Source organism: Crotalus tigris, unplaced genomic scaffold (assembly GCF_016545835.1).
Source record: "Crotalus tigris isolate CLP2741 ecotype Arizona unplaced genomic scaffold, ASM1654583v1 scf7180000019642.961951, whole genome shotgun sequence".
Classification (NCBI taxonomy): domain Eukaryota; kingdom Metazoa; phylum Chordata; class Lepidosauria; order Squamata; family Viperidae; genus Crotalus; species Crotalus tigris.
The window spans coordinates 977-112123 of NW_024097636.1; the positions used below are offsets into that span (position 1 = coordinate 977).

The 111147-nt window shown below is 37.9% G+C and overlaps 4 protein-coding genes and 1 long non-coding RNA gene across 10 annotated transcripts; 3 read left to right on the top strand and 2 right to left on the bottom strand.

The window, feature by feature from the left end:
- Positions 1-1059: 1059 nt before the first annotated feature.
- HEXB (hexosaminidase subunit beta) lies at positions 1060-22546 on the top strand. Of its 2 annotated transcripts, none has more exons than XM_039364036.1 (12): positions 1060-1211; positions 2913-2978; positions 3868-3914; positions 4595-4705; positions 7920-8021; positions 10034-10163; positions 11608-11779; positions 12548-12634; positions 15917-15989; positions 18271-18445; positions 21239-21343; positions 22409-22546. In XM_039364036.1, the coding sequence occupies exons 1-11, from the start codon at positions 1073-1075 to the stop codon at positions 21286-21288; spliced, it is 1152 nt and encodes a 383-aa protein (XP_039219970.1). In that variant the 5' UTR covers positions 1060-1072; the 3' UTR covers positions 21289-21343; positions 22409-22546. The 2 variants fall into 2 exon arrangements, with proteins under 2 accessions (XP_039219970.1, XP_039219972.1); XM_039364038.1 differs by lacking the exon at positions 18271-18445 and adding an exon at positions 19173-19263.
- Positions 22474-44727, bottom strand: GFM2 (GTP dependent ribosome recycling factor mitochondrial 2). Of its 3 annotated transcripts, XM_039364030.1 has the most exons (20): positions 44472-44727; positions 44119-44206; positions 43446-43491; positions 42080-42177; positions 41149-41274; positions 39402-39490; positions 37222-37310; positions 35749-35809; positions 34335-34520; positions 32556-32636; positions 30395-30543; positions 29807-29947; positions 29605-29704; positions 28720-28909; positions 27739-27815; positions 26877-27015; positions 26575-26760; positions 26103-26218; positions 25515-25697; positions 22474-22981 (listed from the first exon to the last, which is right to left on the bottom strand). In XM_039364030.1, the coding sequence occupies exons 1-20, from the start codon at positions 44514-44516 to the stop codon at positions 22853-22855; spliced, it is 2319 nt and encodes a 772-aa protein (XP_039219964.1). In that variant the 5' UTR covers positions 44517-44727; the 3' UTR covers positions 22474-22852. The 3 variants fall into 3 exon arrangements, with proteins under 3 accessions (XP_039219964.1, XP_039219966.1, XP_039219965.1); XM_039364032.1 differs by lacking the exons at positions 22474-22981; positions 25515-25697; positions 26103-26218; positions 26575-26760 and adding an exon at positions 27592-27624 and having other exon boundaries at positions 26878-27015; XM_039364031.1 differs by lacking the exons at positions 22474-22981; positions 25515-25697; positions 26103-26218; positions 26575-26760 and having other exon boundaries at positions 26878-27015; positions 27592-27815.
- A 218-nt stretch (positions 44728-44945) lies between these two features.
- Positions 44946-50646, top strand: NSA2 (NSA2 ribosome biogenesis factor). Its single transcript, XM_039364039.1, has 6 exons — positions 44946-45088; positions 46300-46487; positions 46836-46986; positions 48124-48303; positions 48913-49105; positions 50056-50646. Exons 1-6 carry the CDS (start codon positions 45086-45088, stop codon positions 50121-50123), a joined length of 783 nt encoding a protein of 260 aa, XP_039219973.1. The 5' UTR covers positions 44946-45085; the 3' UTR covers positions 50124-50646.
- An 895-nt stretch (positions 50647-51541) lies between these two features.
- Positions 51542-91545, bottom strand: FAM169A (family with sequence similarity 169 member A). 3 transcript variants are annotated; one of them, XM_039364034.1, is made up of 13 exons: positions 89679-91545; positions 70934-71070; positions 67774-67873; positions 66792-66877; positions 65892-66063; positions 61142-61321; positions 60438-60566; positions 59347-59459; positions 58459-58513; positions 57321-57453; positions 56566-56731; positions 55107-55319; positions 51542-54472 (listed from the first exon to the last, which is right to left on the bottom strand). In XM_039364034.1, the coding sequence occupies exons 1-13, from the start codon at positions 89683-89685 to the stop codon at positions 53987-53989; spliced, it is 1977 nt and encodes a 658-aa protein (XP_039219968.1). In that variant the 5' UTR covers positions 89686-91545; the 3' UTR covers positions 51542-53986. The 3 variants fall into 3 exon arrangements, with proteins under 3 accessions (XP_039219968.1, XP_039219967.1, XP_039219969.1); XM_039364033.1 differs by having other exon boundaries at positions 59347-59462; positions 89679-91544; XM_039364035.1 differs by lacking the exon at positions 89679-91545 and adding an exon at positions 88714-89562 and having other exon boundaries at positions 59347-59462.
- Positions 62616-67767, top strand: LOC120317415. The gene is made up of 3 exons (XR_005559229.1): positions 62616-65111; positions 65304-65468; positions 66798-67767. It is a non-coding gene; the product is annotated as an uncharacterized LOC120317415 (long non-coding RNA).
- Positions 91546-111147: the final 19602 nt, after the last annotated feature.

Here is a 111147-nt window from a genome sequence, read left to right on the forward strand (position 1 = left end):
CGTAGCTGACAGACTCTACTGGAACAGGTGCTGCAAGTTTTTCTGCGATGTCGAAGGCGTCTTGACCGCAAACACAAAGCAGGGTGGCAGCCTTCAAGCTCTCTTCCCTCACTTGGTTTGCCTTGAAGTAGTTCTCCACCCTGGCTATGTAGGACTCCCACCGCTCTGGATGTGAGACGTCGAACTCCGAAAGCCTTCCAATTTTCGCCATCTTCAGGAGACGGGTCTATCAGCCAGCCCACCCCCGAATGCGCACTGGATTGGCGGGCAGCTGCCGAGTCGACGCCGTTCCGCCGCTCAGGACTCACTTGGGTAAGCTTACACTTCTTCCTTTCCAGGCGGTGTAAGGCATCCCACCTTCGTCGCCAGTGTTGAGTCCTTGGCGAAAAGCAGACACGAGAAGCAGTTGGAGTTCTCAGTTTTCTTTATTCTGCGTTCAGCTTACAAGTAGATGGCTTCTGCTGCTCCCAAACGCTCGCAGCCTCTTATATAGACAACTCCCGGGTAAATGTGTTACTTTTCCCGCGCCAGCACCCGCGCATGCGCACGGCGCTGGCGACAGCCTGTCTGGTCCTGGGCAGCTTTGCACCTGCCCGGGACTGCCTGCAAACGCCCGAGCCGTTTGCAAGGCTCGGGACATAACACATACTAACACAGAATTGGTGTGTTCAGATCTACTTAACAGTTCTGTTTCAGTAATTGGGAATTATACAGTTATGCTAACCTATTTCTTGTCTTGTTGACTTTCAGTTTAGTTCAATGTTTGAATTCAGTCATTATAGTTAGAACAAGCCATGGTTCAATGTGATGAAATCATTGTTGATTCACATATTGCTTTGGGAATCAATGTTCAAGGAAATTATTTCTGACCGGAAATAATTTGAAAACTTGTTAAAATAACCCAAATTATTAGCACTATATTGTCTTTCTATTATGAAAAAAATAACAGTAGCTTGTCTTTTTTTAATTATTAGATTTGGGTTTCTTTGGTTTCTGACAAACTTGCTAGAAAGCAAATTTTGAATAACATTTTTTCTGTGCCATTGAATTTACTTCCAGGTATTATGAATATATGTTTGGTTATCCCAAATGGCAGAATCGAAATGAGAAAAAATCCCTATGTGAAACAGAATTGTCCTTTCTTCAGGTGATTATCACTTCAAAGGATTCTGAATGTGATAAATTCCCTAGTATTACATCAGATGAAGCCTGTGAGTATTTGAAATATAAATGTGTACAAAATTGTGCCTGTCTTCTGTCTTCCTTATTTTCTTGCATCTTATGGGTATGTTATTGGACGATATTTTAATCATCTGTAATAACCACTTTCTTATCTAATAATTTTATCTGGTGAGTAATTGAATAAAATATTACAATATTGCAGGTCAAAATTTCTTTAATAAGACTCATTGTGACTAATATATGTATTTATGATACAGTTATATAGTGTCAGCCCCTTGAGGTAGTTCTGATAAGAAACGAAAATCATGAGCTTCACTAGGTTACAATAACAGAATCTTGCATGTCTGAAAGCACTTCTGCCTTTACTTTCCAGAGAATTAGGGAGGATCCCTTCTGAGATATTTCCCACATTCCCATTCCTTGTAGCCTGACATCTTTTGTCTGACCGCTAACTAGGCTGTGGCTCTTCCTGCTGACTCCCAAGGTCATTTTCACAACCCATTACTCATAGCTTATCTAGTTATAAAGATGGATGGAGATGAAGCAAATAATTCACGGCACAAATTAGATGTATATATTTTGATACTTGAAATATTTGATGAACACAAATGGGACTGGCAATAAAATTCAGTATTCTATCAGATGGCTCCTTCTCAAAGATATGTTATTCATTTCCTCATTCTGAATCTTTTTTCATCTCCCTCCCTATACAATTCATTAGTATTCCACATGCTCAGGAGTCAGTGCACTGATTTTGGAAATGTTTCTGTCTCATTAAAGGCTTTATTTTTAATAAAATATTAAAGTTTCCCTATGAAGTGAGGATAATGTAATCCTGAATTTATAAGGATTCTGAATTTCAGTAGAAGGAATGCAGCTTGATTGTCGTCCTGTTAACATTGCTTTTTTTCCTAATCTATTCAGGGATGTGGGTATCTGTGAATGAATGGCCTTGAACATTTTCTACGCTGGAGGAAATTTCAGTTCCTTTTCAGAGCAATGTATCTGCAAATGGACATAAATAGGGAAATACTGCACACATTTCTCTTTGTGCTTGGTCTTTGCACTCTAGCTAGAAACCTTAGTATATTTGAAAGGCATTAGAGTTCTATTGATCCCATCTATGGAGAAAACTATTGTAGCCATATACAGTACTGTGAGCTTCTTAGAAATGTTTGCTGATTTCCCCTGTTCCACTGCAAAAACAAATGAGGGGTGAATCAGGTTCACAAATCTGTTTCCTGAGCAACTTCATTCGCTTTGGGAAATAACAAGTAACATATACCTGATATCAAGAAATTGGTATTCCTTAGAGCAGTGGTTCTCAACCTTTTTAATGCCGCAACCCCCAAACGGGGGGAGAGAGTCTATTCTATTGGCTTTCAAAAGCCAATAGAATAAAAGGGAGTAGCACAGCTAAGGAAAAGGGGGGGGGGGAGAAATGGCAGACTGCGTTGTTTGGTGACCCCCGTGAAATGGTCGTTCGACCCCAAATGGAGTGCCGACCCACAGGTTGAGAACCACTGCCTTAGAGGCTGCTTGTTGTGGGAAAGTGACCTGCCTTGTATTGGCTTAGTTTCCTTTCATTAGACCTATAAAACAACTGCTTCCACGTTTCGTTTCCACATATAAGTAGTCAGTGTGCAACAAAGTGCTAATTTTGTAAGTGGTTGTTTAATTATTTGTTTTACTAAATAATAATTCCATGTTAAATATTTTTCCCTTTTAAGATCATCTCCAAGTATCAAAGCCCACGTCTGTGCTGAAGGCTGAAAAAGTTTGGGGAGTCTTAAGAGGTGAGTCTCAAAGTAACAGAGGATGAAACTATTCCCTACTCACCCATTATTATTATTATTATTATTATTATTATTATTATTATTATTATTTTTAATGAAGTATCATAATTATTAATTATCATAATGATTATTATGATGGTCCAAGCATCACTTCGAAAAATCATCTTCCTGCATTAGCAATCATGGTTAATACTGATATAAATCTATGCCCTTACAAATGTTTACTCTGTTTTGAAAACTGTCTATTGACAGTGTCAGCATAGTCTGTGGCAATGGCTTTGCAAACTATGCATTGCATTAAAAAAAACACATTTATCTTTCCTAAATCTGTTGTAAATTAACTTTATTAGGTGACCCAAATTCCAGTTTTGCATATAGTCCCAACTCTTATATTACTTTAAACTTTTATTATATTGACTTTTCTCCCAAACAGTGAGCTGATTTTTTTTAATATGGATCATGTTAAAAGCTGAGTATAGACTATTGTAACCCATCTGTGATGGGATCCATACTGTAATGAATTTGGAAACATGCAAATCTAAATTAGATTGCAAAACATTAATAGCTTTGCTGTTACTGCAGATATTCAGAGGAAAAGATGAGACAGAAACTAAAAGTGATTTGTGCTTCTTCCTCTCTCATTTCTCATTTTTTTCAAAAGAAGGGGTCCTCTGCAAGTAAGATACAGGTTGTGCCACAAATAAGTCCCATTGAACTCTATGTCTTTCCATTTTCCCTCTTTAAAAGAAGTTTAGAAATTTAGGAACAAGACCCATTGTTTATTTAAACCTCTTTGGAATATCTGAAGTGATAATTGCTTCAAAACAATATTTCTTTGCCAGTTCAGAATTAAAGTTCCATGTCTCTCTCTCTCTTTCTCTCTTTCCAGGTCTGGAAACTTTCAGCCAGTTATTATATGAGGATGATTGTGGAAGTGTGAGTATTCCAGATAATACATTATTTTCTTCAGGTTTGGCATTAGCACTTCCAGATGTCGCTGTTCTATGATTTGAAGTTATTTGGAGAGGTAATATTTTAACATACATTTACTTATTAAGAGAAATATTTGTAATACAATAAAGCAATACTGCAGAATCTGCACTAGCTTCTTATAGTTTTGCTGAAACTCTATTAACTGTTTATTAACTTATTTTTTATTTATTTATCTGTAATATATCATTTCAACCTTGAGTTACAAATATTCTCCTTCATTGGTGTTTTATTTATTGCTTTTGCTCTGGTAGGACTAAACTGGGAGTCCTATATTTGGCTGGTTGTTTGGACAACTCTCCCCATTTCATAGGCAGTGACAGTTATGATGATGTTTACACTAAACAGTGTTTATATTTGAATATAACATATATATTAATTTATTAATTAGTTTGCAGGTAATAAAGAATAACCTTTCCAAACAGTAGGAAGAGCAGTAATTTTATTTATATAAATACATAATTTTTGAAGTCTATGAGTAAAATGTATTGCAATCTATTTGGTACCTTTTATATGCTAGGAAATCACGTTTAACACCTGAAGTAAATGTATCTTACCGCAAAGGTCAAATTTGATTATCTGTTATATTCTTTGCATGGACATGGCTCTTTTGTTTGTTTCAACAGTATTTTGTTAATGAGTCTTACATAAGTGACTTTCCAAGATTTGCATATCGAGGAATCTTGCTTGATACATCACGACATTTCCTACCACTGAAAGTTATTCTAACTAATTTGGTAAGTGATCCAGGTATATACTTCTGAGTCAGCTTGGTATATAAAGCTATAGTTGAGAAAGCTCTAGTAGGCATTTAAAACCAATGCTTATAGATGAATAAGATATGTGTATTAATCTCTGCATGTTGCGAATGAGTTTTTACTTTAAAATTCCATTATGGTATTTACTGTTGTTGTCACTGTCATTCCTTATTCAACTTATATCTTGCCTACCTTCCCACAGGGCATTTAGTGCAGCTTATAATTTTAGAAAAACTTAAGGACATGTAGTCTTCAATTTATGACCATTTGTTCAGTGGCCATTCAAAGTTACCACAGCATTGAATGAAGTTACAGCTGTTGCAGCACCCCTGTGATCATGTGATCAAAATTTAGGCACTTGGCAGCCCAGGTGAACCTGTGACTGGTGAACTCCTCAATTCTTCAAATCGAGCACATCTTTCCATGTATTCTGCCCCATTCTCGCAGTGCTCCAGAGAGCCTTCAGAAAGCTTCCGAGGTCTTTCCCAGGTCTTGTGGGAACATATGCACTATTTAGAGAATGGCAGATGCCCCTTTCTCATGATGCTTCAGAAAACCTCACAAATTTTCCAAAGGATTATGATAATGGGGCACATAAGTGGACTCGGGAAAAAGTCCTAGCATGGCCAACAGTTTCCTTGCTTACAGTAGGGCCAGGCTGGGTGTGCCTCACCAACAGTAGGAGGAAAGTGGTAAAGGTCAGCAGGGCATGGCAGAGCCTATGGAGTGCAGGGCGCCTGGGCTGAGGCATGCTACACTATTATGCAGGGATGGGCTGTGGTGGCTGAGGTTTCCCACAGCACGGCAGCTTTGTGCCGCTCTGCTGGGCCAGGCTGGGGCAGCTGAGACTTTCCAAAATGACTGCGGCTTTGAATTGCACTGCAGCTCAGGGACTTGTTGCAGCTCTAGAGCCATGGCACACCAAGAATCCCCTGAGCCACAGCCTATTCTTTCTCAGCCTCTCTGTATTCATACCACACTGCAGCACTCTCTCTATTTGTATATGGCCTGCACCAAGGCTCCCAGGCTCTTCCCTACTTACGTGAGATTCCCTCTGCTTAACAAACTACACATCTAGTGTAGCAACCAGAAAAGGTGGGACTTGGGTTGCTATGTGGTCATGTGACATCTCCCTTTACAACTGCCTCATTTAGCGATGGAAATTCTGGTCCCAGTTGGGATTGTAAGTCAAGAACTATCCCTAATTCAAATCAAATTAAAACATATTAATTAATTAAAGAAAGTAGAAAGATTGGAGGCTGTGTACAGCTTCAAAGGGAGCAGATTCCATAGCTTGGAATAACAAAGACACCCTTTCCTACATGTTTAATAACAGATTTGGATAATAAATTATCTTTAAGACGGGCTTTTTTACTGACCTTAATGTAAATGCCATCCATTTGAAGAAATTATAATGTTACGGGTGTTGCCTCGAAATTCAGGCAAAACTCAGGAATCAAACTTGACTACGTAACCCATAAATTTGCCACTTGTGTAATGTTATGTAGAATCAGTGTTTTCTATTGTTCAAGCCTCAGATTTATGGGTTGCATAAATTTCCTTCTCCAGTTGAGTTTGAGTCTTAATACTTGCATGTGTTTCCCAGGACTTCCAGAATGCACTTTCTATGATATAGTTGCTGAAAAAGCAAGTTCTCACAGACCAAATGAAATTGACTTGGCCGAGAAGAGAAAAACATGCTTTCTTAAAGTTAGAGAAGAGGCTTCAACTTTCATGTTGAGAATGCTAATGTCACCTTTTAGAATACTAATAATGAAGTCTAAAATTCTGGATCACATGAACAAGGTATATCAGTAAAACCACTTTGCACATAATAGTCCTAAGGCAAAATCCAAGATCCATAAACATGTTTTCATTCAGTGAAAGGATGACCTAGAAAACTGAAGAGTGAATGGCTATTGGATTTTAGCAAAGAAAAAAGGCCAGTGAAATGAGGCCATGGCATGAAACAGTTGGCTCCATACTGGAACGGATTTGGCAGAAGAATAAAACACAAGAAATTGCCTATGAGAAAAGGGGAATGGGGTGGGGAAATAGCAGAAGATCTGTTCTCTTTCAATTAGAGTACAGGATGCAGAAAGTGTTAAGTTACAGAAGGCAGGTTCTTTAGACTTTTAGAATGTCATAAAGATAAGAATCAGTAAGCTTAATTACTGTGGAAAGTGATAAGCTCCTCTTGCTGTACATTTAAGTGTAATCTAGACAGCTACCTGACAAGAATATATTAATTTAGATTTCTGCACTGAGCAGGGAGAACCTGATGGCCTAAATTACCTCTTCCCATTAACCATTTAATTGGGTCAGTTTCCACTCATGATCCCCAAGCCTGCTGACAAAACCACTTTTTTAGGGCCTTATGATAAAGCAGCAAGTTGGGGCTGGCTGTACCTCAGTGGAAATTATTTTCATTAAGAAGGGGCCACTACTGAGAAGACCCTTTTTCATGGTCCCACCAGATGCCAATCCCTAATCAATGGGACCCACAACATACAGGCAAGAACTCATGTAGTTTTGAGGAACACATTTAAGGCTTGAATTTTACACTGTAAAGACATCTACATAGTTAATATATGTCTATGCATTTCAGCAACATGTGGAAAGCTCTGTAATAAATACCTGCTTTGGCAGCTATCTTATTTAGTCAAACCTGACTGCAGCCATTTCGCTCATTCTAGGTTGCCACAAGAATGGGAGGGTGTGTGGAGGATTTCTAGTAGTCTAAACATTTTACTGTCCCATGGGAGCCAAGGTCATTTCGGTCTGTTAGATGGGGGGGGGGGTGACCATTTGGTTAGAAAGCCCGCCAAACTGTTCTATTGGGGAACATAGCTGATTGCATAGCATTGGGGTGGAAAGTTCATACTTGGTTTCACTTTTGACCATGCAAATACTATGTAATCAATAAACATGTTCTTTGAGGAAAGCTCAGGCTTCGGAGTTCTTATTTATTTGGTCTTGTCTATCGGAACCTTGACACTATAAGTATCTGTATATAAAGCTTTTCTCTATTGAGTTCTCTCAGGCCTAGAAATAATTCAATAGTTATAGACGCAATGATGACATTGTTCTCATTGAGGGATGGTAGAAATCAGATTTTAAATTCCCACATATATAAATTAATTTTTAATATAGCATGCATCACTAAAACATCATCTTGTCTTTCATATCACAGGATGCCATGGCCTTTAATAAGTTCAACGTCCTGCACTGGCACATTGTAGATGACCCTTCCTTTCCTTATGAAAGTACCACTTTTCCAGAATTGAGTGCCCAGGTAAGTAAGAACATATGAAATCTTGTAGAAAGTATTTAAAAAATAGAATTCAGAGACCTATTTCATACATACTTCAGATATATTAGGGCCACCATATTGACTGGGAGTGATGGGCCAACATATCTGGACACTTTCAACCTGTAAAATCTGAAATAGTAATTCAGGGTAATGCTGCAACAGAGTAGAAAATTTATAATTTATTGAAGGGAAATGAAACTACATTATTTTGATGCTTGACCAGCATCAGATAACATAAAACATCCTAAAACTAAGATACAGCTAAAGAATAATATAAAACAATTGCAGTCAGCACAATTAAACTTTCTTAGTTCAGGTACACAATTTTGAATATTTGTGCTATCCACTAAGCTTTCAGTGAAAAACAATAATAAAATCTAATGAGTTAACAATGGCAGTTGAGATCAGCAACTCCATCACTACATGATCATTAAGCACAATGTCACTTGACCACAACAATTTACAATAGCAATTGCAGAATCCCAAATCCTGCATGGTAGCAGTGCCTGGCAGGTACATGATTGCCATTTGCACCTCTTCCAACTTGCCCATTGACTTTGCTTGTCAGAAGCTGGCTGTGAAGGTCACAAATGGTGATCATGTCACCATGAGACATTTGTGATCATCATAATTGTGAGCTAGTTGTCAAGCACCCAAATCATGATCTCATGATTACAAGAACACTACAGCTACCAGGACCGATAATAAATCCCTCTCATTGAACACTGTCATAACTTTGAACTGTTGCTGAACAAGTGGTTGTTCAATGAGAATTATCTGTACAATATTATATATTATCACCTTAATTCAAGCCTTATGTTGCTAAAACTCATCTGTGTCTGAACAAGAAGAAGAATTGTTTGACTCCTAGGTAAATATGGGGGGGCTTTTTCTCTCCCCCCCCTTAACCACAGATGTCTGTGGGGGGGAGAAGTGTAAAACTTGGCAAGACAGAAGATGGAGCATTCCCCACTAGAGGAACATACTAATTTGGAAGAAAAAAACATAGTTCACTGAATATTGCACATATTTATTGCTTCAGCATACTCATTGACTGTTTGAGAGAGGACCCGGAATGAAATGTTTGTTGAAGATATATTTGTTGAGTGATATGTCTAATTGTTGTTGTAGTGTTCTTCTCCGTGCCCTGCTAAGACAGATATCACAAAACTTCTATAACCTACCACCTAGTTCCTTATTACAATGTAATTTTGCACTGTAGATTTTATTTGGCCTTAAGCCAACATTTAATTTCTTCTTCTTTTTAGTAATAATGCCAAGGCAGTCAAAAGATTACTATGTAGTGTTCAGTATTCCTATTAACAATTAGCTGATAAGGACTGCTGGGTGACTTACAATGTCACCAAATTCTGTGAATTGGCATATAATGCTTTCTGAAGACTCAATTATTCCTATATTTATTGCTTGTCTTTCTTTTTGTATTTGTCTGCTTGTGCTTGTTTGTTTTGGTGCTGGCCTTTGGTTGTAACAATTTTTTATTTGACATGGGTTATGTCAATGACAGAGCAGCATATTTATTCCTATTGACACAATGATGTCCTATCAACCATAAAAATAACACAAAGACATCTTACCTGCCTTTTTCAATTACCAACCTCAAGTTTCACGGGCTAGATCTTCAGATGTTCAGCTTTTTATCCATAAAAGTCATTTGCCAGCTCCTCAACAGATGCATAGTCACTCAGAAAAATAATACATAGGAAGGCAAGATTAATTTCTCCTAGAATTTCAGAGAAAATGACCTTGGATAGATCACTTTGTCTTAGTCAGTATGACTCCGGTTACTGATTATCAGTAAAAGGTACAAATGGTTTGTGCTTAATTTCATTCAAAAAATAACTTGTATCTGGATTATATCCTAGTGCTTGACTGTTGTAATATCATATTGCTCCTAGATTTAACCACTCTTCTCACTTGTTGACATTTTCCTGGAGTATTGGGGGAAAAATGCAACCTCTTGTTTATTTCCACAGGGTGCTTATACTCCCAACCATGTTTATACTCCCACTGATGTTCATAATGTCATAGAATATGCTCGCTTACGAGGGATTAGAGTTATTCCAGAATTTGATATGCCAGGACATACTCAGTCTTGGAGAAAAGGTAAAATGTGTATCATTCTAAAAGGCAAACTGAAAATACTATATATGCTTGCAATAGGAATCAAAAAAGAAAAAAGGAAGATTAGTAGCTAAATACAGATACAACTTTACTATGAAACATTATTCAAATTTAATTTAAGTTGTTATATAATTCAAGTCTTGCCTGACTATAATTTAGTTGTGTTCAGATTTCAAATATCTTCTAATAAAAAGAATAGGTAGGGTTTCAGCTGCTTTTATTTATCTTCTATGTTTTATTGATTTTATTGTAATTGAGATTCAGGCAGCATACAAATTTAATAAATTAAGATTGCACAGCCAGCCAGATATTTAGACTGGATTTGGCACTGCAGTATTAAGGATTTGGCACTGCAGTATTAAGGTAGATCAAGATAGTTGACCTGTGGTCCTGGCAGGGAACCCAATTCAACACTCTGATAATTTGTGAAAACTGTTAGCATGTATTGCTTCCCTGTCATTTTGAAGAAAGAACACACATAAACTGTAGCATGAGCCATTAAATAAAATTAACATAGTTTTAAAAATAAATATTCCTAATCATTCCCCCTTACCCAATAAGAACATTAAACATCCAGCCTTGTTAGTATAAGTCCCTCTAGATCAGTGATGGCGAACCTTTTAGAGACCGAGTGCCCAAACTGCAACCCCAAACCCACTTATGCATCACGGGTGCCAGGTGGGTGTGGCCCATTGGGTGGATGTGGCCCATTGGGTGGGCATGGCTGCGGTGGTAACAGCAGACTGGGTGGGACTAAAAAGTTCAATCAATCAATTCCAACTTTGCAAGATCTTTTTTTTTCCCGCGAGAAGTTGAAATGGACTGATTGATTAAACCTTTTTTTTTTTTGTACACGGCGGCAGAGGCCTAAAACGAACAGGTTTTATAAAACTCAGCTGAAGGCCTAGGTCTGGGGCAATGGTGCACGTGCCTACAGAGAGGGCTCTGAGTGCCACCTCTGGCACCCATGCCATAGGTTCGCCACCACTGCTCTCGATAAATCTGTACCCTGATTTACTGTTGCCTTTGCCCTATCCTCCAAAAAGTATTACAACCATCCAGCCAACAAAAGATTACCCATTCTAGAGGGTTAATAAGGTACATGTTTCTGCCAATTTCAGTGATTATCATTAAGAGATTCAGAAAATGGAAACAAATTGAATTCGGGACAAAAGTACTGAATAAATAGCTAAATCATATCATGTGAATACAAAGGTTTTATGAGTCATTATTTTCTAAATCTGATACCTAGCCAGTAGTCATATTCCACTTGAAAGGATTATGTTCTGGGCCATTACAAAGAAAAACGTATTTAAGTTCTCGGAAACACTTTTAAAATCAATGTAATAAATGCAAGTTCATATAGAATAAAATAGCATATATCTTTTGTTTTATTTTTGTCTTTGTTTTATATACTGGGAAAAAGATATCCTCACACCTTGCTACAGTGGAAAACATCCAAGTGGCTTTTATGGACCTATAAACCCCATTTTGAATGCAACTTATGATTTTATGATGAAATTATTTGAAGAAGTTGGCACTGTATTTCCCGATGATTATATCCACTTAGGAGGAGATGAAGTGGACTTCAGTTGTTGGTATGGTGTGACACCAAAACTAAAAAGATATTAGCATTATACAATTAGCAAGACTTGATTTGGAAGAGATATTTTAGAAAGTCCAGTAGTATAAATGCAGCATTTATCTGCATCTCATTAATGTAGTCCCATCAATATCCAGGATTACAGAGCTGTTGAAGGAAGGCTTCAACTGCAGCCATATAATCCTAGAAAGAGGCAGTGGCTTTATTGAAGTGGAGATCTTTTCCTGAATACAGAATATTTCAAAGTATTTCTCCTAATAAAATGTACAACTTTACATTTCCAAAATATATGTGATATAGAAAGTCTACATACCCAATTGAAATGCCAGATTTTTGAGATGTAAAAAAAATCAAACCAAGATAAATAAGTTCAGATTATTTTACACTTTTACTATAACATATAAGCTATATAATTCAATTGAAAAACAAACTGAACTCTTTTGGAAAATAAAAAGAAATTTACAATAATATGATTATTGTATTGTACAGGACAATTGCTTATGCATTGAATATCCTGATCTTAAGATTGCCATGCCAAAAATTTAATGGGACTTGCAAATGCTTTATTCTTACTAAACAGTGGGCCAAAGCTAGCTTATTATCACGTCAGAGAAGGCATTCTTCATATCAGCATTATTTTGTTTAAATCCCCACTCGTATGATTAAAAAGAAACGTTAGAGTGCAAAATCCATTCTATTCTATTACTACTTTAATACTATATTATAAGAAATGTAATTTGTTGCTATTGTTTTTCTTTCTTAGGAATTCCAATCCTGATATAACTGAGTTCATGAAAAAGAAAGGATTTGGGTTCTGGTATTCTAAACTGGAATCCTATTATATTGAAAAGTGAGTCTGTTTCTTTTTCAGAAAGATTACTTCATGTATTTGCAACTACTTTTATTGCTTGCTTTAATCCCCTAAATCAGGGGTGTCAAATTCTCAACGTCATGTGACATGTCGCGATGTATCGCAACATTTTTTCTATTGCTGGCAATGGGGTGGGTGCAGTTTCAGCACTAGCTGCTTTTGGTTTTTGCTGCTAGCAAGACTTCCTAAAGGCCAGTGACAGGCTGGCTTCTTGCAGCTGAGGATTGTAGGGATTGGAATGAATGACATAACAATGTCACTAGAGTGTGACATTTTGAGAGCCTGAAAGGGTACCTTTGTAACTTAGAAAAAGAGAAAAACACACGAAAACCAGCAGTTTTCCTACCTAATATTAGCAGTATGATCTGTGATTGCCCCTTATATTATTGGCTGTGGCCTGGAACTTTATTTTTTATTTTTTATTCTCTTTGCTTTTTTGTTGTCCATTTTCTATCCTGGAAAAGATGGAGAAGATGGGTTTGGAGTTTGCATAAGACAAAGAAGATAGAGTAGAACATTTGGCTCAGTTCTATATCTAGTGCATTTGAATTAATTAAATAATTGGGTATTTTCAAAGGTTTTGAGGCAAAATCTGTCTTATTCATTAACCCAGTATAGTTGTAGACCCTAGTTCAGTGATGGCGAACCTTTTAGAGACGAGTGCCCAAACTGCAACCCAAAACCGACTTATGCATCGTCGAGTGCCAGGTGGGTGTGGCCCATTGGCTGGGTCTGGCCCATTGGCTGGGCCTGGCTATGGTGGTAACAACAGACTGGGTGGGACTAAAAAGTTCAATCAATCAATTCCAACTTTGCAAGATTTTTTTTCCCCTGAGAAGTTGAAATTGACTGATTGATTGAACCTTTTTTTTTTTTTGCACACAGCGGCAGAGGCCTAAAGCAAAAAGGTTTTATAAAGCCCAGCTGAAGGCCTAGGACTAGGGCGACAGTGCACATGCTCACAGAGAGGTCTCTGAGTGCCGCCTTTGGCACCCATGCCACCACTGCCCTAGTTCATAATTTCTTCTAAAGATGCTGTGTTTTGTAATCTCAACAGTTGCTTCTTCTGACTAGAAAATTCAATAGGTAGACCAGGAGAGTTTTCAAACCAGCCATGTGCTATAGAATAGCTAAGCTCAATTCAGGTGATGCCATTTACCTCATGACCTTCCTCATATTTTATCACCACCCAAAAAAAAAAATCATTTAAGAGCAGGATTGTGTAGAGGAGCATAAATATGGCCTTGGAGAAGATATGTGGAAATCATTACCAAAGAACATGATCTCAGCCTGGGAAAACAAGACAGAAAGAAACTTAAAGTCACCCTGCCTTAACACTCTTTGGTACAAGAGAGAGGCAAGAGAAGAGAAACCATTCTCAGGTTTTCAAGTTTCTGTTCTTATAGCCTATTTCAGCAAACTGAGTATTTCTTGGAGTGTTTGCTTCCTGGCCTAGTATAATTTGAAGAACTGACAGATTGGAATGGTTTGTCTTTGGTTTGTTTAAAAGATGATAAAAGGAAAGTGCTATTAAAACAAATAGAAGTCATCTGAAATAATGATTTTTTTTTATATCACTCATTCTTGCCATATCCTTTCTTGGTTTTGGCTTTTTAAAATACACCCTTTTTCTAACAAAATTGAATTTTTAAACATGCTTTTTACTTTGGAACTGGGAGAGGAGTACTGAGGTTTTCTTTTGAAATAGGAGACTCAAATCAAGAGCACATATTGTCCTTTAGAATTAAATGTTCCTGAATGAAAGTGGATGAGAAGAAAAGGTTACACTCACATCAACTTATCCACAACTGACCCAGTTCATCTCACATTTCATGCTTTTTTTTTGGCAGTTAAAAACAATGAAAGTTTCATATGATTAATTTGAGAGGGAAAATCAAACAGGCAAGTTTTCTACCATAAACATGAAACTATCTAGGAGAGATTACAAACTTGACTAGGTATCGGAAAAAAATGTATTTCCAATCAATGTAACTTAAATGAAAGTTTAAAAGTAAGCTTTGTTGCAACAATCTCATCTTCCATTTCAGGCACCTAAAACATAATAGTTAAAATTACATTTAGAATAGTGGAAAACTAGATTAGTTAAAGTAACCATTGGAAGCACATGGCACTTTATTGCATTTTTTCTGAGAGCATATAATTTTAAAGGGGAAGCCATTGGGACTTTGGGACAGTAGGTTTGAAACTGAAGCAGAAAAAAAGGAAGGAAGGAACAATGTCTGCTTTAAAATGATGGAGCAGAGAGGGGATATCTCTTTCAACTCAGTTTATTTTTTTGCTGTGAGAATAAAACATAATGAGATGCACATATTTAAAACATGTTAAGTAGCAAATCAAGCTCAGTTCCTAGTAACTTTCACATTCATATCTTTTTCTTGACAATGATGGAAAAATAGCCTTCTTGCCATTGCCTTCTTCTATTTTTTTTTCAAATTCCCAGAGTTAGATTACTCAAGATCTGGCATACAAGTAATTTCCTCCCAAATAATACAGTAATTCAAACACTATTTAACTCTATGAAAAACAGCCAAGATTAGCTAACTGTCCCACATGGCCAAATATATTTATTAAAAAAAGAATCTTCTGTTCAGACATGTTTGATTCTCAGACACTGCCTAGATAAGTCCCTGCAGTTTTTTTAGCAAGGTTTTTCAGATGTGGTTTGCCATTGCTTCCTTCCTAGGGCTGAGAGAAAATGATTGTCCCAAGATCACTGAGCTGACTTTGTGCCCAAAGTGGGACTAGAACTCATGCCACTAGGTTTCTAGCCTAGTGCCTTAAACACTACACCACATCGGCTGCTTCTTAAAATATAAAATCTTAATATAATATGTCAATTTCATTCAAAATTTGCAGCAGAAAAGCAGTGCTTTTTAGCACTTAATAATCTTGTACCAGGAAGAGCCCTCAATAAAACCTAAATGAGAAAAGCTCACTTTGTCATACTCAGAAGGATATAGCAACATTAAAACAACCACACAGGAATAGTGTTTATTTGCAAATATACCAGAATGTACTTCATTTTCTTTTAGCTCATAATCTAAATCCCATCTTGGTTATTACCTTAAGTTAAGTGTCCATAAATATTTGAAAAGTTCAAAAGTAATTTTACAGGCTATATTTATATCCAGTTATTGTAAGTTGCTGGATGGTCGGTTCTTGGCTGAAATTGGTATTTTTGAGAGGAGAACATACAATTGAATGTGTGTCAAATACATGAGTGTTCTGTTTTGCACCTAGAATGCTGGACATTGTGACTTTTCTTAACAAGAAATCCATAATCTGGCAGGAAGTATTTGATGATGGAGCAAAGGTAAGGTCTGAGAAATTGTGTGAACTGTTCCATCATAATTCTGAGAGTAGTTCTCATCTGCAGAAATACTGTATATCAGAAAATGTCTGTAGAACTGACTATTTTTTTTTATTCATTTATAAAATCAAGAAAAGTTTAACAAGTATAAACATGAGTAAGAACAGGGCAGTTGCTGCTTCTGTCCAAGGTTCAGAAAAAGCAGCCTTCAAAATATTATAATCCAGACTTTTCTCATCTGGTATCCTCCAAATGCATTAGGACTACAATTCCTGAATTATTGAATAGCCATTCTGGACATCATAGTGCATATCATGATGATGAAGATTGCAACTTAACATTTATGTAAGGTTCAAAGGAACTAAAATAGAAACCGCAGAGAACAAAGGCAGACTGAATAATTTCCAGCCACTTGTCAAGTCTTGAATGGAGAGGCTAGTTAGGATTTCAAAGGAGGCAGAGGGTAGGTGAACAGAGCAAAGTGAGCCAGAAAAGAACTAGTTGAAGCATGGGCATGAGCCATACAGAAAGGAAAACTTTCTATACTTCTGCCTCCAAAATATATTTCAGGAGCTTAGAGGGGTTGCAAAATTAGATGCATAGGATGGCCTTTTCTTTGTACATCTCTGCCAAGTAGATAATTCATAACCCCAGGTCTACATGTAACTTTGCAGTATGATCTCACTCCAGAAATGAAGTTTGACCTGAAAGAAGGTACATGCTGTTTTACAGAGTGGGATCCAGCTAAAAAACAGATAAGAATATAATCCACAGCCTCATGCCCTAAGGTCTTTCTATATCTTTCCTTGTTTTAACTCCCAGGCCATTTATTTTTTCTGATATCCTCTTTGTTCTCTCTTTTTTTTCTCTCTTTCTTTTTCTGTATTTTTGGTTCCAACACCCTCTCTTTCTTGGTTGGCTCTCCTCATTTTCTGTTTTTGTTGTTGCTTCCCTTCTAGTCTTGATGGTGCTAGTTTGAACAAGCAGATTGCTTTGCAGTTAAAGAGTTCTGAACTTTATTGATTTAGTCTAGGCACTTCATAATTTAAACAGAATCACACTTAGTGTGCAATAATTGCACAGTACATCCAGACTTTAATGCTCTTGCCCTACTGTTCAATATCTATATGAAATTGTTCAGTGAGTTCATCCATTGGTTTGGGGCCTGGTTTCAGTACTTCAAGTTCAATTGTACATTTGGACCCCAGACTGCCCAAGTGATGCTCTCAGTGCCCTGATCCAATATATGGATGCTGTTCAGGTCTGGACAGGGAGATACAAACTCAGGCTTAGTCCTACCAAGACTCAGTGATTGTGGCTATTCTGACTGAATTTGGATTTTTCATGTTTGGTTTTGATGGGACAGTACTTTCCTAAGTGCACCTTGGGGTCCTTGGTGAATTCTGGGAATTGAAGTCCACAAGTCTTAATGTTGCCAAGGTTGGAGACCCAATGTAAAAGATGATAAGCTGAAAAAAATATTCTGAGGACCAAGCAGAGAGCTAGAAAAGTAAAAGAAACTCCCTTTGGGGAAAAAAAACTTTTTACAGAATGTTGAAACTACTGTATTTATACAATATTGCCTTTGTTTTTTTTCAGAACTTGTAGTCTTTCCCCATTACTTCATAGTAATTGCCTCACTAGTACCTGAATCAATGAAACTCTTTGCTCCTTGTTTGCCTAAGTTTATAAATAGGGAGTGTAATTCTCCTCTTGAACCATACAGTATTCTCCATAAACCAGTTTGTGCTTCAGTGTAAATGTGTCCTGGTTTCATCTCAAAAATATCTCTTGGAAAATTTCTGACTTTCATCATCCTTTCTGTATGACAGATATTTTTGAATGTTAGAAAATGATATAGAGCAGATAAGATTGGTGTGATATGGGACATAAAGATAGCCCCTATCTTTGGCTGTTTTGATGTGATATTTTTCTGCATGTATTTAGAAAAGTTCAGAAAGGCAAACCATCACAGCATAATAGCTAGACTGACAGATTCGGACTGATAAGACCTACGTTGAGATCCCTCTTGCAAACTCATTGGGCAACTCTGAGCTAGTCATTCTCTCAGCCCAACATACTTCTCATAGATAAAAATATTGTAAAACAACATTAAGGGGTAATTGTTATGGGTTCTGAGGAAAAAATGGACTACAAATACGGTAGGCTGTCCTGAATTTTTAGAATTGCTCGAACACCATGCCATGCTGGAATGAATCATATGCATGCTGTTCCCCCCCAAAAATACAAACCCACCCCCCCCTATAATTTTCTGTATTTTCAGCTGCAGCCAGACACAATAGTTGAAGTGTGGAAGAAATTTTTGTATGAACTTGAATTAGCAAGAGTAACAAAACAAGGACATCAGGCAATCCTTGCTGCACCTTGGTACCTAGACCTCATCAGTTATGGCGAGGACTGGAAGAACTACTACAGTGTTGAACCACTGAACTTTATTGGTTCGTCAATATCTTGCATTTGGTTTTTTTTCTGTGGGGACTGAACATTTTTAATACCTTTGGATTCCAGTGCATGAGTGGCATATTCTCATTTAAATAAACTAGCGCTCAAATTCATGTACTTTCTTATGATAGATTAAAGGAAAGTTTCCTTTTCATAGTTCGTGTGAAGATTGTAATTTTTGTAGCCTAAGAAAAAAATATTGTGTACAGGTAGTCCTTGACTTATGACCACAACTGAGCCCAAGATTTCTGTTGCTAAGTGAGATAATTAAGTGAATTTTATGACCTTTCTTGCCACAGTTAAGTGAATCACTGCAGTTGTTAAGTTAGTAACATGGTTATTAAGTGAATCTGGCTTCCCCATTGACTTTGCTTGTCAGAAGGTCACCAAAGGGGATCATATGTCCCCGGGATATGCAACCGTCATAAATATGAATCAGTTGCCAAATTATGATCTTGTGAACATGGGGATGCTGCAATGTTTGTAAGTATGAAAAACGGTCATAAGTCACTTTTTTCAGTACGTAACTTTGAACAGTCACTGTTGTAAGTTGAAGACTACTTGTATACAAACCCATTACATTCCATGGTTTGTGTAATCATACTCTTCAATTTAAATAATTACCAACACTGATTTAATTTACCTTAAGATTGCCTTTTAAACACTCTTTTCAATGGCAAATAGGAAATGAACAAATGCTTTTTTTTATCACTTTAAACACAGGAAGCAAATCACAGAAGGAGCTGGTACTGGGTGGAGAGGCTTGTCTTTGGGGAGAATATGTGGATGCAACTAATCTTACACCAAGACTCTGGTACACCTCATCACTTGCTTCTCCTTCCATAAATTTAAGCATCTAATCTTTTTGTTTCTGCTATAAAATGGTGATGTGTGTATACTTTCCTTGCATCAGAGGATTGCGAATCTCTATTTTCCAATGATTTCTTCTCCTCATTAATATACGGATGGTTCTCAACTTACAACCATTCATTTATCGACCATTCAAAGTTACAATTGCACTGAAAGAAGTTTGAACCTAGCTTCCCCGTTGACTTTGCTTGTCAGGTCGCAAAAGAGGACAACATAACCCCGTCATAAATATGAACCAGTTGCCAAGCATCTAAATTTTGATCATGTGAACATGGGGATGCTGCAATGGTCACAAGCGTGAAAAACAGTCATAAGTCACTTATTTCAGTGACGTAACTTTGAACAGTCACTAAAGGAACCATTGAACTTAAAAGCTGTCCTCACAGTTACTACTCTTGTAGCATCCCCACGGACATGTTCAAAATTCAGCTGATTGGCAACCAACATTTATGATAGTCGCAGCGTAATTCCAGGCCATGGGCAAGTGCTGTTGGGAGTTTGGAGCAGTGAAAATGTAACCCGTTTCAGATGCTTATAAAAAACTTTCTCAACATCATTGCCACATGTGATCACTTTTGCAAGCTTCCAACAGGCAAAGTCAGTAGGACAGGGGTAGGCAACTTTGGCTCTTTTATGACTCATGGACTTCAACTCCCAGAATTCCTGAGCCAGTTGAAGTCCACAAGTCATAAAAGAGCCAAAGTTGCATACCCCTGCAATAGGGGAAGCCAACTCACTCAAAGACTGTGTGGTTAACAACTGCAGTGATTCTCTTAACTGTGGCAAACAAGACATAAACTTTATTTGCTCTGTTTTGGAATGAATCTTAATTTTCAGACTTGGATCCTCACATTGCAGGCAAAAAAGATTGTAACAACTGTCTTGTTTAGCAACATAAATTCTGGTCATAAGTCAAGAATTACCTGTATTTGCCCTTATAGCAGTGGTTCTCAACCTGTGGGTCGGGACCCCATTTGGGGTCGAATGACCATTTCACGGGGGTCGCCAAACAACACAGTCCGCCATTTTTTTCCCCCTTTTCCTTAGCTGTGCTGCTCCCTTTTATTCTATTGGCTTTTGAAAGCCAATAGAATAGACTCTCTTGAATAGAGTATAATTCTATTGGCTTTCAAAAGCCAATAGGAATTGTCCAGGCTGTCTCTGCCCTGCTGAGCCCACCAAAAGTCCCATTCTGCAAACGGTGCTGCACCAGTTGAGTAGTCCTCGACTTACGACTGGTTGAGTAGTCCTCGACTTACGACCAGTTGAGAGTCGCGGCATTAAAAAGGTTGACTGCCTTACAGGAAGCACTAATGAGCTCAATATAAGAAACTGCCTTTACAGATGGGAGACATTTACAGAATCAGAGGCAAATATGCGTAACTTCTTTTATACAAAAAGGCATATAGTTATGGGCAGTTTATGCATTGCATGCTGAATCTAGTATTCTCCAACATCATCCAGATTCCAGAATATTCAGTCAGCTTCACAGTACCATTCTATCACTGGGAAACATTTAAATCCAATTTGATTTAAATGTTAGGTTTTCTACGTTTGCGCACTCGTAATACAATATATGCAGAGCCTAAAACTTTTTTTCTACCAAGACATACTTTCCTAATTTAAATCTGACTTGTATAAAAGGCATGTTTAAGGCACATTTCCATTCATACGCAGAAATATCTGTGTTAGTCTGACTATATTCTGAAAGTAACCTTGAACCCATAAGCCAGAGTGACGTTTTTGCTGAAATCCTGTAATTCAGTATGGTTAAACAAAAGGTCCATGTTTCATTTTGAGAACGAGTAGGTAAAAGCTTTTTAATGCTGCAGGTACAGTCCTATTATTTTTAAATAAATACTAACCATTTGATTTTAAAAAAATATTTAAATAAAATTGCATTGGCCTTATAATTGCAGGCCACGGGCAAGTGCTGTTGGTGAGAGACTTTGGAGCAGTGAAAATGTAACCGATATTTCAGATGCTTCTAAAAGACTTACTCAACATCGTTGTCGCATGCTTAGGTAAGATACAGATATTCTAAGATTTTATAGTTTAATAAAGGAGTGTCATCAAAACTCCTTGTAAATTTCTTGTTTCTCTTTTGTTATTAAATGAGTGTACTGAAGCAGTCTCTCTTCTTTATATGAACTTTATATGAGCAAAAAGATGATTTTAGCATAACAGGTATTGTAGCTTGAAGGCTGGATATGGCTGTATAAATCTTCACAAGATTTGCAAGGATATGGGAATGTATAAATGCACATGAAGTAATCATGTCATTTACATTTAATTGTTACATTATGTTAAATTTAATTCAGCCAAATTCAGGATTTGCTATGGTCCCACACATGCCTTTGGCTTAAATGTCTTTTAAATGCCAGGTTCAAATAGATAGGTGTAATTTGATATTTACATTTTCCTGAGAAAATAATCTATGGAGCTTTAAATGCATATTTTCATTCTTTGCATTAGTCAGATTTGTGGAAGTACAAGAGTATAATTAAATGAACAGATAAATTTCACAACATATATGTAAGATTAATATTCTCCCACTATATAGGAAAATGGCATAAGTAAGCTATCTTTCACCAAGTTTCTAATTTGTTTGTATTTTACAGCCATATTTTATATTTTGTATTAATTGAGGTATGCTACTTTAAGTGTTTAAGCAGAAAGGCAGGATAAAAACTGAATTATATTTTTCTGACCTTGTATTTTTTTTTTCTTACTGCTGGAAAAAATTATTTTAATTCTGAGTTGAAGAATTTGTCCAATATTTCATGGTTTTTAACTTAATCATGAATGACTCAGAAGTGTTTGGTATAAAATAATGCAAGCACACATATGCACTTCTTTTTAACTTGTCCTTCCTCAGCTGATTTCCCTTTTTTTTTAAACAAAAAAGTAATATTAGATCCTGCCATGAAATTGAAGTTATGTAAACGATGTAAGGCAGATTTTAGTCTGGGAACAATCTCTAATTGCTTTCTTAGCTCTTTAAATGGTTGTACAAGAACATAAACTCCCCTTTTACAATACTTATTGGCCAGATTAATCCTCAGAAACCCTTTTTCTCTTCTCCACAGGCGTGGAATTGCAGCACAGCCTTTGTTTGTTGGATACTGCAATCATGACTTCCTCTGATCAGGGATCGTAGCAAAAGGGCCTATTCTTTATTTTAATGTGACACATATGTATCAGTGTGAGTTATATAGGAAAAGAGAGATGTACAACAGCAAAACTCTACAAATCCTATTACATAACCCCTCGGATCAGAAATATACTAGTGCATATTTTGTATATAACAAAATAACAGTTCGGGAAAAGGCAGTTGTAGTTCTTCAGTGGAATAACTGATTGTAGTCACAAAACATCAATTTTTCCGAAGATAAATTATAATTTATATGTTATAATTTCTACTGACGTATAAATAGGCTGCTGCACCAGCAATATATACTTTGATCATTCTAAGTCCAACATAAACTGCTTCCTAACAAAGGATTAAAACAAGTCCGTGGCCCTCCATGACATCATGCCAAACCAGTCCTTTTATTAAGCAAAGCATTTTGCTCATGCAGACTCATTGGGCGGTAATTTGCCAATTCCAGCGTAAATGTAGCAGTCCCAGATGTCAAAGAACGTAAAACTGTTGAGTAGCCCTGGGAAAAGATGAAACTATTTCAAAGACAGAAGAATACATTTTACATATAACTGAAATACTTTTTTATTGCTAGAAAAGCTGTGATTCAATAACACAATACAGTATATTTTGTATGCAATTTCAAGTTTAAATTTGTTTAATTGTGAGGCTACAATTTTTTTCATAAAATGCTTCTGCAATTGAAATTGATATGAAATGAGGCTGTTTTATATACTAAGGGGTGTGCGATTTAATTATATTTTCTTGGAGATTTTTATCAGACTCAATAGTGTTAGCCTACCAGAGAGAAGACAGTGGTGACTGAACTATTCGATATGACAGCATAGAATATGGGCCAGATGGTATAATGCTCTAGTACATTAGCTATACAGCCCAAAAAGAATGCCTGTCTAGATCTGAGACAAACTCATTAAAAAAATCCTGCTGACATTTATCTTTCCATTCAGGAATCACTATAAAGTAAAACTGCTCTTTTTAACATTAAACTTTACTGTAGAGAAGCTTCCACCAGCTCCTCAAAATGTTCAGATAATAAATACATGGAATAAGCTTGAAATGTCATTTCTATAAAGGAGTTAAATAAAAAGGTTGCTTTGAAGCTGAAATGGCCTGACCTGTGGTAGTTTCTTAAGACTGGAATGATGATGCTCAAAACAGCCAAGTTCTGTTTTGAGGCTGGAGCAAAAGAGACTGCTTTGTTCTGACTTTGGGACGTAGCATTTACTATTTCAAAATAAAAATATTCTTATTTATTTACTTGGTAAATTTATATATCAGAATGCATGACCACCACATACCTCACCAGTTGCTCTATGGTGAAATGAAAATAGGAAAGAGACCTTGAGGTCATCTACACAAGCACTACAAAGAGGCTGCAAAGGGAATACCACTGTATTTATGCAACTGTGACATCCAGCCAAGGAAACTAGAGGCTGTGGTGCTGCCAGAATCTACTGGCAAGCTCTGTGCTACAAAGCCTACACTAGTTTTGCAGATAGGCACTGCCAAAAACTTAAGAAAAACAGTGAATGGCATCACAGATCAATAGTGACAGATACTGCAACAATAAACTTCCAATACCCCCATTGTTCTAGACTCTGCATTTCTAGACTGGGTCTGCAGAGCCCCCTCTATGTTCACAGATGAACTGCACAACAATATGTATTCTTTGAACCCCAAATGATATCTAATTATATAGCCGCTCGTTTCATGTATCTCTGAGCAGCATACATAGTTAAAAACATATAAGAATACAGCAAAATAACCAAAAACAACAAAGATCATTAAAAACATTAAAAATATGTGGGACAAGTAAATGTAATTGGGAAAGACAGTCCCTCAAATAATCTGGCCCCATGCTATGTAGGGCTTTTTGAAACTTTACTAGCAGTTTAAACTGAACCCAGAAGCAAACTGGTAATCTATGCAACTCACAGAGCAGAAATGTAACAGGTCCTAATCTAGTTGTGCAAGTAACTCCCTACACCACCACATTTTGTACCAGCTGAAGTTTCTGGATGCTCTTCAAGGGCAGTCCCAGACACACTGTATTACAGTAATCCATACAGGAGGTGGTCAGGATAATTGAGTAATTGAGCATAGGGCCTTTTGATCTAGGAACAGGTGCAACTGGCACACAACCCAAAGTTGTGCAAAGACCCTCCAAGCCATGACCACCACCTGCTCATCGAGCAGCAGTCATGACTCCCTAGAAAGACCCTCAGACTGCACACCAGGTCAGTCTGGGGCAGCACCAGCCTATCTAGAACTAAAGGTGGTAAATTCACAGATCAGTAGCCCCCAACCCGAAGCCACTCAGTCTTGCCCTGGTTGAGTGGAGCTGAAGCCTCTTGTCATCATCCAAACCCCCACAGCCTCCAGGCACCAAGACATGTTGCCATCCGTACTCAATTTTTCAGGTTTGTTTTAAAGCAGAGGTCCCCAACCTTTAGGGCACCAGGGACCGGTTCTGTGGAGAGAGATTTTTTCGCAAACTGGAGGCGTCGTGGTTTTGCGTGCTGCCTGCATCCTGCAGATGGGGCTTCGCTTGTTTGCACGGACCGGTTTCTGGCATGCTGTGAACCGGTGCCGGTCCACAGATCAGAGGCTGGGGACCCTTGCTGTAAACTACAGGTAGTCCTCAACTTGCAACAGTTCATTTAGTGACTGTTCAAAGTTACAATTGCACTGAAAGAAGTTACTTATGACAGTTTTTCACACTTACAATCACTGCAACATCCTCATGATCAAAATTCAGATGCTTGGCAACCAGTTCATATTCATGACCACTGCAGTGCCCCAGGGTCATGTGACGATCACCTTTTGTAACCTTCTGAAGCCAGATTCACTTTACAACAGTGTTACTAACTTAAGAACTGCAATGATTAACAACTATGGCAAGAAAGGAGCAAACTCACTCGGCAATATAAGTTTTGGGATCAATGGTGGCCGTAAGTCAAGGACTACCTGTACTCCCCTGTATTCACAATCCACAATATGCAACTTTAGTTTCCTGCCAATTTCACACATACCATCATTTCTGCTAGGGGGACAGCTGCAATCACAACTTGGTTATCTAGGCGACCTTGAATATCTTTTATGTTGCCTCTCCTCTGTGCAAGATCAGCAAGTACTACACCAACATAGTTTCCAGGCACGGTCACTTCCAAGTTCATGACAGGCTCCAGGACTTGTTTATCAGCATTCTTTAAAGCCTAAGAAATAAAATTACAATTTTCTTAAGACAAATCTTCAATATAACATCAATCTGCTTAATGCTGTATTAATTTGCATCAGAAAATCAGCCTGAAATGAAGGCTATACAGAAAATAATATTTCATATAAACAAATTATGAACAATAATAGAAGTAAAAACATGATTAATGAAATGCCATTTTCTAAAAGAAGTATTCCCAATGCAGCTTACAAAATATTTTAATTTAGAACAGCAACTTAAAAAGAGAAAACATGCATCTTCTTCATCATGATCCCAGACTCACCATTTCTGAATGTAGGAAAATAAATATCATCAACAGCTTTGTTATGATGCCAATTCAAAGAGAACTACAGAAGGTCAAAAAAATTATTACTTGGTCTGGATAAGATTATTTGATTCATACCTTTTGCAGGCAACGAGAAGCACATGCAGAAACCATAGTTAGTGATGTATCAGCATTTGTAGCTACTGACTGGACAGTGACTGCTACATCTTGAACTGGGTATCCCATAAGTGGTCCTACAACATGAAATATCAGTAACACATTAAAATTTTACATTGAATCAACCATGTAGATGACAATTCAACCTTTTCAGATGGCATCATCACGTTTCTTTTCAAAGACATTTTGCAGACTGCAGACTAAACACCTCAAGCCCACCTTACTAATACAAAAAGAGAGAAGCTGCAATTATTCTCTCTAGCAGTTTCGTTCATTTGCATCTTCAGTTAAAAAAAGGGACCAGAGGACAGATGCAAATTTCTGCCTGACAGCCTTGCTCTTTGTAGGCACACACTTAACAACAACAAAATCTCAATTTCTTCAAACAATTCAAATATAGTACCTTCAAAACATTTGCTGAAATAACTCTTACCTTGAAGGTAGGAGGTTGAAATTCCATTTTCTATAGCTTCACGAAGGTCAGGATGAAGTAAGTCACTGATACTTTCGGCATACTCAATGACTGGTACTATTGCTGGCATCTCTCCCTCCCATGGCTTAATTCTCAACTCAAGCGTCACTTGATGTCGCTTTTCTCCTATTGTTCTGTCCAGTGTATCTGTAATAAAATCAAATAATATATCAAACACAAAGTTCAAATAATCAATTTAGCACAATATTAATTAGCCATCAGTTTTAAGTCCTTCATTTGCAGGTCTATGACATTTAATGTACCTGCAGCTTCAACTGAGTTTTGGATTGTTTCTCGATAAGCAACCTGAAGAGGTCCAAGGTAAGTCTCCAGTTTGTATTCGCGTTTGATTCGATCATGAATGATGTCAATGTGTAGTTCTCCCATGCCACAAAGAATTGTCTAGCAAAAATATTTATAAAAATAGTATCATCAAAGCCTGGAGCATGCTGTTCATTTTTCAAAGTGATTTTAAAGCCAGGCAGATAAGAGAGGAGTGTAATACAGACAATAAAATGCTTTGACAGTGATTTTGAGCAAAACAGTCTCTATCCATTTTTCAAAGATCCCTTTCTTTCATAGCAAATTTGCTGGGAATAATTACAGCTACAATGGTAAGACAAGATGGGAACCTCCTTCTTCCAATCCAGTTGCATATGCCAATATGGATATCAGCATAAAGATGAACAATGAATCATAAATGTTAGAATAGGCAGGCAAACTGCAGCTATAGTTGAAACTTTTGCTCCTTCCAAAGGCTACAGGAAATGTAAATGTTACGTGGTGATGTCACTAGAGGCCATAGGCTCTATTTTGGGATGATGGTGGGTGGGGTATAAAACAGATACAGAAAAAGAGCAGAAAGTGATCATACTGGTTTGTTCAATCAATCAATCACACTTCTACATTGTCCATCTCATCTAAGTGACTCTGGGTAGTTTACAATAAAAAAGATGCTTTGTATTTAGCAAAACTTACCAAAAGTTATTCCATTGATTTCAGTAGTGTCATCTGAAAGGGAGGAGGAGGACCATAAAAAAGGAGAGGGGGGCCTACATGGAGCTTATCGTTCATTATCTTAGAGCACCAAAGTTTAATAATAATAATAAACATTTTAAACCTTACCTGTCCCGTATTAGCATCGATCTTAACTTTCAGACTTGGATCCTCACGCTGCAGACAAATCAATGCTTGATCCAGATCTGGAGCAAATAATTGATTAGAATAGGTACAGAGAACACAACTGTGGTCCTCTTCTTCTTCTTCTGTACTACAGTTGCCCAGGGACTCAACAAGAGTCACTGGTGGGGAATCCTGGCATGCAGTTCTACAGTGCTGTAGTGAAATTGATTCTTGTACCCTTGCGGAGAATAGCAGTAAGAAGAGACAGCTCTCAAGAAAAGATGTGATATTACCAATAAGTTATTCAACTCTTCCAAAGTTAATGTAGCAGCATACTAGATTGGGGTTTCCTTGCCAAACCAATAATTAATAATCTTAATTCTATTCATTTAAAGTAATTCTGATTTCCAAACTGCAGGCCAATTCTTCATGGAAGGAAAGAATGTTTCAAAATTTAGGAGACTGAAAAGCAGGCTAGGGAGAAAAAGCTACATTAGGTTTATCTCTTCCATTGATTTTCTCTCTTCTCTTTTTAAAGACCATAAAGCTGTTCTGTCACTCAACACTTATAAAACAGTGTATAACATTTTTTTTCTCCTTGCCCCCTTTTCTTGTTCATCAGTAAAAAACAAGGGACTCTTACACTTCTGATCTTCAAAAGCTGCAGCAAATCTCCCTAGTTCCAAAAAGTCTTTCGACCAGCATAGACAGTTGCTTCAGATGTGCAATGTGAGTACAGTGACCTTTGAATATTTACCCTAAAATCTGAATTAATGACTTTACCTTCTCTACTAGAGAACTATAAGAGGATTGCATACACTCTCAAATCATCTAACAACTGGAGGCATGGCCTAGATAAGAATACTGTTTATATATACTGTAATATATTTTTGTGCCCTACTAATAAACAGCACATAATCCCATTTCTTTAGGGCATGTACAGATTACAAGCACAGCTCTCATATTTCAGAATCTGAGTTGCACCTGGTTGTTTGGCTATGGAAGGTGGCTCTATTGCACAAAAGAAAACTGGCTCTGGAACCTCAATGCCAGCTAACAGAAGGTTCTGTACTTCTTTAGCTTGACCACCCGCCGATGCCACATTTCTTCCAGCTCGACGTGCTGCAGCCACTGCAGATGCTTTTGAAGAAACGACGGTGTCACCAGTGGCGCTCTAATGCAAGCCAAACAACAAGGCAGAGTGAATTGCCAGCATGCAATTTGGTGTTCCTCATTAAAAAGCACTGAATGTTAACTGGCTATCCAACATTGTTTTTCCCAGTTAAAAGACAAGGCCATCTAATCCTGTTTTGCACTGCCGGCAGCCATTAATTACTTTTTGGGACAATAAAAGCACATATTAAAAATGGAAGAAAACTTTTGTGAAGATTTCCACATTATTATTTTGCTCTAGGAAAATGTTAAATGCTATTCCGTGTATGATTAGACATTTTCCATAGCCTCAAACCATATAGGTCATTAAATGCCTATGGCTGAGAAATTGGGAGCTACAGTCTCTATACCAGGGGTAGGCAACCTTGGCTCTTTTATGACTCGTGGATTTCAATTCCTAGAATTCCTGAGCCAGCCATGCTGAGGGGAAAGGGAGAGGTTTCCAAGCTGAGCCATGCTGGCTCAGGAATTCTGGGAGTTGAAGTCCACAAGTCATAAAAGAGCCAAGGTTGCCTACCCTTGCTCTATACATTTGAAGGGCACCACATTCAGGACATTTTTGAGTAGACTAGTTTGCAAGTTTACTCATTAAATCAACAAAATGGTTTTGATTCCATAAACTAATCCTGAGGTAGCTTATTCTGTTTGACAAAATACAAAGTTTGAAAGATCACAAGAGGTTTTGTTTTGTTTTACCTGTTTCAACCCCACAGTCAGGGCAATGTTGCCAGCGGATAGAGAAGAGATTTCTATTTGCTGATCAGCAAAAGGCAGGAGCAGGCGACTCATTCTCTCTCTGCAATGGTTGGCTCTGGTTAGGCTTCAGTCCCTCACAGATACCCACTTATTTAAACTCATTTGCCTTTTCTCACCACCGACCCATTTTTTTTTAACTCACGTGCAATTTTTGTTAATATTATAAACGGCTGATTGAGGCTTCATTGTGCCAGAGTAAATGCGCAAAAAAACCAATGGTCCACGCTGTTTGTCATGAAGAACTTTAAATGCCAGAGCACATAGATCATCTTTATACCATGGCCTGGAAAATAAATAAAATCAAATAAATCAATAAATAAACCAGCCAGCCCACTTATTCATCCTAGGAATCATGACATGAAAAAAATACTTAGCATTTAGCAACAGATCCATTCACTGAAAGCACCATAATTACTGATAATTGAGGGGTTTTACTGGAATTGAAGACATATTATTTATATTTCCTTAATCACCCTGAAATACTAAGTGGAGGAAGGGCTTAAAGACATGATTTATCTTGCTATAGATCAGGCTTCCTGGAATCCTTAGCTGTGTGCTGCCTCTAACAGAATAACAATACACTGTTTGTAGCATGTCACCTGTGCACATCTTCCATATTCCTGATTCTCCAAAATTCAGTTTACTTGCCCACTCCATTAAAGTATTAAATTTCTTTGCCATACTAATTTTGCTTATTTTTGATCAAATGAAATTACGTTTTCATACTCACAAGAAATCATAGCTGCGTTCATCTGGTGCAGGCAAATACTTGGTGATGGCATCCAACAAGGGCTGAACACCCTTATTTTTCAATGCACTTCCGCAAAACACAGGCACTGCTTTTTGAGCCAGGGTTACTCTTCGTATTGCAGTCTGTAGCTACAGAAAATACAAAAAAGATATTTTTTTAAACAAATGCATACTTATAATTCAACACAATATGAAAAGTATATGGCTGGCTACACTGATTGACTGGAAAAATTAACAACAAATCAAAGTAGGTGCAATTGCAGGTGGGTATCTGCCTATTCCACAACAACTAATTGGTTGTTGCTTGGCATTACTGTTTGTTATTATTTCAATTTATATCTGTTACATTCATGGGCACTCAAAACAGTTTGATATAATTATTTGGTATTTATCAGAGTCACTGACCACTTCTCTTACACTAATTTCTTCTCAAGCTATCAGCTGGATTGTAGTATCAGCTGCTAGGAAATGAATGGCTCAGTTTGCTAGCCACTGAGACAACAGGAACAAATGTGAGCAAAAACAAGCAGCACAATGCAGTCCTCTCTTCTCTGGTGGGTTGTTTGTTATATAAGAAGTGGAGAGGATGATTTAAAAGTGACTCTGGATCAGTGGTTCTCAACCTTTTTAATGCCACGACCCCCCAACCGGTTGTAAGTCGAGGACTACTCAACCGGTCGTAAGTCGAGGACTACTCAACTCTTGCAGCACCGTTTGCAGAATGGGACTTTTGGCAGGCTCAGCAGGGCAGAGACAGCCTGGACAATTCCTATTGGCTTTTGAAAGCCAATAGAATTAGACTCTATTCAAGAGAGTCTATTCTATTGGCTTTCAAAAGCCAATAGAATAAAAGGGAGTAGCACAGCTAAGAAAAGGGGGGAAAAATGACGGACTGTGTTGTTTGGCGACCCCCGTGAAATGGTTGTTCAACCCCAAATGGGGTCCCAACCCACAGATTGAGAACCACTGCTCTGGATCATTTTTAAACAAATCAGCAACAAAATTACAAAATTGGCTTCTTTATTCAGAGATATTCTGAATTAACTTGTGTGGAAAGTGACATTAAACTCACAAATATCCTCTTCCACATTCAGATATATGGAGTCACTGCACCTCGCCTTCCAAATCTCCCCCTTGTGCATGGAGAAGCAAACCATTCATCAATTCATGAAATGTGAAAAATAACCCAGGAGGATAACAGCAAATACATTTTACAATGAAGGCCACCACAAAATTATTCAAGTTGAAGAAAAAAAAACCCTTTTTATGAATTCAACTAGAATTGCTGTATATCTAATGTCACACACACTTTACACCAGAGGTCCCCAAACTTTTGAGCACCAGGGACCGGCTCCACAGAGAGAGGTTTTTCCACGGACTGGAGGGTGCATGGTTTTGTGTGCTGCCTGCATCCTGCAGATGGGGCTTGTTTGTGCGGGCAGGTTGCTTGCATGGCGTGGTCCACGGACCGGGGGTTGGGGACCCCTGCTTTACACTATTATACCTCTAACTTGCTGCTTTAAGGATGCTTGCATGCCTTGAAATAATTGACCAGTAGTTAAGCTTTGCACCACTCCTCCAACAAGCACTCAAACCACTTGCAAATCTCTCCTTCTGTTCAAACGTCATGGGCTCTTTGACATATTGCAAATCCAGACTTTCTGTGAACCATTTTGTATTGTTTCAATTTGATATTTTAACAAGACTGAAATACTGACAATAATTGGTCAATTTGAAAGGAGAGTGGGTAGTATATTTTATCTTTTGTAATAATTCTCAAATATTAACTATATTTCATTCCCCAGCTAGCTTAATACCCACTTCAGAGGATTTGATCCAGAAAGGTGGCTTAAGCAGTTAACTGACACTGAAAATCCAACTTAGATTTCCTTTTGCAATAGCACATCCTGCAATCCAATCTGGTTCAATTCCCTATTATTTCTCACTAATCACTATGACTACATTTGGTTACCTCAAACTTGAGCAATTTTATGCAAAAAAAGTATTTTTTCTATCCTCAGGTTATTATCTGTGAGCAATGACCAACTCTATTGACCAAACCCCAGTGGCTTTTTTTTCAACACAGGTATATTTTCATATATAAAATCCAGTTTACATGATGAATGAGTCAAGGCACAGACCTCATCAGCTGGTAATGAATCAAAACTCTCACTGAATTTTCCAAGGACCAATTCAGCAAATTCATCATCCAGGTCTGCTACCTTTAAAAGATAATGCATTTCCAAATGATTAACATTTCACATTATTTATGTTAGATCTGCTTGCTTGTTAAAGAAATTAAGAAATAAAGGTCATGTAATTAATTTAACAATATGAAAATATGCATTCCCATAACTGCTAGCCTAAAAGTATCTTCCTTATTTAAGCTTATGCAGTTACAAATCTCTTACACCAGAGGTCAGCATCATGGCACCTAAAGAGACATGGGAATCTATTATATGCCTCAAAGATGCCCATAGCACCCAAAATTGATTCAATTAAAATAAATAAAACGATCAAAATAGTAACATATCTTAGGATATTTCACAAGGGACATTTTTTAGTGGAGACATCACCAAACAGCATCATTGTCTTAGTCTGATGTGAGCTAAAACGGATGAAAATGAAAAAGGTGGGATTCATTGCGGCCGCTCCAAAAATAGTACCTGCTTCCGGTACAAAGCCATGCGGCCTGGGAATGTCAGGGGTTGGAGCAGTCTGCTCTTCTTCCCCAACACAATATCCAGAGCTTCTAGAAGGTCTGCAGAAGGTGAGTGAGTGGTGATGAGGGGATGAACAGGAGGATGTAGGGTCCAGTGGGGTAGGAAGCAGCCCCAAGTCCTCTGGAGAGCCAGTGGGGCGGGAAATGAGGTCCAAGGCCTGCGAGGACCCACTAGGGTAAGAAAGAAAGTCCAAGGTCTTCAGGGACCCTGAGGGGTGAGAAGCTTTTGGAGGCAGAGAAGGCCTCTGGGAGACCCAAGGCAGAAGGCCCAAGTCTGCACTTGGCCTCTCAGGGCCTCAAAACTCCTGAGGCACCCCTTGCTCCCCTTCATGACCACATTTGGCAGAGCAGGGATGGAGATTGTTAAGTAAAACAATTACATGGCTGCCTTGCTTAACCACCATCACAACGTGCAACCGTAAAGAGCAGGCACATTACAATCATATCAAGGACTAATAAATCAGCATGTAATGTTTACACTGGATAATAATAAATGAAACATGTATATTATTGTGTATATATTATAAGCAACTGTCAGTGTTGTTGGGCAATTCACAACTATCAATTTATATTAAAATAATGCTGGAGAGTCAATATGGTTCAAGAATTAAGACTAGGTACAAGACTAGGACTAGAGGAATTGGGATTGAAATCTCTTCAATCATTAAGTATAGCATTCATCTGGTTGAATGAGGCTGAAAAGGATGATATCTTTTACGCCATTCAGAGCAACTTATGCTAATTGAATGATAATTTGCATTAAAGGTATTGCAAATGCTTGCCACCATCATAGGAGCAATGAAGATTTTAACAATACGCACCCCAGAACTCTCTAATCACAAATGAGAACACAGCACTATTTTCATTATTTGATTATAAGAAATATATGTCATTCTCAATGTACCACTTCTTATCACTAACTACCTATATTTATTTTCTCAAGCAGCTGTTCATCTGACACTATACAGCAAGCTCAATTAAATGCAGCCCATCCTCTCCAGCTAGTATTTCATTATTTCCAGATCAGCTTTTCCTGATTTATTTATTCTCCAAATGTGTGCACTGATTTCCCAAATTCTCTAATCAACAAGGCTTTTGTTGAGAATTCTGGGAGCTAAAGTCCACACATTTGAAGGGTGTCCAATACTTTTAAATTAAATTCTCATGTATCTTTTATGTATTTACTTTAGAACTTTACTTGTTCTATTAAGGTATGTCTTGCATCATTGGCATTTCTTAATAAGTTAAGATCGCCAGCTTCTTCCAAGGCTTTCTGCTGAAAGGTCTTTCCATCATCCAATCCAGTCACAGCATTCCAGATCACTTGGTCCCTGTTCACCACATCAATTATTCCTCTAAAAGACTTTGCCTCTCCAATTGGCAACTGTACAAAAAACATATTAAAAATTGCCAGTGTCAGTAAGGTAACGCACAGTAGCAGCGAAGTAACACCAAACATTATTTATTAAGTTTCTGAAGTCAAGGGACAACCATATCCCATTTAAAAAAATACTATTAGGCCTCCACATACTCCCATCAATTACATTTTTAAAGAGGTACATGGTTCTTTGCAGAAACACCATTCTCAAAGGCAGGCACAGCAACAGAGAAAGAATGCTTCCTGAGTCTAAGGATGGCATGGTTTAATTCGGGGATAGGCAACCTTGGCTCTTTTATGACTCGTAGACTTCAACTCCCAAAATTCCTGAGCCAGCCAGAATTCTGGGAGTTGAAGTCCACGAGTCATAAAAGAGCCAAGGTTGCCTACCCCTGGTTTAACTGAAGTGACCCAAAACACATCAATTGCCTGATCTTCACAGAGAGGCAGAAACTATGGAACACAAATGGTCCTTCAAATACAGACGCATGTCCACACAATCATGCCACTACATTCTGAACCAACTGTAGCTTCCAAGTAGGTTTTAAGGGCAGCCCCATGTAAACAGCATAGCAATAACAGAACTCTGGAGTGACTAGACCTTGATTGTCTGAAGTGCCTGTCAATCGAGGGGGGCAGACACAATTGATGAAGTTGTGCAAAAGCCCGCTGGCCACTGATACTATCTATTCTTTGAGCAGGAGCTGTCAGTCCAAGACAACCCCCACATTGCATATCAAGTCTCAATGGAGAAGTACAACCCCATCCAAATGTCAGATAGAATTCCCACATCTAAGGGGCCGAAAACTCCACAGACACTCAATCTTGGCAGGAACCTGAGTCTGCCCCCCCCATGCAGACCCAGAGAATCTCTAGACATTTGGATAGTATATTGATGGCATCACTTAGCACAATGTTAAGATGTATAATTGAGTATTATCCCACAAACTTTATAATCCAGCCATAATGCAAACTATAAAGTAGTAATAAGTAAGCCTCATTTAGCATTACAATTGAGGCTGGCAACTCACTTAAGTGAAATGGTCTCTAAATGAAACCATGATTTTATTCAGCTTTCCTTTGCTTTACCAACCTTCAAAGGTCATAAACATAAGGATGTCATGAAGTTACTTTTCCATCACTGTGTAACTGTGAACAGTTGTTAAACAAGCCAGTTGCTAAACTAGGGCTACCTATATATAATTAATAAATATTAATCTCTTCCTAAAATTACCTGTAGAAGTAAAGGTTTCACTTTCAATTTTTGCTCGATACTCTCAACTGAATGGATGAAACTAAAGACAAAATATTACTGTTTTAGAGAGAACAATTACATTTCTTTAACCAGTAATTCTCTTCTCCAAATTCCAAGGTGATACAACAGTTACAAAAATAAAAATAAGAAACGGTTATTTGGCTATAATGTTTATGTCAACACTGCAAATACTGTATATTCTTGCTTTGACAATATGCAGAACTGTCTGGTATTTTTAGAGTTAATGCAGAGCAGAAGATGGAGGAGAGAAAAGCCCGGGAAAGAGAGAGGAAGGAAACCTTTGACCTTCACACTAATTGGATAACGTGATATATGACAGCTAATTTAGGGAGGGAACATGCTGATAATTTAATTGCTCAGGGGAAGAGAATTTAGATCTTGGCATGATGTCATGGTTCCGGCTAATGAAACACTTCAAAAAACTTCCAGGCATTGATTTTCCTAAAAGTCATTTATTATGTTACAAAATGTCAGCATGGCATACCCGTGCCGACATTTTGTAACATAATAAATTATTTTTAGGAAAATCAATGCCTGGAAGTTCTTTGAAGAGTTTCATTAGCCGGAACCATGACATCTACACAAGATTTTCCCCAAAGGTGCTTTTTCCAAAAGACAATTGGAATTTCCTGTTTTTCCCTTTGAAAATGTTTCGCTTCTCATTAAAGAAGCTTCTTCAATTCGGTTCAGAAGTGAAATATTTTCAACAGGAAAAAAAACAAGAAAAAACAATTGTCTTTTGGAAAAAGCACCTTTGGGGAAAATCTTGTGTAAGCATTATGGCCAAATAACCGTTTCTTATTTTTATTTGGGACAATCAGAACCTGGATGATTAACATAGACATTTACACAAGATTTGAAATAATTCATTCACCAGTTTATCCATTGATCTGTCATTTTTAAAAATTAACGATCAGAAACAAATTAACCTTTATATTATGAAATATTATGTTTAATGAAAACCATGCTAATGCCAATTTCAACAGTTAAGTCTATCGGAATGTATACAGATGATAACCCTACAGAAGATAATTTGTCCAAGCAAAAAGTAATTCACTAGTAAGCATCTTTGGTGGGACCTGGATGACATATTTGTTGTTTATGTGCATATATACAAGCATGTGTTTGTGTACGTATGTATGTATATATGTATGTATTGGCATATTGCCGCAACAATCTGGGTCCTCATTTCACCAACGTCGGAAGAATGGAAGGCTGAGTCAACCTTGAACCTGTTAAAATCTAACTCTAGGCTGTGGGCAGAGTTACCCTGAAATACTACATTCTAACCACTGCACTACCATGTCTCTTTAGTTACTGATTACAAGATTGATTAGTTATTAAATTATAAGATTCCCTAATAGCCTATCATTCCACACTGTTGTAGTCCTTTGTTTCTCTGCCCTGAAAAATAATAGTTATTTTTGGTACCTTGCTCCACGTTTGTCCATCTTGTTTAAAAAGCAAATTCTGGGTATATGATGTTTGTCTGCTTGCCTCCAAACTGTCAGAGACTGTGCCTAAGCAAAAATATATACAGCATTAATCACTTCTGTTCAGTGGCAGTTTTCTGTCCCTTAAAAGCATTCAAATATTTATTTCCATGATAAACAAAGAAAAAAAACCCTCTGCTTCTACTCATGAAATTGGTAATAAGATGAATTTACTGGAAAACCTAGGGACTAACATAAGGAAGGCAGGAAATGTATGCAGACTGCAGGAGACAAGTAGATGGAAAGAATTAAAAATGGATAACTGCAGGGTTAAAGAATCCCAACTTTGAGAAAAGACTGAAAAATTTGAGAATTTTTTTTTTAAAAAAAGGAAGCAGGCAATACAATATAAAACCTAAGGATAAATGAGATGACAAGAGGGAATACTTTATGTCATATTAGAAGTTAAGTCAGCAAAGATTAATTATAATAAATCACCGCATTGGTAGTACTAAAGCACAGAAATTTTGGGTCACTTTTAAAAAAAATTTGGGTCACTTTTTTAAAAAAGCCATGTCTTATCAGTAGCATTGCTTTTCTAAATACAACATTCAGAGATGTATACTTTCCAATTACTGTGGAAAGACACAAAGATAAGTTATGTCCTGCTGCCAAATTCCAAGAGGAGTCTTATTGGTAGCTATTACAGGTGTTAAAAGGCTGTGATTAAATCCAGGAAAACATTTCTTCTGCTGTCACATAGATAATGCCCTCTTAGATCTGAGGGTAAATAGTTCATTCTGTAGAATTTGCAGCACAATGGTCAGCAAAAATTGGAACTGGCTGATTATGCCTCGTAACAGTTCCTAAAAGATACTGTTCTGTACAGGGGAAAGTTTCGTAAGTACTTGTAGAGGGAAGTGGGTGATGTGTAAGTTGTTTCACCTAACTCTCAGCTGCATGATCTTTGTGCATGTATACATGTGCATCACCTCCCCCATAAAAAGAAAAGAAAAACCTAGGCTGAACACCTGTTTTGAACTGGAGAGAAAAAGTTAAAAGTAACACGAGTTTGTCCCTGTGAAAGCTGAATCTCTCTGTAGAATGGGAATGCTTAGGATGCTTGAAATTCCACAGGTCTGGTCACACTGTACTTCTTCGTTGTTTTTTAACATATTTTTATTAAATTTCAAAACATGAACAAAAAGTAAACAAGCAAAAAGAAAGAACTAAAAAGAAAGAAATGTCAAACTAAAAGCAAGATACAGTTGCATTAAGAGAAAAGTAAAACAGAATAGCCTCAGACTTTCTTCAGTAGATATAAAAAATACATATAACTCTTAGTTTAAACTTAACAATAGTTTACATTATTATAATCTAATTATCAAGATACCAAATCAAGATTTCAGTTCTTCCAGTTTCTCTCAAAAAGTCCAAAAGTAGCTTCCAAGCAGAAAAAAATTGGTCAGTCTTTTCTTTAATCAAAGCTGTCAATTTCACCATCTTCCACCAATTACATGCTGTGCTTCTTCCAACCCTTGAACTATATTTCCTTTTTTTTATTCAATGTGAATTTTTGGACACAGGTTCTGCCCAGAGCACGTATCCAGCCATTCGGATGTATTACTCCCTGTATTTTTATGTATGATATTTAGGATCACAGGGGGAGGAATCAGGTAGGAATCAGAGGTCCAGTAAATCAAATTGTTTATATTCACTGACCCTATGTCGAGAGAAAGTATAACTTAAGGAAGGTATAAATAATAAAGCAGTCCAGGTGGGTTCATCAAAAACAATTCATTATGCTGTAGTTTACATTGTGTTTACCTTTTTCTTTGTCTTGTCTTGAAATGTAATAAACAAAAGGAATATAGCTCTGCTTTTGTTCAGGGCTGCTAAGCTATGTGCCAATGCTTTGCATGAATATACACTGTTTATTGTTTACATGCTTAATAACTTTATGTTGTATCTTCAACGTGATATGGTTGGTTGTTTTAGGTAAGACAAATTTTGGCCACAACATTTTTCTCTCCAGCATATAGTTAGTGGAAGGAAGTCTTTAAGTTCTTGCCATTAGCTAGTGGAAGGAAGTATTTTAAGTTCTTGCTTTCTCTTGCCTTACGTTGTCCTTAACCACATCCAAGACATGAAGCAAAGCCACCAAAGAGTAATTTTTACCTCCACACCAGCTGAAGCATCAAAAACAGCCACTGCTCCATCCAACACTCGCAAGGAACGTTCCACTTCCACAGTAAAGTCCACATGACCTAAAGTGTAGTCCACATGGAAAGGTAAAGTGTTTTGTTTTGCAATATTTTGTTTCTTAGTATTATCTTTTAGTACTTTAAAACTCTTTAATAAAAAGGTTGTTTGTTTTTTTAAAAAGCATGTTTTTAAGGATGTACATAGCCCTTGGAGGTGGCTAAGCGAAGAAAAATAGTGTGCTGAGCTGACTGCTCTATTCCTGAAGAATCAGGTATACTGTTCATTGTCATCTGGAATCGCTTTGGCATGACTCTTCCAGTGAGCCCAATGCCAAACTGACATTCCTCTAAAAAAAGAGGAACACATGGCAGCTGAGAAAGTGCCCAACTACAGGAATCGGGTGGCTAAAATCTCTCTGAAGGCAAAGACAAATTGTCAAATCACCCATTTGTGCTTCCTACAGCTGCTTTTTTTGTGGAAAGCAGGGACTTTGTTTTTGCGGTCAACTGTCGACTGGGAGTCGTGGGATTCCATTGTGCTTATAGCCACTAATGTTGCCTATATGGACACTAAGTTTGCCTGGCTAATCTCTTAGTCATTTTGGACTTTATTATTTTATTCCTTGGCTTTCTTTAAAGGTTGAGAATTTCACACTGGCAAGTTTTATTGAAATCACTGGGTGAATGACCTTTGTTTCTTAAAAAAAACTTTTATAATGATTTGTATTTTTTGGAATATATAGCAAATGGATGACTATTGTTGGCTTTGGAAGGTTTTAAGTAAATTAAAGACTCATATGGACTTGATTTAAGATTTTGATATTTATTGATAGTATTCTCTCTCCTGAAATAAACCTGCTTATTCTGATAAAAAGACTTTGAAGATTAGACATTAGAGGGCACCAGATGGCTATTTTAAAAGAAACATTTGACTCAGGGAGACAGGAGGTTTTTGAACTACTGAACTTTATTAGCATCAGCTGGTCGGAATAGAAGGACTTGATGCCCCTGTCTTGATGCAGCCAGCAGGGGGCAGCCTTCTCACCACCGCTGAGTCCTTGCTGACATCATTTTTTTGCAGGACATCTCAGGGATAACTTGCTGCAAGGATAACTTGCTGCGGGCGCTGGATGGAGAGCCAGGAAGGCGGGCGAGCAAGCGGGCTATCAGAGGGGGGCAGCAATGGACGGTGCTGCACCGGATGCAAAGCTAGTGGGGCAGGGATGTCAAATGGGAAGCCCCCGCTGCCATGCAAGGTTTTTTTCAAAGCCACATTGCTTAACGCTTGAAGGAATCTCGCTCTGAAAATAAGGGCAGCTTTGGAAAGCAATAAGGTGGGATGTCAGCTTTTCTTTAAAATAAAAAGGCTTGTTTCAAGTTACATTCAAATCCTTGCCCATCAAGCAGACTCCAAAGTTTGCAGCTGCATTTAGTTGCAGGTCTGATGTACTATGGAAATGGGGCTGTGTGCACAGGAAGGTTTGGAGTCCAAACTGGAAAAAAAAAATCCTCTTCTCAGCATTACTCTTTTCACAGCATTGGTGAGCATTTTTTTTTCTTTTTCCCTTTTCAGCATCTTTTACTTTTTTAATATATCTCTTTTTGTAGCTGCATAAATTTTACTTGCATAATATAATCCTCAATAAAATAATTGAAAAAATGAAATCACTTTGCCATTATTTTCTTAAGCTTGCCATGCTCTTAGCATTAAGACACGGTACCTGGTGTATCTATCAGGTTGATTCGATGGCCTTTCCAGTCAAATGTGACAGCAGCAGATTGAATGGTAATGCCACGTTCCCGTTCCTGTGCCATGAAATCTGTTACCGTATCACCATCATCAACATCTGTTTAATAGAAAGAGCACATTTTTAATCAACTAACTTGAGCTCTTGGTAATATAATAAATGCTATAGAATAAACACCTGGTGATCCAACTGATTACTTAATTGGACTGGAAACTTATATTTACAAAACAATGGCATCAGCCTCACCACTGCCTATCTCTTAGACTAGTGCAAAAAATGTAAGGTGATCAGTTGCCCAAGGATAAATAAATACTGAAAACTCATTTTTAATTGCTGAGGGGGTGAGGGGGCTGGGGGGGAATGAAAAGAGAAAAATCAATACAGCTGCAATGTTTGTCAATATCCCATGTTTTAAAAAAACCCAGGGGAAGAAGACAGGGAAAAGAAACAGAAAAGCAGATTAAATTTTAATTGCCACAGGTCATGCTAAATCATAATGCAATTTGCTCAGGTCAGATTCTGGTCTTAGCAAATCTGCAAGAAAGTTTTCATTCATGTCTCATAGATTTCAGAGCCTATGAAGTTTTTGGTGTTGATAGCTGACTCCCCTCGTTAAAGAAAAGTTCACCTCTAAGTTTGTAGGAAGGGGGAGCTGGCAATAAATTTCCTGCAGTTATATCTAGTTCAGGGGTAGGCAACCTTGGCTCTTTTATGACTCATGGACTTCAACTCCCAGAATTTCTGAGCCAAGGTTGCCTACCCCTGAACTAGTTTATCTGAGAAATAGGATTTTGTTGAAAATACTTAAACAGAAAGTTTAAACATGAAGAAAATAAAATAATTTTAACTGATATGAAAAATAATTACTGCACTTAATTTTTTTCTTATCTCTCTCACCACTAACCTCCAAGGATTCTTGTGTAACCAGAATAATACAGCATTCTTTCTGTAGTTGTTGTTTTTCCTGCATCTATGTGGGCCATTATACCTATGTTGCGGATCCTGAAGAAAAAGACAAAGTTTTTTCATTTAGCATCAAGTTATCATTTTTAAATGTAAAATTATTACAATTTTGCACACAATGTACAAAGAAAGCAACAGTTTTCATCACAATCCAAGTGCATCTCATTATTCATAATTCTTACAGAGAAATAAAATAGAGAATAAAATAACAACTAAACCCATTTTAGTTATAATATAGCATGTTGGAACGTTATATCATAAACCATGTAAGAATTTTGGCTGGGATCCAAGAGAAAAGCCTTTTCTGTTGTTTCTCCTCCACTCTCTCCGCTCCCCCGGAATATTCTCCTCCCAGAGGCAAGGTCCACCACTACAATCCTAGCCTTCTAGAACAAACTAAGTAACTGACTTTGCCACTTGGCCTGGGGCCCCAACACAGGCCTGGGGGCTTCAACAGAAGCCTGCTATGTTGGGGGTGACTGACTGGATAGAAAAGAACTGTCCTTCCCAGGCCACCCATCATCATGGTTTTTATCTTGTCTATTTAATCTTTTCTATTCAATTTTTCTATTTTTTTTCTAGCATTTTTTTATCTTTTATATTGTAAGCCACCCAGAGTTGCTGTACCAGCAATTTGGACAGCATACAAATTTAATTAACAAATAAATAATAGATGTATAAGTGAATGATGGAAATAACTTATGTTACGTGAAATATTCTTGACGAAAGCTTCCTCTCTCCCTTCCTTTAAAATGCAAAGTTTATACTTTTTTAAAAAATCAGTAAGATTAAAACCAATATGCAAGGTTTATTTTTTGTAAACAACTTAACTCCAATCCAAGATCTTTAAAGTTAAATGATCTATTTAATGTCAATATTAAAAACCGAAGTGAAAGACTTTATATATATAAACTCTGATGAATGAATGTAGACAACATTTGGATTAAAAATGGAAAAATAAATTAAAATATTTAAAATAATTTTGTTAGTGCCAACTATGACTTGTCCAATTTAAAAAGTGTGAATGATACTTTGTGGAAGACCTTGCAAAGAAGCAGGAAATGGTGAGGAACCTTAATTAACTGTTAATTAAATAAAATCATCAGGCATCTGGTAGAAGGCAAATTCTGCCAAATTTTTCTTTCAAGAAATTTTTGGCTTATACTGTGAATCATTTTGCATTTCACATAAAAACAAAAAAAAATCTAATGTAACTTAAACATTTGTTGCCAAATGAGTTTTCCAGTCTTATAACCAAGGAAGTCTTGCTAGATTTTACATAATATATAAAAAGGCTTATTACTTACTTAGATATTGGTGGAGTTAAAACAGAACGTAAAGATTTTACTTCACCTGTGAAATAGAAAAATTGTTGACATTTACATTTGTAATTATCTTAATAAATAGAAAGCATCAAGTTTACAGTACATGCAGGCTCCAACCAGAGATACTCTGCTATCCTGTTTTTCCATTTCAAAAAATAAACAACACTGCCTATTTCAAAAATGCTAATAATTTAATCTGGAATGTGGGAAAGAATGTCTAAATTCATTTTATCATAAAAGATTACCAGCAATTAGATTTGATAATCCATTTGGCTATTTAGCAAAAACTTCATACTACAAATTCACTGCATACATGACTGGGGCTCACAGAGGATTTATTCCCTATCAACAATGCATGTGTAAATATATTGTGCAGCATGCATTCTGGATAAAAAAAGCATTTTTTACAGGATCATGTTAAATATTTTTAAAATATTTCACAGAATAATCAGGAATTAACCTGAAAAATTAGGAACTAATTAGGAACTTTTTACCTTCTTTTGGTTGCATAATTTCACTGTAACAGAAAGCACTAGACATGCAATACTGAAATGAAGGCAATATTCAAACTGGTACTTCTATTTCTTTATCTTTATAGCAGTTTATTAGAGAGTCAAACGCAATAGATTTAGAATTACCATTTTCAAGAAATTACCTGATGGAAGACTGTAATTTCTTTGAAGATTCAAAAAATCTTTGAAGCATTTTATAGTAATAATTCTTGCTTTTCTGCAATGTGTACACTTTGAAGAAAAAAAATACCCATCAAAATAGTCATTACTTTGAAATCTCTTTTTTAATGTGTTAACAGCATATTGCACGTCACTAAAGAAAATTCTAATTTATTCTACATTATATGGTGGGTCTTTTGAGACACATTAATGCACGCAATACCCCAGTATCATGAACCCTTGTTTTATCCATGCAATATTAATTGCTAATATTGTTCCAATCTTTTTTTTTTCATTTTTCACACGCATACTGAAAAAACACGCCGTATTAACGTACCCCTTGGAGCGAGGGCACGATCATTTTTCTCGTGTAGCGTAGCATGTTCACCGACCAGCCTAATCATGTAAATCGCTGCTACAGAAAAGGCTTAATAGTTTTAGCAGAAAGCACTTAATGCTATGGAAATCGATGCATCAAATAAACCCATACGATAACACTATCACCATTGGTCGTAACCCCCTGAGAACCGAAGGTCCTCCACTCCTTGGAGGCTCCGAGCGCCGAAGACAAAACTGAGCGGGTTTATCCGGAAGCTTTCGGTTTACTCCCCACGTGGAAGGCATCACTTCCTTCGCAGCGGGCCTGCTTCTTTTCTTCCGCTCCCTCCACACGTTCCGGGAAGCATCCAAAGAAAAGCCTGAGCGCAATTGTTTAGTTTTGCTTTTTTCCCCTTCCCCTCAGCCATTCATCTTTTCGTTTCACCGTACACTTCAGACGGTCCGAGGCAGCGGGAGGGAGGGGGAATCGCCAAACATCTGAGCTCCTTCGCTAGTCGGAGGAACGGGCGAAGGTGGAACTGGATATTACCCGGACTTGTTTGACTGTCGCTCTTCCTTTTTTCTTTCTGGCTCGAAAGAAGGGTCTGCTTGGGCTTCGGGCGCCGAGTTACAATGGTGAGTGGATTGACCGACCGTGGACTTTTTGAACGGAATGGGATGAGGGGAGGCTTTCAAGGGACCAGGGAGCTGCCTTGTGGAGGATAAAGAGAAAGAGGAGAAGTCGGTACTCGGAGTCCCCGCTTATTATTCGTCGTTTACAATCGGGCTGGTAGCTCAGACTTCAGTCTAATTATACGCCTTGTTGAGGCTGCAGCTGATCTATATTGATCTCCCAAGGATTTGCATCTGAGTAGGCTTGCATTTTGTATTGGACTGTAGTTCAATGTTACATCAACAAACGTCATTTTTATAGCACGAGTTGCTTACTTGCCGTCTGGCTAATTCAAGAGCAGAAAGAAACTAAGGCGGAACTAGGCAGTCAATGACTTTTCAGCTGTTGATGAACTACCGTTTCCAGCAAAGCCGGCTGCTAGTAATGGGGTATGGTGAAGGATAATGGGAGGTATTCAGTATCATCTAGTACAGCGGTAGGTAACCTCGGCTGAGTCGGGAATTCTGGGAGTTGCAGTCCATGAGTCATAAAAGAGCCGAGGTTGCCTACCCCCTGATCTAGTAGATCGCAGATTCTACATTTCTGACTAGAAATAATCCATTATTTCTTTTTTTGTGTGTATCTCTCCTGGGCTGTGTTTCATATTTGTGCAGAAACTGTATGCTTTTATGAATTAAAGTTTGTGTCATTAATTGCATAAAGCATTACAAAATGGAAAAATATATGAGATATGAGATACAAAACCATACTGTAGTCAGATTTGTTAAGAATCATCAGCCTAATACAGACAGCTGCTATTAATAAACTGATTAACGCTTGCAATAGCATAAAACTTTTTCATGTATGAAGTGAAATTGATAGAAATTGATTTTTTGATAAATTTTTAATCAAATGTTTCTTGCTAGAGTTTCACTTTGAAGTATTGTGGCTGTTTGCTTAAAATGGCTAAAGTGAAAACCGTGAAAATAAAATGGATGGGTGGCTGAGGATATTTTATTTTTAAGTGGCTTTTCTATATTTTTAGATTTGTTACTTAGTGACAGATTCATGTGTAATTACTTGGAGACTAAATATATATGGCAATATGTCAGTTTCAGATAGAAATATGCTGAAATTAACACCACAAAAATAATATTTATGTAAATACAGACACTGAAAAAATGATGGGTATAATTTTAACAGTTTAATTTCTAATTTTTTCTCTAATTTACAGCCACAAAACGAATATATAGAGTTACATCGGAAGCGATATGGCTACCGCTTGGATTACCATGAGAAGAAAAGGAAGAAAGAAGGTCGTGAGGCTCATGAGCGGTCAAAGAAAGCCAAGAAAATGATCGGATTAAAAGCTAAACTGTACCATAAACAGCGCCACGCGGAAAAAATACAAATGAAAAAGACGTGAGACAACTTTTATTATAAACTTAAGGACTTTGATACAATAAATTGTACTGCTGCGATCTAGTCTTATTGAGATGTATGCTGATTATTTTTGTGTATATCCGTTACTCAGACTTTAGATACAGTGACAGTAAAGTTTTCTTGAGGCACTTGTTTTAGGAAAAGTGCTTCATGTTACAGTTGGTGTTAATGTTGCATATTTTGCCTATAAGTAGTATGATTCCCTCTAAGCTTTGGAATCCATTTAAGACCTCTATTACTAAAAATTTTCATTGGGCAGTGTTGCTGATTTAGTGCTAAATTAATTTGGAAACATCTGAAAAGCACCTTTTGTATCTATCCCTCTAGTATTAAGATGCATGAAAAGAGAAATAGCAAGCAGAAGAATGATGACAAGACCCCAGAAGGCGCTGTACCAGCATACCTGCTGGATAGGGAGAGCCAGTCTCGAGCAAAAGTTCTTTCCAACATGATCAAACAAAAACGAAAAGAAAAAGCTGTAAGTCATATAGATGCTTAAGTTAATATAATTTGCAAGGATATTTACTGTTGCTTTAAAATACTGATTTGCAAAGTAATGACTCTAGTATTTATTCAAAATATTGAATGCTTATTCCGATGTTCTGTTCTAAGTAGGATATTAATTTGCATATGTGATGAGGAGTTACTGGATTTGTCCAAAAATCTATATAAGTGTTTTAATTTGCTTAGTACTTTTATATCTCCCACTTTGGAATATAAGTATAGCTTTTTAAAACATCTGATTACTTGTATAAAGCGAAATTAAATTGGTGTACAGGAAATTGCTAGAAAACAAAGAATTGCCCTTAAAACACTTTGCTGGGAAGAAATACTTATATATTTTCTGTATTTTTCCTCTTTGTGGGAAGATACAGCCATTTCTGGCTTTTTCAAAGGTGCAGGGCAATCTTTAATAATAAATTCCTATTGTTCTATTCTCCAGTATAAATGAGAGGAATTTTATGTCCTCCTCTGAGTATTGGAAGATCTCCTCTGCCTGTTGCAAAGCTTATTTTGATATACTTTTCCTGTATACCAATGTTCTTGATAGGAAGAAAAATAAGAGTTGGCTATGTAATCAAACCAGACTTTACAGATTTCCCACACTGATACAATCCAACCGTAGTAGTAGTAATTATAACTCTATCAAAGAAAATAAAAATAAAGTACAAGTTCTAATTCCAAAGTAAAATAGATAAAAAGAAAATACAGTAATAAAATATGTGGTAAATGCAATGAATCAGATAAATACATCACCTTTTCACGATACCCCAATCTGTTCAATATGATTCTTAGCTGGACTATCTAGACTATAAGCTTAGTATTTCTGCTCACAATGTATATCTTACAGCCCAGGAGGAAATAGAACAATCTGTGATTCAAGTCCCACTTAAACATCTAAGCCTGAAAATTGACAAACAAACCATTAGCAATAACCTCAATGTTGGGGCAATGTCTATACAGTTCCTCTGGCTTGTGATGCAGATACAATCATTCTGTTATTGGGTTAGACAAACTAGTATGTTACAGAATTAATGAAGCAATATATTGTATGTGTGCCCATATGTCATTTCCCATCTTTTTCTCCCTAACATTACAAATTACTAATTTTTAGGGGAAATGGGAAGTTCCTGTGCCCAAAGTCCGGGCCCAGGGAGAAACAGAAGTGCTCAAAGTGATTCGCACAGGAAAACGAAAGAAGAAGGCTTGGAAAAGAATGGTTACCAAAGTGTGTTTTGTAGGGGACGGCTTTACCAGAAAACCTCCAAAATACGAGCGCTTCATTCGACCAATGGTAAATATTAGTTGTAGTAGGTTAGTACTTAATTTGCTTTTTCATGTTCAATCTTTAGTAAATGTCATTCCACAAGAGCTTAAAGACCTGGCTCTGCCAATTGGCTTAGACCTCCAGTGGAGGGGTTTTACATTGGGGTGATTGATAGATGAATAATAAATCCCGTCTCCCACCCTGCTTATCTTTCTCCTTCCCTCCCTATCTTTTAGTTAGAGCTGAGTATTTGTATTTTTATAATATTTAATTTATATTGTCTATAAATTTTCTATAGTTTTATCTTTTTAATATTGTAAGCCACCCAAAGTTTCGCTGTGGTAAAATGGGCAGCCAATAAATTTAATAAGCAAATAAACAAAATGAGAAAGACATAGTGGTACATTTAGCGATCATGAAAAAGAGGACAAGCTACCTGGAACTGATCACAATTGTAGTCCACCAACCTAGTGGAAATCGGAGTCATGAACGCTCATAAACAGCTGTTAACTTTTCTGGGTTTAAAACTAAGCCCATTTATGTGGGATTGAGATTAAGAATAAATGCATGTGTTAGTTTGAATTCTCTTTTCTATGGTTACTTGTGAAAAATTTTATTTATTTTGTTGAATAATAGGGTTTGCGATTTAAGAAGGCCCATGTAACACATCCAGAACTTAAAGCCACGTTTTGCCTGCCTATTCTTGGTGTAAAAAAGAATCCTTCTTCTCCTCTCTATACTTCTTTGGGAGTAATCACAAGAGGTACAGTAATCGAGGTGAACGTGAGTGAGCTTGGTCTCGTCACCCAAGGAGGCAAAGTTATCTGGGGTAAGTAACCAAATATTACTTTTAAGTAATAAGAATTGATAGTAATAGTATTTAGGCTTATATACCACCCCATAGTGCTTTACGGCACTTTCTGGGCAATTTACAATGTAAACCTTATTTGCATATTGCCCCCAATAATCTTGGTCCTAATTTTACTGACCTCGTAAGGATGAAAGACTGAGTCAACCTTGAGCTAGTCTGAATTGAACTCCTCGCTGTGGGCAGAGTTAGTTTGCAGTACTGCATTCTAACCATTGTGCCATCAAGGCACCTAATAATGCTAATGAAAGAAGTGTTTAAGCAATTAGATATTATGTGAGAATTGTATGAAATTGCAGGTTTTCAGAATGAAAACTACAGGATGTCTAGTCACCTCTAAATGAGATGGGCGCCACATAAACCTAATAAGTAAATAAGTATTTCTTGCTTAGCAAGATAAAAAAAAATCACAATTTGCTTGGATCTTGATAATCAGATGACTTTTGTCTAAATTTGCCCAGCAGCAGTTCAAGTGTATCTTATGAAAAGAAAAAAAGATCTTATTCATCAATTTCAGCTGTATACCAATGCTTCTTCCCTGCTCCAGTAATACTTTTCTTTGACTCCTAGTCAAAATCCATATGTATTTTTAATGTCTTATGTAGCAATCACTCAGCAGTTAGAGGAAATTATGCAGTTCATTCAAGTTACATTATGCAACTTAATTATAACAAATTTTAATGTTGGTTTGACCAATCTCACAGAAGTAACTTTTCAGTTGGTAAAAATAAAGGCCCGTTAGTCTCTTTTCCCAACTCTTTCCTCTTAAGTAGAGTTTTGACACAATGTATTCAAATGGCAGCTATGGAAGGCTGCTTTTTAAAAAAAATTATACTGCACTAGTAGACTGAATTATTAAGAAACTGCCATTTATAAATATTCATTTTCAGTAAAACTTGTTTTCTTTTCAGGAAAATATGCACAAGTAACCAATAATCCAGAAAATGATGGATGCATTAATGCAGTCCTACTTGTATAGTGACACTGCAGCTATGGGTATGCAAGCTTTTCACACACACAAGTGCTTCTGCAGACTTCAGATAAAAGAATTTATTTCGGAACAGCCATCTCATAAGACAGAGGACTGCTGAAGAGCTGGCTTTTCTCCAAATATTATCAAAAATAAAAAAAATCTTGATTAGAATGGTAAATAGACTTATAAACAGAATATCTGTAGTCCTTCTTTCTTGCACACAGTAACATCCTTTACTATCAGTTTTTCCAGGATTAAGAAAGTAGGTAGTATGGATAAGTAATAGCTGAAACTAACTTTCTGCACCAAATTTCACACATGTGGAACACAAGTCGAAGTATAAGAATGCTCCAACTTGGTGGACATCTAGTAGCATCTTGGTAGTGAGAAAGCATATTCATAGTATATTGCAGGTCATTAGTTCCAGGGGAAATTTTCTAAGTATACAAAATATTCTTAATCTAGGAATGTGTGGGTGACTGAACTGTAATCTTGTTTTATATATATATTAAAACATTTCCTGAAGTGATTTTTTTTCTTTGTATATAGTGAAATGTTAATGAAACTCTTAAGTTAATATGTTTGCTGCTATCAGTGTATAATCAGAACTCCCTCCAAGAGGAAGTGTGGTTAGAAGCTTACCCTTTCCTTTGTAATCTGAGATTAATGTCAATCCTATCTATCCTATTTCCCAAAATTTCAGAATACACAGTGGGTTGATCTATCCAAGATTGAATAGGATATGTAGGATCAAAAGCCTATAATTTTAATATAGATTAGTAGAACAATTATTGAACTCTACCAGTAACGTTACTGAAACCAATCTTAACATTCTTTTTTGTGTGCAGTATGTATAACCACAACATGTTACCTTGTATTAATTTCATATTGTGACCAAGAGACTAGGGTTTGCTTTTCTGATGGTTTATACTAGAAACAGCATTCAAACTTTTTATTCCCAGTGACTATGGGAAGATTTCAGCTGCATATAATATCCCAGTCATTGAAGACTTAGTAAAGTTCCCATTGAACCTAAGGGGATTGGATTTCCCAGCTGCAATGTAAAAATCTTATCACTGGTCCCTTGTTCTATTGGCCTACTATGCCTAGTTAGGTTATATTGAGCCATGGATGTCTGGATAAATGCTCACCCATCCTGACTAAGAAGAAAGGAATTTTTTAAGCTAGTAAGAATTATAAGAAAATTAAAATATGTTAAGTTTAACCAATTAGAAACAATGCACGCCATAAGGGAGAAATATGGTATTACTATAAGACAGAATTATATTAAAATATTTTCTAATTTCTTTAAAAGCATATGCTGCAATGATGATGAAAAATGAATGTTGTGCTGCAACTTAACTACACTGCATTACTAGTTTATGACTAGGATGTGCATAAACAAAAATAAACCACAACATTTCTATTGAGCTAAAAGGTAAACATTTTATTAAATTTATGTAGAAGAGATTCTACATACTTCATGCAATAAGTACAGTAAAACAGTTCATGAAATCATACTTGAAAATGGTAATGTGCATGAAATGTAAAAGACACCTTGACACTGGAAGCAGTAAAACCTGAATAAGAAATGAGGTCCTAGAAAACTATATAATTAAAAACAAAGTTGAGTTCACATGCTACTTTCTTTAAATATTATTTTTAAACTAAAAACAGATGAATGATAATACTGCTTTTCAGTTTTGTTTTGTACAGTATCTTTTACACTTCTGCTATGAACTTTTATCAAGAATTTTGTTCTTTGCAGACCCAATAATTTCATCTATTTAAGCTAAACAATATAATAATCCTTTTGGCTTTACAAATTTGTTCTTAACTAATTTCTCAACATAATTAATTTAAGGTGTTACATCAATAACTGCTGCAGTGTAAAAAAGTTACAAGGTAATAGTTGATAAACACCAATAACATTACTGAAGCAATATTACCTAATTCCAGTGAGGGAAACCCCCCCCAAGCTTTAGTTACATAATACATACAAATATTTGCTATCATAACAAATCAGTATTTAATTTAATTCTTCCAGACTTTGCTACAGGCATTGTACATTTTTATAAACTATGTAGTCCAAGAGAGATTTTTGAATAATTTCAGCTAGTAGATTGCTCTCTGAAGAAAGGAGTTTTTCTTATTTGTGCATACAAGAAAAAATATCCTTCTGGTTTATAGACAAAACAATGAAAATGTTTTCTGGAGTTGACCACAGATATCAAAATTAACTTTTAAGATTTTATAACTAACTATCCTAAAAAGGTTAAGAAACTCAGCTCTCATGTAAGAAGTAACTTTGCAATTAAATGTTACATAGACCAATTTAAATACAGACTGAAAATAAATGTTTTATTAGTTAATGTACAAGTCAAATTTATGATTTGGGAAAAACACTGATTTAAAACACATTTAGTATAGTATTAAATCACCACCAATCCATAATAGAAGCAATAATAGAAATACACACTTAACCACTTCACAAAATATTGTTTTGTTTTACAGAATAAGAATAATCAAGCCCCTTGGGATGTTTATCTAATTCAATACATCTAACGTTCATAACTATGGTTCCTTTCAAAAACTGTAATTTAACTTAGTCCATCTCAAAAACTTCAGCACTAAGTAGCAAAAAAACTGCTCCGATCTTAAATTGTCAAAATGTCTTATTTTACCAAAAAAGGGGAGTACAAGATACAAGCTGTTTCAGATGCTTTATAAGAAAGTGTTTATATTAGAACCAATATTTCTGCACAAATTCTAATACACAATATACAAAATGTACACTGGTAGAAAAATGTGTATCATGCTGAAAATTCAAACAACTTGGCAACTCTTATCAACCTCAAAGCCAAAACTTCTCATGACCTGCTTTAAAAAAAAAACAAAAAAACCTCTGCATCTGTATGTCAAAATGAGTTGTTTTTAAAAAGCAACCAAAAAGCCAGAAGCCAAAACACCAATTCTGAAAAGAGTAAAGTGAACACTTTCACATATTTTCAAGTGAATATTTTTACTAGCATATACTCAAACTCAAGACTGAACATGCCTTAAACCAATGACTGAATCTGTCCAACTGCTAATACTTAGAAAATGATAATGATAAATTCTTATGATGGTCTAATCTACAATTACTCTGAAGGAGTTCACTTTACTATGTATATATTAGGAGTTTTATTCACAGGCAAAATAATCAGAGTACTCCAACATAGATTGAAGATTCAGGTTTAGTTAGGTTCATATAATCTTGGGTTTTTTGAATGTGGGTATATAGTATCCATAGAAAAGTTGAAGGGTATTTTGAACTAAGCACAAAATAATATCAAGTATTCTGTATTTCTGTTTAAAACAGGATTTTAAATTTACTACAAAATAACAGTAACAGGGTTTGAAAAAAACCCCCTATAATTATAAATGCCTATCCCTGCTAAGCTTGAAAAACCATCAAGGTGTGCAATTAACCATTCAGGGATGAAGAAAATGCCTGATACTTCACAAATTATGTTTTTATTGTAACGAGGGCTTACAAATAACTACTTGAGGCAGCTTAACAATACAATTGTTAAAGTGGCATCTGGACCTTCAACATCTCCAAAATAATTGGTTTATAGTTACTGTCTCCATTTTATGTCTTTATGATTATTGTTTAGCAAAAGTAGACATTTACTTCCATACTCAATTCAGTTCCTTTAATGGTTAAACAACAAAATAAGTAACAGACTATTTAAAAAACTGGGAATGACCCCAGTATTTAAATACATGGGTATCCTACCGTGGTATGTAATTTTACGGCTTTTTTCTGTGAAGAAAGAAACAATGAAAATGGCAATCATTCCCATTTAGGTTGACTACAATTCTGTTCAAATTAGTTTTCCTTTTTTCTTAGGTGGGCCTTTGTATCCTTTAGCCTTTCTTCGTAAGGTCCGCCTGTCTACTACGGGCACCTCAATTTCTGCCTCTTCTGAACTGCTGTCAGCAGCTCTCTCAGACACGGGCTCAGCTGACTCTTCATACTGTTCATCCATTTGGTTCTTTTGTCCCTCGGAATGTTGCTGGTAAGAGATGTCCTCCAATTCAACCATCATCAGAGCCCCCTGAGCCAGAGCAATGGGGGCTTCTGGTGAGTCAGATCCACCCTCTTCGCTTTGCTCTTCCAAGGAAGAGGTTGTGTTGGGAGAGACATTTTCAGAAATGGCATCTTCTGGAGCTTCAGCTGCTACCGAGTTTGAAATACCATTATTAGAAGATTCTTTTTCTGCTGCTGAAACAGGATCAGCATTTGCTTTTTTCCTTTGTGTAACATGCTCTTCTTCTATTGCCACCTCAGAATCTGCCAAATTCTCAACCTAAGGAAGAAAGCAGGCACTGCTGTAAGTCAAATATATGTAAAATACTACAAACTCTTAAGAAATGCAATATCATAGATGTTGCTTATAATTCCAAGAGTGCTTCTCTACTTCATTCATTTTCACAATGCTTCTAGGATAGATTTCTATTAGGTATATTACCTTGAAACTAAAATATGTTATCTAAAATGTTCACTTGAAGGCTCAACCAGAGAAAAATCGGGTCAAAAGTAAAGATGATGCAAGTCTGAAGTCTCCATATAAAAACCAGCATGGATGAAGAACCAGAGATGGAATTGTTCAAATGGAATTGTTCAATGTTGGGTAAACGGAAATGTAAACACTTTCATTTGTTAAAGCAGAACATTTCCCAAGTGAACTTACATTCAACATACTGCAACATTTAAAATGAGTACATAAGAAAAACAGATTAAATAACTACAAAAAGAAAAATGAAGACAGACAAGGAAAATAGTGATAAAGATAACTGGGAGATCATACTGCAACCTAAATAAGAACTTAAAATTCAAAATATTGGAAGAACAAAAAAACATCCATTGCCTGGTATTAAAAGCTATTAAATTAGGGGCCAAGTGTAAAATAGTCTGAAAACATTGTTTTAACATTCCCTAACCTTATCTGAAACATTGTCATCACTATCTTCAGTGGATTTTCCTGAAGAATCAAGGATTAACGGTACAAGTAAAGTTAAAGTTGTTTCTTCTGAACTGTCTGGTTGTAACTTTGACTCTCCATCCAGAACTTCATTTGTTGATCCTTCAGTCACTATTGATACCTTGATAGCATTTTCCATTATCTCTCCATTGATTGGCTCTATATCTGTTTCCTTAAAAAAAATATCACATGAACACATCAAAGTGGTGCACCCATATAGAATCATTCAGAAGAATTCAGACACAACAGGACACTCACACTGTAGTACTGAGGACCTCTCTGAATAATTACTTCCTGAATATTTCCACTATATTCAAAATGAGAGGGGTGCCAACAATTTCAGAGATGACTGCAGGTCTGTACCTGAACCCTTTTTGAATGTTAACATTTTTGTAAAGTCTTCTCAACTACTACTTTTTGTATAGGCAGCCAAGACCAATTTTAAATAAAAGCTATCATCATATTTTATTTGTAATAATGGACAGAAAGAGGGTTACCAATCAATCTGGCTTATGCCATGAGTCAAAGAAAGACTATATTCTGTGACTTTTAGGAACATCATCCAGGTAAAAGGGAGTTAACCATAAGCCAGTGTTTCCCAAACTTAACAATTTTAAGGCATGTGGACTTCAACTCCCAGAATTCCACAGCCAGCATTGCTGGCTGTGGAATTCTGGGAGTTGAAGTCCTCATGCCTTAAAATTGTCAAGTTTGGGAAACACTGCCATAAGCTAAAGAAAGAGTACAGTATATGACCTATTTCTCTGCCAGGAAAAATTACCAGTTTCTCCAACAGTCTGTTGACTTGATCCTAAGTATCACTCATTTTAACTGAATCCCTACATTTTTTTCCTCCTAGAGCACTGAAGAAATTAAACAACAAAAACCAAAACATAATTAGTGAAAATAATTAACTTCAAGTAAAAAGACCTGACTAAAGAAAAATGGCTTGGTCCCTTTTCTAAATTTGGAATGGGGGAAATGAACACAACTTCTGATGGAATATATCTTCTGGTTGGACAGCAATCCCAGGCAAGGGCTCTTTCCTGTGTGCCCAACTGACTCAGAAACAGAAAATATTTTTAAGAGGGACTCTCCTGCTGATTGGTGTATCTGTATAGTTACTTGATCTTTAACCACTGTTCAAAAAGGATGTCAACAAAGAAAGATCACACTTGGCAAAACTGAGTATTATTATTTATTTTATTTATATCTTTCAACTTTCTTTGTTGGTCAGTTCTCTCCTTTTCCCCCCTCTCCCTCCATCCTGTATCTTTATACTCCTAGCTGCTAAACTTTATGGCAAGGAATGCCATTTTTTAAAAATGGGGTGTGATCTTATGGAAGACAGCTGTCACAAAGGCAGAATTAAAAAATACTAGTAACAAATAATGGTATTTTTAAAGATATCATCATACCTCTTTATCATCTTGTTTCTCTGATGGAATATACTGCTGGACTGTTTCTTGGACTGATTGTTTTGAATTCTCCACTAGCTTTTTCTGTTCACTGTCCATCAGTTTTTCTTCCATCTCCTCTATCAATTCTTCTGAATGTTCAGATGCATGAATAATAGGATCCAATCTATGCAACAGGAGAAACAACAAAAATACATGTAAAACAACCAATAGCTACTGAGTGATACTGAAACACACATGACTTGATTTTTAGGACTGTATTAAATTATATACATTATTTACAAGCAAAGAACAATGTTGGCACCTTCAGATCTGTTGGGTTATTCAGGCATGCAGGAAAAATACTGGGAACAAATTATTTGGAGGTCAGGTAATCCAAGAATGCTATTTGTAACATGACACTGACAATAACTACCTAGTGTCTTCCCGAAATATCAAAGTCTAATATTTAAACTCTTTTTGTTTCTTCTCAATCTTGAGCTTTTTGTAACATCTTTCCTGGTAAAGAGTTCTGGAGAACTTTAAAACCTGCAAGACTGCTTTTTACTATTTTGATTGAACTTGATAAAAGGTATTGTCCTGCTACTGATGCTAAGTTTAAGGCAATTTTACATTCATTTCCTGAATTTCACAGTTTAACAATAATAAATATATATTATTCAGTGTGAAATGACATATTGTCTTTCTGTACAAATGTGTGCAAAACATATTTAAAGATTTTTCATTTGTAATTTTATTGAATGATATACTGTTACCTGTTTCCCAATGATTGAGAAGAATTTACATCTTCAGTTTCAGAAATTCCAGGTTCTTGAATTCTTTTCCCCAACTTTGGATGTTTCAGATGATTGCTTCGTGATCGAGTAGGAATTGGTAAAGCAGTAAGTTCTGGAGAATGAAAAACCACTTCAAAACTTAACAATGTGTACAAATAATAGCAAGCTGTATGAAAAATTCAAACTAAATAACTGCTTTAGCCATGTGTTACTAATGTCTAGGAGGTATTTTTACCGCAATGTGTAAGCTCTTAAAACATCTGATCTTATCTCTAGGATATCTAAGTGTATTTTTAGCTGGGCCTAATATATCACTATTTCAGTTTAAATAAAATAAATCAGCTTCATTTCTAACACACTGTTGTAAATTTAGTGGAGAATGTCATGCCCAAAATGAAAACCTCCACTGCCATTCTTTCCTGTGGAGTAGTTCTTCAGGAGAAGAGAGAGCAGTCTTGGCATCTGGGCTGGAAAAGTCTCCAGGAGAGCAATTTCATCAGAAAATGGAGAGACTGAATTCAGAAGAGACATGGACATTGGTTTATGTGTCAATTTTGAAGAATTTCAATCTGAGTCTCGAGGCTGTTTGGATCTGGATGGAGTGGAGCAGATTATGATTCAATAGATTCAAAACTGAGCTGATGTGGCTGTTTGGCCCTCAGTGTCAAAACTCAGTTTTGAGTTGACCATCCTTGGTCTTGAATGGGATCCTATTCAAGACTGGTACACAACTTTGGAGTCCTTCCAGATTTACTAAAAAAACAAGTGTCAGCTGTGGCCAGGAAGATTGGTTTGAGTTTTTCCATCCATATACTGAAGCTTTCTGCAATCGTAGTATCAAAATAAAGTGTGTGTGTGTGTGTGTGTGTGTGTGTGTGTGTTTGAGGGAGAGAGAGGGGGGGAGAGGGAGGGGGGAGAGAGTGTCTTTTAGCTAAGATAGCTCCTGTGGAGTTTGGGAGTAGGGAGAAGATAAATGAATATTTTATAAAACAAAATCTCCCAAAATTGAGGGCTCCTATTAATAAGGTTCCTTTTGAAATACCTTCTCTGATCATATGCATTCATGAACAAAATGAATAATAGAAAAAATAGAAGAAATGCATACTGCATTTTTTACCTTCAGAGGTACCTTCATATACATCAAAGCCATCTTTATTTTTATGGACATCAACCTAAAATCAGGAAGACTTACGTTTATAAATCCATAACATAAAACCAAAATTGTTTAAAGTAAATCATTGCTAATAGATTTCTTTCATTCATTCAATTATATATGTTTACTTCATTAAACAAAACATCAATATAAAAATTAAAATAAATGCAGAATTTAAAGATAAAAGATAAAAGAAAAAAAGGGGCTGGAAATTTAACATACATGAGAGATTTGAAGGAGAAATAAAAAATGTTAAAATTATACTCCACCAGAACTCTCATCTGTATAAACCAAGATAATCTTTAAGGAAAACATTGTTAATATAGCTAAATGAGGTTCGATCTTTTTTCCTCTATGGTTTTTTTAGAGTGGTGGGGAGAATTAAAGGCTTTGATCCCATTTTTACTGCTGAAAATTAGAAAAATCACACCTATAAAATTGCAATTTGCTGATGATTTATGACAGTGGAATTTGGACAAATATCACACATTGCTGAAACCGGACTAAAGTCAGGATGTACATGCAGTTGTCTTCTGTCTTTTTCTGCCTGCTTACCACAGCGCTTCACAATCTGAGGCTATCTTTGCAGCCTGTAAACAGAAGCAGCACTAAACATGACTGCTTCAAGCCTAATTCCAAATATATACTTTAATTACACAAGAATATTATAAACTCTGGAGAGTGGGCAAAGCAATGCAAGTTAAATTGGATATTTTAAGAAGTTTCCCATTTTTCCACTTTAATAAAAAACATTACGGATTTTGAAAAGGCAAAAATTAATAAAATCATATGCATACATATAAAACACAGAGCAAATTCTAAATCATTCAAAGGAAGCTATTTTATACCTACACTCAAGTGTGTTTCACTGGGGTCAACTGCTTGTTCATGCGATGGGCTGTTATCTGTGGAACGGTACAGAAGCTGTTCCTCATTCTGGGAAGTGCTAGCTTCTATTTGCAAGGCTTCTTGTTCATAGGGAAAAAAATTAAAAATACAACCATTTCAAAATATTATCTCCTAGTATCTGTTAATAATAAAATTCCTTTCTGCCTATTTCTGTTGGCAGACCACAGCTAACTAAAAGAGCAGGCTCTATTTTGTTTTCCACTAGAGCAGTGGTTCTCAACCTTTTTAATGCCGCGACCCCCAACCGGTCGTAAGTCAAGGACTACTCAACCGGTCGTAAGTCGAGGACTACTCAACTGGTGCAGCACCGTTTGCAGAATGGGACTTTTGGCGGGCTCAGCAGGGCAGAGACAGCCTGGACAATTCCTATTGGCTTTTGAAAGCCAATAGAATTAGACTCCATTCAAGAGAGTCTATTCTATTGGCTTTCAAAAGCCAATAGAATAAAAGGGAATAGCACAGCTAAGGAAAAGGGGGAAAAAATGGTGGACTGCGTTGTTTGGCGACCCCCATGAAATGGTCGTTCGACCCCAAATGGGGTCCTGACCCAGAGGTTGAGAACCACTGCACTAGAGCCAGTATAGAACCCGCATTTGCTCAACTCTAGAAAGGTGCACAATAGTCCTTATAGGCACAGAACTCTGGACCCATTTGGAGGGCCAGAATGGGACAACTCACTGCATCCATTTCGCCATGGTAAAATCGCTAAAGGACAACTCATTGCAAGGCAACTCACCGCGGGTTCCCTTTGCAAGTTGTCTCAGAGTGAGTTGGCCACAGCAGGTTGTCCAATATCTGGAAGCTGGGACTTTTCTTTTTACGGCAGCACAATAATCTTCCATCTATAAATCTACCCTGGTTCCCTTACCCCAAGCAATTTTCCTTCAGTTCCATAACTTGGCTTGCAAGCAAGTTTCTTTGCTGTTCTTAAAAAATAGAAATCTTTCTAGAACCTCAGGAAAACACCCACCGACTAATAAAAATTCTCAGTCTCTATTTTTGTCTAACTGAATTATATGTCAATACCCTCCTACCTTTGAGTTTTAAACTTTCTCTCTGCAAAACGCTAGCTATAGGTGTTCGCTGGTGCCAGTGGCCTATGCCTTCAACTTCCCACAGAAGGTCACGATCCCCTGGATACCTTTCAAAGTACTTCTGGCAAGCTGAGCAAGATAAATAGAACTCATTCAGTAAAACATCTATAACACAGATTTGTTTTTATTTTATTTTACAAGCTTCCCACTCTCTCCCCCCCAAAACATGGCAACACTATTTTTAACATCTGCTTTTAAGGGAGCATTAGAAACATAATTGTGTCACAAACAGAAGCACAAGAGCATCCTGCAGTTTGTAGAGAATAGGTACATACATCTGTCCTCATTGCTTACAACTGCTTTAAAAGCCATAGATGGCCTTTTGACTGCTAAATGTTCACCTTCCATAATATACCAATAAAAGCAGTGCAGAATATAAACAGTTCAATACTTCAGATTTTAAAACCCCAGGGAATCCTTATAAGCTGTTCTTAAAAGACTACAGGCCTTACCTAAAATCTCTTAGATATTTGTTTCTTGTGTGCATAAGGATGGACTTGAGGCTAAAATAAGTAATACCTGTAGTAGCAGGGAATGCAAAGAATGTGTTCTGACAAATGAGATATGCAATATCCATTCAGAATGTCAAACTCTACTCCTAAACTGCAGACTATGAACATTCTGAAGTATGTTCCAGGTCTTACCAGTACGCATGAAAGATGTCAGAGGGAAACGCAAACCAAGGGCATCTTCTGTGAAAGAATCCACAAAATCTTCCAGCATCAGAAGCCCAAAATCTTTACCCTTATGCTTCTTCCTCACAAACATTGTGTCCAGAATAGGAAGCTGGTAGCTCTGAGTAAGAAAGGCACTACATATGCTTCCTGCAAATACAACAGCCAACTCTAATTAGCATTTCAGAAAAGTCATCTTTATATACCTGAGGTATTTTATTTCCATAAAATAAGTTTTCAAATATACATACCAAGGGCTCTGGGCAACAATAATAAAATACATAAAAGCCATAAAAGCTTTAAACTCTAAAAAGACTGATTAAAATATGTTTTTGAACTTTAATAACAATAGTTGGCTCCATAATATTGGCCATGCAATCCATCACCCTGCTGTAAAGTCGATCACATTCTCTTAGATCAGTGGTTCTCAACCTTCCTAATGCTGCGACCCTTTAATACAGTTCCTCATGTTGTGGTGACCCCCAACCATAAAATTATTTTTGTTGCTACTTCGTAACTATAATTTTGCTACTGTTATGAATCGTAATGTAAATATCTGATATGCAGGATGTATTTTCATTGTTACAAATTGAACATAATTAAAGCATAGTGATTAATCACAAAAACAAACTGGGTTTGAAGATAAGCAGTAGGATGGAAAGAAAATTAAGCAATGAAACTGAGAGTTCTTGGATTAGAATTTATTACACCATCACATTAAAAATAAAAGTCTTTCCAATCTTGTTGGAAAAACAATGGATTCACTCCTACTGATAATATTATTTAGATCAGGGCTTTTCAACCTTTTCACCGATTGTACCACTTTTAGAATATGGCAATATTCGAGTACCACAGTCACCTAGCGAGATGTCAAAAACTTGACCAAAAAAAAAATAATGGAAAAAAGTGATAAAGTACAGGTAGTCCTTGACTTACAATAGTTTGCTTAGTGACTGTTCAAAGTTACAACGGCACTGAAAAAAGTGGCTTATGACCATTTTTCACACTTATGACCGTTGCAACATACCCAGGGTCATGTGATTTACATTTCGATGCTTGGCAACTGATTCATATTTATGATGGTCACATTGTTCCAGGATCATGTGATCACCTTTTGCAACCTTCTGACAAGCAAAGTTAGTTGGGAAACTAGATTCACTTAACAACTATGTTACTAATTTAATTTCTCTTTTCCTCTTTCTCTCTCCCTCTGTCTCCCTCTTTCTCTCTCTCCCTCTCTCTCTCTCCCTCTCCCTTTCTCTCCCCTTCTATTTCTCTCTCCCTCTTTCTCTCTCTCCCTTTCTCTCCCTCTTTCTCTCTCTCTCCCTATCTCTCCCTCCCTCTCTCTTTCTCTCCCTCCTCTCCCTTTCTCTCTCTTTCTTTCCCTCTTTCTCTCTCCCTCTCTGTATTTCTCTCCCTCTCTCTTCCTTTCTTTCTCCCTGTCTTTCTCTCCCTCCCTCTCTCCTTTTCTCTCTCTCTTTCTCTCTCCCTCTCTTCCTCCTTCCCTTCCCCCCTCTCTCTCTCCGATTGGGTATCGATTTGGAGGCGCGGAGGGGAGGGGAGCAGCCAAAGGCTGCCCATGTGACTTTGAAGTGGCCACCTTTGGAAGCACCAAGGCTGCTCCAGCCACGCTCGAGCCGGGCAGAGTGGGCAATGGGAGAGGAGTGGGTCGATCACCTTACCAGCAGCCGGGACTCCGGTGCCCCTTCCCGGCTAGCAGAGCCTACAGTATCAGGAGCCCCACAAGGGGGCTAGCCGGCATGAAGAGCCAAACCCTTTCTGCAAGGGAGGGACGCGTTGAGGAAGCCAGCCAATCACGGGACGTAGATTCTGACTGATGGCTGGCCTGAGCCAATGAGGCGCCAGAGAACTGGAAGCCATAGTTGAAGGCTGAAATACCTTCAGCTGTAACTGCTCACATGTGTTTGTATGTGTGTGAGTGCACTGGCCCAGATAAATGTTGCTTTCCAGGTGATAGGCGCTTCTTCAGGGCTCAGCAGATGCACCGGTATCAATGCCGCTTTCCAGGAGATTGATGCTTCTTCAGGGCTCAGGAGAAGCACCAGGATCAGCTCCGGAAGAAGCGCCAATCAGGCAGAAAGGGGAGCTGATCCTGGCGCTTCCCCTGAGCTCTCCCAGCCTCGGAGGAGTGCCAATTAGGCGGAAAGGGGCCGAGCTCTCCCAGCCTCAGAGAAGCACCAATCAGGCAGAAAGGGATGGTGATTCTGGGGCTTCCCCTGAGCTCTCCCGGCCTCGGAGAAGCGCCGATCAGGCGGAAAGGGGCCAAGCTCTCCCGGCCTTGGAGAAGCACCAATCAGGCAGAAAGGGGCGCTGATCCTGGAGCTTCCCCTGAGCCTTGCCAGCGGGACGCGCACCTCTCGGTGTCGTACGGTTTTCAACGTTTCGCTCGAAGCAGGGATGGAAAAAGAGAGAAGAGCCCCGCCCGTCACGAACTGAGAGCAGATGCTTATTGGCGTTGCGGCTCAAGGCATGTGACGAGGGAAAGAATATGATTAACACCGTGCGCACACAGACACACATACACACAGAGCACTTGTCTTCCACCACATTTTATTCGCATCAATCTTTTTTTTTCTTCGTAATATTGGGAGTTGAAAATAGCGACTCTACACAAACGCACACACAAACACGCAGGCGGTCACGCCCCCTCTCCTCATTCAGTTCCTTTCCTTGGCTCGTTCACTGCGCGTTCCTGAGGAGGCGGGGGCAGCTTTGGCATGTCTCGGTTCCTAAGACCATCGGAAATGTTTTCCGATGGTCTTAGGTGACCCCTGTGAAAGCATCGTTCGACCCCCCCAAAGGAGTTGTGACCCACAGGTTGAGAACCGCTGTCTTAGATCATTATAAGGGGATCTTTTGTCCTTTCCACTGATCCTGTTCTGATTATTGTGCATGTAACTCAAGCAAAATCCAAATAATGATTTGTAGGCATATTGAGCAGTCTAATTGCAATAACTGGTTCTTCACATTCTTCAAATTAGAATAAGCTGAAAAGTCAGGATATGCATTATGAAATCATAAAGTCTGTTTTTTTTTTAAAAAAAATCTCCTTTTATACTCAGGAACAAAATCTTCAGTCTTCCCTTAATTTTGCCAAGAATCGTTGTTTTTATCTTCTTATTGCTAACATAGCTACTCCAGACCAGGCATTATCAAACTGATGACTGAATACAGATAACAACCCTAAATGCAGTCAGGGTTGGCAAACTAGGAGCAAACAGTATGTAAGCAATCTACTATGGAATTTGATCCTCACTGCTCTAGCCTGCAAGTAATAAAGGAGCAGGTTAAGCAAAACTGCTCTCCACTAATAGGAATGTACTATTCCAAAAATAGGCAAACCATCCCCTAACCCTATCTAAAAACTCTGCACAAAATTATTCAAGAAGGTCCAAATATCAGCAACCAAAACAAAAGAATCCCTTGCCATCTGCTTTTTAGCCTCCCCCAAGGTTTGGCAAGTCACAGCAGAAGGGAGGGCCATCTGGCCAAATATCAAGTTTCTAAGACATGTCAAGGCCATATAATTTGTTGCAGTTGGCAACTGATTTCCTTGGAAATAAGACAGGGGGGGAAGGGAGGGAACAATCAATAATTACTAATCCACCAAGGTTCTTTAGACATTCATTACATGGCTTTTTAAAAACTATTGCAATTTTAAACCGAACAAAGGAGGATTGTTTTTTGCTTACAGTAAGAAAAAAGAAAGGGAAGTTTGCATTCAGGCCCTCAATTAAAATAGTTTAAAGTCCATTTGAGAATAGCAATAAATGAACAAAGACACTGATGATCTGTCCTATTTGGTAGCAGTCTGTAAAGAGAGGCAAATGAGTCTATAACTTTAAATATGATTTAAGATGTCAAGAATTAGCAAAAGAATTTGGTGACATCAATCTCAAGCAACTGCATTTAAATCTGGGTAAGTAGATTTGAGGAAATAACATTGGCTTAATCTGTAGAAATTTAATTTCCTTCTCTAATTTCCTTTTTTCATTGATTTCCAACTTTGAGTGTCCATATTTGGCATTGACAACTGAAATAAACTTACATTCTCATAATGTGCATAATGCTACTAGCATATCTCAGTTTGAACTAATGTGATTAATAACAGACACAGTATCGAGAAGCTTAACTGAGGCTGCTCTGAAGAACTAGAATGATGAATGGAAGCCCAAAACCTTCCACAAACTTCTGTTGGATTTAATGACAAATACTGTATCAATGCACAGCTGCAGTAAAAGCTTGGGTTGAGACCAATAAGATGAAACTTATCAAGGTATGTGTAAACTTTTTTTTCTGAGCTAAAAAGCTTGAAGGATCACCTCTTTCTATATATTTATTTTGTTATAAAGCTGTTTCCTAGGTTCCTAGAACTATGTGATTTCTATAAAGACAAATTTACAAGTTTAAGCTACCTTCAGTGATAGAAGTCAGTGACAGTAATTAGGTTCATAAGCAGTTTCACCAACAACAATCATCACAAACTTCATCCCTATCACCAGCACCAGCTCCTAAGGAATCGTTCTTTTCTGTATCCTATTGGATAGGTAGAAGTGCTCCTTTCCCATTTCCAAAATAAAAATGCAGTTGTATATAATGGAGTTGTATATACTAGTTCTTTGCAAATGACTTAAAAGATGGACTCGTTTTCTTTTGCTTCGTATTAAATTACTTTTTCCATTTTTAAAAATAGTCTTACCTGGCAGTTTAATAGAATAAAAACCAATAGCCATTCCTTTCTTCCACAGAATTTTTGCATAATCATGGCTACCATGGCAAAGGAATGGGATCTCATTTTTCTCAATTTCTTGTTTACGATAAATTATTCTGTTGAGCACATAAAGAACCACTCTTTCCCCAATTGATTTCACCTAAAAAAAAACACATATTAATTAGAAAACATAGCCAAAGATCTCATATAGTTAAAATCCACATTTATACTTCCAAAAGAATGAAAGCAGAATGGGGCTTTATTTTTGATTATGGTTTAGCTATTAGTTAATTTGCTTACATTTGTAAAACACCTCAAACAATTTAGGACAAAAGTAGATATACATATCTATTTAATAAAATAAAAATGAGGTATGGAAAAAAAAACCTAGGAAGGCAATTCTATATTATGAACTTGATTTAAAATAGCTCAAAAGTGAGAATACAGTGACTATGAAAAAAAAGATATAAATACAATTAATACATTACAGTTTTCTGAAGAGTTTTAAGAACTATAATGTTGGGATAGAATTGCTAATTCTTCAGAGCCCAGAATTCATTCAAATAAAATTATCTGAGTGAATTATCTTGGATTATACAGTACAAGAATAAGAAATCCACAGCTGAACTACAAATCCCAGCAGCCCTAGCCAGCATGACCAATTATGAGAGATGCTAAAAATATAAAACAATTGCACTGATAAATCCTTATCCCAGGCATTGTCCATATTATAAGCACATAAACGGCTCATTACTACAATTCAAAATTCTTGACACAGCTTAACACAAGCAATTCTATTCCAAGTAAATCAGAACTGTACACTTTTATTTGTGCTAAGCTTTAGATTTCATTATCAAACACTTTACTAGAGGTAACAACTTTATTTACCCGTAGAAGTCCTTCTCTAGAAGAAGAAGATGTTCTCAAAATATCATCAATAGTCCACCACTGATCAGCCAGAAACAAGGCAACAGCTCAAAGGGGAAAAGAATATAAAGTAAGAATGTGTTCAGTCTTTCAATTCTAATTATGCCTAGTTATAGAGGTATATATTTCACATTAGTTTTATTCTTAATTATAGCACTAAATGCATGTTCAGTACATGTATTTCTTAGAAAGCAGGGATTGGTTCCGTTTTAAAAGCCGTCACTTCTCATCTGGGTAATCCCATCATAGGTTCATTTTCAAAAGATCTGTGAGTTTTACATGCAGGAGACACCTTCTGAATAGAATGGCAGCCAAAACATTTTGGGTTCCATCTCAACTTCTGAATTAAAGAATTCTAAATTTAAAGAAACTACTTATTTGAATAAATAACTACTTGCTGCTTACTTGAATCAAAGGAAGCCCTAATCAGCTATCAATCCCTAACTAAAATTAGGGAAAGGAATATACACACAGGAAAAATTACAGATCTTTACAGTACTATGATAGCAACAAAATGGCAACAAATGATAGTCTGCTCTTGTAAGAACAATTACAATTAACCTTGGGTTCACAAATGATTTCATGTAAGAGGAGAATCTTCAAGAGAACCCTGAATCTTCAATTCCAGGTTGATTTTCACTGAAATTACCTGTTTAATCAAAGCATGGGAAAATGATTGAATCAAGTCTGGTTGAAATGATTCAATGATTGAATGATTCAATCAATGACTGAATCAAACCCTTCAAACATTATAAAACTGGAAGGAAGAAGCTATTCACACCAAAAGTCTTTTTGCCCACTTTCAATTGCACCCCCATTTTATCATGATTTCTATAGTATTTCTAAACACTTCATATCAAAAGCAACAAATCATACAGGAACCAAAAAAGGAATAATTCAGATCAGAATGCTACAGTGTTACAATTCAAAATATAAGAGAAACCTGCAAGTGAGTCCTCCGGTGCAAATAAAGCAAGAACTTTGTATCTTTCTTCTCCACCATAAAGGGGGATGAAGCCTACGGTTGACAAACAAATTGGAACCTAAGAGGGAGAAAAGAAGTTCAACATTTTTATTTTTATTCATTTGGATCTGTGAACTGTTGACACAGTACATTCTTGAATGAAGAAACACTAAAGACGGAGACTCATGCCCTGGTTATCAAACTAATGCAATTCTCTCTATGTTGAGTTGTTCTTAAAAGGAAGTGGTAGCTGGTACATAATACAGTAGCTTGCTTTTGGACTGGTATTAGTCAAACTAGTAGAATATTACCTACTCTGGCTGCCAGTAGGCTTCTATGCTGAATTCAAGATGCTGGTCATCATATGTATAATCCATTATGAGCCGAGGTGGCGCAGCAGTTAGAGTGCAGTACTGCAGGCCACTTTAGCTGACTGTGTTCAGCAGGTCAGCGGTTCAAATCTCACCGGCTCAAGGTTGACTCAGCCTTCCATCCTTCCGGGGTAGGTAAAATGAGGACCCAGATTGTTGGGGGCAATGTAAATATATATATACATTGCTTACTGGTGTACACCGCTTAGAGAGTGCTTGCACTTAAAAGCGGTATATAAGTCTCATAAATAAATAAATAAATGGCTTAGAACTTTGTTGCCTTTAGGAGCAGCAAAATGCCCACTCTATACAATCTAACGGTCAACTTTACAAATGAGCATGGTTGCAGCCATTTTCCTTCGCATTTGAGATTGCCACATAGAATGGGAGAATGACCGCGGGAACCAAGGTCTTCGGCTGCTCCCAACACTAGAGACTGAGCGTTTCATAAAAAGCCCACCAAATAATCATATTGGGGAACGTAGTTGCTTACATAGCTTTTGTGGGTGGGACATTTAACTTTGTATTGTGGAACTGTTGCTTGTGTATCCAGACTTGGTTTCACTTTTGACGTGTGGATACTTTGTAACTAATAAACATGCTCTTTGAGGAATTTGCAAGCCTCAGAGTTCTGCTTTATTAATCTCTGTCTGTCGGAACCATGACACTAACAGGGAAAGAATGCTCTAGTTACCCACCCTCAAAGGACTGGGGGGGCTGGGAGCCAAGAATGACACTCTAAGCTGTATCTCCTTTTGTGGGGAACAGCTTGCTTGCAGAGATCAGATGCACCCCCATTCTGGTAGCTTTTCACAAAATGGTGAAATCAGTCCATTAAGTGATGAAAATATGCCTAACACTACAATAATTTATTAACAGTATTTATTTCATATTTATTGTAAGCTTCCTCAAGTTGTAAGGATGGGTGGCATACAAATTATTAAATATTGAATACATTGAACTAAATTAATTGAATAAATAAATAAAACAAATCATTCAGACATATAATAGAAACAATACTAAATTCATTGCCCCAACCTTCCATCCTTTAAAGGTTAAGATAAAATGGCAAGAGAACACAGAATAGTAAGCACTGGCCTCTTTTGTTTTGCTGAATCAGTTACTAAGACTCAAGGCTGCAAATTAAAAATAAAAGTCCAGCTGTTAAACTGCTGAAACAGCAATAACAGAAGACAGTGGAATCCTTGATGCGCTCTGAGTGTGATTGTTTGTTTGCAGACATTTCATTACCCAACTAGGTAACTTCAACAGTGCTATAAGATGTATAGTTGCTCCCTATTTATATTCGGTTGCTTGCCCTTCTACTGTTGGTAGAGGTAGTTTCACTACAAGTAGTTCAAGAAACTACTCAGTAGTTTCTTAAATTAGATTAGTAAATTAATTAGAGTAGAGTAAAATTAGACAGACTTAAGATATAGAAGGATCTTGACAGACTTGAACATTGAGCGCTATCTAACAAAATGAAATTTAATGATAAAAAAGTAAGATTCTACATTTAGGCAAGAAAAACCAAATACACAGGTCCAGTATAAGTGGTACCTTGCTCAACAATAGGAACTGTGAGAGGGACCTCGGAGTCCTAGTTGACAATCACTTAAATATGAGCCAGCAGTGTGCTGCAGCTGCCAAAAAAGCCAACACAGTAGTAGGCTGCATTAACAGACGGATAAAATCAAGATCATGTGAAGTATTAATACCTCTTTACAATGCTTGGTAAGGCCACACATGGAATACTGCATCCAGTTTTGGCCACCACGATGTAAAAAAGATGTTGAGACTCTAGAAAGAGTACAGAGAAGAGCAACAAAGATGATTAGGGGACTGGAGGCTAAAACATATAAAGAATGGTTGCTGGAAATAGACGTGTCTAGTTTAATGAAGGATGAGGGTGACATGATAGCCATGTTCCAATATCTCTGGGATTGCCACAAAGAAGAAGGAATCAAGTTATTCTCCAAGGCAGGATAAGAAGCAACAGATGGAAACTAATCAGAGAGAGAAGCAACCTAGAACTAAGGAGAAATTTCCTGACAGTTAGAACAATTAATCAGTGGAACAATTTGCCTCCAGAAGCTGTGAATGCTCCAACACTGGAAGTTTTTAAGAAGAGACTGGACAATCATTTGTCTGAAATGGTATAGCATTTCCTGCCTGAGCAGGGGGTTGGACTAGAAGACCTTCAAGGTCCCTTCCAACTCTATTATTGTTGTTGTTGTTATTATTATTGTTGTTATTATTGTATTGTTTTCCAGTTGATTGTATTGTATTGTTTTCCAGTTGATCCCTGCTTATTAGGGTGTCGGCTGCTGGAGAGGATGTGTTCTAGTCTTTTTATTTCCTTCTTAGTTTTCTTACTGTCACTTTTGAATGGCATGTAAAAATGGTTTAAATCCAACAGTGGCAGTGCAAGCTACTGCATATAAACAGGGAGCAAGAAACATATTCAATAGCACAAATGATTTTATCAGGTGAAGTGATTAAATGTCTGCAAGCAAACAACCAAGCTCAGAGAGCACCAAGGATTTTACAGTTCAGTTCTGTGTTACATATATTCTCTTCTACTGGAGATTATTTGTTGAGTATTTTCTTCCAAGTTTGGATGGTGACTAGCGAGCCTGCAGACAGTGCACATTACCTATCTGACAACATCAATAATCTGGAAGGGAATTTTTTAAAATCATCTAAAATTATACAAACAAAGAATATCTATAAACATTAAAATGAACTAGCAATGATTCCAATCTTACCTTGATATTATCAACAAGAGAGAAATATTCTGGATTTTCTGGATCTCCACATCTAAGTTCAGATAGACAATCCTCTCCAGATCTCTCCAGATCTTCATGATTGTAGTTATCCAGGAGATCCACAGGGAAGTCCATCCCTTTGGGAGAGTTCGCAAACACATGCAGGATTATTGCTGTAGTCATTACATCTTAGGAACCCAAATGGAATTTTTTTAAAATTATATGTACATCAGAGTAGCCTTCCCCAAACTGATAGTCTCCAGATGTCTAGGAACTGCAACACATTAAGCTATTACAGGCTAGGGTTTTGAAACTTAGTTCCAACACATCCTCAAGGTGAGAAATTGGAGAAAACTATTTATAAATTTTAAAAAAAAAACTGCATACCATCCCACTCATTTTTTTTGCATCCACTTAGAACATGTTATCTAACGTATACATGCAGCAGCTCAGAATCCAAGAGGATATACATGTAGTCCTCGGTTTACAAAAGCAATTGGGACTGGAATGGCCATTGCTAAACAACATGATCATAAAGCACATCATGCTAGCATACCACTTAGTGACAGGAATTTCAGCAGTGCTGATTACTATAATTAAGCGAGGATTATGCATGTCATTAAGTGAGGACCTCACATGACCAACATATGACTTCCTACCAGCTTCCCCGTTGACTTTGACTGTGGAAAGCCAGCAGGGAATGTCAGAAATTACAATCATACAACCACGGGGATGCTGTGACAGCCGGAACTCCAAGGACCAGTCGTAAGTCCACTTGTTCAATACTACTGCATGTTTGAACAATCACTGAACAAATGGACATAAGCCGAGGACTACCTATGCCAAGGAAGCAGACAGAATTGTACACTGATGGAGACTAAATAATTAACTTGATCAGTGGCCCCTATGCTTGATCCTACTACTCTGAACCACGTATTCCATCTGTACCATATTAACTCCATTCTTCATTTAACCTACACATGAAATTGGAAAACAATTAAAAAATTCTCAAGTCTTTAATTCTCCTTGCACAAGGAATTAAATCTATCTTTAGACCTTATTCTGTCAGATAGAATAATAATCAGGCAGGAAAAGCATTTACCTCAACCACCCAACCCAATTTTCAACAAGGAGACCAAAATTACCAACTGAAGCCAATACAAAATGCAAACAGAGTTAAAGAAATTATACAAGTAGTTCTCAACTTACAACAGTTCATTTAGTGACTGTTCAAAGTTACAGTGGCACTGAAAAAAGTGATTTACAATCATTTTTTCACACTTACAACCATTGCAGTATCCCCATGATCACATGATCAAAATTCAGCAGCTTTGCAACTGGCTCATATTTATGACAGTTGCAGTGCCCTAGGGTCATGGGATCACCTTTTGCAACCTTCTGACAAGCAAAGTCAATGGGGTAAGCCAGATTTACTTAACAACTATATTACTAACTTAACAACTGTAGTGATTCATTTAACAACTGTGGCAAGAAAGGTCATAAAAAGGGGCAAAATTCACTTGATACATATCTCACTTGAACAATAGAAATTTTGGCCTTGATTGTGATCATAAGTCAAGGACTACCTGTACAAAGTTTCATAATACACTATAATACACTACAACATTTTAATTACTGAACTACATTGTATTTATTCTATATATAAATTTGATTATAATAATCTATATACTTATGGAGGTTGGGGGTGGTATCCATGAGAAATCAAAGTAACACCACCCCTATTTTTAATGCAACCTGCCATCTAGATCAGGGGTGTCAAACTCAATTTAATTGAGGGCCGCATCAGCATTGCAGTTGCCCTCGGGGGGACAGGGCGGCGGCCAGGGTAGGTGCGGCCTACTGGGTGGGCATGACTAGCTCTACATCGTTCGCATCAAGGGTACCTATGGGGGCTCAGCCTCTTGGTGCTATGAGGAGAGCGTCCCACTGCCTACCAAAACCCCTCTCCTAGAACCATCAAGCCGGATATGTGAAGTAGGCCAGGGCCATTTGCTGGCCACTTCCAGGATGGCTTTGCGGGCTGCATGAAACCACTTCACAGGCCACATCCGGCTTGCAGGCCTTGTGTTTGACATGTCTGATCTAGATAATTGCTTAGAATAATTTCCTGAAATTTAATGATTTAACAAAAAATGGGTTAAGGCTCAAATCTGCAAGCAAAGTAATTACATTTTTCTAAATTACAGCAAGAGAAAAATGAGAAAAATGTTACTAAGTCTCTTCATCCTGACACTTATTGTATATGTTACAACAGAATAACAACATTGTTTTACATGAAAAAGCAACATCAATACTCTCTTGCTCTTCATCATTGTTTATTTGAAATACATTATACTATTTTATGTGCTATGTTTTCTTAGAAATAAAATGAAATAACGAAACAAAAAAAATAGAATGTGTAAAAATAGCTACACGACAGTCAGCATCAAACATACAAAAGATAAAAATGCCCCAAAGAATTAAGAAATGGAAGCTAAGGTAGGGTCCTAAATCAGAGTTCTAGAAAGGCCACTATAAGGGAGAAGGCCCACCTGTTAGATTAACTATCTCAGCCTTGGAGCATAGTAGTAACATCACCAGACTTCATCTAGAGCAGGAGTCTTCAAACTTGGCCCTTTTATGACTTGTGGACTTCAACTCCCAGAATTCCTCAGCCTTCTGGAAGCTGAAGACCACAAGTCATAAAAGGGCCAAGTTTGAAGACCCCTGCTCTAGAGATATAAAAGGCTGGGTTCACACATACTAGGAGAGCCTTTCCAGAAAAGAACCAGTTAATCTACTGACAGAAAATGCAATGGGACTTTTTGCCATAACAAAAATAACAAACAAAATGTGCCAGAGATGTTCCAGATAATATGCACCTCATTTCTAAAAAGGTTTCTAAGCTAGGATTAAAGAGAAAATTGGGGACTGGCTGAAGTTATACACACACACATACACAAATGTACACACATATACTTGGCTTTTCTCACAAACATTTTACAGCAGCTAAAGTACAATTCACAAGTAGCTTTTCATCTAGCCATCATATATTTTTAAAGGTATTCTCTATTAATTAAAATTCCCTAAAATAGTTAGCAAATTAAGGAACAAAAATCAATTTAAAGATAAAACATGTTTACGCAAAATGATTAAAACACAAGAAATAAAAAATAGCATTTTAACAAAAAGGGGGGGGGAGCAGAATATCACAGCTGACATTTTTATCGTGATTTTTGACTGCCTCAAAAAAGGGCAATCATTTGTCACTCTATATAAAGCTTTTAGGTAATTCTTATTATTTTAAGAATAGAACAGAAAACAGAATCTAGAACAGTGGTTCTCAACCTTTCTAATGCCACGACCCCATAATACAGTTCCCCATGTTGTGGTGACCCCCAACCACTTATACATCAGTGGGTGCCAGGGGCGTGGCCAAAGAAAAGGGGGAAAAATGGCAGACAGCCTTGTTTGGCGACCCCCGTGAAATGGTCGTTCGACCCCAAATGGGGTCCCGACCCACAGGTTGAGAACCACTGATCTAGAACATGATAGACAGACAGAAGACAGACAAATAGAATTACACTCATTTTCAATTACTGAAACATTCAGGAAGAAGAAACAAGGTAGAAGTTACCCATCTGCATTCCAGGAGCTCAATTTAAAATTCTTCCTCTTTGCTGTTTCTTTCATGGACCACCCCCTCAAAAAAGGCAAAAATATTGAAGGTTTCAGAAAACAAAATTATCTGTTGGATTTACTGCATTGGTTCTTTGTCTACACAAGGGACAGGGCATCCTACAATGGGTATCTCCCTCCTACTAGCCCTGGAGGCAAAACTAGAAAAATCTGCTGTTTTCATACAGTAGAGCCAGGAAATTCTATAGTTAGGACATACCAAAGCTATTCCTGAGGATGGAATCTTACAACCATAAGGCCCCCAATCCCCACTGGGAACTATTTTCTGTAATACTCTCCCTGGTTGAATGGAACCTGCAGCCAAGTTAGGAAAGTTAAGTTTCTATGTTTTATAAAGGAGCCATGGAGGACTAGTTGCTGTCTGCCAAAGCCATTTAAGTGGGGGACAGCTAATGTGGCTGTCCTAGACCTAGTCAAAAGAGCCAGAGATCTTCATGTGGTAGGCTTATTTAGTTTGATGCAAACCCTGATCTATCTGAAGATTATGACTGGTAAGGCTTTGAAGCCTAAGTAGGGATATCAGAAGGCAGAAGCATGGATCCCTGATGAAAAACAACTTCACTTTAGTTATGAAGGTTGGGTCTAACACAGAATGATGGTGACCAGCTGAATGATGCTGAACACTTTCTTTGCTGAGAGTGCCCATAATTTCTGACATACACTTGACATGATTCTGGCTACTAGAAACAGTACTTTCTAAATCAGCTGCTCTAAGACTAACCTGTCTAATGTTTCAAACAAGTCTTAAGTTAGGGTTTGGCATCCTAGCTGAAGACCCCATAACAGATTCCAGTAGATAGTGAATCATCTAATAGGGAGATCATTGCTCAGGAATATCTTGATAGAAGATAACTTCTTTGATTCTCACTACTGAAATCTAGGAGGGGACTGAGACTTGTCTATTGAGGGTGCTTGGTTGGTGTCCCTTGCTGTGGCTTTTTCTATAGTGGTAGAAACTGATGTGAAATTTCTTTTTCTTGGCCCATCTGCAGAAACTCACAGTGTTGAGGGTTTCTTCCTTTTAGTCCATGTGAGTTCTTACTATCTGAAGTGGGAAGTCTTGGGGAAGTTATAATTGTCTGTATGCTTTTGCTATAGCACCCTTGGCTGACAAAATAGTCCCACTCATTCTCCAGACATACATATATTTATAACAATTTGGAATACGGATGGTTTAATTTTCCCTGTCCCTGCAGATCTGATGATTCCAGGATACAAGGACAAGATCTCCTGGATCAACTGAATGCTATTAGACTCAAGTTCAGGCTCTACTTCAGGAACCTGTGGAAAAGCATGTAATAGATCTAGATCAGTTGTGCCAGTTCTCAAGAGTTCTGATGCATGAGATTAATCACATACTCTTGTTATTGGTCGGGAACTTGCTGGTCCTCCAAACATCAATGTAATTTGCTCAAACATACCTGGGGTTGATGTTCCAGTTGTGGAATTAGTATAACACTTTGTAGACTCTCTGGAAATGATTTGCCATGACAGTTAGTAACCTTCAGATGAATATGAGATAGGTCTTTGCCTCTTCTCAGGACAATCTGTGCTCCTGGGTCACATAATCAACTTTGTATGCAGTTGAAAATGAGAGGGGTAACCTAATGCTCCGCAGCCTTTGCCTTAATGTTTTGTTGTTGTTGCTGCTGCAAGAGATAGGCTTTTAAAAAAATATAGATCTCATCTAGGCACTTTCGTTACAGTTTGCCAGACTTGGATTTAGGATCTATATTCAATTCTTGAAGTATGACTGTCCCCTGGTGTCCATATCAGCCACCCTGTCTCTGGCTGATAATGGAGCATTATCCAGCTTAGTATTTGCAATGAAGGCATTTGGGCTATGCTCTCTTTATTCTGGAAGGAGGGACTCAATTAAACATTTGGTCCACAGGACAGCAGAACTGGTAAAACAGATCAAATGAGGGAAGAAAAGCTAGAATTGAGGTATTTCTTCCTTGTCTTTATGCCTATGGTCCCTGAAAGAAATGGTGCCCTTTCACTGCAGAGAGAAAAAGGGAAGAGTGGGGTGGATTAAGATAATCCAGAGAAGGAAATATAAAGAATTTGGGTGGATATGTCTTCCTCATTTGGGGACCTGGCTCTACCTTTCTTTATAGGCACTTTGCATTTTTAGACTCTGTGATTAAAGTCTGGAAGAGACCTTAGATCAGTGGTTCTCAACCTGTGGGTCGGGACCCCATTTGGGATCAAATGACCATTTCACGGGGGTTGCCAAACAAGGCTGTCCGTCATTTTTTCCCCTTTTCTTTGGCCACGCCCCTGGCACCCAGTGATGTATAAGTGGTTGGGGGTCACCACAACATGGGGAACTGTATTATGGGGTCGCGGCATTAGAAAGGTTGAGAACCACTGCCTTAGATAATGAGAACAGGTGAAACAGGAAACAACAGCATTTACACACACACATACCCTCAATATGGCGTTCTCACTCTTTTCTCCTTCATAGTTTTTTCGCTAGGTAAGCTTTTATTTTTTTAAAAAAAAACTTGGACTTTAAACTCACCATGGGGTGGGATGGTGACTACACAGGCTTGATCTCAGGAAGTCAGAATCCTATTTAGTTTAACATGCTCTTCCCTGGGTAATAGAAGACTTGAGGGGGGAACAGGTTCAGAAAAGAAGATTACTCAAGAGAAGCCAAGTGAAGAAATTGGAAGACTGCTACTCCTTTGTCTGGCCACTGAAGTAATGCAGAAGCATTCATAGACTTATTAGTTGGGTACGATGGAAAAGAGAACCAGTTTAGTGCAGTGGTTAAAGCATCAGATTAAGCATCAGGAGACTGTGAGTTCTAGTCCCATCTTAGGCAGAATGCCAGCTGGATGACCTTGAGCTAGTTGCATTTTCTCAGCCCTAGGAAAGAGACAATAGCAAACCAGTTCTAAAAACCTTGCCAAGAAAACTTCACTGCCTTAATCAGGCATTTTCCAAGAATCGGGCACAACTGAACAGAAGGGGAAAAAATGATGGGAAGGCAGAAGGGTGTGTTAGCGTGCCACTCAAAACCAGTCTTCTGGATTATCCCCAGTCATTGGAGATGCAATTTGACATATTCCAGGAAAATTCACTTGGTGGCCATGGCGGGGATGATCCTGCTGGGAAGAATAAAAAAGAAAGAAAAGGGGAAAAAAAGAAAGGAAAAATAAAAGTGGCAAAGAACTGTTGACAGTAATTTGAGCTAAGCCAATGGACTACACACACACACACACAACGGATCAGCAATGGATCACACTTTGCTCCACATAAAATCATCAGTCTAGTCTAAAGAGTGTCTGTTGCGTATTCAGGCTAAATTACTTTTGTAATCTGCTTAAAGAATGACTACATCAGTGGTTCTCAACCTGTGGGTCGGGACCCCATTTGGGGTCGAACGACCATTTCACGGGGGTCGCCAAACAAGGCTGTCCGCCATTTTTCCCCCCTTTTCTTTGATCACGCCCCTGGCACCTGGTGATGTATAAGTGGTTGGGGGTCACCACAACATGGGGAACTGTATTATGGGGTCGCGGCATTAGAAAGGTTGAGAACCACTGGACTACATGCTTATGAGAAGTCATTTTGAAAAGTAAAAAAGGCTTTTCTTGCATAATATAAAGCAGGTACATTAGTTCAGGCTTTATATAGAAGCACAAGCTTTGACAAACAGGGTGTAGAAGAGGATGGAGATGATTGGAACCACCTTGAAAAAGCAGTCAAAAACACATCAAGAGGAATAGCAATTAAGAAACATGTGTTAGAAATGGTAAAATGTTCTAGGACTTTCTACGCGACCTGAGAAGGACTGACTGGGACCCAGGAATGTCAGTAAGATTTTGTAAAGGAGCCAATCAGAAAACACCATTTTGGCAATCTGAAGTCTTTTGAGTATGGCAGCCTAGAATTTGGGGCTAAGTTCAGCGGGTCTGCATCACTGGTTTCCAAAGAGATGAACCACTTCTTGTGATTGTCTGCACCTCTACTATATTCATTTGAATATTTAATTGATTGGGATGTTCAGTTTAAATTTGTAATATTTGGAAAAATTTTAGAGTCAATTTTATTGAACTAATAAGCATTTAATCTTGAGTTATAACTTGCCTGCTTACTTGCTTAAATAAAAAGGAAATTAAAATTTCCTGGGTTATTACATTTTCTTTTCTGCACAAGGCATTTGATATAATAAATATAAATTGGAAGACTTTGCCTAGGCTGTTTAGAAGTTGACAGAGGAAGTAAGACTATCTGTAAGTAGCTGATAAAAACATCTTTGGCTGGACACTAATAAAGCCTGACCAGGAGGATAAAGGAGGTATTAAAATGTATTCCCTAAACCAGTAGTTCTCAACCTGTGGGTCGGGACCCCATTTGGGGTCGAACGACCATTTCACGGGGATCGCCAAACAACGCAGTCCGCCATTTCTTTCCCCCTTTTCCTTAGCTGTGCTACTCCCTTTTATTCTATTGGCTTTTGAAAGCCAATAGAATAGACTCTCTTGAATAAAGTCTAATTCTATTGGCTTTCAAAAGCCGATAGGAATTGTCCAGGCTGTCTCTGCCCTGCTGAGCCGGCCAAAAGTCCCATTCTGCAAATGGTGCTGCACCAGTTCAGTAGTCCTCGACTTACGACTGGTTGAGTAGTCCTCAACTTACGACCAGTTGGGGGTCGTGGCATTAAAAAGGTTGAGAACCACTGCCCTAAACCAAATAAGTTTCAATGGATGCTTTGTTTGGTCCATATCCCTGTATCTTTATGGTAATAAGTTTGGTATGTTCATCCTGGGTTTGTGGGGACAAATTCTCAAGATGGTTAGGATGCTATTTCAGTAAGTTATTAAAGCATGATATAATAGATCGATGCAGCTCTATCAGGTCACCTCAACTAGAAGAACTCTTTTAGAGTGGTGATCAGAATTTGGGTGCTTCCCCTGAATTCAAATATATCTAGCATTTAACCCATATCAGCCCAGATAGACCTAAATCAACTATTCTTTCACTTCTCTTTAAAAACTATGCAACTCTCAAGACCCGAGCAGCTGTTTATGTGGTGTACTCCTTGTGTATTCAAAGCTTTGCAATGGAAGAATCCAGCAACAAGGTTTCTTCCTTGGTTCCTCTTCCAAAGCAGAAGAGACAAGCATCTTTCCTCTTTTCCTTTTAAGCTTCCACATATTGCCTGATAAACTGTCAAGTCAAATCTTCATCATATCACACTCTGGCTTATGCACTGTTTATAAGATAACCATCTGATTATTCAGTTACTATTCTGGTTGACTGAATAATGCAATGTAGCGTTAAGCATCCTACCGCTGTTATTGTGGCTACTTATAAAAAACAGAAAACAAAAAAGGAAAGTAGGAAAATGGGGAAAGATTTTTAAAAAATCTGTTTAAATTAGTAAACACATTATAATTGTCACTGAAGCAAGGCTGCATTCTCAGTTAATTATAATGGGGGGGGGGAGAGAGTACAAAACAGAAGGTTATATAATAGTTCCTTTGTCCTAAGATTCAGAGGACATGGCTGCTTCCCTCTGTAACAGCAACTGAATTTTCCATCCTCTACAACTATCCAAATTGCCTATGCTGCCAAAAGCACATCCAATAGTCACTGAATATGCTATTGTTGTCTGTTCCAATACAGAAATGAAATGTGCTATAAGATAAATGAGTATCCTTAGCTTAAATTCTTTGATTAGTTTAGATGTCAGTACAATTGATAATAAAAAATATATTTTCTAGTTATGTACGTGTGCTATAGTGATGCCATGTGGTTGTAATAGCTTGTTGGTTGTTTCCGAGATGTTTTCATGTATGATAGCGTTATTATGCAGAAAACAAACTATCTAACATAACATAATCTAACAAAATGGATAGCAACACAACTTTTATCAAAAAATACCTGATCACTCAATGCAAACTATGAAAGGGACAACATGGCCACACATCAAAGCATCACAGAAAAAACCAACAGACTATTACAACCACATGGCATCACTGTAGCACACAAATCAACTTAATTCTTCCAAAGTATCTTACATACAAAAGACCAAATAGCCCAAGAAGAAAAAAACAAAGTCATTTACAATATGAAATGTAAGGACTGTAACAGCCACAATGTAGGACATGCAGAAGATTAGCAAAGTGCTTCCATGAACACCAACTAGCAGTCAGATGACGCAAGAAAAAAATCCTTGATCTCACAAAAACATAAGATAGATTTAACCACAATTTTAACTGGCAGACTATGAGCATCCTAGATCAAGCTAAATCCAAAATTCCTAGGGAATTCCTGGAAGCTTACCATTCACAAAAATCATCCATCCATAAGTAAACATAGATAAAGTACATTTACAGGCCATTCAAAAAAGACAATAAAAAACTAAGAAGGAAACAAAAAGACCAGAACACATCTTTTCCAGCAGCCAACACACAGATAAGCAGGGACACCAGACAATTAATCAAAAAACAATACCTTAATCAGGGAACTACCAAGGAGAAAACCACACTGCCATCAACACTAACAGGGCAAGCTACAGGATATAAACAGGGAAAAAAACCCACATTTGCTAGCACTGATGTTAGCTATTCGAATAATGAAATGTCTGCCAGCAACAACCAAGATCAAGGATTCCATAGTGTTATGAATTTCATTTCTATACTTCCCTCAGAGTGCTTTCCATTAAAACAAAATAACTGAATAAAATCAACATAAAACTCACTTTAAAACCTTTTAGAACAATTAAATGAGTTTATTTGTTTATTATTTTTATTATTTATCTACTTATTTGAATTTATAAGCTATCCAATGCAGTGGATGTTTTTTTGTATTTTAGCTCGTTTTTTAACTACGCATTTTGTGTGGAAACTTAACTTCTGGCAACTTTAATAATTCTGATTTTTGTTTAAAACTTGAAGTTGACTCGTTGCCTTTTGGCACATGCCTCAGCTTGACTGAGCTATTGACTCCTTGGAGTTTTGACTGGTTTTCCTTTCTGTAACTGCCAGATCCCAAGGGGTGAGGATTGCTTCTTCAATCCACTCTGGTCACCCAGAGGGCTGGTTTGAAGAGAGAAACTAGTTTATAGTTAAGGGATGATGGCAGCATCAGGGAGACCTAGTTTTCCAACCATTGTTCATCCCAAGGCATGATTTACCTCAGAACTGAGTTACCTCACAGGGAAGAACTGGTTCGACCCTGAGCTAGCCTTCTATATTATAGATTCTCGTCTCCTGTAGATGTAATATCTGTCAGGGACACTATCCACAACCTAGGACTGACAATTGATCCTATTGTCACCAAATGACACGGTGGAATCCAATGCACCGCCCAGGCCTAGCCCATTTAAGGTTTTAGATGATAGCCAGCAGTTTATGTTTTGCCTTGAAATCCATTGGGATCTTGGCAAAAAGGAAGGAGTAGTTCAATACAAACAGGCTGGCCTATTATGTGCCAAAAACATATTCTTACTCTATTTATTCTATAACAATCTTTCCATAAGCTGGTCTTCCAAAGGTGGAATAGTTATGATGATATAAGTATATATCATGAAAGGGAGACCCTTATATCAGCAGACCAGCAGAACTGGGCTGTGCAAGTCGTGGGTGAGAACACATGCTCAGTTCCACTTGCATGAGCAGCAAGCACTCACACTCATGTGTGAAGCTCCATTTGTGCAAGTGATGGCTACACACACACCATTTGCACAAATGGAGCTTGCATGCGCATGTCCATCACTCGGATGAAACCAATCCCCCCCCCCTGTTGGGCTGCCAAATCAGAAAGTTTGGGCAGGGCTGCTTATATGATTCTCTAACTCCAAAATTAGTATAGGAATTTAACTTAACTTGGGCATCAAAGACTGAATATGAATATCAGAAATTCCTAGGAACAATTCAGAACACATAATAAAGCTGTCACTAACTTAGCTGAGTCAGCCTAATGGAATGTGGATTCAACAGTACCGTAGAACTACACATTCCCCAGGGAGCACATCTTTTCCTAAAACAGCTTTTTAGCTTGAAAATAAAAACAGACTATCACCTATTGTTATACAACTGAATGTCTTCCATACAAATTTTCCTATAATTTTCAAACTTCCTACTTAGCATGGTCAACCACTGTTTAGGCTAAGAATTATAATCTAACATACTGTATTTGGAAAGTACCAAATTGAGAGAGTGCTATTAATTCTCAAATTGGTAGACAAGAGGGGTTTTTTTCCCCAGCAATTTTCTGTAGATGTTCAGAAAAACAGAAATTATTTAAGATATTTTCTGGTCCTTAATGTAGTCAGGCAAATGGTACAATGAGAGCAAAATCTTGTTCGTCTGATATAGAAATAGATTGTAAGCATCTACCAAGCAGCTCAGATTAACATACCTGCCATATTTTTTGTAATCTTCCAGAAGAAGCTTATGCTTTTATAGATTAGCAAGAGACACAATTCATAGCTTTCAATCTGAATGCAAAGAATAGTTGCCAGGCAGCCATTGTTTTTTTTCTCTCTGTGGCCAGTAGTTCTAAAATTTTAAATTATTGCCAAAATGACATTTTAAAAAAATTATTTTCATGACCATGTGTGCTTACTGGGAAATTATACAATCCTGGCACATTCATAGTACAAAAAAGGTTTTTACAATTAAGGTTTAAAAACATACAGTGCAGTTAGTGGCTCGTAAACAGGTATAGAAAACATAGCAGTAGACAATTCCAAATAAAATGGCAATGCTAAGGAATACTCAAACTACTAAGCAGTTGCACTTATTTCAAATGCTAACAAGATAGCACTTAAGATTTTGCAATTCTTCAACAACACATGGAATAAGAACATTGAGATGTATATGTTGGTTTCACGGATACTCCTTAAAAATGTGAGTGCATGAGGTCATCTCATGAGGCCACTGAAAAATTTGTGTGATATAGAGAAACTAAATGGTTAAGCATTAGGAAAAGAGTACACCAGGAATAATGTCCCATTATTTAACTTCTATGCAAAATATATAATAAGTACTGCTGGAAATGGATATTAGAATTACAATTGCTCAAAGAAACACTAGGATATTAAATATACTGGTATCACTTTTATTCCAAAAGAGATTAGAGTAGAAACAGACATTATACCAATAATAAAGGTATCTATTAGATTTTTAAATCTATTAGATTACAGATTTTTTTATTTTTCTAGTTTTTAATGTTTTTAAATAATCAATAATGTTAATGGATTTAGGTATCTGCTGATTGCTTTAGCTTTGTAACCCAAAGCCGCTTATTTGGTGAAATGCTCAGCTATTTAAACTGAATAAATAAATAAACAAAATATACTGTCACTGCCAAGTTTTTTCAGCTATAGTATATGATCATGACGGCTGGATGATCAGAAACGATGAATAGAGAAAAATCAATGTCTTTGAACAGTGGTGCTAGAGAAAACCTTTTAAGTGTACTGTAGCCCCCATAAAGAACAAATAATTCAATACTAACTGAAATAAAACCAGGCTGTTCACCCATTGCAGTAATTCTGTAAATAAAACTAAGATACTGTGGACACATAATGCAAAGTTGCAAAAGTTAGTGGACAAGATTTGAGCTTACAAGAACTCAAAACAGTAGCTACTGATAGATAATCCTGGGAAAATGTCTATCAGGTCATGAAGAGTCAAAGCAACTGAATAATTATGTTTTCTTTAGCATTTGAAAATAAAGAATTCAGTAAAAATATTTTTTTTTCAACTATAGCAGTTCAATCAAGCCATATTAATTAACAATGTAAATTGGTTACTTCAGAACCAAATACCAAGTAGAAAGAGCTTTCAAGCCAACTAAATTGATTTTTTTTTAAAGAACCAAGGTCAAACTCCCAATTAAAATCCATAGGAAAAAGTATGGGGAATAACAATAAGGCTCTTTCACAGATGAATCATTTCGTTCTGTTCCAATCTAAACTCTCTACCTTATTCATGCAATGTCCCAAAACTTTCCCAGGTAAATAACAGTTCTACTTAATGCCCACTGCAATTACTGATGGTTATTATCATAGGTATTTACAAGTTGCCCTCCCACAAAGAAAAAAGAAAAAGAAAAGAAAAGAAAGAGAGGAGATGGAATTTGATCCCTTCCCATCCAAGCATTCGCATGGATGTTTTAAAGTATGACTTCTTTCTGTGCTGTATTCCTGCCACACATTCCTGATTAAAGTGACTTTTACCTTAAGAGCTTTAAATCATTTAGTGGTTCTTGCTTATGATACTTCAGCTGGTGCCGAATTTAGGCATATGCATTTAAAAAATTTTTTAAAAAATGTCCAGTTATATAACTCCCTTTGAAAACCATTTGTTACAAGGAACTACTAAATTGAATAAGAGTTCTTCAAGAAATGTCAGAGACGGTAAACCTAACACTGCTAGATAATCTCTGAAGAACAATTGTTCAAAACTATTAGTTACTCCAGCTGATACATATTGCTAATACCAGTTATCTAAAAAAGCAATACTGTCCTTATTGCCAATCTCTCATATCCCAAATTGGATCATTTGTGTTTTTCACTGCATCAATTACAACTACCAGCAAATAGTCCCATTCTATTCAAATCATATGCAGGAAAACTTGACAAGTGTTTTCTTTCAATGAATTTACACATGCATTATTTTAATAAGGACCAAAAACAAACAAGAAATACTGGAAGACTTTGAAGCACATTCCAAAAACTGCAGAGTAAACATGTTTTCCCCAAACACATAAGACATACCAATTGCCTGAACACTACCAATCTTTTCTCCATATTTCTAGCGTGCATCTCATTTGACTTTTATACTCATTTATAAATGTCATATGCATTTCTACCGACTGTCTGGGTGTAAGTTAACAATTTGTCAGCCTACTAGGTGGATGAAACCAGAAAATGGAAAGGCTAAAACTACTTTCATTGAGATTGTCTATAACAGAATTTTGCAAGTCTGATTGTGCTGTACCCTCTGCTTATTGTTCAGTAAATTAGGGAGGTGTCTGCTCAAGTCACTTCTAAATATTATCTGTCTATTGTGGGGTTAAAATAAGTTATCTCCCATTGCCCTGGCAATATATCTTGCATATCTCCATCAAGAATAGAATAGAATAGAATGGAATGGAGTGGAGTGGAGATAGAGGTAGAGTAGAATAATAGAAATAGAAATTAAAATAGAAATAGAAATTAAAATAGGAATAGAATAGAATAGATCTTTATTGTCATTGTGTAACTCACAACAAAATTAAGTGCTGTCCACAGTGCACACTGCACACAAGTAAAAACCACAAATAAAAACATACATTATATACAAACATCCTTCACATTCTATTCACCATTGCGCTGCCCCTAATATTGCACTTCAATGTTGCACTATACAGTGGTATTTAATATGGTTACAGCTCTGGGATAAAAACTATTTTTCAGCCTATTTGTCTTTGTTTTTATTATCCTGTACCATCTGCCAGATGGTAATAGTTCAAAAAACGAATGTCAGAGATGATTCTTTAAGAATGTTTTGAGCTTTCCTAAGAAAACGGGAACTGTACAGTTCGTCCTGGGGGGGGAGTTGAGGGCAGCAATAATCCTCTGGGCGATGGTAATGACCCCCTGGAACACTTTCCTATCTGCTACTGTACAATTGGCAAACCACACACAAATGCAATAGTTCAGAATGCTCTCCATGGAGCAACAATAGAAGGTCACCAGCAGTTTTTCATTCAGTTGTTGTTTCCTGAGAAGTCTCATGAAATATAATCTCTGCTGGGCCTTCTTAAGCAATGCTATAAGATGAACACTCCCAGTCAGGTCTTCCTTTATGGTAACATCCAGAAGCCTAAACCTATATACAGAAATATATAGAAGAAAAAGTAACCTCTCCTCATCCGTAACTCTGAAGAATATCTCTAGAGGATATTAAAATTAGATAACTTGACAACTAAATAGTTTGCTTAGGTAACTTTCATGAGATCTTGAATAGGAATCCACTATTAGAGGGCCATACACCATCTACCATCTTCCAAGGCAGACTGTTCCATTGTTGAACAGTTCTTACTGTTAGGAAATTGTTTCTGATATCTTGTAATTTAATCCCACTATTTCTTGCTCTGTATTCTGAACAACAATGAACAAGTTCTCCTACATACCCTGTTTTCCCCCAAATAAGACCTAACCAGAAAATAAGCCCTAGTATTTTTCCAGGATGATCATAATATAAGCCCTATCCCCAAAATAAGCCCCAATTAAGATCGTCAGCCAGATGGCATATTTAGTACCATATTTCCCTGAAAATAAGATCTAACCAATAAATAAGCCCTAATGTGTCTTTTGGAGCAAATGGTTTTCATTGTTTTCATTTTGGAGCAAATGGTTTTCATTGTTTTTAATGTTGTTAGCTGCCCAGAGTCATTGTATAAGAGATTGGTGACAAATAAATTTTTAGACATAGATAAATGTTTTCTGAAGGACTGATACTCATGTTTTCCAAAAAATAAGACCTAGTCTTATTTTTTGGAAAACATGAGTATCAGTCCTTCAGAAAACATTTATCTATCTATGTATCTATGTCTAAAAATTTATTTGTCACCAATCTTGTATACAATGACTCTGGGCAGCTAACAACATTAAAAACAATAAAAACCATTAAAATCATCCATTGCCAAAAACACAGCAAATAAAACATTAACAAATAAAATCAAGGAGAAAGATGGCAAAGAAGAGAGCCAGATACATGGGGGGGGGAGGAAGTGAATTTTAATTAGTCAACCTCCTCCAGTACGAAGCTTCCCCATTGAGTTTCCAGTCATCAGGCAGAGCCAGGTCTCAAGGCTCAATCAAAACATCAGGAAGGTAGGAGTCAATCTCACCTCAAGGAGTAAGATTTTTCCGGAATTTCAAAAAAAATCAGTGCTCACAAGAACTGAAAATTCTTTCAATTGTAGTTCATATGAAGGATAGTTGGCCAAATATTATAGTTTTGACTTACAGCTTCAAATATGAATGGTAGCAATGACAGTACTATATAGTACTATAAAGTCATGGTCAAAAAGGTAAGAATCTGGTCCAAGGACATATTTAGCCTCAGGTATGAAAAACATGAAAACTGGGTTTCAAGGTACTATCTAAATAAAGATATAAAATTTCCAGAATTTTTTTTTAAATTGAGGTGAACCTTTGTTTCTATCTAATCTCCACTGGAATAATGCACTGCTGCTTATTCCAGAGCACTTTCAGTAATTTGAGTCTCAGTCATATTTCTAGAAGACCAGAAACACTATACACTTGATTACAAATATGATCAAGTCCACTCATAGATAAGACACTGATTCCTTCTTTATTCACTCATGAAAATGTCAGAGGAATTGCAATTATCTTGGTAGATAATTAACAGAAATTATTTTGGTAAAGGTTCTCTATGAAACAAATACAATCTAGATAAAATTATAATCTATTTTCCCCAACTTTTCAACAAAAAAATTAAAAAGGATTCAGATTCCCCTTCCGATCTTTCTGACCATTCTTAAAATGATTATCCTTTAATTCTCTCAATTTTTATGTATGAGAAACTTTAAATGATATATTCTGAAAGAGTAAAAATGTGCCTTAAGAACATTTCAACTATTCTAAAGGAGAAAGTACTTGATTTTTTTTTTAGACTTTATCCAGAACTTCTAATTTTTTCACTGGAAAAAAAAACATCATGCCTTACAAAACATTTATATAGTTATAATACACTTCTCCAGTTGCCCACATAAATATAGAATGCAACTTAGGACATAATCAACATTATTTGCAAAATACAAGAATTTCAAAACAAACAAATCAGTATGATTAGAATTTTTTAAGCAATAGATGCTAAACAGTAACATCGGTACTTCCATCAACATAAGTTTTCAAAAAGCAATGTTCTACATTTTCAGCAGAAAGGATTTAAGAAAGCAAGACTGAAAGAACTCAAATAAGTTAGAGAGCTCTTGGTTGAATGAAAATTCGGATTTTCAGTAGCTCTCAACACTGCACAGTAGAATCTTTGGATATTTTGATTTTTAAAAGCAAAATAAATAAGGAAAGTGATCCTTACACTGGAATAAATGCTCCCTCCTTCCTGGATGTCAGTTATAGATTTTTAGAAGAGAAAGGTCCCCAATAGGTCTTTCTGAAGAGCACAGTAGTTTTAAGGAGATGGTCTAACACTAGTCACATTCTTGAAAGATAAGTGTTTGCAGCTGCCAGTATTAATTTTGGTAAAGTACAGGACCTCTTTCTATTGCAATAATTCACAAAACCATCAAGCCCCCTGTAGAAATCAGACTGAGTATGTTAAAATCTCATGAGCCAAATATGAATTCCCAAAAAGGTAATAGAAGTTACAATCCTTATTATTAGGCCTTTTTCTTTTTTGCAAAAGGCATTATGCAAAAAAGCTTGTCCTTCATTCCTGATACGAATTTACATTAATCTGAGCAAGAATCTAATACATCCATCCATATAGTCTATTGCATAACATGTTTAGATTCAGACAACAATACAGCTATGTGGATCAACCCCCCCTTAATTCATTAAACAAATGTAATTAATATGGTAAGAATTAAACAGCATTTTCATATCAAATAAGCCTTCTCAAACTAGATCCCCTTCCCCATGTGTCGAATTTCAACTCCCAGAATTCCCAGCCAATATGGCATTGTCAATTAGAGGAGTGGAAGGCATCACCAGCCTGAAAAAGGTTGCTATGAAAGTACTGGCAAACCCTCCTACCATCCTCTAACATAAGTATTGCACACCCTGAACAGATGTCTGCAAATGGAGTAGCGTACATATTTCTCCTCTCCCACCCAGAGCCTTAAAAGGCGTACTATCGGACTACAAGCGCCGCCCGCCCTTTACTACATCCATTGGCCTAGCGGATAGGATCGCTCTAAAGAGGAAACTGAAGGAGGAGGAGGGCTCATCCAAAAGCAACCTGGGGAAAGGGGGGGGGGGAACGGAACTTCCCGGGACTGCACCGACGATGCCTTGCCTCGAATTACGTGGAAGAGCCGTTACCTTTCATTCAATCAGTAAGACGCACCGTAACCAGAGACGCGCCCCGCCGCTGCCGCTGCCCCTGGAAAGCCGCTTTAATTCATTCTCCACAGCTGAGGCCGACGTAAAGACCTCCCCAGTGCGCGCCGCGTCCTACCACTGCCCTCCGCCCCCCCCGCGGATCGGAGAGGTGGACGTGCAAAAAAAAAAAAAAAACAAGGCAGGGAAATAGGGGCGTGAAAGGGCACTTTGGTCCTTTCCTGGAAAGGTCGGAGGCGCGCCGTATGGAGTCTTATTGGAGGGGGGACGATACGGGAGACCAGCACTCCAACGTAGGCGCGCACCTCCAGCGCTCGTAGCCTACCTGCCCGAAGCGGACTGGCTTAGAGGCTGCGGAGAGGCGGGCATAAGCGCGCGTAAAGAGGGGGGGCGAAGCACAAGCAAACGAGCCGTCGCCTTAGCGCCCGCTCCCCCGCCCACCACCTGGCTTGTCTGAGGACTGGCGCAGCCGCCTCCCTGCAAGAGGGGGGACAGAAACTCTTTCATTACTCCACAATCCCGAATCTGGGATTTCTACCACGGGCTGTTCCGCCTCCCCGTGCGCCTGGGAGATCCAATGTCTGCCAGCCTCGGAGTCGGCCCGGCTCACCAGAAGAGGAGGGGAAGGGGAGGAGAGTGGTACGCCTCAGCTAGGCGCACCGGCAGGTTATCATCAGCCCAAAGCGGGTTGGTTTCTCCAACGCTCGTGGTGCACTAACCACTCTGGCCACGCCGCTTCCCTCTCGATCTGCAAAGAAATTGGAGCCCTTGACTGGAGAGGGGCTGCCCCGGTTTAACGTCCACCTAGGCTCGCCTCCTCCTGCTTACCCTCGCGGCTTCTGCCAGGCGGACGCCTGATCTGATCACCGCCGTCCCTCCCCTCCTGTCCTCCCTCTCCATTTTCTGCCCTCCGTGTCTGCACTCATTCTGCAACGTCTGGAGCCTTCAGTGGTACCCACTTCGGCTTCGCTTGACGCTTCCCTTTTCGCCGCATCTCTCAGCCGGTCAGGAGCCGCTGCTACCACAAAAGAAAATTATGGGCACAGATCACCAGATCTGATGGCCCCAATCAAGAGAGCTTTTTAGAGGCTGCAAAGACAATACGGCTATTAGACGATTGATTATAAATGCAAATTTAAGGGAAAAATGACAAGATCAACCTGCCGGCGTAAAATATATTTGTTTATATTTAAATCGGGAAGCCTTTTTTTTTTCCATCTCGATGTGCTGCTGCAGTGTTCTTTAGCAATGGTTGCAACTGTTCCAGAGAACAATACTGTGTGATTGATTAGTGACAGGATAGTGCAGGCGACACAGCGATGGAGATGGAAAAGGTCACGGACATTTTCAGAGATGGAGATGGAAAAGGTCACGGACATTTTGGAAGGGTGGCATTGCATTTGATTTCGTTCTGGTAAAGAAAACAGCCATACGATTAACAAAGCAGCATAATAAAAATGTGGCAACTATGATTAGAATGAAGATTAAAATGTTTGACCAAAAAAGGAGATTTGGCCCACTGAGAATGGATCTTTTTTCTCTCAATCAGTTGAAAAGCAATAGTGTAGCTTCTGAAAAATTTCATACTCCTGCAACGGAAATACAAACAGCAGGTGCTACCGTTAGTAGTTAATTATGCATAGGTGTTTAACATATACATGGAATTACTCAGATGTATTCTTCATATTTTTTATTCAGATAAAAATCAATTTGTCAAAACTAGATTGTAGATTTAATCTTTGTGTGTATTTGTATAAGATACAGTATACAGCAGTGGTTCCCAACCTGTGGGTCGGGACCCCATTTGGGGTCGAACGACCATTTCACGGGGGTCGCCAAACAACACATGCCGCCATTTTTTCCCCCTTTTCCTTAGCTGTGCTACTCCCTTTTATTCTATTGGCTTTTGAAAGTCAATAGAATATACTCTCTTGAATAGAGTCTAATTCTATTGGCTTTCAAAAGCCAATAGGAATTGTCCAGGCTGTCTCTGCCCTGCTGAGCCGCCAAAAGTCCCATTCTGCAAACAGTGCTGCACCAGTTGAGTAGTCCTCGACTTACGACCGATTGAGTAGTCCTCGACTTACGACCGGTTGGGGTCACGGCATTAAAAAGGTTGAGAACCACTGGTATACAGAATATCAAAATAAAAAAAATCAAGAAAAACTTAGGAATATGCATATTTATGCTTGTATTCATATAAGTGTGATCTTAAGAGTATAAGCATTTTATATATTCCATGATTATCCACAACATTTGTATAGGTAATGATTTATTTATGTCCCTTTTAAAAAAAAGATTTTAAATATGCAGTAGGCCCTTTACTATTACATTCATTTTTTGCCAAAACATTTTGGGAAGAACAATTTTCCATTCTGATTCAAAGAAAGAGGTGCTTGCAGTTTTCTAGAATTTTTCAGCAACCAGCAATAGGAATTTCTTGTATTGCAACAGTGAAAGTTTTATGTTTAAAGGTAGAGTTTTTGTTTGCTTATTTGAATGCAAATTTTAATTAAGTTTAATAAAATATAAGTTCTAGTAAAGTGGTACAGATCCTATTTTTATGTAATTTGGGGTCATAAAGTTCTAAAAGTAATTTTATTGATATGAAACAACATCAGTCTATTCAATAGCATTTATAACCACTAAAATCTTTACTGTATTCTGTGCCTATTTATTATGGAAGTTTGGTAGAAATAGAGGTGCTATAGTAGTTTCCTGGTTCTCCAAATGTTCTATACATTCATTTTCTCTATACATAACAATATGATAGTACTACTGTGATCAGTGCCATATACTCTAGTAAGCAGAGGATTTCAGCCTCAGTTATAATCAATAAGGTTGCTTATAATATGCATGTGTAGATACCTATTTTCTATTTTATAGGCATACTCCATTTTCATGTATACAATTCATAAATTAAAACAATTGTAACTTAATGGGTTTATTTGCATGCTTGTGGCGTTAGAGTGCAGTACTGCAGGCCACTTTAGCTGACTGTGTTCAGCAGGTCAGCGGTTCAAATCTCACCGGCTCAAGGTTGACTCAGCCTTCCATCCTTCCGAGGTAGGTAAAATGAGGACCCAGATTGTTGGGGGCAATGTAAATATATATATACATTGCTTACTGGTGTACACCGCTTAGAGAGTGCTTGCACTTAAAGCGGTATATAAGTCTCATAAATAAATAAATAAATAAATAAATTTACCTGCTTCTGAAAAAAGCACCACTCTCTGTCATAATATATATTCCAAAAATATCCAGAAGCATTCTTACAAAATAAAATAGTAATTTCAATTCATATCTTGTTTGGAAATATGCCCACTTATTCTAGTTAAAAACAAAATAAGATGAGGTAATAGTAATCATTTAAGCCTGTAACCAGACATACTACGAAATACAACACACCAAATTAATACAGTAGCCCACAATAATCTAATATCAGTTTTTATGGAGTGGCCTAGTACATTAGAGCAGAGGTCCCCAACCTTTTGGGCACCAGGGACCAATTCCATGGGAAAAGATTTTTCCATGGATCAGAGAGTGCGTGATTTTGTGTGCTGCCTGCATCTCACAGGTGGGACTTTGCTTGTTTGTGCGGACCAGTTGTTGCATGTGGCCTGGTACCAATCCACAGATCAGGGGTTGGGGACCTCTGCATTAGAGGGAGTAACATCGAGTAATCTCATTGGATTGCCTTCTAGTAAGAGAATGTTTTGCCACAAGAACCATGATAGCCATTTTGTGAAAGTGCCATTAACATAGAACTGCAGAATTATTCATAGGATGTAACAGTATGTGGGAAAGACAGTTGGGAGACTGTGTGAAGGGATGCTGCCAAGGAACGGGCGGATAAGAGACAACATAGTCCTTGGCTACATAATGGGAAAGGCAAGAGACTCAGAAGAATCCCTCCCTACTTTCTCAGGCTGTAAAGGAGTTGGAGGTGGCACTGTACTTTCATACTTGCAAGATTCTGTCAATGTAGCTTTACAATAACATAGAATTAGTTTATCCGATTCCTATCAAGGCCAGTATCAATCTTCTGTCAATGTAGCTTTATAATAAAGTATAATTAATTCATGTAATTATGATTCTTATCTAGTTTACTTCATGAGGCCAACATTAATCTTCTCTATGAAAGAAAATTCCCCCCTCCCCCATCTCTTTAAAGCCCAAGAAACCAGGGATGGTACTCAACCTCTTGCCTTGCTCACTATCTTGCTGCAAGCTATGCTGTCTCATATCAGACAGTTCTCTTGGCAGTGTCTCTTCACCCAGTTTCTCAAGGTCTTTCCCACATACCATTACGAAGGAAAAATGAAGTTCTCTGTCTCTTTCAAATCCAACTTCTGATCAACCCCTAAAAAAACTGGTGCAATAACCATGTAAATCATTGTAGCAGAATAGCTAAGCCAATAAAATGGAACTCTGGAGGTTTAAAAACTTTCCCCAAATCCTATGAGTCTTCACAACTTGGCCCACTACCTGCTTTGTGATAGCAACTTGATAGTTTCTGCTGCAACCACCAGTTTCCTAGGAGGTGCCTCACCTGATATCCTTCCCCTAATACCGTACTACTGTGCAGAACAAAGTTATCATGACCAATGCTGTTCTAGTCAGAAAATCATATCCTTTACTACTCAAGACATGCAAAACAAGGAACAGAATGCTTTCATAAAGCAGAATATAGCAAAGACAGGTCCCTCTGTGAGAGAAATGGATATTTCTTAAACATGATAAATAAATAAATAATAAAAATCTGGTTACAATCTAGTCAATGGCCAAATCATATTAATTAGACTTTGTGAACAATTCTTTAACATGAAGTTACTCAATTTTATGCTTCAACCACTAATGAGTTGATAAAGTCCAGTCTGAAATCAACAGAACTTACAAGCTAGATGTCTGCCTCTGACTGGAGACAAGAATGCCAGAGTTGCAAATAGTATGAAGGAAAATGCAGATGGATTACAGTATATAGCTAGAAAAGGGAAGTGGAGCAATGGAATAACCTGCTAGTATCTTCAATCCAGTGATGTATTTATTGCTAATACAATCTTCAACTAAGAGGACATGTATACATAAGGACATCACCAGGTCGAATACAATAAAACAAATTGATTATATTATTGGTACAAAGAAATGGAAAAGCTGAGTTATAACAACAGAGAAGCAGATTACAAACTGTTCATGTACAAGCTCCAAGTCAAGCTAAAATGAAAAAAAGCGTATATCTACCATTTTCAAAGAGAACATCAGGATTTATTCTGAACCTCATTGGTAGAAAACAGTGAAATTGTGGCATGAAATCAAACACATTTTTAAGGAAGAATGTGAAAAGAGACCTGCAAAGATAAACAAAAAAAAGCAAACAGAAGAAAGCAGAAACAGAACAAATGGTGGAAATTGCCAAAACAAGAGAAGCTAAAGCCAAAAAAGATGCAAAGATATCAGGCAAAACCTGAGAATAATTAGAAAAAACAAGCAACATTACAATATCTGTGAAGATGGAAAAATAAAGTTTTCCAAAATGTCTCTGAACTCAGAAGGGGGGTCTAACATTGCATTCTTATGCTAAAATTGCCAATGAACAGATAGCAACAGATTCAAAAACATTCAAACCAGAATGGAAGAAGTGTATTAAAATTCTGTATAGTAAAGATCTCAACGTTCAAGATATCTAGAAGATGTTCTCTATTTATAAGAACATTTAATAGAAAAGGTAAACTTAGATAAGTTCATTAGTGTGTCTGAAGGCCAAAGGAACTCATGGAAGAATCAGTAAAGAATCTAACCAAATTAGGCCAATGAAGCTGGAGAATAATACAATGGCCAACACATTGGAAGATATCTGTGTACATATCAAAGGAAAGTAGAGCATTATATATCCTTTGATTTCACACTGTAACAAAACAAGGTTTAGATCATTCAACTGATGCATGCTGGATAACTGAGAATGCCAAATCGGTCAGTATGTTCTTCATTGATTTTAAAAGGCTTTTGATTGTGCCTTAATTCAACTGTGAAATGTACATAAGAAAATGGAACTCCCAGAAGCTCTCACTGTCCTCATGAAAAATCTACATAAAGGACAGAAACTATTGTCTGAATAGAACAGTAGTTTGGCAATAGAATGAAACAAGGTTGCATATTCTCCCTTTATTTATTCAGCCTATATGTTGAATATACTGTATATTAAGGAAAGTTGCAGTGGAAGAAGGGGAACTTGATTTTAAAATGACAGGAAGAAATATCAGAAACTTGAGGTATACTAAAGCCTTTATCTGATAGCTGAAAATTCAAAGAATCTACAAGATTAAAGCTAAAGAGCATAATGAAGAAATGGAACAAAGATTAAATATAAAGATCAAACCGTCTTAGAATTGTAGAGATACTGAAGTAGTGATTAATTTCTGCTTTTTAGGATCAACTACCATAAGTAAAAAAATAAACAGATAAGAATCACATCACAGACCAGCATCTTATAGGGTAGCAATGAAGACCTTGGAAAATAACACATTATACCTATAATGATCAGAATTGTGCAGTCAATGGCTTTTTTCTTGTGACACTCCATGGAGGCAAAAATTGGATTTTGAAGAAAAAGAAAGATTATTGATATTTTGGTGTTGGAGAAAACTGACAATATCATGGATAGCCAGAAAAGTGAATGGTTCCTAAAATAAATCAGTTCAGAGGTCTCACTTGAGGCACAATTACTAGGCTCAAATGATCATGTCCAGGACTATTATATTAAAACCTATTTCCCTTTAGAAATTTATAATGCTGGGAAAGGTGAATGGAAAGAGAAGAGGACAACCGGCAGCAAAGTGGATGGTTTTTAATTACAACAGTGATGAATGCACCATTAGAACAGAGGTACCCAACCCCTGGGCTGCAGCCCACTACCAAGTCATCACCTATTTGCAGCAGGGCTGCGCAAGCAGCGGGCTAGCATGCATGCATGCGAGCAACTTGTGTGAGTTGAGTTGCACAGGGGCATGCACATAAGGGCGCTGTTCAACCTGCACAAGTCGAGCTGGGTGCGCAGGCACCTGAGCGCTGGCCCACCACTCACATGGCCCAGTTCCCATCTCTTCCCCCCCCACACCAGGCTGCCCAAACCACAAAGTTTGGGGACTGCTGCATTAGAAGATTAAAGAGCCAGATTGGGGTCAGATCATCCTGGAGAAGGTTTATCTACATGGTCATTAAGGACTGACACCAACCTGATGGCACATAAACAGTTAACAATTAGTGTAGGATTTGTGCACTTTTCTCTCTCTAAAGGTTAGTCAGTTTATCCAATATAAATTCTGCTAAAGCATTATCAGCAGATAATCAGCATACATCTGTTGTCCCCAAAATGGGTCCTAGCCTGGTGCCAAAGCCAATAAAGACCACCAGTCACGAGGAATGGCATTTTCAGCTTATTTTATTGGAGTACTCCAGAAAAAGGGATCCAGCCTCAGAGGAGCCAGGACCCTGAACAATGCAGAAGCACAATTTTTTTTACAGTTATGAGTAAGGAAGTTAACATCTAAGAATCACACATTTGCTCCTTGACACATATTTCTTTTGATTAACATGTTTATGTTAATAAGCTTTCTTATTAAAAGAAGTGTGTCTTACTATTAGAATAAGTTAGAGATTACCAAAGTTTCCATTTCTACATGCCTTAGTTAGCATCCTTTTAGCGTGTCCTTCTAACTTGTAACTTTCTTGTTGCTAGGGAGTAGTGTCCCACCATTTGTTACACTCATCACAGCTGTAACTTTGTGTGTCAGCAATTCCTTTAACAACTTTCCTAATTCCAACCTGAGTCCTTTACATCACAGCAAAGCATTTGTAGAATCATAGAAGTTAAAGATTCTAAGGGACTCTGCAGATTATTTATATAACAGTATTCCTGTAGATCAGGGGTAGGCAATCTTGGCTCTTTTTTGACTTGTGGATTTCAACTCCCAGAATTCCTGAGCCAGCCATGGTGGCTCAGGAATTCTGGGAGTTGAAGTCCACGAGTCATAAAAGAGCCAAGGCTGCCTACCCCTGCTGTAGATGGCCATCCAGCCTTTATCTTCAATAAAGGAGACTCCAGCATCTCCCAAAATAGTCTGTTCCACTGTTACCTTTAGGATTTTTAAATTATGTGTAACCAAAATTTACTTCTTCATAGTTTAAATCAATTATTACTTGTCTTGTGTTCTGTATCAGCTCTGAACAATTTTGCCCCATCATTTATATGACAGCTTTTCAAATATTTGTAGTCAGCTATGATATCTCACATTTGGGGGCAATGATGTTGTTTTGTCAACAATGTTATTAAGTTCTAAAAAAGTTTGGTTATGTGGCAGAGTTTGCATCTTGTCTGCTTCAGAATGAAATGATTACATCATGGTAATGTGATCTGTTGTTAATAGGCAGATGTTTTAGCTTGGGAAGTTGTGAACAAGTCTGGGCCTAGTACTCAAGGGCTTTGAAAGGAAGTACCATCGTCCCAAAAAGGAAATAAATTAACAATGAAATGTTTGAATGGCTTTAGCTGGTAGCTGGTAGCCCCATTAGGTACACTAAACTAGGAAATCAATGCCACAGGAAAGCTAAACTATCTTTATTGAGATTGGCTATAATAATAATGGTGTATTTGATCATACCTACCTGAGCCACTTCCAAATGTTATTGCACTATTCTGGGCATAAAAACTACTTCAGCATCTTTTGCCTAAACAATGGTTCCTGCATGTGAATTGTAAGTTGCCCAGAGTTGTTGACCTAGATGGGCAGCTATCGTAAACAAATAAACAAGCAAACAAACAAATAAATAATTCCCCCAAGGTCATCTTCCTTACTCTCTAGGGTAGCTTGGAGTTGGAGGCCAGATTATCTATTTGTCCGGATCACCTGAATAACAGAATAACAGAGTTGGAAGGGACCTTGGAGATCATGGCTGGCTCCAGAATTCTGTGAGCTGAAGTTCACAAGTCAAAAAGGGGTCATCGTTCCCCACCCCTGAATTCGGCAAATGCTTTATTATAGCTCTAAATTGTGTGTCTATGTCACATAGGTCTGTACAAAAGTAGTTATTTGATAGCTCTGAAAGAAAAAGATGTAAATATCCTTAACTATATAAGGTGGCATTCAAAAAGTGTGTGTCATGATGTTGTTGCTAGATTCAGATTCACAATGAGATAAAAGTTATTAAAGCACTAATTAAATTTCCCAACACCACAAAAGATTAATGCTCAATAATAAATGAGTCATGATTAATTTTGGATAGAGAAAATAATTTAGATAATAAAAGGTGAGGAACAATTTGTTATGAGATACTATTTATTCTAAATAATCCCTAAAAATGTTGACCAATTGCAACCCCAGCCTAGTGCCTAAAGTTGTCCCTATTATCTGGAGAGATTTCTCCCCAAATTAAAAGAAATGTAGGTAGATCGTACCTATTTATTCTTCTATAACTTTCTGGTTTGGTGCAACAACCGAACAGGAGAGGTACAGATTTCAGTGGACAGTTAGGTCTGCAGAAAAAATTAGTAGCACTTAGCAATAGCACTTAGATTTATATACTGCTTCACTGTGCTTTACAGCCCTCTCTAAGTAGTTTACAGAGTCAGCCTATTGCCCCCAACAATCTGGGTCCTCATTTTACTGACTTCAGAAGGATGGAATGCTGAGTCAACCTTGAGCCAGTGAGAACTGAACTGCCAAACTGCTGTCAGCCGGCAGTCAGCAGAATTAGACTGCAATTGCTACATTCTAACCACTGCACCACCATGGCTCTTGGTGCAACTAGCCTGACTTCTATTTAGGGTTTGTGTACTGCATGGGTCAGAAAGAGAGCTGAAAAAATAACTGTAGACCAGGGGTCTTCAAACTTGGCCCTTTTATGACTTGTGGCTGAGGAATTCTGGGAGTTGAAGTCCACAAGTCATAAAAGGGCCAAGTTTGAAGAGCCCGGCTATAGACCCTTCACACCCAGGACATAAACTGTTTCACTCCTCCCCTTGGATGCTTGTAAAGGGCATTGCATGCTGAAACAACAAGACAAAGAGACAGTTTTTTTCCTTCTGCCCATCACTCTGCTGAACACCTAATTTCCACAGTTCCATCTTATGTCTAAGTATATTACCCATGTAGTGTGGCTATATTACTTTTATCCTTCTCATTTGTTGCACTACCTTCTCTATTGGTATCATGATTATGATTGTGATTACTTATTGTTTTGCATGCACACTGAGAGTTTATGCACTGGAGACTAATTCCTTATGTGTCTAAACACATCTGGCCAATAAAGCATTCTATTTTGTTCTATTCTGTTCTATCCCATTCCATTCTATCATATTCCATGAAGGAAAATAGCTAACAACCTAATGGAGTAGGGCTGAGAAAATCATCTGTTCATTTCTTCTGTATAACTACAACCACCCCTGTGGGCCTGCCACAAATTCAACACGTGCAAAAGTTGATCATATAATAAGAGTTTGATTGTTTTATCTCACGGCCAGATTTATTTCCAGCCCATGATAAGATGGGAAAAGTACAAAATTCACTCTATGCTTTAAATGATTTTGGCCACCAGAGGGATCTATTAATCAGCTCCTCGGAGGAAGGCTATAACTAATAAGATTGTGAAGATATTATTTCTGTTGTATTTCTTTAACAACAAAAATCAGAGAATAGTCATAAAATGCATTGGTAATGTATAGTCATTAAATCTAGACATTGGGCAGTCCTCATGTGAAGCTGAGGCATAGAAAACTATTTTTCATTTATTTCTTCAACTTACATAGCCATCCAATTTAAAACAATTGGCTAACCATTTTAGGGAGATATATCCTTATGAAGTTAGTTAGTTAGTTAGTTAGTTAGTTAGTTAGTTAGTTAGTTAGTTAGTTAGTTAGTTAATTTGATTACCATAATTGACCAGTATTATGTGCAGTTATTAATAAGATGATAAAAAGTACAAGCTAAAGAGCACATTTTCTAAAATCAATAAAAATGTATAAAATACTGAACTATAATGCTCTACATACAGATAGTGACAGTGAGGAATCTAAATATGAATAAAAAATTGAACACACTGCCAAGCAAGTCTGCGCAAATATACATGTATATGTATGCATAAATATTACAAGGATCAGTGACCAATAAAATATAAAGGCCAAAACATAAGACAGCAGATAACACATTTGGAAAGGAAAAAGAAAAGAATTGCGTGCTAATTGGGTCCTAAAAGTTAAGGAAGTTGTTTCCTGTGTAAAACAATGTTCCCAAAGAGATTGTGCAACTCCTGAGTTATATTAAAGTTATATTAAAATTCCTGTTCAACAATAGGAAGGAAATTAAATCCTCAGAACTGTTGGGACAACTATTAATAAGTGGAATGGTAAGAAGAGGACACAAGCTGTTATGTAGAGAATGTCCAAGAGACACACATGCTGGATTTCCAGGTTCCTCTAGATCTCTGAGGCAGGTTCATTCTGCAAAAGAGGTATTATTATATGTCTTCTCCAAAATTGCAAAGGGCAATTCATGAAAGTGAGTTACAGAAAAAGCTCCGCAGTAAATGGGGAGGTAATATGGAATATTTGCTGATGTGAAAGGTTTCCTATTCATATGTGGCCAGTATCCATGGCTAAATCAGCCCTATTCTGCCTAGAGAGGTCTGTCAAACACCTGCTGTCAGAAGAGCTCTGCTTACAAGCTAGGCAATTACAAGTCACTTTCATGATTTCCAGGAAGAAGAAAAATTATCAAGAAGGATCATGACAGCCATGGAGTCTCTAGAAAAATGGAACCTGAGACCGAAATAAAGCTCCAAGCCCTTGATTCCAGAATCATCCCAGTTTCTAAGCAAAGGGTGTCATTTGAGATGCAACGAGGTAATAGGAGTAGCACTCTTAGGGATCTGTACTGGATGATGTCTAGGTTTTAGGTCTTGGATATCCAACCTTTTGGCTTGCCGGGGCCTTACTGAATGAAGAATTGTCTTGGGCTACATATATAAAATATATAGCAATAGCACTTAGACTTATATACTGCTTCACAGTGCTTTACAGCCCTCTCTAAGCAGTTTACAGAGCCAGCATATTGGTCCCAACAATCTGAGTCCTTAGTTTACTGACCTTGGAAGGACAGAAGGCTGAGTCAACCTTGAGCTGGTGAGAATCAAACTGCCAAACTGCTGGCAGCTGGCAGTCAGCAGAGGGAGCCTTGCAATACTGCATTCTAACCACTGCACCACCATGGGTCTTTTCTCTATATTATAATTATATATAATATAGTAATGTATATAAATTGCAAATAAGATTAAAAGTTTACAATCTTGTGGGGTCACATTACTAGCCATACAGGGCCTCATGCAGTCCAGAGACCATGGGTTGGGCATGCCTGCGTTAGATTATTACATACATATAAATGAGAGCTTTATAAGTACTGGGAAATGGATGTATATTCTTTCCTCTCTTGGTATGAAAGAAACTCTAGCACATTTGTTAGGCTTATAAGAAATAGATTTAATCTGTTCATGCCAGATTTCCCAGGACTGTGCTATTTAAAGGATGAAACCTGTTTTATGGTATCATTATTTATCTCCCAATGGTATTTGCAGCACTTCCATTCCTTTGAAAAGATCATAATTTGGGTGTTGGAATAATTGTGAGGCTTTCTTTCATAGAGTAATCTGGCAGAGTTGTAGACTTCTAAGGTCAACTTGGGTTAGAAAAAAGATGGCTTCACTATTGGCCTAGAGCAGGCCAGATATTTATTATTAAGTTTAGCAGGGTAGAATTCTGGGGCTCCCAGGAGATCAGAGACATGCTTTGATGGTTCCATGGCTGAGATGCTCATTTCTATCCTCACTTTGCTTACAGTTTGTATGTCAATTTTTATAATACTTATCTTTTACGGTGGTTTTTATATATTTTTACATCTCTTAATTTTATTTTTGTTGTCTTGTTTGATTCAGGCCTGCTGCTTGAATCCTGGTAGCATGAGCCTCAGAGGAAGTGATGCCATTACAGAAAGCATTTTGGTTGATTTTTTGGTTGACTCAGAACGAAATAGGACTTGAAATGCATAAACAATTCAATTTATTCTAAGCCCTCTTTCTTTCAAAGAAACTTCAAGCACGTATATTAATTTGATAGGCCTGGGCTAAATAAATTGTACAGGGATCTTTCAAAAGTATATATAGCTATGAAATGGTCATCCAATTTTTGCATGAGGGAATGAAAAATCTTGCCAACATTGAAGATAAATATATTATCATAAAAGTTTTCTGAGACTATGGTAATTCTCAGTGTAATGCTAAATTATATGTATATGACCTGGGGCACTGAAAGCAATAAATTGTCAGAGAAATTAAGTTGATTGATGCAGATAATATAAATGAAGAAAAAATATAAACCTGTTTAAACCAAACAAAATCACTTTGATTCTTTTGATCAAAGATTGATATGCCTTCCTGAAGCTTTGGATTCCTCTCAGTATCAACCTGCATTGCCCATTGCAAGAGACATCGAGACTGTCCAAAAACTTCCAACCAAACATGAAATTTGCAGTTCAACTATTCTGCACAAGAGAACTCTTTAAAGTTCTTTTATTTAAGAAAGCTTTCTTGAAGTCAGTAATAAATAGATGATTTACTGAATAGATCACAGTGCCAAAGTCTCTCAAGATTATGAGCCATAAACACACATGATGCGATGGTGATTTCAATCCTCCCCTCTATTCCACTGCTACTTCCTTCAGAATGAGTGCTGTTTCATCTTTTTCCAGTGTGATATACCCCAATATGTTCAGATCACAAGCACCATTCTTATTTACTTATTTATTAAATTTTTATGCCACTCAACTGTACCTGGCAGCTTACAGTAATAAAAGAACCCAGTGTAAAAAGCTAAAAACATTCAGCATTAAGAATTAAAAATTAAAAATAACCAAGAACTAGATAAAAGGGACCAATACATAAATGAAATGGTGATGGGGTCTTCTCCTAATCTGTTAACTACCTCCAAACTGGGACACCCCAGGACAACTGGCAGAGCCAGATTTTCTGGCCTTTTCAGAAGACTAGCCTCAAGGCCTGATCTCATCTTAAGGGGCACGATGTATAAATCCAGCAATGTGATTTGTAAACTGCAGCATATGATTTAATGTGTTGAGTAAATCTAGCCAACTGTTGTTTATTCAGAAACCTCTGGTTAAACAAATTGTAGTTTAATATAAGATGTAAAGTAGGGCCTAATACATAATTCTGCCTTGCCTTTGGCCTGAAAGCAAATATGTGCACTGTCATTTACAAGATTTTTGTGAATTGTCTTCTCTTTAATAGCCTATAATCTGTCAAGCTGGACAAGATTCCTTTCCTAGTTGAAAAGTTATAATTCTTTCTAATGCCCCAAGAAACATTTTAATAAGCTTTTACTGTTTTTAAATATATATTAAAAACAGAAACACAATAGATGTTTATATTCTCTCCAGAAAAAATATTATTTATCTCATTTTGAGCTTTTCTGTAATGTTCTCCTATCTTCTACTTTCACTCTTAAAATTATACTGTAAATTACTACAACTGTATAGATTGTAAAGGGCTGCCAAATCTTGGGAATAATATGCATGACCTAATGTTATGTTCTGGAATTCTTTACTCCTGCTCAGTTCATAGTTGTGAATTTCAGAAGTAGAAAACATGAGATCTGATTACTGAAGAGTATCATATCCCCCATACGATGTCTAATGAGGTCCAAGCTACACTTGATACCCTACTCTATCTCAGGAGTTAGCACTTTCAATGGAAATCAGCTAATTATATCTATTCATTAATATCTCCAACATAATTAAAGTTCTTTTTCAGGGCCAGGTTCAGTAACTTATGCTTAGCATTCCTATGTAGGAAATTTAGTATCTTTGGCTAGTCCCAGAGGTAGGTAATCTTGGCTCTTTTATGACTCGTGGACTTCAACTCCCAGAATTCCTGAGTCAGCTGTCAAACCTTCCCTTTTGCAGAGTGTGCAACTGAATTTATCTTTCATCTGCAGTTACATTGTCCATTTTATAATAGCATCTGATAATGGTTCATCTTTCGTCTGTTCTTACAGCTTTTAGATTGGTCTGAGGAATTTTATGTTGACTTTCTTCTCTCAAGTCCTAATATATAAAATGTAACCAAGTTTTATGTAATGGTGGCAAATAGGTGTAAGCAGTTGGTTTCAGGCTTACACTAGTAATTAATCTTATATTTTTATTTTAATAATTCTTTATGGTTGACTGTAATTTTAACATTTTATAGGATGATTTATGTTTCTATTGTCAATCTCATAAAGTGAACAATTGCTTTTCTGAATTGTACTAAAATGTTCAAAAAGTTCAACTTTTAAGTTATTACTAAGTTTCAGTTTGTATATTGATTCAAATGCTTTTGTTATCATGTTTAAGGAGACATAGAAAGGCATGTCCTATGTCACTTACCCCAGTTGCCCAAATCCTTTCCTTCAGAGGCTGATCACTGCCAAAATGTTGATATTACTAAAAACATATTGAGCAATATATGAGCAGGAAGAATATTTTCCAGTAAATATGTTGTATATAGTATACTTAGGTTTGTGTCATGTATGTGTTTCACTTTGAGAGCGGGCAATTAAATTTCATTTTTGATGTGGGCCGTTGTGCCCACAGTAAAAAAATGACAATAAAGGTTATCTTATCTATGTTATCTAAATCTTTGCTGCAAAAATTGAGATCCAAATAAACATGCTTCAAAGTGGCAGACTCGGGGGATATAACAAAAATAATTACTAGTGTCATTCTATTACTTAATGTTATTATCCTTTTAATTAATAAGGCATAATCATGCTTAGAAACAATTTATTGAATTCAATGAAAATTAACTTAATTAAAAGTAACCAAACATTGACTGAATTCACACATGATGCTAACCTTGCCCAAAGTAGAAATAATATTAGCAAAGGGAGGAAACCAAATGAAATTATCCACTGGATGAAGTTCTGCTGATTACAGATTTTCTTCAGGAAATAATCTATATATCTTATACCTAATTTCAGTCAAGGGGTTTTCCACAAAAATGTGTACACCCAATACTGTGGTGATAGAAGTGGTCAAATTAATATATTGCAATCGCACACAACTTTGCTACATTCCCTCCTCCATTGATAAGGTAGGCGTGGATGGAGCTCACTACTTCAGAGCTTAAGATAATTTTTCAAGATTGCCCTTGGCCTGAAGGTGTGGTCTGATCACTGATTCTAGAAGCATGTTGGAATGTTAGATAATTAGAGTCCAAATGTATATAATTGACACTCTGTAAGCAAAAATGATTGGCCATCAAAAGCATAGATTCATGGGGGAAGAAAAAGCAATTTAACCATGTATTTTATTTTATTTTTTATTTTATTTTCATAAAGAGGAAAGGAATGTTTATTTAGATATAAACCTGAGGGGGTCAGTGTTGAGTCCTTGGCGAAAAGCAGACACGAGAAGCAGTTGTAGTTCTCAGTTTTCTTTATTCTGTGTTCAGCTCACAAGTAGATGGCTTCAGCAGCTCCCAAAACCTCCCAGCTTCTTATATAGACATTTCCCGGGTCAATGCGATACTTTTCCCGCGCCAGCACCCGCGCATGCGCACGGCGCTGGCGACAGCCTGTCTGGTCCCGGGCAGCTTTGCACCTGCCCGGGACCGCCTGCAAACGCCCCGAGCCGTTTGCAAGGCTCGGGACATAACACCCCTTTCCCCCAGGCTAAAACTACTACCAACATATAATCATTATTTTATGCAGTGTTCTGCTTCTCAGTGCTCCTACCATTACCTGGCTTTTGTTTAGCCAGCAATGTTATGTAATCCTCTAAGTATTTAGGAGACTTCCTTGCTCTCTGTGACCTTCTCAGCTCTGGGTTTCTGACAGGTGTTCCCTGACTGAGGGGTGACAAGAGCCTGTTCCCCTTATCATGCCTTGGTGCCTTCCAAGGACTTTGCCCCAATGCCTGGCCTGCTTGCTCGCCCACCGGGCTCGTCAGGTCAGGGCTTCTGTCACTTTGTGACCTGGTTGACCTGCCTAGCTGTAGGCCCTCGGGCCCCTTGAAGTGATAGCCACTGCTGGGCGTCTCTATAGAACCTCCTAGGTCCGTCCAAGACCTGTCAGGAGGCTGTCCAATCCCTAAGCCCCGTTCTGTGTCCGGGCTCGTGTGGGTCTCTGTACCTTCCCAAAACTCAGTTACTCCCTGATTTGGGCTAGAGGTGTTGCGGTCGGGACTTGGTTCCTCGACCATCTCCCTGTAAGTTTGACCCCCTGTAGGATTAGGGGTAAGGTCAGGCCAACTCTGGGGATTGTGTGCCAGCTCTCTTGCGGGAAATGATTTGTTGGGATGCTCCCGGGTATCCTCCGTGACTGGGGTGTTGTGTGATGTGTGTGGAAAGTGAGTATGCCCCCGGGGTGACTCCCTGGCTGGAGTAGGCGTGAGTGCCTGTTGTGGGGGTAAGCTCCATGAATTCCTTTTCGGAGCACTTGCGGAAGCTTGAAATGGGCCGTCAGTGGCTCCATCAGTGGAGATGGGCAGCAATTCGTGCCCTTCCCTTTGCTCCAAAGGGTCCCCCTCCCCCCCTGGAAAAGACCCAGGAGTCTCATCTGAAAGGTCCCGCCTAGGGCGAAGTTGGTCGATGTGCCGACGCAGGACACGACCGTTGTCCAGGGCTACCTCGTAGGAGAGAGGACCTGTGACCTTGGAAATAGAAGCGGGGACCCATGTATGACCAGGCCCGTAATTGCGAGCCCAAACCGGGGCACCCACAAGTAGTTGTCTAGGTGCCCTAGGATGTGAGGTAGATGAAGGCAGTCTGTCCGGATGCAACCGGTCAAGTTTAGTAGTAAGTTGACGCCCCCAACGAAGTTCAGCTGGGCTTCTCCCTGTAGAAGTAGACGGTGTGGTGCGATAAGAAAGGAGAAAGTCAGCCAACCTGTGATGCCAGTCCCCGTAGGTGAGTCTTTTCAATGCGTCCTTCGTGATGCGCACCATACGTTCAGCCATACCGTTGGTGGACGGGTGGAAGGGTGCAGACGTGGCATGACGAATCATGTTAGCCTGTAAGAAAGCTTGGAATTCGGAGAAAGTGAATTGAGGGCCGTTGTCAGACACAATGACATCTGGAAGCCCGTGTGCAGCAAAAATCCCCCTCAGTACCTGAATAGTCTTTGCAGTGGTGGTGGATGAGACAGGTACAACCTCAAGCCATTTTGAATGGCTGTCAACAAGGACCAAGAAGAACTGGCCCTGAAAGGGCCCAGCGTAGTCAATGTGCACCCTAGACCATGGGGACTGTGTTTCCTCCCATCTATGCACGGGAGCTTGGGGCATCTCTGGGCGAGATCGTTGGCACAGGTGGCATGCATGCACCTTAGCCTCAATATCTTTATCTAAACCAGGCCACCACAAGTGGCTGCGCGCAAGAGCCTTCATACGAACAATGCCAGGATGACCCTCGTGGAGGGATTCTAAGACCCTAGTCCTCATTGAGGTGGGAATGACAACTCTGTTTCCCCAAAGCAGACAACCCTGAGAAAGGGACAGCTCGTTCCTTTTGGACCAGAAACTCTGAAACTCAGGACTAGGGCAGTGCTCAGGCCAACCAGACAAAACCCAGGAACGGACACGTGAAAGTGTGTGATCTGTACCTGTTTCAGCGGCAACGTCCCTGGCACTAAGAGGGAGCTCAGGCAAGGCTTGGATTGATAGAATGTTGACAGCTGGCGCAGGGTCAGCTTCTACTACTGGCAGAGGCAATCTACTGAGGCCATCAGCATGGCCCATTTCTTTCCCAGGCTTGTGGAGTAAAGAAAAATCATATGCAGACAAAAAAATAGACCACCTAAGCATTCTGGGGGAAATGATCTGGGGAGTTTGTTTACGTGTGGTAAACAGTCCCAGCAGAGGCTTATGGTCAGTGAAGACCGTGAAATGCCTGCCATATAGAAAATCATGGAATTTTTTAATTCCAGCAACAACAGCCAGAGCCTCCCTGTCTATCTGAGCGTAGTTGCGTTCAGCAGAAGACAATGTTCTGGAGTAATATGCAACAGGAACCTGAGTTCCATCAGACCTGAGGTGACTCAGGACAGCTCCTACCCCATAAGGGGACGCATCACAAGCGATGTACACAGGAAGGGACTCGTTGAAATGTGCAAGTACACTGTTAGAAGTGAGCAAGGCCTTGACTTTGTTAAAACAAGCCTCATGTGTTTGTGACCAGTGCCACACTGCTTGCTTGTCTAGTAGCCTGTGAAGAGGCTCAGCCACACTGGCTTTATGTGGAAGGAAGGAATTGTAGAAATTCAGGAGGCCCAGGAAGGCCTGAAGTTCGGCCTTAGACTTTGGCCTAGGTGCTTCTAAAATAGCAGTTAGTTTGGATTCAGCAGGGTGAATCCCAGCAGCGTCAATTTTGAACCCCAGAAATTCAGTAGAAGGCACCCCAATCTTGCATTTGTCTTTTTTGAGCTTGAGGCCTGTTTTCCTGAATCTTAACAGAACAGCCCTTAGCCTTTCAGCTAGAATGTGTGTGGAGTCTCCTGCAATTAAGACATCATCAAAGTAGGGGCAAACCCCCGGTATGCCCCGTAGTGTGTTTTCCATTACGCTTTGGAAAATCCCAGGAGCGACATTCACTCCAAACTGTAGCCTTTTTACCTTAAAGGCTCCCCTGTGGGTCACAATAGTCTGAGCTATAGCAGCATCATCATCAACAGGCAGCTGTTGAAATGCTTGAGCTAGGTCAAGCTTTGCAAAAACGCGCCCCCCCTTGAGGGAGGCCAGAATATGACTGACCACAGGAACAGGATAGGCATGTTGCTGCAATGCCTTATTAAGAGTGCATTTGTAATCAGCACAAATGCGAATGTCCCCATTTGCCTTTAGAGGCGTGACAATGGGGGTCTCCCAAGGACTGGAATCAACAGGTTCTAGAATTCCCTGTTGGATCAGTTTGTCTAACTCAGTGTCAATTTACTCTTTAAAGCAAAAGGGACCCTTCTTGCTTTAATTCTAATGGGAGTGACAGTGGGGTCTAGCTTTAAGGACACAGGGGGTCCTTTGAATGTGCCCAGCTGGGGGCTGAAAACATCTGCAAATTCTTTGCAGACTTCCTGTAGGTCGAGTGTTTGTAAGCTGTTGAGTCCTGTGACGTGTATCCCCAGGGCCTCAAACCAATCGAGTCCTATGAGACTCGTTCGTTCACCCCCTACTACTAATAAGTCTAGTGGACCTTCAAAATCTTGTATTGCACGTTAAGGGTGGCCTCCCCCTTAACACACACTCTTGAATTTTGAAAATCTGTTAACACAATGTCAGAAGGCCTTAACTTGGCCTGAGTTCCACTACCGGAACAAATCTTCCTAAATGTATGCAAGGAGATGATTGAAAGGGCAGACCCTGTGTCTAGTTCCATAGTTAATGGAACCCCTTGTAGCTTCACCTTGAGTGACAGCTTTTTCTTAATGGGCTTGTGTGTGCCTGTCCTGAAGATGCTTCTTCGCGAAGCGCAAAAACCTACCCTATTCTGGCTGGGAACCCCGGTACCTTTCAGGCGCAGTTCTTCCTGAGGTTGTACCTTTCGTCGGCCCAGACACACAGCTGCAATGTGTCCTTGTTTGCCGCATGCCCGGCAGGTAGCGGAGCGGAACTTGCAGTCGGTTCTCCTGTGGCGACCTCCACAGCCGATGCACTTGAGTGGAGCTGAAGAGCTTCCCTTCTGCTTTCCTTCCTTCGTGGGGTGGAGACGGTCGACTTCCTCGTCCGGATCCTCCTCGGAGTTTCCTTGGACGTCTTCCTGGTGCACGGATGCAACTTCTGGACTGTTTCTGATCGGCCGCATGTTCTTGACGGCGCCGCCTGCTGCTTCTTCTGCGGTGACCTCTCTTAAGGCATCTTGGAAGGACAGTTCTTCTTTGGCAAAAAGCCTCTGTTGTAGATCTCGATGCCTTAAGCCACACACGAATCGGTCCCTCAGTTGTTCTTCGAGGTCCTTGAACTCGCAGTGCTTGGCGGCCTTCCTCAATGCGGCGATGTATTCTTTGGCCGACTCTCCGGATCGTTGTTCCCTCTGCTCGAAGGTATGGCGCCATGCGATGACGGACATCTTAGGCTGGAAGTGCTCCTTCAGTAGCTTCTTTAGATCTGTGTAGCTAACAGACTCTACTGGAACAGGTGCTGCAAGGTTTTCTGCGATTTCGAAGGCGTCTTGACCGCAAACACAAAGCAGGGTGGCAGCCTTCAAGCTCTCTTCTCTCACTTGGTTTGCCTTGAAGTAGTTCTCCACCCTGGCTACGTAGGACTCCCACCGCTCTGGATGTGAGACGTCGAACTCCGAAAGCCTTCCAACCTTTGCCATCTTCAGGAGACGGGTCTATCAGCCAGCCTACCCCCGAATGCGCACT

Coding starts and splice junctions, on each gene's coding strand:
- HEXB (XM_039364036.1), top strand. CDS start 1,073: ATGTTTGGTTATCCCAAATGGCAGAATCGAAATGAGAAAAAATCCCTA. Junction 11,780..12,547: donor GAAGTGGACTTCAGTTGTTG/GTATGGTGTGAC, acceptor TTTCTTTCTTAG/GAATTCCAATCCTGATATAA. Junction 18,446..21,238: donor TGAACCACTGAACTTTATTG/GTTCGTCAATAT, acceptor TTATAATTGCAG/GCCACGGGCAAGTGCTGTTG.
- GFM2 (XM_039364030.1), bottom strand. CDS start 44,516: ATGCTACGCTACACGAGAAAAATGATCGTGCCCTCGCTCCAAGGG. Junction 42,178..43,445: donor TTAACTCCACCAATATCTAA/GTAAGTAATAAG, acceptor CTTTTTCTTCAG/GATCCGCAACATAGGTATAA. Junction 28,910..29,604: donor TGACTGTGGGGTTGAAACAG/GTAAAACAAAAC, acceptor GGCTTGCATTAG/AGCGCCACTGGTGACACCGT.
- NSA2 (XM_039364039.1), top strand. Junction 46,987..48,123: donor AAAAACGAAAAGAAAAAGCT/GTAAGTCATATA, acceptor ACTAATTTTTAG/GGGAAATGGGAAGTTCCTGT. Junction 48,304..48,912: donor AGCGCTTCATTCGACCAATG/GTAAATATTAGT, acceptor GTTGAATAATAG/GGTTTGCGATTTAAGAAGGC.
- FAM169A (XM_039364033.1), bottom strand. Junction 66,064..66,791: donor CTAGAGAAGGACTTCTACGG/GTAAATAAAGTT, acceptor GTTTTTTTTTAG/GTGAAATCAATTGGGGAAAG. Junction 56,732..57,320: donor TCTCAATCATTGGGAAACAG/GTAACAGTATAT, acceptor CCTGTTGCATAG/ATTGGATCCTATTATTCATG.